The 125,848-nt window shown below is 41.8% G+C and overlaps 1 protein-coding gene and 9 non-coding genes across 10 annotated transcripts; 9 read left to right on the forward strand and 1 right to left on the reverse strand.

Moving 5' to 3' along the window:
- The first annotated feature begins 1,842 nt into the window (after positions 1-1,842).
- TRNAY-GUA (transfer RNA tyrosine (anticodon GUA)) lies at positions 1,843-1,929 on the forward strand. Its single transcript is given in 2 exon segments — positions 1,843-1,879; positions 1,894-1,929. It is a non-coding gene; the product is annotated as a tRNA-Tyr (tRNA).
- A 6,621-nt stretch (positions 1,930-8,550) lies between these two features.
- TRNAG-UCC (transfer RNA glycine (anticodon UCC)) lies at positions 8,551-8,622 on the forward strand. The gene has a single exon. It is a non-coding gene; the product is annotated as a tRNA-Gly (tRNA).
- A 169-nt stretch (positions 8,623-8,791) lies between these two features.
- On the forward strand, positions 8,792-8,863 carry TRNAE-UUC (transfer RNA glutamic acid (anticodon UUC)). The gene has a single exon. It is a non-coding gene; the product is annotated as a tRNA-Glu (tRNA).
- A 19,846-nt stretch (positions 8,864-28,709) lies between these two features.
- Positions 28,710-28,796, forward strand: TRNAY-GUA (transfer RNA tyrosine (anticodon GUA)). Its single transcript is given in 2 exon segments — positions 28,710-28,746; positions 28,761-28,796. It is a non-coding gene; the product is annotated as a tRNA-Tyr (tRNA).
- A 639-nt stretch (positions 28,797-29,435) lies between these two features.
- On the forward strand, positions 29,436-29,507 carry TRNAG-UCC (transfer RNA glycine (anticodon UCC)). Its single transcript has one exon. It is a non-coding gene; the product is annotated as a tRNA-Gly (tRNA).
- Positions 29,508-29,688: 181 nt separating this feature from the next.
- On the forward strand, positions 29,689-29,760 carry TRNAE-UUC (transfer RNA glutamic acid (anticodon UUC)). The gene has a single exon. It is a non-coding gene; the product is annotated as a tRNA-Glu (tRNA).
- A 48,286-nt stretch (positions 29,761-78,046) lies between these two features.
- On the forward strand, positions 78,047-78,133 carry TRNAY-GUA (transfer RNA tyrosine (anticodon GUA)). The gene is given in 2 exon segments: positions 78,047-78,083; positions 78,098-78,133. It is a non-coding gene; the product is annotated as a tRNA-Tyr (tRNA).
- An 833-nt stretch (positions 78,134-78,966) lies between these two features.
- Positions 78,967-79,038, forward strand: TRNAG-UCC (transfer RNA glycine (anticodon UCC)). The gene has a single exon. It is a non-coding gene; the product is annotated as a tRNA-Gly (tRNA).
- Positions 79,039-79,202: 164 nt separating this feature from the next.
- On the forward strand, positions 79,203-79,274 carry TRNAE-UUC (transfer RNA glutamic acid (anticodon UUC)). The gene has a single exon. It is a non-coding gene; the product is annotated as a tRNA-Glu (tRNA).
- A 20,822-nt stretch (positions 79,275-100,096) lies between these two features.
- LOC134585312 (transmembrane protein 214-A-like) lies at positions 100,097-121,658 on the reverse strand (the record flags this gene model as incomplete). The annotated part of the gene is made up of 14 exons (XM_063440732.1): positions 100,097-100,717; positions 101,370-101,521; positions 106,295-106,463; positions 106,541-106,637; positions 106,863-106,980; positions 107,332-107,442; positions 108,073-108,121; positions 111,376-111,467; positions 113,397-113,538; positions 119,748-119,849; positions 120,449-120,530; positions 120,987-121,092; positions 121,170-121,252; positions 121,524-121,658. Coding segments are annotated over 14 exons (1,565 nt in total), but the record flags the coding sequence as incomplete, so codon positions are not given.
- Positions 121,659-125,848: the final 4,190 nt, after the last annotated feature.

The following is a 125,848-nucleotide window of genomic DNA, read 5'->3' on the forward strand; positions in this document are numbered from 1 at the left end:
GGGGGCCGGGGGGGGGACAATAGGTCCCCCCCCCTTATTGATAATTTTAGGGCCCCCACCCGCCGCTCAGGGGTGGGGGCCGGGGGGGGGGGGACAGTAGGCCCCCCCCCCTTATTGATAATTTTAGGGCCCCCACCCGCCGCTCAGGGGTGGGGGCCGGGGGGGGGGACAGTAGGTCCCCCCCCCTTATTGATAATTTTAGGGCCCCCACCCGCCGCTCAGGGGTGGGGGCCGGGGGGGGGGACAGTAGGTCCCCCCCCTTACTGATCATTTTAGGGCCCCCACCCGCCGCTCAGGGGTGGGGGCCGGGGGGGGGGACAGTAGGTCCCCCCCCTTACTGATCATTTTAGGGCCCCCACCCGCCGCACAGGGGTGGGGGCCGGGGGGGGGGACAGTAGGTCCCCCCCCCTTACTGATCATTTTAGGGCCCCCACCCGCCGCTCAGGGGTGGGGGCCGGGGGGGGGGCAGTAGGTCCCCCCCCTCATTGATAATTGTAGGGCCCCCACCCGCCGCTCAGGGGTGGGGGCCGGGGACAGTAGGTCCCCCCCCTTACTGATCATTTTAGGGCCCCCACCCGCCGCACAGGGGTGGGGGCCGGGGGGGGGACAGTAGGTCCCCCCCCCTTACTGATCATTTTAGGGCCCCCACCCGCCGCTCAGGGGTGGGGGCCGGGGGGGGGCAGTAGGTCCCCCCCCTCATTGATAATTGTAGGGCCCCCACCCGCCGCTCAGGGGTGGGGGCCGGGGGGGGGACAGTAGGTCCCCCCCCTTACTGATCATTTTAGGGCCCCCACCCGCCGCACAGGGGTGGGGGCCGGGGGGGGGGACAGTAGGTCCCCCCCCCTTACTGATCATTTTAGGGCCCCCACCCGCCGCTCAGGGGTGGGGGCCGGGGGGGGGGCAGTAGGTCCCCCCCCTCATTGATAATTGTAGGGCCCCCACCCGCCGCTCAGGGGTGGGGGCCGGGGACAGTAGGTCCCCCCCCTTACTGATCATTTTAGGGCCCCCACCCGCCGCACAGGGGTGGGGGCCGGGGGGGGGACAGTAGGTCCCCCCCCCTTACTGATCATTTTAGGGCCCCCACCCGCCGCTCAGGGGTGGGGGCCGGGGGGGGGCAGTAGGTCCCCCCCCTCATTGATAATTGTAGGGCCCCCACCCGCCGCTCAGGGGTGGGGGCCGGGGGGGGGACAGTAGGTCCCCCCCCTCATTGATAATTTTAGGGCCCCCACCCGCCGCACAGGGGTGGGGGCCGGGGGGGGACAGTAGGTCCCCCCCTCATTGATAATTTTAGGGCCCCCACCCGCCGCACAGGGGTGGGGGCCGGGGGGGGGACAGTAGGTCCCCCCCCTCATTGATAATTTTAGGGCCCCCACCCGCCGCACAGGGCGGGTGGGGGCCCTAAATTATTATTGATAATTTTAGAAAGCGAGCTGAGCTGTCAGTCAGACAGCTCAGCTCGCGAACGCGCATTCCGCGCACATGCGCGGTAAAGCGCTCAGGTTCTTCATAGGGCGGCATTCAATGCCGCTCTATGAAGAACGCGATTGGTCCAGCGCGAAGCCGTCCCATTGGGCCCCGCGATTTCGTCATTTTGACGAAAAAGGGGGCGCGGCCTAGCGGGGAGCTCGGCGCTGGAACGGAGGTAAGTTTTTAATATAAAAACACCGATTTTTTTTTTTTAATGAATGAAAGTTCATATAAAAGCAAGAAGGAAGGCTGGGGGACCTGTCTTTCTTGCTTTTATATGGTGACTATAGAGTCCCTTTAAAGTATAAGGAATGTCATCAACATTACAATATGACGGTCTTTGGAAACATTATTCTATGAGCAGCTTGGATAAATCCTTCGATAGCTCAGCTGGTAGAGCGGAGGACTGTAGAGAGAAACTCAGACATCCTTAGGTCGCTGGTTCAATTCCGGCTCGAAGGACATATTTTTATTTACATTATAGAAAGTGTCTCTGATTTTATTAAATGTTATATCATTTATATACAGAATTATAAACACTGATAAAAAAATACATATATATATATAATAGGATAATAGAAAGGGTTTATTTTCATTATATATATATATAATAGAATATAATCACTCAGTGTAATATGTAATGGATTATAATCACTAAGTATAATAAATAATGGGATTATAATCAGTCAGTATAATATTTAATGGGATTATAATCAGTCAGTATAATAAATAATGGAGTATAATTCCCAGATTTTACTAGTAACATGACGTAAAGTCATGATTTTATTAAAGACACGGAGGCGAGTATTATGCATAACTCTTTCTTTATTTCCTCAGCAGCAAAGATAGAGGAATATAAATATTGTCAAAAAATGAAAGAAAAAACTGTATAGGCATAACGGGTAGCCAATCACATGGTAGAGGAAGTGGCTATATAAGTCCTGTGTCTCCCACAATCCCCCTCTTTCTTGCGAAAACCGAAGACCAGGTAAGAAGAAACGATGTCCTACTTGATCAGCACAGGAAACAGGAACAATGCGACAACATCAAGCTAAAAAAGACAGAGAAATATGGTAATTTCCAGACTCAAAACTGTAGACTTACCAAACAGCATCATAAGGAGTCACAAACAAGGAAGCTGGATTCTGAAATACAAAGGATAAATAATTTAGTGAACATAAAATATGTATCAAACCATCCAATCATATAAATAAACATACATAATCAATACCTAATCAATACATAATCAATACATACCTATTGAACAAGAACAAATCCGTAGAGTCTCAAGCATCTCGTATCCCCATTCCACACCGGGAGGGCGGGAGGGAATAATACTCGCCTCCGTGTCTTTAATAAAATCATGACTTTACGTCATGTTACTAGTAAAATCTGGGAATTTTATTAAAGACACGGAGGCTCATATTATGCAAGTTCAAAGCTGTGCAACTATCCGAGATGCGATGTGTTCAATAGGTCTGAAATAAAAATCTCTAAAAGTCGATTCACTGGACCAATCTGCCGCCCGCATGATATCCTCCAGACGACATCCGACCGAGGAGGCTTTAGAAGCCATCGCTCCCCGTACAGAATGGGGCGTAAACACAGAGGTGTCTATACCCGCAGAGGATAATAATTCCCGAATCCAACGTGCCAGGGTAGGTGTAGAAACCGGTCGATAAGGCGACTTGAAAGATACGAACAATTCGTGGAGATCAGCAGAGCGAAGGGAACTCGTGACATCCAGATAAACTCTGAGGCAATCCACCGGGCAGAGCGCCGGACAGCCAGGAAACCTGGGATACGAAAAGGACTTGGATGCAGATTTAGTCCTCCTGGATATATCAAAAGTAACACCTTCAGGGGTGAATGCAATGGCGTCCCAATCCATGGCCCTGACGTCGGAGACCCTCTTGCAAGAGATCAAACAGAGTAACATCACCAACTTGGATGACAGGCGTTTCAAAGACAGCTCCTGATTAGGGTACCAAGAGGAGAGGAACTGCAACATTATGTTAACGTCCCAAAAGGCAGAGAAGCGAGGCCGAGGAGGGCGCGCAAGGCGGATACCCTTGAGAAGACGACACACAAAAGGATGCCTGCCGACAGGGGAACCATCCAAACCCTTGTGTCCGGCCGAGATAGCCGAGCGGGAGAGGTTAATCGTGCGGTACGCCTTGCCCGAGTCAAACAGGGACGTGAGAAACTCGAGGATCAAAGGCAAAGGGGCAGATACGGGATCCACTGCCCGTTCCAAGCACCAACCAGACCACGATCTCCATGAAGCCCGATAGGCGGTTCGAGTGCCTGGGGCCCAAGCGTTATCGAGGAGTAGGAGAGTTGTCTGCGGAACGTCTGGGACAATCCAAGGTCCCCTGAAAGGAACCATGCTATCAGTGGTAGCTGGCGTTGCAATACTAGTTCGTGCGGGTTCCCATCCGGGTCCAGAAGGAGGTCCTGGAAGATTGGAATCAACCGAGGATAATCGATCGACAACTCCATCAAGCGGGGAAACCATGGTCGAGATCTCCAAAGCGGGGTGATTAACGCTACACAACAGTCGTGGCGAACCAATTTCGAGATCGTGCGAGCTATCATGTTGAATGGAGGGAATGCGTATAGCAGGCCCCCTGGCCAGTCTTGAAGGAAGGCGTCGGTCGCCACCGCTGCCGGATCCGGCCTCCAGCTGAAGAACTTCGGCAGCTGAGTGTTCAGACGAGATGCGAACAGATCCATCTGGAACTTTCCCCACAACATGTCCAGGCTTCGGAACACCGAAGTGTGTAGACGCCAATCTCCAGAGTCTCTTAAGTGTCTGGAATTCCAATCTGCTCCCGAATTGTCTAGTCCCGGGATGTGTTCCGCTGTCACCGAGACGTTGTTGGAGAGGCAATATTGCCAGAAGTCTTTCGCCAGAATTGCCAACATCTTGGACTTCGTACCCCCCAGGTGGTTTATGTAGCGGACCGCTGATACATTGTCCATCTTGAGGAGAACGCAGCAATTCGCCCGTCCTGGGGTAAGACTGCGGATCGCGAAAGCTCCAGCCAGGAGCTCTAGGCAGTTGATGTGCAATGATTTCTCCACGTCGGACCATCTGCCTCCTGTGGAAACGTCGCCACAACGAGCACCCCAGCCGTGTAAGCTGGCATCTGATTCGATCACCACGTCCGGGATGGAGCCGAAGATGGCTCTCCCATTCCACGCCTCCATGTGTGCTAACCACCACACCAACTCGTCTCTGGACTCTGCGTCCAAGCGTATCCGAGACTCGTAGGAGTGACCTGACCGAAGGTGTGACCCTTTGAGTCGCTGGAGGGCCCGGTAGTGTAGTGGGCCCGGGAAGATAGCCTGAATAGAGGCCGCGAGAAGGCCAATTACTCTCGCCAGCTGTCTGATGGACAAGTCTGCGACGCGCAGAGCTCTTCGAATCTCCTTCTGAATGGTTTTCACTTTGGAACCTGGTAGGAACAGGAACTGTTGGACGGAGTCCACTCTGAACCCCAGGAACTCTATGGACTGGGCGGGATCTAGGACCGATTTGTCCCAGTTGATCAGGAAACCCAACTTCTGTAGCAGGGTGGTAGTCCATTCTAGGTGTAGAAGGAGATCCTCCTTCGATTGGGACAAAATCAGAATGTCGTCCAGGTAAACAATGAGGCGAACCCCTCGGGTACGGAGGAACGCCACCACAGGCTTCAGAAGCTTGGTGAAGCACCAAGGGGCTGAAGAGAGACCGAAAGGCAGGCAGGTAAAACGCCAACGCCGCCCGTGCCATGTGAAATGGAGATAATCTCTGAATTCTATAGCGATGGGGACCGTGAAGTAGGCGTCCTTCAGGTCTAGTTTGGCAAGCCAGTCCGACTGGCGCAGAAGGTCCCTGAGGCAGTGAATACCTTCCATCTGGAAGTGCTGGTAACGTAGGAAGGCGTTGAGGGGACGAAGATTTATTACAGGGCGAACTCCGCCTCCTTTCTTGGGCACCAGGAACAGATTGCTCGTAAAGCCCTTGGCGGCGAACGGCAGTTCCTCTATAGCGCCCTTGGAGAGCATCTCTCCGACCTCCGCGGAGATCATCTCGTCTTGTTCCCGTGGAAGGGACAGTTCTCTGGGGGAGTAGAACTGGACAGGCATTGAAACAAAATCTAGGCGATACCCCTTTACACACTGTAGAACCCAAGTGTCCGAGGTGAGCTGTGCCCACTCTCGGTAAAATAAGGCCAGTCTCCCTGCTACCTGAACGGGAGGGGAAGAAAGGGTACTCACCGTAAGGACGTCTGCTGGTGGCACCGCTGCGGGGGTATCTGGAGCCCCAAGCTCGACCTCTGGCTGGGAAGAAAGGAGGGGTTCTTTGGTCCTGAAATCCCCGGGAGGGAAAGAAGGAACCTCTGGTAGCGCGAAATGCGCCTCGGAAACCCCGGCCGGGTGGACGGTTCCTGTTACGCCCGGCCCCTCCAAAAACCTTAGGCGCGAACACACGCTTCATGCTCGCCTGCGCCTTGTCAATCGCCGTGAAGGTCTTGACATATGACCCCATGTCTTTAACGAAGGAGGTGCCAAACAGTAAACCCTCTTCAGTCGGGTCAGGCTCCGCCACAGTCATAGTGGCCAGTTTAGGGTCGATTTTTAGTAATATCGCCTTACGTCTCTCCGCAGATATCGCCGTATTGGCGTTTCCCAGCAAGCAAATGGCCCGTTGGACCCAACCAATGGCCACGTCCACGTCCAAAACTGAGTCCCCAGTTTTAGCAGTATCTAGGAGCTCATAGAGCTTCGAGAGGGGCCCTAGTGTGTCCAGGATCTTGTCCTGGCATCCCTTCAGGGAATTGTCAAGGCCCTTTTTGGGCTTCCAGCCCGACTTACCCAGGAACTGGGCAATCTGTGGGTCAATATCTGGTGTTTTACCCGCAGCGCCCGGGAGAGAAGGGCGAGGGCATTCGGCCCGCAGCTTATTGCGGCCTTCTTTGGAAAGGGGTGTGCGGATACGTTTGGCCACATACTGGGCAATATGATCCGGGGGAACCCATTCAGCGGACCGGGGGTGACGTAGGTCGTCTGGGTCGAACAGGGGGTTACCCTGAGGATCAAGAATAGTGTCGTCAACCCCGGAGGGGCCTAAGACTGGACCCCGGGTCTTGGCGGAGGGCTCTGATGGGTTAGCGCCCGTAAGGGGCAAATCCTCGCCAGACACATCGTCATCACCAAAGGAGTCATACTCCATATAGTCGGATTCCTCCTCCACACTCCGGTCGGTATCCGACCCATCATCAAGGGCTCTAGCCCGTTTCCATAATCTAGCCTTTTTAGCCCGGCCAGGGGCTCTTTTGCGCGTGGGGTGCGCGCCATCTGTGACCGCCTCAAGCGTGTCAGTCATGGCAGGTAAAACCTGCATCGAGGAGTGGGAGCCGACGTGTTTTGACTTGGCCTTCGCCTTACGGGCTCCAGGCACAGTCTGAGCAGGGGAGGGGGACCCCACGCCCGTAGGGGCGGGGGAGGCCAGAGTAGGCAAAACCAGGGAGTGCATCGATTGTGAGAATGAAGTAGTAACAGCTCCCATGGCCGAGGCAATAGCCTTCTGAATGGAGGAGGCCATAGTGGCTTCCAGCATGGCCTGAAATTCTTGAGAGGCCATAGCGCCCTCAGCGCTGTCTGAGCGGAAGTCCCCAGGGGGACCCGCAGGCCCATCCTCCTTATCCTGCATGCTGCAAAGTGGCAGTGGGCAATTAAATACTGCTAAATGACACTAAGGTGGTAAGAAGAGCAAAAAAGGGTTGAGTAACCCACAGAAAACGAAAAACACACAGACCGTCTAGCGTTCCCAGGGGACCCGGCAAGGCAAAGGTGACCGCACGGCAGCACAGGGGAAGGAACGAGGTCCGCCCAAGATGGCCGCCGCACGTGAGGGAAGGCGCACGCGACTGGGCACCCGGCGGGGGAAGGGGCTCGTGCACCCGATCCGCCGAGCCCGCCCGCGAGCGGGGAGGGATGCGTGCGCAGCCGCGGTCGACAACAGAGCCGTTGCGGCAAAAGCACAGAGCCGGGAGTCGTGCGGGAGCACGAGGGGGATAGAACAGACAGGTTACAGAAATCCCCGGGTAGGGGGAGAAAAGCACCAAGGGGGTCCCAGGGGGAACGCTAGTGGTAACAGATAATTAAACAATCGTAAATATTATACAATGAAATATCATACAAATAAACGATCATCAAATTTGAGTCAGAGAGAACAAAAGTACTTATCTGTCTGAGGAAGCAGCAAAGAAAGAGGGGGATTGTGGGAGACACAGGACTTATATAGCCACTTCCTCTACCATGTGATTGGCTACCCGTTATGCCTATACAGTTTTTTCTTTCATTTTTTGACAATATTTATATTCCTCTATCTTTGCTGCTGAGGAAATAAAGAAAGAGTTATGCATAATACTCGCCTCCGTGTCTTTAATAAAATCAGTCAGTATAATATATAATGGATTAACATCACTCAGTATAATATTTAATGGGATTATAATCAGTCAGTATAATATATAATGTTATTATAATCAGTCAGTATAATATATAATGGGATTATAATCAGTCAGTATAATATATCATGGATTATAATCACGCAGTATGATATATAATGGGTTATAATCACTCAGTCTAATGTTTAATGGGATTATACTCACTCAGTATAACAAATAATAGGATTATAACCACTGAGTATGATATATAATAGGATTATATTCACTCAGTATAATATATAATGGGATTCTAATCACTTAGTATAATATATAATGGGATTCTAATCACTTAGTATAATATATAATGGGATTCTAATCACTTAGTATAATATATAATGGGATTCTAATCACTTAGTATAATATATAATGGGATTATAATCACTTAGTATAATATATAATGGGATTATAATCACTCAGTATAATATATAATGGATTATAATCACTCAGTATTATATACATTTGTGTAATAATGACTGAGAATATAGAATGGTTAATAGTAATTAAACCCAGTGTATGCTGTCAAGTTTGAACCTGGGTCCCAGCTCTGTGAGTACACTATAGTCTCTGTTACACTGGCCTTCTCACAGCGTTGGTGGTATAGTGGTGAGCATAGCTGCCTTCCAAGCAGTTGACCCGGGTTCGATTCCCGGCCAACGCATGGTTATTTTTTGTAGTAAATTATTTTCTAGATAAGTATTTATTGCAGTATAATGTTCTAATTAAACAGATTTCTCACATTTTACAATTTCTGTCTCCCAGAATGCACAGCTCACAGTGATATCAGTTATAGTAACAGTATAGCATCAGTAAGCATCAAACTCACAGCCTCCCATATGGTCTAGCGGTTAGGATTCCTGGTTTTCACCCAGGCGGCCCGGGTTCGACTCCCGGTATGGGAAGTGACACTTTTATTGCAATTGCACACAAAATCTGTTTATAATCATCTTCCAGTAATATTTATACACCCCAGATTTATAAATGAGTAAAACGTTTCATTCTCAGTAAATCAGTCTGTAAACCATAGCATAAGGAAAGACCTACACACAATGTTAAATAGGAGTTTGATATCATGAATAATAAACTGAATGAAACATAGAAACATAGAATGTGACGGCAGATAAGAACCACTCGGCCCATCTAGTCTGCCCATGAAAGAGCCAGGGATAATGTATAGAATGGGATTAGTGCTGGGAATAATGTATAGAATGGGATTAGAGCTGGGAATAATGTATAGAATGGGATTAGTGCTGGGGATAATGTATAGAATGGGATTAGTGCTGGGAATAATGTATAGAATGGGATTAGTGCTGGGAATAATGTATAGAATGGGATTAGATCTAGGAATAATATATAGAATGGGATTAGTGTTGGGAATAATGTATAGAATGGGATTAGAGCTGGGAATAATGTATAGAATGGGATTAGAGCTGGGAATAATGTATAGAATGGGATTAGTGTTGGGAATAATGTATAGAATGGGATTAGAGCTGGGAATAATGTATAGAATGGGATTAGATCTGGGGATAATGTATAGAATGGGATTAGAGCTGGGAATAATGTATAGAATGGGATTAGTGCTGGGAATAATGTATAGAATGGGATTAGAGGGGGGGGCGTGGCCTGGACGCTGACTAAGATGGACGCCTAAATACAGTGCTCCGCTCCACCAAGCCCTTGTAAAGCACTCCACAATACGCAGAACTTACCAAATGGGTCGCAACCGCCGCTCAGACCATCCCCAGACACCGAGGGGGGCACCCCTGAAATCCCAACAGGGTCCGATGGACGACTTCATACACCCTCAAAGGGGAGCGGACAATGAGGCCGAACCGACAAGCCCCACACCGCCATCACCGGCCTCGTCGACCTCGACGGCCACGACGGAACCATCAGCCCTAGACAGAATAGGAGAAGAACTCCGCCTGATATCGGCATCTATGGCATCGATGGCAACGAAAGCCGACCTACTCTCACATACCACCACGATTCAAGATGCTCTGAGGGCGGAAATAGCGGGAATCCGCACCGAGGTCGGAGCCCAAGCAGGCCGCATCCAGTCCCTGGAAACCTCCATGGAAACTCAAGCGAACAGGCTCACAGCAACCAACACGGCAATCTCCCGACAAGGAGAACTTTTACTCACCATGAGACGTGCTGTGGAAGATATGGACAACAGGGGGAGGCGCTGCAATATTAGGGTCCGCGGGGTCCCGGAGACAGAAGGGGAAGAAAAGGCCGAAGAACTGCTCTCTGCACTTTTCAACAGCATTCTGCAAGCTGAGGCCTCCCCACGCTACAAATTCGATAGAGCCCACCGGGCCCTGCGACCACGCATGCCGGAAGACGGACCCCGGGACTTGATATGCTGCCTGCACTCATTCCCAATCAAAGAGGCAATTATGCGCAAAGCTAGAACAAGACCCACGTGGCCATACATGGGTGCTCAGATATCCGTGTACAACGACCTCTCCCCCATGACACTGGATGCGAGACGGGCACTCCGCCCGGTTACCACCCTTCTCCGAGAACGCAACATCCCTTACAAGTGGGGATTCCCATTCGCCCTTCAAGCTCGCCATCGAGAAGGCTGGATCACCGCTAAAGGCCCAGACGACATCCCACGCCTCCTGGAAGAGCTGGAATTGCCGCCTGTACCTGTGCCGAATTGGATTCTGGACCTGCCAGGCCAGAGACCCAGACCGCAACGGATACCCCGAAGACGCAGAGGGGGCTCCCCTCCGGGACCCCCACCGAGACGCCGCCCAGACTGGGGCAACCAAGCGGAGTAGGTAAGCCTGCATACCCTACCCGCACAATCCATCCCCTTTGAGACTCAGACACCTCACCTGCCCCTACCCGTTGTAACCACGACACCCACTGACTATTACCACCAACACCGAGACTATCTGTGGGTGAAAACCGCTGAGACACTTTTGGGAGGGGAGCAACGGGAGAGGGACAAGCAGTAACTGGCCCACACGTAGATCCCCAGATCCCCACACACTAGCATATAAGTGAACAATGGGGCCCCCATTACCGCCTCATGAAGGAACGCGACATTTATTACACCAACCTGCCAACCCAGGGGAAACCCGGTAGACACGGAACTGCTACTATCACGCTGAGCATGCAAACCTCAAGAATGCTGACACGAAACAGGGACACCACTAACAACCCCCACTAATCCGGTGGGCCTCTCCACACCCCAGGGGACTAAGGGACGGGTGGGCCATCATTATCCGACTTGGGAGGGTAAGGGACAGACTATTGGAGACCCCCCCCCGAAATTTACACAGAAACTAACATCCGACAGAGACCTCCACCACCCTAAACTTTGGAGGGATCACCTATGCATCAATCAGCAAAGAAAACAGAGGCAGCCCACTCAACACAACCCATGGGGTTGGGAGGGGGGCTACGGGGGGCGGAGGGAGAGGGGTTTTAACAAACAGCAACTGCAGCGTAAGATAGGACTCTGATAATCCTGAACCCATGCTAACCCGGACGAAACACTGCTCTAGCTGTTTATCGTAGCAGCCCAGGATTAAAGGGGCAACGGGCAATGGAATACACCTGTGAACACTATTGGCTGGGTTGCACGGACAGGGGAATATGGGACAAGGGATGGGCTAAGAGAGGGAAGTGGGAAAGCAGAATCGAGGGTACACTCACAAATCACTCACACGCAACACCCAGGACAAGGACACACACACCTTACCACACACACACAAACAAGGGGTACTTATCCCTACTAGCGCACTGGCCGCAGCCGGTTAATTGAAGTCAGACAACACAGGACGCGGGGGAGGCGAGGGGACAACCCGAACAGGGATATACTCATAGATATGAACGCACAGATCACGAGGGTTTGGGGGACGGGAAATGCACCGGGGGCGGGGGGGGGGAGGGAGGAGGGGGAAGGAAACCACCTTAGGGAACACTTAACCCAGCTGCACATAACACATGGAACTAGGAGACAAGCAGGCACGCACCTATACGCACCCACTCTCAAATACACATACCGCAGTTCGCCCCCTCCCCCCCCCCCCCCGCGCCCTCGGCGTTGGGGGGGTGGGAGGGAGCGCCCGCACACACATACGCTTGTACCCGCACACGCACTCGGCCCTACCCACGTAGTGGAACTGAGGGCTGCTGCACCCTTCTCTCGACACTCCCAAACAGTGAACTTCATACCCAATCCAATACAAGGCTTGCTGAGATCCCACTCACACACGAATGCAATGGGTCTAATGTATGAGCACAGTTACACATACATATGTGATGGGGGCAGGGGAGGGAATAAGGGACACAGGGAATGGAGATAAGGGGCAAATGTTTATCGTTCTTGTTTTTGCTTATATGCGGCTTGTTATACCGTACAGTTTACTGTTAACGTAGATAATTAAACTATGGAATGCTAATAATTTTGCAACCTTTCAGCACTCATGGGCGAGGTGGAGACCGGACACGACCCACATTCAGACTTAGACGACATATCCTCGGTAGCTACCCAGGCTACGTACCTCAACCCGTACCCGCGCACTGCATTGGACGGTGGAACCCTCGAAGGGACTGCATCCCAGTCTGGTAACTGAGACGGACCCCTAGGGTATCCCACCGTAGCACGGGAACCCCTCAACCGGAGGGTAGAACACGACTGGGAGACCACCCTATTACCCAGTGACGACGCCCTCATCCAGGGGCACTAATCCCTAACTACCTCTCCCCACCCACCCCTTTTTATACCTACCTCACCCCCCCCCTCTCCTCAACACCTGAACCTACACTCACCCTCCCCAAACCATATACGCTCGAGGAAACACCCCGGAGCTGCAAGTGCACACCTGCCCTGGGCCCCCGCCGCCACCTGTCGGGCCGGGGTGGGAGACTGGACTGCCGCCGGAGCCGTATTGGGAGTTGGGAGAGAGACACGCCAGATAAATCCCCAGAGGGAAGACACCTGGGACGGAAGCAACCATGACGTATCAGCCAGACCCCATCGCCATTCTCACACTCAACTGCAGGGGACTCAACATCCCGGAGCACAGAGCCAACCTATTGCGTGACCTGTGGAAGAAACGCATCTCAGTAGCACTAATTCAAGAAACACACTTTCGGGCAGACGCTACCCCGAAACTCCAGAACAAAATGTATCCGAAAACCTATCTTTGTAACCACCCGCTACAACGCAAAGCCGGAGTGGCCATCCTCCTGGCAGCAAAGTTAGAATTCCAAGAACTGGCTACCATACACGACCCCCAAGGCAGATACCTGTTTTTGAAAGGACACATAATGAGCAAAATGTACACCTTCGCCTCCATATATGCACCAAATAGAAAACAAGCCCAATTCCTCAGAAACACAATAGCTAAGCTACAGGACTTCGCGGAGGGCACCATACTACTCGGGGGCGACTTCAACGTACCCATGGACCCAATCCTGGACTCCTCAACGGGGCACAGCTGTATCCCACAACGTAACATCCGCCAAATTAAACAATCACTGAACAACATGGACCTGGTGGACTGCTGGAGGGCCCTGCACCCCGACACAAAAGATTACACCCACTACTCGGCGATACACGGTCGATACTCCCGAATCGATTACATATTCACTAAACAAATCGGCCTCCCGCACCTTATATCCACCGAAATTGAACCGGCTACATGGTCAGACCATGGGGCAGTCAGGGTTACACTTACATCCCCACTCTTTAGACCCAATAGATGGACATGGAGGCTTAATGACACACTGCTCCAAGACCCGGGCACGAAGGAAAAGATCTCGCAGGACCTGGTCAATTACTTCCACGACAACGGAGCGGCGACCATATCTCCAATCTCGATATGGGAAGCGCATAAATGTGTAATCCGAGGCTCCCTCATTCGTATCGCATCCCAAAAGAAAAAAGAAGCACAAAGAGAGATGACCGATCTCTACCGACAAATCACCACCCTCGAATCCCAACACAAACGATCCCAAATGGTAACCACTCACAGGGAATTAATAGAAGCTAGACGATCACTTAAAGAACTACTCGCGAAACGATACTTACGCACAATTCAACGATCAAAAGGGTTTTTCTACACCCACGCCAACAAAGGAGGGAAATACCTCGCTAGACTACTTAAAGACAACACCCCCCGAACACAGGTCCGCAAGTTACGATTATCCTCGGGCACAACCACAATCCACCCAACGGAAATAGCTGAAGAATTCAGGACATACTACCATAAGCTATATAATCTACGAACACAGAATCACACGGGCGGTGAGGACGCCAACGACGCCAACATCCAGACATATTTACGCAACGCAGGACTACAAAAGTTACAAGAAGAAACATCAGACGCCCTAGACGAACCGATTACAGAAGAGGAACTAACAGCAGCCCTGAAACGGACAAAAACAGGGAAAGCACCGGGGCCGGACGGATTTCCAGCAACCTACTATAAAACCTACACAACGCAACTACTACCCTGGTTAACTAAAGCTGTCAATGCGATAACTGAAGGAAAAACATTCGGAGCAGAATCCCTGGCGGCAACGATAGCAGTCATACCTAAACCTGGCAAAGACCCGATGCACTGTAGTAATTACCGCCCAATCTCCCTCCTCAACGTGGATACTAAGCTATTCACAAAAGTACTATCCAACAGACTCCAAGCTCCACTACCAGACCTGATTCACGTGGATCAAACAGGGTTCATCCCAGGGAGGGAAACAAGGGATAGTACGTTACGAGTATTCGCAATTCAACACCTGGCGAGAAAGTCACAAAAACGCCTCCTCCTCCTTTCCACGGACGCTGAGAAGGCGTTTGATCGGGTACAGTGGCCATTCATGCTAGCTACACTACAGGAAATGGGCATAGGGCAAAACTTCCTCACATGGATCAAAGCTCTCTACAACAATCCCAGAGCCGCAGTTAGGGTTAATGGGGCACTCACGGCTGATTTCCCAATCTCAAATGGCACTAGACAAGGGTGCCCCCTATCCCCACTACTTTTCGCCATCACCCTAGAGCCCCTTCTACAAACAATTCGCCAAAACCAAGATATACAGGGATTCCCATGGCAGGGAGGGACTCAAAAAGTGGCCGCATACGCGGACGATCTCCTTTTCTTCGTCAGCAACCCGAGAATCACACTACCATGTCTAATGACGGAATTCGATGAATTCGGTGTGCTCTCGGGATTTAAACTCAACTACTCCAAATGCGAAGTGCTGAACGTTACATTACCAGAGGAGGACTACACAGCACTAGAACTGTCGTTCCCGTTTAAATGGTGTACCAACAAAATGAAGTACCTGGGCATATGGGTAACACCTGACCCGAAAGACCTGTACCACCACAACTACGCTCCCCTGCTGCAGACGCTACTCAAGGACCTAATCAGGTGGTCATACCCACACATCTCTTGGCACGGCCGAGTGGCGGTCCTCAAAATGAACCTCCTACCGCGCCTCCTATACCCGTTCCAGACCATTCCAATCAACATACCACCCTCATTCTTCACAACACTAAAAACAGCAGTCCTCAAATACGTATGGAGGGGCGAACGCTCCAGGCTCAAACACGAAACACTCTGCCTGCCGAGGCATTGCGGGGGACTCGCACTACCTGACTTCAAGAAATATTACCAGGCAACAATCTTACAACGAATCCTCAATTGGCATTCGAAAACAGAACAGAAACAATGGGTGTCCCTGAACGCCGAAGGGAATAGTGCGGCCTTACACTCCACCATATGGGACACACAAGGCCCAGGCATCCTGGTTAGAGAAGTGGAAGACGGCCCAATTACACAGACTCTGCGAGGATGGAGACCCCTAAGGGAACAAAAACACATATCACCAACACCGAGCCCACTACTGCCTATTACTTACAACAGCAATATAGGGGGAGGAATCCTCACACAGACTGGTCCATTCTCGGAAGGACGAGGCCATGTACCCATACAAACGGTGCTACAACACGGAGAGATCCGCCCCCTGGAGTCGATACTAAACGGTAGACCATCCTCTCTACAACTAACACTCCGATACCTACAAGTAAAACATTTCCATAGCACACTCCGCAACAAAGATCGTCTAAACCGAGAACTTACGTGGTTCGAGGAAAGCTGCATGAATGCAATAGAACTCGATAAAACGATCTCCACACTGTATCAATACCTCCTAAAGGGGCACATAACTGAACATAACACATTTCGCGGCCGATGGGAAACACTCCTAGCTAAGTCGCTCACACGACAACAATGGGACAAAGCGTTGCTCTGGCATCATAAAAGCACCATCAGCTCCCAATTTCAGGAAACAAATTATAAACTGCTGACCTCTTGGTATAGAACACCCTCGTTCCTCCATAAAATATACCCAGCAACCTCCCCACTATGTTGGAGATGCATGTCCGAACAGGGCACGACGATCCACATATGGTGGGACTGCTGCTTGATCACTCCATATTGGGAGATGATCAGAGAGGAGATACGAGAGATCCTGGGAAACGGGATTGAATGGACGCCTGAACTAGCACTGCTTCACGTGTCGCCAATGCCAATATCCAGATACAAGAAATCGATCTTGCGACACCTATTGAACGCAGCCAAGTCGCTCATACCCATTTACTGGAAGAAAGCAGACACACCACGTAGGGAAGAGTGGATACGTAAGGTAGAAGACATCCAGGGAGCGGAGGCGATACACGCAACTCTCCTTGGTAGGGCAACTAAACACGTAGAGGCATGGACACCATGGTTCATGTACACTTCCAGGACCCAGTAGATAGACAACAACAAGACTAGCACAGAGAGAGGACGAACGCGGACGCGGACGGTGGCCCGGTCGCTGGACTCGGGCCGTGGCGGATGGAGGCGACGGTCGCGCAGGGACGAGCAGCCCGGGGTGAAACCTCTAACCTCTACCTTCCCCCTCAATACCCATCTCTCCCTCTCCCCTTCCACACCCCTCTCTCCCTATCCCCCCCATACCCCTCCACGAACCTGTACCCCAACCTCCCCCATACACACAACACACAAATCAGACGCACCCAATAATAGATAGCTAATAGCATATGAAGCAACTTATAACACACCTAGATAGACACCGATCAAATATACGTACAGCTTGACAATGACCGGAGGTTACCTCGACAACATAAAATTGACACATGACTAAAACTTACGACCAACAACCGGCACAAAACGGGGCAGCGGTAACACCCCACACGACAATATACAAACTACACTTCAGCAACCATGAGTACGAACCGGCATGACACAAACTGATCAACAACCCAACTGTTAATTGAAAGAACATGTTTTGCCTATAGATGTATGGAATAATACATGAAACTGATTAACCTGTTTAATTAACGTAGGGACCTGCGTGTCCAAGATAATATGCTTATTTAATGTTGATGACGTTGAACAAACAAAAAAAAAAAAAAGAAAACCCATCAATAAAAGATTTTCAAAAAAAGAATGGGATTAGAGCTGGGAATAATGTATAGAATGGGATTAGAGCTGGGAATAATGTATAGAGTGGGATTAGTGCTGGGAATAATGTATAGAATGGGATTAGGGCCAGGAATAATGTATAGAATGGGATTAGAGCTGGGAATAATGTATAGAATGGGATTAGGGCCAGGAATAATGTATAGAATGGGATTAGTGCTGGGAATAATGTATAGAATGGGATTAGGGCCAGGAATAATGTATAGAATGGGATTAGTGCTGGGAATAATGTATAGAATGGGATTAGAGCTGGGAATAATGTATAGAATGGGATTAGAGCTGGGAATAATGTATAGAATGGGATTAGTGCTGGGAATAATGTATAGAGTGGGATTAGAGCTGGGAATAATGTATAGAATGGGATTAGGGCCAGGAATAATGTATAGAATGGGATTAGTGCTGGGAATAATGTATAGAATGGGATTAGAGCTGAGAATAATGTATAGAATGGGATTAGAGCTGGGAATAATGTATAGAATGGGATTAGTGCTGGGAATAATGTATAGAGTGGGATTAGAGCAGGGAATAATGTATAGAATGGGATTAGTGTTGGGAATAATGTATAGAATGGGATTAGAGCTGGGAATAATGTATAGAATGGGATTAGTGCTGGGATAATGTATAGAATGGGATTAGAGCCTGGAATAATGTATAGAATGGGATTAGAGCTGGGAATAATGTATAGAATGGGATTAGTGCTGGGAATAATGTATAGAATGAGATTAGTGCTGGGAATAATGTATAGAATGGGATTAGTGCTGGGAATAATGTATAGAGTGGGATTAGATCTAGGAATAATGTATAGAATGGGATTAGATCTAGGAATAATATATAGAATGGGATTAGTGTTGGGAATAATGTATAGAATGGGATTAGAGCTGGGAATAATGTATAGAATGGGATTAGAGCTGGGAATAATGTATAGAATGGAATTAGAGCTGGGAATAATGTATAGAGTGGGATTAGTGCTGGGAATAATGTATAGAATGGGATTAGAGCTGGGAATAATGTATAGAATGGGATTAGAGCTGGGAATAATGTATAGAATGGGATTAGTGCTGGGAATAATGTATAGAGTGGGATTAGAGCAGGGAATAATGTATAGAATGGGATTAGTGTTGGGAATAATGTATAGAATGGGATTAGAGCTGGGAATAATGTATAGAATGGGATTAGTGCTGGGATAATGTATAGAATGGGATTAGAGCTGGGAATAATGTATAGAATGGGATTAGAGCTGGGAATAATGTATAGAATGGGATTAGTGCTGGGAATAATGTATAGAATGAGATTAGTGCTGGGAATAATGTATAGAATGAGATTAGTGCTGGGAATAATGTATAGAATGGGATTAGAGCTGGGAATAATGTATAGAATGGGATTAGTGCTGGGAATAATGTATAGAATGGGATTAGTGCTGGGAATAATGTATAGAATGGGATTAGTGCTGGGAATAATGTATAGAATGGGATTAGTGCTGGGAATAATGTATAGAATGGGATTAGAGCTGGGAATAATGTATAGAATGGGATTAGTGCTGGGAATAATGTATAGAATGGGATTAGAGCTGGGAATAATGTATAGAATGGGATTAGAGCTGGGATAATGTATAGAATGGGATTAGTGCTGGGAATAATGTATAGAATGGGATTAGTGCTGGGAATAATGTATAGAATGGGATTAGTGCTGGGAATAATGTATAGAATGGGATTAGTGCTGGGAATAATGTATAGAATGGGATCAGTGATGGAAATAATGTATAGAATGGGATTAGAGCTGGGAATAATGTATAGAATGGGATCAGTGCTGGGAATAATGTATAGAATGGGATTAGAGCTGGGGATAATGTATAGAGTGGGATTAGTGCTGGGGATAATGTATAGAATGGGATTAGAGCTGGGAATAATGTATAGAATGGGATTTGTGCTGGGAATAATGTATAGAATGGGATTAGAGCTGGGAATAATGTATAGAATGGGATTAGTGCTGGGAATAATGTATAGAATGGGATTAGTGCTGGGAATAATGTATAGAATGGGATCAGTGATGGAAATAATGTATAGAATGGGATTAGAGCAGGGAATAATGTATAGAATGGGATCAGTGCTGGGAATAATGTATAGAATGGGATTAGAGCTGGGGATAATGTATAGAGTGGGATTAGTGCTGGGGATAATGTATAGAATGGGATTAGTGCTGGGATAATGTATAGAATGGGATTAGTACTGGGAATAATGTATAGAATGGGATTAGTACTGGGAATAATGTATAGAATGGGATTAGTACTGGGAATAATGTATAGAATGGGATTAGAGCTGGGAATAATGTATAGAATGGGAGTAGAGCTGGGAATAATGTATAGAGTGGGATTAGTGCTGGGGATAATGTATAGCATGGGATTAGTGCTGGGGATAATGTATAGAATGGGATTAGAGCTGGGAATAATGTATAGAGTGGGATTAGAGCCGGGAATAATGTATAGAGTGGGATTAGTGCTGGGAATAATGTATAGAATGGGATTAGTACTGGGAATAATGTATAGAATGGGATTAGTACTGGGAATAATGTATAGAATGGGATTAGAGCTAGGAATAATGTATAGAATGGGATTAGTGCTGGGATAATGTATAGAATTGGATTAGAGCTAGGAATAATGTATAGAATGGGATTAGTGCTGGGAATAATGAATAGAATGGGATTAGTGCTGGGAATAATGTATAGAATGGGATTAGAGCAGGGAATAATGTATAGAATGGGATTTGTACTGGGAATAATGTATAGAATGGGATTAGAGCTGGGAATAATGTATAGAGTGGGATTATAGCTGGGGATAATGTATAGAATGGGATTAGTGCTGGGAATAATGTATAGAGTGGGATTAGTACTGGGGATAATGTATAGAATGGGATTAGTGCTGGGAATAATGTATAGAATGGGATTAGTGCTAGGAATAATGTATAGAATGGGATTAGTGCCGGGGGTAATGTATAGAATGGGATAAGAGCTGGGAATAATGTATAGAATGGGATTAGAGCTGGGAATAATGTATAGAGTGGGATTATAGCTGGGGATAATGTATAGAATGGGATTAGAGCTGGGAATAATGTATAGAGTGGGATTATAGCTGGGGATAATGTATAGAATGGGATTAGTGCTAGGAATAATGTATAGAATGGGATTAGAGCTGGGAATAATGTATAGAATGGGATTAGTGCTGGGAATAATGTATAGAGTGGGATTAGTGCTGGGAATAATGTATAGAGTGGGATTATAGCTGGGGATAATGTATAGAATGGGATTAGTGCTGGGAATAATGTATAGAGTGGGATTAGTACTGGGGATAATGTATAGAATGGGATTACTGCTAGGAATAATGTATAGAATGGGATTAGAGCTGGGAATAATGTATAGAGTGGGATTAGTACTGGGGATAATGTATAGAATGGGATTAGAGCTGGGAATAATGTATAGAATGGGATTAGAGCTGGGAATAATGTATAGAATGGGATTAGAGCTGGGAATAATGTATAGAGTGGGATTAGTACTGGGGATAATGTATAGAATGGGATTAGTGCTGGGAATAATGTATAGAATGGGATTAGAGCTGGGAATAATGTATAGAGTGGGATTAGTACTGGGGATAATGTATAGAATGGGATTAGTGCTGGGGATAATGTATAGAATGGGATTAGTGCTGGGAATAATGAATAGAATGGGATCAGTGCTGGGAATAATGTATAGAGTGGGATTAGTACTGGGGATAATGAATAGAATGGGATCAGTGCTGGGAATAATGAATAGAATGGGATCAGTGCTGGGAATAATGTATAGAATGGGATCAGTGCTGGGAATAATGTATAGAATGGGATTAGTACTGGGGATAATGAATAGAATGGGATCAGTGCTGGGAATAATGAATAGAATGGGATCAGTGCTGGGAATAATGTATAGAATGGGATTAGAGCTGGGAATAATGTATAGAATGGGATCAGTGCTGGGAATAATGTATAGAATGGGATTAGAGCTGGGAATAATGAATAGAATGGGATCAGTGCTGGGAATAATGTATAGAATGGGATCAGTGCTGGGAATAATGTATAGAATGGGATTAGTACTGGGGATAATGAATAGAATGGGATCAGTGCTGGGAATAATGAATAGAATGGGATCAGTGCTGGGAATAATGTATAGAATGGGAATAGAGCTGGGAATAATGTATAGAATGGGATTAGTGCTGGGAATAATGTATAGAATGGGATCAGTGCTGGGAATAATGTATAGAATGGGATTAGTGCTGGGAATAATGTATAGAATGGGATTAGAGCTGGGATAATGTATGGAATGGGATTAGTGCTGGGAATAATGAATGGAATGGGATTAGTGCTGGGGATAATGTATAGAATGGGAATAGTGCTGGGAATAATGTATAGAATGGGATTAGAGCTGGGAATAATGTATAGAATGGGATTAGAGCTGGGGATAATGTATAGAATGGGATTAGTGCTGGGGATAATGTATAGAATGGGATTATATCTAGGAATAATGTATAGAATGGGATTAGAGCTGGGAATAATGTATAGAATGGGATTAGTGCTGGGAATAATGTATAGAATGGGATTAGTGCTAGGAATAATGTATAGAATTGGATTAGAGCTGGGAATAATGTATAGAATGGGATTAGAGCTGGGAATAATGTATAGAATGGGATTAGTGCTAGGAATAATGTATAGAATTGGATTAGAGCTGGGAATAATGTATAGAATGGGATTAGTGCTGGGAATAATGTATAGAATGGGATTAGAGCTGGGAATAATGTATAGAATGGGATTAGTGCTGGGGATAATGTATAGAATGGGATTAGAGCTGGGAATAATGTATAGAATGGGATTAGAGCTGGGATAATATATTGAATGGGATTAGTGCTGGGAATAATGAATAGAATGGGATCAGTGCTGGGGATAATGTATAGAATGGGATTAGATCTAGGAATAATGTATAGAATGGGATTAGAGCTGGGAATAATGTATAGAATGGGATTAGTGCTGGGAATAATGTATAGAATTGGATTAGAGCTGGGAATAATGTATAAAATGGGATTAGAGCTGGGAATAATGTATAGAATGGGATTAGATCTGAGAGTAATGTATAGAATGGGATTAGAGCTGGGATAATGTATTGAATGGGATTAGTGCTGGGAATAATGAATAGACTGGGATCAGTGCTGGGAATAATGTATAGAATTGGATTAGATCTAGGAATGATGTATAGAATGGGATTAGTGCTGGGAATAATGTATAGAATGGGATTAGTGCTGGGAATAATGTATAGAATGGGATTAGATCTAGGAATAATGTATAGAATGGGATTACTGCTGGGAATGATGTATAGAATGGGATTATTGCTGGGAATAATGTATAGAATGGGATCAGTGCTGGGAATAATGTATAGAATGGGATTAGTACTGGGAATAATGTATAGAATGGGATTAGAGCTGGGAATAATGTATAGAATGGGATTAGTGCTGGGGATAATGTATAGAATTGGATTAGAGCTGGGAATAATGTATAGAATGGGATTAGTGCTGGGAATAATGAATAGAATGGGATTAGAGCTGGGAATAACGTATAGAATGGGATTAGTGCTGGGAATAATGTATAGAATGGGATTAGTGCTGGGGATAATGTATAGAATTGGATTAGAGCTGGGAATAATGTATAGAATGGGATTAGTGCTGGGAATAATGAATAGAATGGGATTAGTGCTGGGAATAATGTATAGAATGGGATTAGAGCTGGGAATAATGTATAGAATGGGATTAGTGCTAGGAATAATGTATAGAGTGGGATTATAGCTGGGGATAATGTATAGAATGGGATTAGTGCTGGGAATAATGTATAGAGTGGGATTAGTACTGGGGATAATGTATAGAATGGGATTAGAGCTGGGAATAATGTATAGAGTGGGATTAGTACTGGGGATAATGTATAGAATGGGATTAGTGCTGGGGATAATGTATAGAATGGGATTAGTGCTGGGAATAATGAATAGAATGGGATCAGTGCTGGGAATAATGTATAGAGTGGGATTAGTACTGGGGATAATGAATAGAATGGGATCAGTGCTGGGAATAATGTATAGAATGGGATCAGTGCTGGGAATAATGTATAGAATGGGATTAGTACTGGGGATAATGAATAGAATGGGATCAGTGCTGGGAATAATGAATAGAATGGGATCAGTGCTGGGAATAATGTATAGAATGGGATTAGAGCTGGGATAATGTATAGAATGGGATTAGTGCTCGGAATAATGAATGGAATGGGATTAGTGCTGGGGATAATGTATAGAATGGGAATAGTGCTGGGAATAATGTATAGAATGGGATTAGAGCTGGGAATAATGTATAGAATGGGATTAGATCTGGGGATAATGTATAGAATGGGATTAGTGCTGGGGATAATGTATAGAATGGGATTATATCTAGGAATAATGTATAGAATGGGATTAGAGCTGGGAATAATGTATAGAATGGGATTAGTGCTAGGAATAATGTATAGAATTGGATTAGAGCTGGGAATAATGTATAGAATGGGATTAGAGCTGGGAATAATGTATAGAATGGGATTAGATCTGTGAGTAATGTATAGAATGGGATTAGAGCTGGGATAATATATTGAATGGGATTAGTGCTTGGAATAATGAATAGAATGGGATCAGTGCTGGGGATAATGTATAGAATGGGATTAGATCTAGGAATAATGTATAGAATGGGATTAGAGCTGGGAATAATGTATAGAATGGGATTAGTGCTGGGAATAATGTATAGAATTGGATTAGAGCTGGGAATAATGTATAGAATGGGATTAGTACTGGGAATAATGTATAGAATGGGATTAGAGCTGGGATAATGTATTGAATGGGATTAGTGCTGGGAATAATGAATAGACTGGGATCTGTGCTGGGAATAATGTATAGAATTGGATTAGATCTAGGAATAATGTATAGAATGGGATTAGTGCTGGGAATAATGTATAGAATGGGATTAGTGCTGGGAATAATGTATAGAATGGGATTAAAACTGGGAATAATGTATAGAATGGGATTAGTGCTGGGAATAATGTATAGAATGGGATTAGTGCTGGGAATAATGTATAGAATGGGATTAGTGCTGGGAATAATGTATAGAATGGGATTAGTGCTGGGAATAATGTATAGAATGGGATTAGATCTAGGAATAATGTATAGAATGGGATTAGAGCTGGGGATAATGTATAGAATGGTATTAGTGCTGGGAATGATGTATAGAATGGGATTATTGCTGGGAATAATGAATAGAATGGGATCAGTGCTGGGAATAATGTATAGAATGGGATTAGTACTGGGAATAATGTATAGAATGGGATTAGAGCTGGGAATAATGTATAGAATGGGATGAGAGCGGAGAGTAATGTATAGAATGGGATTAGAGCTGGGATAATGTATAGAATGGGATTAGGGCTGGGAATAATGTATAGAATGGGATTAGAGCTGGGGATAATTTAAAGAATGGGATTAGTGCTGGGGATGATGTAGAGAATGAGATTTGTACTGGGAATAATGCATGAAATGGGATTAGAGCTGGGGATAATGTATAGAATGGGAATAGAGCTGGGAATAATGTATAGAATGGGATTAGTGCTGGGAATAATGAATAAAATGGGATCAGTGCTGGGAATAATGTATAGAATTGGATTAGAGCTGGGAATAATGTATAGAATGGGATTAGAGCTTGGAATAATGTATAGAATGGGATTAGATCTGAGAGTAATGTATAGAATGTGATTAGACCTGGGATAATGTATAGAATGGGATTAGTGCTGAAATAATGAATAGAATGGGATCAGTGCTGGGAATAATGTATAGAATTGGATTAGAGCTGGGAATAATGTATAGAATGAGATTAGTACTGGGAATAATGTACTTTAGAGAGAATAATTCAGAAGAACTTCCAATAACCACTGTTTGGTGTGCATTTAAAGCGGTGGTACGGGGCTATCTGATTAAACTCAAAAAAAGATCCAAGAGATAGAGGTCAGACTAGAGAAAAATTATATATAGAATATTATCTGTTGGCCAGAAGAAATAAAAGATTATTAAACATTGAGTCATCCAAACAACTCTCTGAGATTAAAATGAAAAAAGAAAAAATGGAAAAAGAACGAATAGAAAAAAAAAGTAAAAGTAAACTTAAGATAAAAGTAAATTTCTATTATGTTAACAACAAGATCAATAAATGGCTAACTAAAACACTTACAAAAACAACAAATGGTAAAAATAGGATCAGTAGTATTAGAAACGATTCAATAATATGTAAAAAGCCAGAAACCATAGCAAAGGCTTTTCAAATATATTATGAAAAGTTGTATAATTTACCTAATCAACCAAAAGAAGAGGCAATAAATTATTATCTGAGGGAAATTAATTTTCCTAGGATTTCTGAGGAACAAAAAATAATGCTTAACGATCCTCTCCAAATTACGGAATTTATAGGTGCCATTAAAAAACTTGTGAATTATAAAACTCCTGGTCCAGATGGTCTGACCAGTAGATTTTATAAAATATATGGAGATATTTTGGTAGAACATTTGACTAAAACATATAATGAAATCTCATCGAAAGGTATAGGTCCTAAAGAATTATTACAAGCAAATATAATCCCTATACATAAAAAAGACAAGGATCCTCAAGAATTAAAGAATTATCGCCCGATTTCACTTATCAACGTGGACTCCAAATTATTTTCATCTATACTTGCAGATAGGTTGAAAAAAATAATTATGGAATTGGTAGATAGAGATCAGATAGGATTTGTCCCTTCTAGACAGGCTAGTACCAACATAAGAAGAATGATTAATGTTTTGAATTGGAGTGATAGAACTCGGATCCCTCTCCTGACCCTGTCATTGGATGCAGAAAAGGCCTTTGACAGGGTCGGGTGGGGATATATGATGGGGGTGCTGAGGGCAATGGGTATCGATGGCTGGATGTTGTCTGTGATAGGCTCTATTTATCAAAACTCAATGGCGAGGGTAGGGGGCATAGATTTATGCTCAGATTGGTTCCCATTGAATAATGGCACCCGACAAGGGTGTCCACTTTCACCAATTTTATATATTCTATCAATGGAACCTTTTGCAATTAGAATAAGAGAAAATCCGGACATCCGGGGAGTACCAACCCTTGATAGAGAACTAAAAATAAGCATGTATGCTGATGATACTATTTTGACTCTTACAGACCCAATTAAATCAATTGATAACTTGATGAAGGAAATAGAAGTATTTAGTATTATCTCAAACTACAAAATAAATACAGAAAAAACAATTGTGTTGTTTAAAAACTGCAACAAAGAGTGGAAAAATGAATTTTTGAAGACATATTGTTTTACGGATGCTAATGGTAGTTTTGAATATTCAGGGGTAATATTATCGGATAAGTTGGATAAAATGGTGGAGATTAATTTTGTTAGGCTTTTGAAGTCTACTGGGATATCGTTAAAAAAATGGAATCCCTTGTTTTTTAGTTGGTTGGGAAGGATAAACATAATAAATGCGTATATAGTGCATAGGTGGACATACTTCTTCTAGAATGGTTCCTCTAAAAAGCCCACTGCCATGCTTGGAGATAATACAGAGGCTAATTAAGAACTTTATTTGGAAGGGGAAAAAAACTCGAATTAGCTAAGATCAATTGACGAATACTATAGGGCATGGAGGGGTAAACTTTCCGAATATAATAAGTCATTATGAAGCCTCTATTATATTCCATACCCAGTTGTTAACTAAAAAAGATTCTGAAAAATCTGGCTGGTTTGGATTAGAGACCCAAGCTTTAAATGGAAAATAACTAATTAAGTATATTTGGCAACCCAAGAAAATTGGGAAAGAAGTCAGTAATATAATCCTAAAACATTTATTGAATGACTGGAATATGATTAGAAAAAAACTAAAAATCCTGGGAAATATTTTTGGGTTCATGAAGATAGAATTACCAGAGGCTTTAATGCCAGATTTAAAAATAGATTCTTGGAAGGATCTGAATATTGAAATTCTGGATGATATAATAATAAGAGACAAAATGAAAGATTTTCTAACTATGTCCTAATGAATTTGGCCTTCCTCAGGCAGAGGCTTTCCGGTATTTAAGAATAAAATCCTTTATCGGTAAATTTCTTGCTAAGAGTAATATAATTAGTAGGGGACGTAACAGGGATTAAACTATGTTTTCCCGCAATGTTTCTGTTTTAGTTTTGTTACCTACATCAGGTTTTCAGTTAATGATTCTTAAGTCCTGACATTACCTCAGCTACCCGCCGACACATAAACCCCTTAATAGCTGGCTTAAGGGCTGCACCTCGCTCTCCCCCCCCCCCCCCCCCCCCCCACGCACTCACCCACAGCTTGTGCGTTATGTCCTTTATGTTAACTAAAGGGTGATAGCCTCCTCCAGGCATAGTTTCACGCCAGCCAACTAGCACCATACCAGGAGGCAAAAGGTCCGACTCACCTCCAATTGCCCCTGACTGTAACTACATAATCTCCCCTGAGAGGTGAGAGACCGCCCAGCCACTACCGCAAGCTATACAGCAAAGCTCTGCAATTCCCAAAGCTGGCAGTCGCTCACTAGCCTGCAAACTTGCTGTTTGCTTGTTTTTGACATTACTGTTTGTTATTGTGTTTTATTTTTAATATAAAATGTGCTGTGTCTCACTGCCCGACCTGTGTTTATAACCTGTTGAATCCGAAGTACTGCAACTGCCGTTGGGGCAAGGAAAGTACTACTGTTATACTCTGCATAACAAAAATAAAGAATTAAAAAAAAACAAAAAAAACTTGGGATCGCAGTGGCCGGAGTCCCTTAGAACGCCACACTGGCTGGGAACCGTCGGGGAAGAGGATCGGGCGGTAATGTAGAATGGGAGTATAATTACTCAGTATGATATATAATGGATTATATTCACTCATAATAATAAGAATACTTTTATATAATAATATAAGATTTTATATATGTTATTTTCTACTATTACAATACTTATTGTATTTATTCATTGTGTTTGAGTTTTAATATGTGTTTAATACAAATAATTAACATTTCCAAAACTCATAGATCATTAAAGTATAAGGAATGTCATCAACATTACAATATGACGGTCTTTGGAAACATTATTCTATGAGCAGCTTGGATAAATCCTTCGATAGCTCAGCTGGTAGAGCGGAGGACTGTAGAGAGAAACTCAGACATCCTTAGGTCGCTGGTTCAATTCCGGCTCGAAGGACATATTTTTATTTACATTATAGAAAGTGTCTCTGATTTTATTAAATGTTATATCATTTATATACAGAATTATAAACACTGATTAAAAAATACATATATATATAATAGGATAATAGAAAGTGTCATTGGTTTATTTTAATCACTCAGTATAAGATATGATGGATTATAATCAGTCAGTATGATATATAATGGATTATAATCACTCAGTATAAAGTATAATGGGTTATAATCACTCAGTCTAATATTTAATGGGATTATAATCACTAATTATAAGGTATAGTGGATTGCAATCAGTCAGTATAATATATAATGTTATTATAATCACTCAGTATAATATATAATGGGTTATAATCACTCAGTATAACGTATAATAGGATTATAATCACTGAGTATGATATATAATAGGATTATATTCAGTCAGTATAATATATAATGGATTATAATCGCTCAGTATAATATATAATGGATTATAATCACTCAGTATAATATATAATGGATTATAATCACTCAGTATAATATATATTTGTGTAATAATGACTGAGAATATAGAAAGGTAAAAACCCAGTGTATTCTGTCAGGTTTGAACCTGGATCCCAGCTCTGTGAACACATTGTAGTCTCTGTAACATAACCTAATCACAGCGTTGGTGGTATAGTGGTGAGCATAGCTGCCTTCCAAGCAGTTGACCCGGGTTCGATTCCCGGCCAACGCATGGTCATTTTTTGTCAGAGTTTAAATTATTTTCTCAATAAGTATTTATTGCAGTATAATGTTCTAATTAAACAGATTTCCCATATTTTACAGTTTCTGTCTCCCAGAATGCACAGCTCACAGTGATATCAGTTACAGTAACGAACACTAAGCAATGAACACTAAGCACTGAACACATAACCTCCCATATGGTCTAGCGGTTAGGATTCCTGGTTTTCACCCAGGCGGCCCGGGTTCGACTCCCGGTATGGGAAGTGACACTTTTATTGCAATTGCACACAGAATTTGTTTAAAATCATCTTACAGTAATATTTATTCACCCAAGATTTATAAATTAGTAAAACGTTTCATTCTCAGTAAATCAGTCTATAAACCATAGCCATAGGTTTAAGGACCCCCTTTCCCCCCCTCCCCAAGTGTCCCTCTACCCTCGTAAGACCCCATTTGAGTTTGGGCTTCCAAGTCCCCAAGAGTGCATGTAGGACTCACCGGGCCCCCACTGACCTGTCCAGGCTCCGGCGAGACTACTCCACTGGCGCGGCGGGTTGCTACGATTAGGTGCAGCTTCTGGTAATCGCATAGGAGCCAGCGGGTCTCTCCTTAAGATGATGACTTCGTCGAGGATCCAGTTTCTGATTCTGATCTGAGGCAGGCCAAGTGTCCTTTGGATACTCGGTATGTCCTCCTGCCAGCGGGCCGTCAGCCAGGTGTTTCCATGCTTTGCCTGGAGGCTAAAGGGGAAGTCCCAGCAGTACGGGATCCTCTTGTCCCGGAGGGCACCCATCACTGGGCGCAGGGCTCTCCTGGCGTCCAGCGTTAGGCTGGATAGGTCTTGGTACAGGGAATCGTGGTATCTGATAGTGGTGAGCTCCCTCGCGGCAGCCATTATTTTATCTCGCAGTCCACATGTGGAGATGCAGCAAATCACATCCCTGGGGCTGCCATCCTGTCTCGCCGGTCCCAGGGCTCTATGTGCTCGTTCAAGGTGTATTGTGTCAGGGGCTTGTACCCCAAGGAGCTGCCTGAATAGGTTGATTAGCGTGGTGTGGAGCGGCTCTGTACCCGTCTCTGGTAGGCCGTGGTGCCTTATGTTATTGCGCCTGCTCCTATTTTCCAGGTCTTCCACTTGTCTGCGTAATGAGAGGATCATATTACCCTGTCTGGTAACAGCCACCTTTGTCGCCCTGTGCTGCTCCTCACAGCAGCGAGCCGTCGTCTCCACTTCATCCACTCATTGCTCTAGCGCTGTCAGATCAGAGCAGAGACCAGCAAGTTCTTCACGCAGCGCCACACGGAGTTCCTGCACCAGGGAGCCCGTGTCCGCCTTGGATAACATTTTGGTAGAAATTTGGGTAAGTTCAGCTCGGATTCGGGCTAAGTCACTTGCCTGGGTATCCTCTGCCTCTCCGAGCTCGGGGATGCGGGCGCCATCTTGTACGCATGCTGCGGCCCTCTGAAATCCGACGGTGTGGCAACAAAATCGTCCATCGGTCCCGTGCACCGGCGAGTGGAGCTAACCCCTGCTGACTCTAAAGCTAAGTGCTTTTTAGTCCGGACCATTACCACCCGGATTGTAGCTAATTTCTCGCTGTTTTTCAGCCAGGGGTGCGGAGCTCGTTCACTGTGCGTCCTGCACCATGCTCGTCCAGGCCACGCCCCCCTCTTTGCTTATATTTAAGTCTATTAAACTTGTCAAGGAAAAAGAACAGCCCCCCTGCCCCCAAAGGGAAAGGGAAGAGAAGGGGAGGAGAAGGAAAGGTGGGGGAAAAAAAGGAAAATAATACAAGCAATCATCTAAAAGTGGCATGTATACTCCTTTGGTTCAGGAAAGAAAATAAAAATATAATAAGGAAGAGGAGAAAGGGGAGAGACGAAGGAGAAGTAAGGAGGAGAAAAGGAGAGACATAAGCCATTCCTACACAATTTTGATCCTGAAATACAGTGATTATAGCAAGGAAATCTCCCCCCTTGGTTTTTTTTTTTTTTTTTTTTTCCTAAAATGGCAACTAAAAAAAAACAATGAACCAAAGAACTCAATAAAGAGGGATAAGAAACAGGAGAACAAACCAGAGAAGCGACTCTCCTTTTTCTCCCCAGGGAAATGATCTGGAAGAAAGCATTATTAACATGCAAGAAGCAGCACAAAAAATCTCCCACCTAATACAGAAAAGGACCAGACTGTCACAAAGGCTTTCTTGGAATGTGCATTCAACTCTCTACTCGAAAAATGTAAAATTGGGCTAGGCACTATTTTTCCACGGTTGCATAGCTGACCTCTCTGGGCAAAAGCTTACGGCTAAGGTATTCCACCAGGTGTTCCATGCCGTCGTCCCCCACTTGGCTCAACATGGCTCCCAACCCAAACATGGAGGCATCTGTGTGTACAAGAAATTGTTTAGTATGGTTGGGCGCTGCCAACACAGGAGCCTCACTTAATGCAGCTTTAAGTGTCTGAAAAGCGTCCGCTCACTCTGGGGTCCAGGTTACTTGTTTTGGTAGGGCCTTTTTGGTAAGGTCAGTGAGAGGCTTGGCCAGGGCGCTATACTCTAGGACAACCTTTCGGTCCTAAAAAGGCTAATACCTGGGTTTTGGTACGGGGTTGGGGCCAATTAGCTATGGCCTCTACTTTAGCAGGCTCTGGACGCTGCCTACCGGAACCTACCCTGTGGCCGAGATACTGTACCTCGGCCATGCCTACGTGGCATTTGTCAGGTTTCAATGTGAGACCCGCCAGCCGAATTTGCTTGAGTACCCTGGACAAGTGCCCCAGGTGGTCCTCCCACGTGCAGCTGTAGACGGCAATATCGTCTAGATACGCACATGCAAAGTACTGGAACCCCTCTAGGAGCCTATCGGCCATCCCCTGAAAAGTAGCCGGGGCATTCTTCATTCCAAAGGGCATATCCTTGAACTGGTATAGCCCAAATGGAGTGACGAATGCTGACTTGGGGATGGCCGCAGGCTCCAAGGGGATCTGCCAATACCCCTTGCACAAGTCCAGGGTAGTCAGGTAATTCCCCCCAGCCATACTGTCTAATAGCTTGTAACGGACCGTTTCAGCATAAAAGGGAATAAAATACGTTTAGGCGATAATCCCCTTTTCTCAGAAAGGAACAGCTACTGCAGAACATCAAAAACTCACGAATTGGATATAGGTGAATGCATCAAACTCCCGAACTGCATACCAGGGAATAAGATAGCACTCCAAGCTGGAACCTCACGAATAGCTGCTAGCAGATGAATAGGAAAAGCAGACATCAGCTTACACTCCTAGCAGTCAATCTCCAACAGCATACAGTGAATCCCCCCAAGAACGAGACAAGGCTCCGTGTTGAAGGTCAAGCAGTGGTCTGAGGTTCCAGCTTGGAGTGCTATCTTATTCCCTGGTATGCAGTTCGGGAGTTTGATGCATTCACCTATATCCAATTCGTGAGTTTTTGATGTTCTGCAGTAGCTGTTCCTTTCTGAGAAAAGGGGATTATCGCCTAAACGGATTTTATTCCCTTTTATGCTGAAACGGTCCGTTACAATTGGTGGCAAGCGGTGGGATGGCGTCCTAGTGCGAGGTAAAGCAGCTCGGAGACACAGTACGTTTGGATTTACAAATTGAGGGCGACGCTAGTGTGCCTACAGCGTCCCTGTCTACACAAAGATTTGGGAAAATGGGGTTCGTAGACCCCTGGGCAACACACACACCTGAGGAAGAGAGTGAATTAGAATGGAGAGATAATGCCCGGAAAGAATTATGGTTCCTATTCAATGGTCTACAGCATTCATATGCTTGGGAGAATTTAAAGGTTTCTCGGATTCGGTGATTGTGGTGTCTGCCAGAGTGCTTGGAGTCCTCAGGAAGCGCTAGGAGCATCCATTAACGGAGGTACCCAGTCGGGGTGCCAGGCGATCCGTTACATAGCTCATCTATTCTGGGCATGGGGTAGGCACCAGTTATGGTGCGATCGTTGAGTCTCCGATAGTCTACACAGAAGCGCGTGGTGCCGTCGCGCTTCGGTACTAGTACTACCAGCGAAGCCCAAGGACTCTACGAGGGTTCTATAACCCCTAACTTGAGCATATCCCTTATTTCAGCGAGCATATTTTCACGTACTGCCTCAGGGAATCGATATGGTTGCTGCCGTAACAGCGTTTCTCCCTGGGTCTCTACACGGTGTACCGTAGCGGAGGTATATCCTGGTATGGCCAAAAACATTCCTTGGTATCCCTGAAGCAGCTGAGATGCCTCACTCTTCTCTAAGGGGGTTAAGTTTTGACCCAAGCTTACTTGGTCAATAGTACACGGGGAGGTGTCTAGTAAATCAGGGAGGGGCAGTCCCTCACTATCCTTGGAAGAGGGGGCACATACTGCGCCCACATCTTCAGTTCTTTCGAAATAGGGCTTGAGCATATTTACATGAAAAGTTTTGGTCAGCCTTTCATCTGAACACTTGCTCACAATATAGGTGGTATCACTTTTGCGCTCCACTACCTTAAAGGGTCCCTACCAGGCAGCCTGCAGCTTGTCCTTCTTAACGGGCCTCAGGGCCAACACCTTCTGTCCTATTTCCAGTACCCTATCTCTGGCGCCCCTATCATACCACTTCTTCTGGCAATCCTGGGCCGCCCGCAGGTTCTCCCGAACAGCCCGTAATCGGTCCCGGAACTCCAGAACATACTGGATGATGGGGACTCCCCCCCTCATTTGTGTTGCCCTCCCAGTGCTCCCGTACGAGATCCAGTGGGCCCCGAACTTTTCTCCGGGTAGATACTTCTCCCAATTCCTGCAGGACTCTGTGATGGTCTTTAGCATCTGCTTGAGCATGCCATTAAAACGTTGACAGAGCCCATTGGTCTGGGGGTTATAGGGGGTGCTGAATAGGGGGTTTACTCCACAGCTCTGCCACAATTGCTGTGTCAGGATTGCCGTGAACTGAGTTCCCCTATCGGACAGGATCTCCTGGGGAAAACCTACCAGGGAGAAAATTTTAACTAGGGCCTCAGCTACGGTCTCTGCCTCTATGTTCGAGAGGGCTACTGCTTCTGGGTATCCACTACAGTTAGGAGGGAAAAAAGGAGGAGTTAAGGGCTGCGCTATTGTGCAGAAAACAGTACCATAAAATAGAAACCAATTGGTTAAAGTGTATAATCAGCAAGTGATAAAACCTGGGTATAATAGTCTCTATTGCAGTTATTGAAAAATAATAAATAAAACGGAACCCAAGCCAGACGGACGGACCTACCCTTCCAGTACATTCTTTAGTGGGGATCATACCAAGTGCACTTTACCCCAGAGCTGGCCCTAGCTCCATCAAAAGTGAGTGTACAATCCACCTTTTTACTTATTTTTACCCTTGGAGCTACAATATTTCACCATTGGCAGTTTTTTGTGTTTTCTTTTATCTTCACATATACGGATTATCTACAACCCGGACGGATCAACTCCTGAGGATTGTACACATACCCTAGCCATATATCAGTGAGACGGTTTTTATTAATTTTATTCAAAAAATTTTTATCATTTGATTTTTACTGAACATCTGGATAGACTGTTTTATTTATTATTTTTAAATAACTGCAATAGAGACTATTATACCCAGGTTTTATCACTTGCTGATTATACACTTTAACCAATTGGTTTCTATTTTATGGTACTGTTTTCTGCACAATAGCGCAGCCCTTAACTACTCTTTTTTTTCCTCCTATCTTACCAAGGGTCTTGAGGGATTCCCTTTTTAGGGTTGCTGCTCTCTTCTCTGTTATTAAGCGCAGACTCTTCCCCTCTGTTTTTACTATCCACTACAGTTAGGGTGAAATTTTTGCCGGACTGACTGGGTCGGCTGAGAGGTCCTATTAAGTCTACCGCTACTCGGTGAAACGGCTCTTCTATAATGGGTAAAGGGTGGAGTTTGACTTTTTGGTGATCACTTCTTTTCCCTATCTTTGGACATATGTCACACGTTCTACAATAATATTTAAGATCTTGCGTGATCCTAGGCCAGAAGAACGTTTGGGTCAACCGGTCCCTCGTCTTCTTAAACCCTAGATGTCCTGCTAGGGGAATGTCATGACTGAGTTATAATAACTCAGCACGAAACTTATGGGGTACTTGCTGTCTTTTAGTGACTTGAGTGGCCCCGTCTCCCAGCCCTCATGTCACTCGATACAATAATCCCTTATACCACTCAAACCTTTCGTGAGTGCTGTCCCCCCGGGGAACCTCTACTGCCTTTCTATACCCTTCTAGGGTGGGGTCGGTTCTCTGTTCCTGTTCAAAACCCTGTGGAGTATCCCAGAAAATGGAAGGGGGGTCGGGCAAAGGAGGTATTTCAACTCCTACCTGGTTTTCCTCAAAGTGCAGCAGTGCTTCCAGTCTGGCTTGGGCTCGGGTGGTAACTGGGTAGGCTTCTGAAATGGTGACCCGTGATAGTTGAGAGGTTAAACAGCCTACGTCGTTCTCCAATAAGACCTCTGCCGGCAGTTCCTGCATAATGCCAAACTCCAACTGTTTAAATCCAGAACCCCAGTCGACAAGGACGCTGACTGTAGGTAGCTTGTGTTTGGCACCCCCAGCCACACTTACAGCTACTGTGCGGCCGGTGTGAGTTTGGGCCTTGACCGTGTGTGGTTGTACTACGGTTAGTGTGGCCCCAGAGTCTCTCATAGCTCGGGGCCCCACGCCATCTACTGTAATCCATTGACAGTCGTGGTCCCGGTTGTCGCCCCAAGCTTGCACTGGATTGACCTCATGTAAAACACTCCACTGCTCTTCTCGGTTAGGGATGTTGGTAGCACTTTCCTGTTGGACACAATGGGCGGCTGTTACAAGAACCCTCTAAACTGTTACAAAGTGTCACGTTTAAACATTTGTTATGAAGGAACACAACTGCAGATTTCATATAGTTTGGGTATTTATTATAAAAAGTAAAAGGTATTGACTTTAAGTCCAATTTACAGGTACTGTAGCTTTAATTAGTAAACGATAACTGAAGTTTCACAATTACAGGCACTGTAGCTTTAAGTAGTAAACGATAACTGAAGTCCACAATTACAGGCACTGTAGCTTTAAGTAGTAAACGATAACTGAAGTCCACAATTATAGGCACTGTAGCTTTAAGTAGTAAACGATAACTGAAGTCCACAATTATAGGCACTGTAGCTTTAAGTAGTAAACGGTAACTGAAGTCCACAATTACAGGCACTGTAGCTTTAAGTAGTAAACGATAACTGAAGTCCACAATTATAGGCACTGTAGCTTTAAGTAGTAAACGATAACTGAAGTCCACAATTATAGGCACTGTAGCTTTAAGTAGTAAACGGTAACTGAAGTCCACAATTATAGGCACTGTAGCTTTAAGTAGTAAACGATAACTGAAGTCCACAATTATAGGCACTGTAGCTTTAAGTAGTAAACGGTAGTAATTAGCAGACACTGAATCAGAAAGAGTCTCTTAGTAGTATTAATGAATTAGGTGATAAGAAGTTACAATAGCTGTTCCATAGACTTTAACTGAAGCAAGACAGATGCAGCTAACTGAGATAAAGTATGAGTTGAAGTTAGCTGTAACGGGTTTGTTTTATCGAAAGACTTTGGAGACAGGAAATAACAGCTTTGAGATGCAACGCTTATCACAGAGGTTTTACTTAGCTTCCGGCACATAGAACACTGGTTCCCGAGATCTCCTCAGAGGCGGTTATCCTGGAAGGAGAGAGTTCAGCTTTAGTCGTGGATGAGGAGAGGTGAAGGGAACTTGAAGTCTTCCAGTCCGGTCCGGTAACAGAGGGCTTTCACAACGATGTTGCAGCCGGTTCGTGAGTACGGAACGTAGTTCAATAATCCAGCGTCGCTCAGCTGGTGCGGTCGGATTAAATAAGGAGACCGTGTCATAAAGGGGTGTGGCTAAGCTCCGTGGAACCAGGAAGTAAGAGGATACCATAGTTAAGGCATGACACAAAGTAACCCCCTTTCGTTAAAACCCATACTATGTTCGGTATTCAGACCGTACAAACTCACTCCACGAACCGTTACAAATACACATTTGTAGGTACGAACGATGGACCACCCAGCCCTTGGCGTGTGCCGCCACTAAACCCCAGTCACCTCTGAAGGTACCGAATAACCGACCACCCTACGAGCAGAGTGTGCCTCTTATTAACCGCCAAAGGAGCTGCGGTCTGCGGTTAAACACCAACTAATTGACGGTCACAGGGCATCCACGTTCGTATACATTTCCCCGAAGGGAAAACTACCGAAAGACTTACGAACAGGGACCACCTACATTCTGGCGGGTGGCCTCAATTAGAACGTTGATCTTGCGGTTAACTGCAGGTTAAGTACCCCCTTCCGGGCGGTCTCCGTTCGTCTCCTGAACAGGCGGGACAACCATAGTGAGAGCGGGGATTCGTGTAAATATGTATCCGACACACGCTCCATGAGTTTTAGGTCGAGGTCCCGCTGTTCATTGACCAGCCTTAAAACATGGCCGCCATCAGGGGTTCGCGACAAAAGTACAGAATAAGACTTTATATGGCAGAAACTCCCCGTTTTGTTCGTAGGATCTGTGCGCAATTCGTATACCTGATGCGCCCAGATCTGAGCTACCGAATGAATAGTCGAATGAACTATATTCCCATTAAAATGTTGAAGTTATGTAATTTTATGCTGTTTTCTAGGACACAGTAAAGCATGGTCTTTTGGGCGCTTGGAGATAATTAGATTGTATAACCATTGGACTAGTTATACAATTAGATTGTATAACCATTGGGTACTAGTTTGAATGATACATTGTATTATGATTGGTTGAATCTTTGTACTGTACCTGTATCCCATCAGGTCCATAGGGGGCTGTCCCTGGACCTGGGGACTTGCATAAATTCCCATGCCTGTGTGCCATTAAAGCCAGTTCGTTTTACCCTCAACTCGCAGCCTCGACTCGTGTTGTAGGGAACCCGGAATCCTAGATTTTTTTATAGCTAGTGGGATATTCTACATTTACAGATTTCTACCGATTGAAGCACCGTTCGACTCTCTGACTTCGGGAACCAGGACATCTAAGCGATCCAACCTCCTGCTAGACCGGAGGCAATTGTAACAGCGGCTGCCCTGGGTTGTTGTGGTGGTTGCCTTTCCCAGCTTCCTCGGTTCAAACTAGGACACTGTTTTTTGTAATGTCCTGGTTGCTTACCGTAATGACACACTGCAGGAGGTCGAGGTGTTGCGGCTGGGCCTTGTGGAGGGTTACTTCTGGAGGCTCTAGGTGGTGCAGGTGTTGCTGGAACCGGGTAGGTGTGTTTAAAAGTTGGTCTGCTCACACCCTGTTCTCGCCTCCTGTTGTCCTGGTACTCATCCGCTAGTCTGGCGGCTTCCTCCACAGTTTTGGGTTTTCTGTCCTTTACCCAGTCTTTTATATCGTCCGCTGTGTGGTTAAAAAACTGCTCCAATAGTATGAGCTGTAAGGCATCCTCCAGGGTAGTTGCTTGGCAGCCCTGCATCCGGAAAGCCCATTCAGTGTGCGAATCTTTCCCTGTTTTCCGAAGTTCCCTAAAATTCTTCCTGTACACCTCTGGGGTTACAGCGTACCTGGCCAACAAAATGTCTTTTACCTTGTCATAATTGTGTATGTCCCCATCAGGTACTGCTCTCCACGCCTCTGCTGCTCTTCCTGATAGCTTGCTGCTAAGTACTGCAGCCTATTTTGTGGAGTCTAATCCCTCCAGCGTACATTGACGTTCAAAGTCTTGTAAATAACTGTCAATTTCCATATCATTATCATTAAAATGTTTAAACGCTGCATAGTTTACCTTCTTTGGTAGGTCATTTGTACTTCCCGGGGAGTGTAGCAAATCCCCCTGTTACGGTCTGTCTCGACTTTTACTTTCTAAATCTTACAAGGTCCCATTGTAAGAAATAGGGTGAAATTAAGGTTAGGAAGTGTCAATTTTAGAAATACGATAGGAATTGTTGACGCTATGTCTAGGGAAATTCTTTAAAATTGACAGCAAAATTGAGTTATACAGTCATTATAGATAAGCCAAAGTGACGTCAAAATCATCATCAAATGAAGTTAACTCTTTCCAGGACAAGAAATTTTGGTGATGTAATTGCGCCATCTACTGACCAAAAACTAGATAATACTAGATAAGGTAGACACACCTCCAGTTCCCTATTCGTCCGATCAACTAATGACGTGCAGAGAGTTTGGCCCTTTAAAAAGTAAGAACAAAGGGAAGAGGAGGATTCAGGACACACACTCTGGGACTGACGCTCAATTCGGACATTCAAGATTCAACATCTAACACTCAACTCTCAAACTTTCTTTGACTCAACTTTCCAAACCAACACCACTTTCTCTATTACATGCACGCCTCTATACATCAATCATACTTGCATTCAATTCCTGGGACAGATCTTTGAATTCATCTGATAAGAACTTCTACAACATAACTGGTAATTATGCTGGTATTATTCAATTAATTTAAATTAATTAAAAATATACTAAATGCCTGGATAAATCTCGGTCAGATTTCAATTATTAGAAATCTTAGTTAACTAAAGAATATATGGTTATAAAAATTCCATTCTGCAGGTGGAATAAACGATAACGATATATTAATGATAAATTTGTCATATGTTAGCATGCCGCATTTATCCAGATGTATTGATTTGCTCTGAAATAAGCTAATGCATCTTATGTAGGGAAATTAGAATTCGGCTAATGTAAAATCTGGTAAATTATTCTTATTGGATGGTTCCAGGAATGGTTAATAATCTTTGTGGCGGAACCAACCTCGCCACTGTGCACTGGAGAAGCCTGGTTGCTCGCCTGCTCCCTTTAGACTATAGCCCCTGTTCTTTTTCCCTGCAGAAAGGCTGGTTTGTGCCTTTCTGCGGACTGTTAAAGCCATGCTACCACAGATAGCTATGCCATGGAGCACAGCCGTATACTGAAAGACTGTATGAAAGACTTTGGCTCCATGGCGATTGAACTGTATGTATGTGATCTGAGCGCCATCCGGTAATAATGTGCGCTCAGATCTAAGCTATCTAGGGATAGGAAGAATGTCTGTATTTTATGTAATAAATGTAACCTTGTGCATTTTATTGTATTTTACTGTATTTTTACTGCCATGTGCTTAATGGAGTTTTGCCTCTGTCCTTGGAGATAATTGGATTACTTCTCAATTATCTCCAGGATAGAAGACTCTGTGGAACTGGTTTTGGGCAGAAAAGCCATGCTTCATTTGGTCACAAAGGACTTCGATCTATCTTTTGAACCAATGGACCAATTTGGATGATTTCGACATATGTTTGTATTTGGAGTATGCTGGTTCGGATTATGTGAAAGTGATGCATACTTTCAAAGTTACATGAATAATGTGGAAAAACTGTATTCCTCTGCCTGTGATAATTATATCACCCATTGTGTTCAGTAATCATATCACAGGCAGAGGGGATGATTTTGTGTGGGAGTGTCTGTGTGTTTTGTACGGATTGATTGGTTGTTCTGTAAAACCCTGTGGGCAGTACTATGTTTGTGGATTGGGAATAAAAGAGGCTGTATGTGCCAGTACAGTCAGTTCTGCTTGATCTCAAAATGAAGTGTTGTCTCGTTATTGGGCGAATTGGATTGTATGCTGATTGCCAGGAGTGTAAGCTGACTGTATGCTTTTCCTGTTCAGCTGTTTAAAGCATTCATATGCTTGAGAGCATTTGTATGCATCTCCGGTTCGGTGTTTGTGGTGTCTGCTGCAGTGCTTGGAGTCCTCAGGAAGCGCTAGGAGCATCTTTCAACGGAGGTACCCAGTCGGTTCTGACTGTACTGGCACATACAGCCTCTTTTATTCCCAATCCACAAACATAGTACTGCCCACAGGGTTTTACAGAACAACCAATCAATCCGTACAATACACAGACACTCCCACATAAAATACCGTGATGATTGAATGGGTGTATACCGTGATGATTGAACCAGGGTCCCAGCTCTGTGAGTACACTATAGTCTCTGTAACAGAAACCATATCACATCGTTGGTGGTATAGTGGTGAGCATAGCTGCCTTCCAAGCAGTTGACCCGGGTTCGATTCCCGGCCAACGCATCCCATTTTATAAATGGGATATGCTATCATTATTACAATGTTTATAATTTATTCATGAAATATGTTATCTTTATTACTATACTTATTTTGCTTTATGTATTGATTAGTTTTATTAAAATAATTATTACATTTATTGGCTTTTATTGGGATGGTTAGATGGGTAATATGAGGTGCTTAATATAAATAATTTATGAATTTATATTATGAATGGGGTATAAGGAGGTGTAGGTGATGGGGTATATGGAGGTAATGGGGTATAAGGAGGTGGGGGTGATGGGGTATATGCAGGTGGAGGTGATGGGGTATATGGAGGTAATGGGGAATATGAAGATGATGGGGTATATGGAGGTGATTGAGTATTTGGAGGTGTAGTGTAGTTGATGGGGTATATGGAGGTGTAGGTGATGGGGTATATGGAGGTGATGGGGTATATGAAGGTGGAGGTGATGGGGTATATGGAGGTGATGGGGTATATGGAGGTGTAGGTGATGGGGTATATGGAGGTGTAGGTGATGGGGTATATGGAGGTGATGTGGTATATGAAGGTGGAGGTGATGGGGTATATGGAGGTAATGGGGTATATGAAGGTGGAGGTGATGGGGTATATGGAGGTGTAGGTGATGGGGTATATGGAGGTGATGGGGTATATGAAGGTGGAGGTGATGGGGTATATGGAGGTGATGGGGTATATGGAGGTGTAGGTGATGGGGTATATGGAGGTGATGTGGTATATGGAGGCGTAGGTGATGGGGTATATGGAGGTGATGGGGTATATGGAGGTGATGGGGTATATGAAGGTGGAGGTGATGGGGTATATGGAGGTGATGGGGTATATGAAAGAGGGGTCCAGTAAGGACATGGTCCCATCCAGGGACTCCCTATATTTTCCAGAGAGGAATAGAGTGAATGTGACCCTGGGCTTTCACCAATCAGAGGGGATCTAGAAAAAAAATAGCACTGATAACTGTGTGACAGATGGAGAATTCTATGTATATGACAATGGTAATTACAGCCTCCAATATGATCTAGCAGTTAGGATTCCTGGTTTTCACCCAGGTGGCCCGGGATCGACTCCCGGTATGGGAAGTGACACTTTTATTGCAATTGCACACAAAATCTGTTTATAATCATCTTACAGTAATATTTTTTCACCCCAGATTTATAAATTAGTAAAACGTTTCATTCTCAGTAAATCAGTCTGTAAACTATGACATAAGGAAAGTTCTACATAAAATGTTAAATATAAGTTTGATATAATGAATAATACACTGAATGAAAGAGCCAGGAATAATGTATAGAATGGGATTAGAGCTAAGAATAATGTATAGAATGGGATTAGTGCTGGGAATGATGTATAGAATGGGATTAGAGCTGGGAATAATGTATAGAATGGGATTAGTGCTGGGAATAATGTATAGAATGGGATTAGTGCTGGGGATAATGTATAGAATGGGATTAGTGCAGGGGATAATGTATAGAATGGGATTAGAGCTGGGAATAATGTATAGAATGGGATTAGAGCTGGGAATAATGTATAGAATGGGATTAGAGCTGGGGATAATGTATAGAATGGGATTAGATCTAGGAATAATGTATAGAATGGGAATAGAGCTGGGAATAATGTATAGAATGGGATTAGAGCTGGGAATAATGTATAGAGTGGGATTAGAGCTGGGATCAATGTATAGAATGGGATTAGATCTAGGAATAATGTATAGAATGGGAATAGAGCTGGGAATAATGTATAGAATGGGAATAGAGCGGGGAATAATGTATAAAATGGGATTAGATCTAGGAATAATGTATAGAATGGGAATAGAGCTGGGAATAATGTATAGAATGGGAATAGAGCGGGGAATAATGTATAGAATGGGATTAAATCTGGGAATGATGTATAGAATGGGATTAGAGCTGGGAATAATGTATAGAATGGGATTAGAGCTGGGGATAATGTATAGAATGGGATTAGAGCTGGGGATAATGTATAGAATGGGATTAGAACTGGGAATAATGTATAGAATGGGATTAGTGCTGGGAATGATGTATAGAATGGGATTAGTGCTGGGAATAATGTATAGAATGGGATTAGATCTGGGATAATGTATAGAATGGGATTAGATCTGGGATAATGTATAGAATTGGATTAGAGCTGGGAATAATGTATAGAATTGGAGTAGAGCTGGGAATGATGTATAGAATGGGATTAGACCTAGGAATAATGTATAGAATGGGATTAGATCTAGGAATAATGTATAGAATGGTATTAGAGCAGGGGATAATGTATAGAATGGGATTAGAGCTGGGGATAATGTATAGAATGGGATTAGAGCTGGGAATAATGTATAGAATGGGATTACAGCAGGGGATAATGTATAGAATGGGATTAGAGCTGGGGGTAATGTATAGAATGGGATTAGAGCTGGGATAATCTATAGAATTGGATTAGTGCTGGGAATGATGTATAGAATGGAAGTAGAGCTGGGAATAATGTATAGAATGGGATTAGAGCTGGGGATAATGTATAGAATGGGATTAGAGCAGGGGATAATGTATATAATGGGATGAGAGCTGGGGATAATGTATAGAATGGGATTAGAGCAGGGGATAATGTATAGAATTGGATAAGTGCTGGGGATAATCTATAGAATGGGATTAGAGCTGGGGATAATGTATAGAATGGTATTAGTGTTGGGAATAATGTATAGAATGGGATTACTGCTGGGAATAATGTATATAATGGGATTACTGCTGGGAATAATGTATAGAATGGGATTACTGCTGGGAATAATGTATAGAATGGGATTAGAGCTGGGAATAATGTATAGAATGGGATTAGAGCTGGGGATAATGTATAGAATGGGATTACCGCTGGGAAAAATGTATAGAATGGGATTACTGCTGGGAATAATGTATAGAATAAGATTAGAGCTGGGAATAATGTATAGAATGGTATTAAAGCTGGGAATAATGTATAGAACGGGATTAGAGCTGGGATAATGTATAGAATGGGATTAGAGCTGGTAATAATGTATAGAATGGGATTAGTGCTGGGGATAATGTATAGAATGGGATTAGAGCTGGGGAAATGTATAGAATCGGATTAGAGCTGGGGATAATGTATAGAATGGGATTACTGCTGGGAATAATGTATAGAATGGGATTAGAGCTGGGAATAATGTATAGAATGGGATTAGAGCTGGGGATAATGTATAGAATGGGATTACCGCTGGGAATAATGTATAGAATGGGATTACCACTGGGAATAATGTATAGAATAAGATTAGAGCTGGGAATAATGTATAGAATGGTATTAAAGCTGGGAATAATGTATAGAATGGGATTAGAGCTGGGATAATGTATAGAATATGATTAGAGCTGGTAATAATGTATAGAATGGGATTAGAGCTGGGAATAATGTATAGAATGGGATTACTGCTGGGAATAATGTATAGAATAAGATTAGAGCTGGGAATAATGTATAGAATGGTATTAGAGCTGGGAATAATGTATAGAATGGGATTAGAGCTGTGAATAATGTATAGAATGGGATTAGAGCTGGGATAATGTATAGAATGTGATTAGAGCTGGTAATAATGTATAGAATGGGATTAGATCTAGGAATAATGTATAGAATGGGAAGAGAGCTGGGAATAATGTATAGAATGGGATTAGTGCTGGGAATAATGTATAGAATGGGAATAGAGCTGGGAATAATGTATAGAATGGGATTACTGCTGGGAATAATGTATAGAATAAGATTAGAGCTGGGAATAATGTATAGAATGGTATTAGAGCTGGGAATAATGTATAGAATGGGATTAGAGCTGGGATAATGTATAGAATGGGATTAGAGCTGGTAATAATGTATAGAATGGGATTAGATCTAGGAATAATGTATAGAATGGGAATAGAGCTGGGAATAATGTATAGAATGGGAATAGAGCTGGGAATAATGTATAGAATGGGATTAGAGCTGGGAATAATGTATAGAATGGGATTAGAGCTGGGGAAATGTATAGAATGGGATTACTGCTGGGAATAATGTATAGAATGGGATTACTGCTGGGAATAATGTATAGAATGGGATTAGAGCTGGTGATAATGTATAGAATGGGATTAGTGTGGGAATAATGTATAGAATGGGATTAGTGCTGGGAATGATGTATAGAGTGGGATTAGAGCTGGGAATAATGTATATAATGGGATTAGTACTGGGAATAATGTATATAATGGGATTAGTGCTGGGAATAATGTATAGAGTGGGATTAGTGCTGGGAATAATGTATATAATGGGATTAGTACTGGGAGTAATGTATAGAATGATATTAGTGCTGGGAATAATGTATAGAATGGGAATAGAGCTGGGAATAATGTATAGAATGGGATTAGAGCTGGGGATAATGTATAGAATGGGATTACCGCTGGGAAAAATGTATAGAATGGGATTACCGCTGTGAATAATGTATAGAATAAGATTAGAGCTGGGAATAATGTATAGAATGGTATTAGAGCTGGGAATAATGTATAGAATGGGATTAGAGCTGGGATAATGTATATAATTGGATTAGAGCTGGTAATAATGTATAGAATGGGATTAGATCTAGGAATAATGTATAGAATGGGAATAGAGCTGGGAATAATGTATAGAATGGGATTAGAGCTGGGGATAATGTATAGAATTGGATTAGTGCTGGGAATAATGTATAGAATGGGATCAGTGCTGGGGATAATGTATAGAATGGGATTAGTATTGGGGATAATGTATAGAATGGGATTAGTGCTGGGGATAATGTATAGAATGAGATTAGTGCTGGGAATAATGTATAGAATGGGATCAGTGCTGGGAATAATGTATAGAATGGGATTAGTGCTGGGGATAATGTATAGAATGGGATTAGTACTGGGGATAATGTATAGAGTGTTATTAGTGCTGGGAATAATGTATAGAATGGGATTAGTGCTGGGGATAATGTATAGAATGAGATTAGTGCTGGGAATAATGTATAGAATGGGATCAGTGCTGGGAATAATGTATAGAATGAGATTAGTGCTGGGAATAATGTATAGAATGGGAATAATGTATAGAATGGGATTAGTGCTGGGGATAATGTATAGAATGGGATTAGTAATGGGGATAATGTATAGAGTGGGATTAGTGCTGGGGATAATGTATAGAATGGGATTAGTGCTGGGAATAATGTATAGAATGGGATTAGTGCTGGGAATAATGTATAGAATGGGATTAGAGCTGGGGATAATGTATAGAGTGGGATTAGTGCTGTGGATAATGTATAGAGTGGGATTAGAGCTGGGAATAATGAATAGAATGGGATTAGAGCTGGGGATAATGTATAGAGTGGGATTAGTGCTGGGGATAATGTATAGAATGGGATTAGTGCTGGGGTTAATGTATAGAATGAGATTAGTGCTGGGAATAATGTATAGAAGGGGATCAGTGCTGGGAATAATGTATAGAATGGGATTACTGCTGGGAATAATGTATAGAATGGGATTAGAGCTGGGGATAATGTATAGAATGGGATTACCGCTGGGAAAAATGTATAGAATGGGATTACCGCTGGGAATAATGTATAGAATAAGATTAGAGCTGGGAATAAAATATAGAATGGTATTAAAGCTGGGAATAATGTATAGAACGGGATTAGAGCTAGGATAATGTATAGAATGGGATTAGAGCTGGTAATAATGTATAGAATGGGATTAGTGCTGAGGATAATGTATAGAATGGGATTAGACCTGGGGAAATGTATAGAATGGGATTAGAGCTAGGGATAATGTATAGAATGGGATTACTGCTGGGAATAATGTATAGAATGGGATTAGAGCTGGGAATAATGTATAGAGTGGGATTAGGGCTGGGGATAATGTATAGAATGGGATTACCGCTGGGAATAATGTATAGAATGGGATTACCGCTGGGAATAATGTATAGAATGGGATTAGAGCTGGGATAATGTATAGAATGGGATTAGAGCTGGTAATAATGTATAGAATGGGATTAGATCTAGGAATAATATATAGAATGGGAATAGAGCTGGGAATAATGTATAGAATGGGAATAGAGCTGGGAATAATGTATAGAATGGGATTACTGCTGGGAATAATGTATAGAATAAGATTAGAGCTGGGAATAATGTATAGAATGGGATTAGTACTGGGAATAATGTATAGAATGTGATTAGTACTGGGAATAATGTATAGAATGGGATTAGATCTAAGAATAATGTATAGAATGGTATTAGAGCTGGGAATAATGTATAGAATGGGATTAGAGCTGGGATAATGTATATAATTGGATTAGAGCTGGTAATAATGTATAGAATGGGATTAGATCTAGCAATAATGTATAGAATGGGAATAGAGCTGGGAATAATGTATAGAATGGGATTAGAGCTGGGGATAATGTATAGAATTGGATTAGTGCTGGGAATAATGTATAGAATGGGATCAGTGCTGGGGATAATGTATAGAATGGGATTAGTATTGGGGATAATGTATAGAATGGGATTAGTGCTGGGGATAATGTATAGAATGAGATTAGTGCTGGGAATAATGTATAGAATGGGATCAGTGCTGGGAATAATGTATAGAATGGGATTAGTGCTGGGGATAATGTATAGAATGGGATTAGTACTGGGGATAATGTATAGAGTGTTATTAGTGCTGGGAGTAATGTATAGAATGGGATTAGTGCTGGGAATAATGTATAGAATGGGATTAGAGCTGGGGATAATGTATAGAGTGGGATTAGTGCTGTGGATAATGTATAGAGTGGGATTAGAGCTGGGAATAATGAATAGAATGGGATTAGAGCTGGGGATAATGTATAGAGTGGGATTAGTGCTGGGGATAATGTATAGAATGGGATTAGTGCTGGGGTTAATGTATAGAATGAGATTAGTGCTGGGAATAATGTATAGAAGGGGATCAGTGCTGGGAATAATGTATAGAATGGGATTAGAGCTGGGGATAATGTATAGAATGGGATTACCGCTGGGAAAAATGTATAGAATGGGATTACCGCTGGGAATAATGTATAGAATAAGATTAGAGCTGGGAATTAAATATAGAATGGTATTAAAGCTGGGAATAATGTATAGAACGGGATTAGAGCTGGGATAATGTATAGAATGGGATTAGAGCTGGTAATAATGTATAGAATGGGATTAGTGCTGAGGATAATGTATAGAATGGGATTAGAGCTGGGGAAATGTATAGAATGGGATTAGAGCTAGGGATAATGTATAGAATGGGATTACTGCTGGGAATAATGTATAGAATGGGATTAGAGCTGGGAATAATGTATAGAGTGGGATTAGAGCTGGGGATAATGTATAGAATGGGATTACCGCTGGGAATAATGTATAGAATGGGATTACCGCTGGGAATAATGTATAGAATGGGATTAGAGCTGGGATAATGTATAGAATGGGATTAGAGCTGGTAATAATGTATAGAATGGGATTAGATCTAGGAATAATATATAGAATGGGAATAGAGCTGGGAATAATGTATAGAATGGGAATAGAGCTGGGAATAATGTATAGAATGGGATTACAGCTGGGAATAATGTATAGAATAAGATTAGAGCTGGGAATAATGTATAGAATGGGATTAGTACTGGGAATAATGTATAGAATGGGATTAGTACTGGGAATAATGTATAGAATGGGATTAGATCTAGGAATAATGTATAGAATGGTATTAGAGCTGGGAATAATGTATAGAATGGGATTAGAGCTGGGATAATGTATATAATTGGATTAGAGCTGGTAATAATGTATAGAATGGGATTAGATCTAGGAATAATGTATAGAATGGGAATAGAGCTGGGAATAATGTATAGAATGGGATTAGAGCTGGGGATAATGTATAGAATTGGATTAGTGCTGGGAATAATGTATAGAATGGGATCAGTGCTGGGGATAATGTATAGAATGGGATTAGTATTGGGGATAATGTATAGAATGGGATTAGTGCTGGGGATAATGTATAGAATGAGATTAGTGCTGGGAATAATGTATAGAATGGGATCAGTGCTGGGAATAATGTATAGAATGGGATTAGTGCTGGGGATAATGTATAGAATGGGATTAGTACTGGGGATAATGTATAGAGTGTTATTAGTGCTGGGAGTAATGTATAGAATGGGATTAGTGCTGGGGATAATGTATAGAATGAGATTAGTGCTGGGAATAATGTATAGAATGGGATCAGTGCTGGGAATAATGTATAGAATGGGATCAGTGCTGGGAATAATGTATAGAATGAGATTAGTGCTGGGAATAATGTATAGAATGGGAATAATGTATAGAATGGGATTAGTGCTGGGGATAATGTATAGAATGGGATTAGTAATGGGGATAATGTATAGAGTGGGATTAGTGCTGGGGATAATGTATAGAATGGGATTAGTGCTGGGAATAATGTATAGAATGGGATTAGTGCTTCGAATAATGTATAGAATGGGATTAGAGCTGGGGATAATGTATAGAGTGGGATTAGTGCTGTGGATAATGTATAGAGTGGGATTAGAGCTGGGAATAATGAATAGAATGGGATTAGAGCTGGGGATAATGTATAGAGTGGGATTAGTGCTGGGGATAATGTATAGAATGGGATTAGTGCTGGGGTTAATGTATAGAATGAGATTAGTGCTGGGAATAATGTATAGAAGGGGATCAGTGCTGGGAATAATGTATAGAATGGGATTACTGCTGGGAATAATGTATAGAATGGGAATAGAGCTGGGAATAATGTATTGAATGGGATTAGTGCTGGGAATAATGTATAGAATGGGATTAGTGCTGGGAATAATGTATGGAATGGGATCAGTGCTGGGAATAATGTATAGAATGGGATTAGATCTAGGAATAATGTATAGAATGGGATTAGAGCTGGGAATAATGTATAGAATGGGATTAGTGCTGGGAATAATGTATAGAATGGGAATAGAGCTGGGAATAATGTATAGAATGGGATTAGAGCTGGGAATAATGTATATAATGGGATTAGAGCTGGGGATAATGTATATAATGGGATTAGAGCTGGGGATAATGTATAGAATGGGATTAGAGCTGGGAATAATGTATAGAATGGGATTAGAGCTGGGGATAATGTATAGAATGGGATTAGAGCTGGGAATAATGTATAGAATGGGATTAGTACTGGGAATAATGTATAGAATGGGATTAGTGCTGGGGATAATGTATATAATGGGATTAGAGCTGGGGATAATGTATAGAATGGGATTAGAGCTGGGAATAATGTATAGAATGGGATCAGTGCTGGGAATAATGTATATAATGGGATTAGTGCTGGGGATAATGTATATAATGGAATTAGAGCTGGGGATAATGTATAGAATGGGATTAGAGCTGGGAATAATGTATAGAATGGGATCAGTGCTGGGAATAATGTATAGAATGGGATTAGTGCTGGGGATAATGTATATAATGGGATTAGAGCTGGGAATAATGTATAGAATGGGATTAGAGCTGGGAATAATGTATAGAATGGGATCAGTGCTGGGGATAATGTATAGAAGAGGATTAGAGATGGTAATAATGTATAGAATGGGATTAGAGCTGGGGATAATGTATATAATGGGATTAGAGCTGGGAATAATGTATAGAATGGGATTAGTGCTGGGAATAATGTATAGAGTGGGATTAGTGCTGGGAATAATGTATAGAATGGGATTAGTGCTGGGAATAATGTAAAGAATGGGATTAGAGCTGGGAATAATGTATAGAATGGGATTAGAGCTGGGAGTAATGTATAGAATGGGATTAGTGCTGGGAATAATGTATAGAATGGGATTAGATCTAGGAATAATGTATAGAATGGGATTAGTGCTGGGAATAATGTATAGAATGGGATTAGAGCTGGGAATAATGTATAGAATGGGATTAGAGCTGGGAATAATGTATAGAATGGGATTAGAGCTGGGAATAATGTATAGAATTGGATTAGTGCTGGGAATAATGTATAGAGTGGGATTAGTGCTGGGGATAATGTATAGAATGGGATTAGAGCTGGGAATAATGTATAGAATGGGATTAGAGCTGGGAATAATGTATAGAATGGGATTAGAGCTGGGAATAATGTATAGAATGGGATCAGTGCTGGGAATAATGTATAGAATGGGAGTAGAGCTGGGGATAATGTATAGAATGGGATTAGTGCTGGGGATAATGTATAGAATGGGATTAGTGCTGGTAATAATATAGCTAATAGGATTACAGGTGGGAATACTTCATAGTATATGATTATAGCTGGGAATAATTTATATAAGAAGTTATAGGATAATAGCCATTGTACGGGTGAAAGCGGTACTGTAACCTTATGGGGTCTTGGCATTTTTTGCAATTGTGACCACTCCTTGTGGTCACCACCATGAATACCATAGCACCCAGTGCAACCTTCTCAGCTCCTGGTGCATCTACCCGGAGCACACATCAGTGGTGTACTGATGTGTGTGGAGGATATCAGAAGGCCACAGGAGCCTTCAAACACAATAGATTTTCCTTCATAGGTGTCAATAGTGACAGCTATGGGAAATGACAAAACGAGAGTGGTAGCTCCTCCTATTGTCAAGTTTAGGACAAATGCTCAAGACCATGAATCCCTACTGTATCTTCTAATACGTTCTGACTGTGTTGGAATCTCAGCACTGCTGTAACGCCTTTAGACTCCTCCCGAGTAAACAATTGTCAGTGCGCGTTACTGTATTTATGCTGTGGCGAAACCAACCTCGCCACTGGGCATTGGAGAGGCCTGTTTGCCCGCCTCCTGCCTGCTGACTATGGCCCCTGGGAGATTTGACCCTTTAAATACAGTATTTGGGCATATTGTATTTTATTATGCTGCTGCTGGCCCTTTAAGAACCATTTGGGGACATACTGTGACTTTTTGGAACAATGCCCCTTTAAGACTATGTGTAATGCCTTAACTATGGTATCCTCTTACTTCCTGGTTCCACGGAGCCTAGCCACACCCCTGTATGACACGGTCTGCCTATTTAATCTGACTGCACCAGCTGATCAAGGCTGGATTATTGAACTACGTTCCATACTCACGAACCGGCTACAACTTCGTTGTGAAAACCTCTGTTACCAGACCGGACTGAAAGACTCTGCAAGTTCCCTTCACCTCTCCTCATCCACAACTAAAAGCTTGACACTCTCCATCCAGGATAACCGCCTCTGAGGAGATCTCGGGAACCAGTGTTCTATGTGCCGGAAGCTAAGTAAAACCTCTGTGATAAGCATTGCATCTCAAGCTGTTATTTCCTGTCTCCAAAATCCTTCGATAATACAAAACTGTTACAGCTAACTTCAACTCATACTTCATATCAGTTATCTGCATCTGTCTTGCTTCAGTTAAAGTATGGAACAGCTATTGTAATTACTTATCACCTAAACCGTTAACTCTACTAAGAGACTCTTTATTGATTCAGTGCCTGCAATTTACTATCGTTTACTCCTTAAAGCTACAGTGCCTGTAATTGTGGACTTCAGTTATCGTTTACTACTTAAAGCTACAGTGCCTGTAACTGTGGACTTCAGTTATCATTTACTACTTAAAGCTACAGTACCTGTAAATTGGAATTAAAGTCAATACCTTTTACTTTTTATAATAAATATTCAAACTATACGAAATCTGCAGTTGTGTTCCTTCATAACAAATGTTTAGACGTGACACTATGGCCCTTGGAAAATATTGCCTGTTAAAGAATATTTTAGCAGATTGGATTTTAAAAGACTTGCTGCCCCTTTAAGTTGTATTGGAGCAGTTCTGCAGCTTTAAATTGGCACTTCGGATGCAGCCGAAGTAGTCGCCATTCGACAAACAAACACGTGGCGGCGGCCATCTTTGTTCATTCGAACGAGGTTAGCGGTATGTGTAGCCAAATCCATGGAACTGAAATCGGCTACACATTTCAACGAATACCGTTGACCCTTACCTTCTCCTACACTCAATTTTCAGCCACAGAGACACAGTCCGTTCGGCAGTTTGAACTCACTGTTATACTGAGCCAAATGCACGAACGGCCCCGTTCGTGCATCCGAATGGGACTTAGTCATTTTTTCAGTGTGAAATTGACCGACCGCACAGCCCAAATCTATGGAACTGTTTTGGGCATGAAAATGTGCCTGCGGTCGGTCACAAAGGACTTCCAGCTGACTTTTGAACTAATGGAAGGATTTGCATGATTTTTGAGTATGTTTGTTTCAGGTACGCTGAGTAATAATATGTAATTTTTATGAAGATGTATATTTTATTGGATGTATATTTTTAAAGTTATAGTACATGTATAAAGACTTTTTTTTCCTGCTTTTGATGGTTATGTTAACCCATTGTGTGCCATGGTTATGTCACGATTTTGTGTATAATTGCTGGGAGTGTTTTCTGTGGTGTACGTGTGTCATTGGTTGCTCTGTGGAACCCTGTGGGCAGTGCTGGGTTTGTGGATTGGGAGTGGGGGAGGCTGTGTGTGCCAGTACAGTCAGTTCTGCTTGACCCTCAAAACGAAGTGTCGTCTCGTTATTGGGGGAATTGGATTGTATGCTGATTGCCAGGAGTGTAAGCTGATCATATGCTTTTCCTGTCCAGCTGTTTACAGCATTCATACGCTTGAGAACATTTGTATGCTTCATCGGTGGTTGTGGTGTCTGCTGCAGTGCTTGGAGTCCTCAGGAAGCGCTAGGAGCATCCTTCAACAGAGGTACCCAGTCGGGGTGCCAGGTGATCTGTTACATATGTTTTTTCTAAAGCAATATCAAACAATATTTTCACTTCCTGCTCATTTCTGGTCTATATGTGCAAGTCTACCTTTAACCCTTTCCCTACGAGCCTACGATTATCACCGTCTTCAGAACTCCTATAAAGAAAGAGTTCAACTTGTTTGAACCGGTTTATTTCCTGTTCGAACAGAAGACTAAATGTAGAAATTTTACCATTATTGCTTCCAAGATATAAAGCACCATTTGTGGGATTCTATTACCATATCGATATTGTATCCAACATTATATTATGTTCTGACCATCTCTACACCCGTTACAGGGAGAGGGTTCTTACTACCACACCTGCACTAAGCAGCCCAACACTTAGAGAGCAAACATCATCCATTTAGTGGCATATGATAGGAATACCGCAAGATGAATTCATTTCCACAGAGAATCTGATGACATGAAATATGTCTGCTCATCCAATTCAGGGTCCAGTCCACGCAGCGTGCTGAGCAGCCAAAGGAAATCTCATGGACAGCACTTGGTTTGGGGAAAAAGTTCTTTATTTGGTTAAAAACAAAATCAGTGGCTGCTGGGGCCAACCAACATACCTATGACAATCGCCAACAAACTTAGCATTTTATTCCGAGCCATACTAGAATCCACGCTTTGGGTTCATGGCAAGTTGCTGGTATTTGGGAGATCTCGAGATCAGGTCCACAGGTTTAGTCACAGGGAGAGGGTTTCCACCATACACTTGGTAATACTTTCCAGGGTCCTGTACAAAGAGCCCCGGACAATGCTTGAACACAGGTTAATCCCCAGGAACTCATTTAAACAGAGGCAAAAGCGGCAGGTGTTCACTGAATTAGCTCTAGAATATACACAGAGAACAGATAAAGACCCTTTGTGGTCCCTCCAGCTGGGGCTCAGTTTTGATCATCAGAGAGCCAATCACACAGAATTTGTATTCCCCCTCATTCATACAGTTTTAAGATCATCCCAGGGGCATTCCTGAATCAATGTCATCCACGTGTCTTTAGGACCCAGCTATCATTGCCAGAGCCCAGTTTTTAACTGCCAATGTAGCCTTCAGCAAATACGCCCAGGATGAATGGGTGATGCGGCTCACGTGGCCCGTTAAACAATTCCAAGACACTTCACCACTAGAAAGAGGAAATTCAGAAAAAGATCAGTGAGAAACATGTTTGAGTTTACAATTTTAATCATTTTAGAGAAAAGGGATGTGGGGCGGGGGATACCAGGGAGGCCTTTTCTCAACTAATTTTTTTATAAAATCAACTTTATTGAAAAAGGGCTGAAACTAATGCGAGTTTGGCATCCACTTTTACATTCCATGTAGCTGTCCCTCTCAGGACACAGAGTGCCCACCTTTCACATTAGTCAGTGGACAGACGATGGTACACAAAGCCACAAAAACAGAAAGCATGCAGAAAATAATACAGGTATATTTTCTTTAGGGTATATCTACTGAATTGGTTAAAAACAAAATGGTGTGTTTCTTTAAATAGAGAATTTTGGTCCCCAGCAGCCTGGAGAACAGCCTCCAACAACAATGTAACAATATGGCTACTGTTCCAATCTGCTCCACAAAATAATCATTGGAGGCCAGGCTTCAGGCTGCCGAGACCATCTATTAAACTGGGACCTGCTGTCCAGAGACGACATGCCCCATAAGCACTTCAGTCGGTTGTAGTGGTCATGATGTCTACAGGTTTCCCTTTAACCCTGTTCATACTGGCATTGTAGAAAGGAAATATTCATTTAGTAGGACACAGAAAGCTCAGTGTGCTTACTTGCATGAATCAACATATTGCTGCCATACTCTGTGAAGGGTTTCCTCTGTGTAGCCCACGGCTGGGAGCAGGTAACTTCGATGGAGATAGAGTAACAGCTCTCGCAGATACTCAATAAGCTGATACAGAGAGTCTGGGATCCGTGACTGGACCTGATGAGAGAGAACATTAATAGCATAAATTAATTGTTATAGTAATATTCTGTGTAATTGTTTGTTGTAGTAATATTCTGTGTAATTGTTATAGTAATATTCTGTGTTATTGTTATAGTAATATTCTGTGCAATTGTTATAGTAATATTCTGTGTTATTGCTATAGTAATACTCTGTGTTATTGATATAGTAATATACTGTGTAATTGTTATAGTAATATTCTGTGTAATTGTTATAGTAATATTCTGTTTTATTGATATAGTAATATTCTGTGTTATTGTTATAGTAATACTCTGTGTAATTGATATAGTAATATACTGTGTAATTGTTATAGTAATATTCTGTGTAATTGTTATAGTAATATACTGTGTAATTGTTATAGTAATATTCTGTTTTATTGTTAGGGTAATATTCTGTGTAATTGTTTGTTATAGTAATATTCTGTGTAATTGTTGTAGTAATATTCTGTGTAATTGTTATAGTAATATTCTGTGTTATTGTTATAGTAATATTCTGTTTTATTGTTATAGTAATATTCTGTGTTATTGTTATAGTAATATTCTGTTTTATTGTTATAGTAATATTCTGTGTTATTGTTATAGTAATATACTGTGTAATTGTTATAGTAATATTCTGTGTAATTGTTATAGTAATACTCTGTGTTATTGTTATAGTAATACTCTGTGTTATTGTTATAGTAATATTCTGTGTTATTGTTATAGTAATATTCTGTGTAATCGTTATAGTAATATTCTGTGTAATTGTTATTGTAATATACTGTGTAATTGTTATAGTAATATTCTGTGTAATTGTTATAGTAATATTCTGTGTAATTGTTATAGTAATTGTGACGAAACCAATCTCGCCACATTGTATTGGAGGAGCCTGGTTGCCCGCCTGCTGCCTTTGGATTATGGACCGGCAGCTAAAGGGTTAATTTTACTGTGCAGAAGGATTCATTTCTCCCTTTCTGCACAGCAGTTCGGTAGATTTCATATACCGAACAAACAGCCGTTCACCAACCTCCCCAGAGCCGTGGGAAGCCGGCCGGCGCTGTTAATTGGCCACCCAGAAGCTGGAGTGTGCCTCCTATTTACCTCCCTGAAGCTGCGGTTAACCGCAGCTTAATTGCTTGTTAACTTTGTGCCTGCTGTTACACTTTGCGGCCGCTAGGTGGCGCTGTTCTGGAGCTCCCCGGGCAGCCAGCGCGTTTCTGCCCGGCTTTCATGCACCAAAATCGGACACTTTTAAGTGCAGGCACCGCTGAACCTCCAGCCCCTTGGTGAATGCAGGGAAATTCGGTATTTTATGTTTTATGTGAATGTTTTAACCCAGATAGCTATGCCATGGAGCCTGTTCGTATAATTAAAGACTTTAGCTCCATGGCACTTAAACTGTATTCGTGTGGTCTGGGTGCCATTCACCTAATAATGTGCACCCAGACCTGAGCTGTCTGGGGATATGTTACATGTCTGTGTTTTATGTATAAAATGTGTCTTTATGTATTTTAAAGTGATAGTCTGTTTCTGTGTCACCACGTGTATAATGGAGTCTTGCCTTTGTCCTAGGAGATAATTGAATTACTTCATTAATTATCTCCAGGACAGAGAGGAGGAAACCAGGATGCATTGTGGGAAAGTATTGTGGCTGTGTGTACGAAAATGATACATGTCTGTCTGCTGTTTCAGTCTTCCATTTGGTCCCCTAGGGGAGTGTCCACCAGGTGGGAGACCTGCATAAATACAGGGGCAGGTAGCCCTCAATAAACAGACCACTGCTTGACCCTCAACACGGAGCCTTGTCTCGTCCTTGGGGGGATTCACTGTATGCCGTTGGAGATTGATTGCTAGGAGTGTAAGCTGATGTATACTTTTCCTGTTCGTCTGCTAGCAGCTATTCGTGAGGTTCCAGTTCGGGAGTTTGGAGTGCTACCTTATTCCCTTGTATGCAGTTCGGGATTTTGGTGCATTCACCTATATCCAATTCGTGAGTTTTGGTGATTTTACAGTAGCTGTGCCTGTCTGTGAAAAGGGGATTATCGCCTAAACGGATTTTTACCCTTTTCTGCTGAAACGGTCCGTTACAGTAATATTCTGTGTAATTATTATAGTAATATTCTGTGTTATTGCTATAGTAATATTCTGTGCAATTGTTTGTTGTAGTAATATTCTGTGTTATTGTTATAGTAATATTCTGTGTTATTGCTATAGTAATTGTGACAAGACCATTCTCGCCACATTGTCTTGGAAGAGCCTGGTTGTCCGTCTGCTGCCTTTGGATTATGGACCGGCAGTTAAAGGGTTAATTTTACTGTGCAGAAATAGTTATTCATTCCTTTCTGCACAGCCATTCGGTAGATTCTATCTACCAAACAAACAGCCCTTTCTTAGCCTCCCCAGGGCCATGGGGAGCCGGCAGGCGCCGTTAATTGGCCACCCAGAAGCTGGCGTGGGCCCTCCATTTACCTCCCTGAAGCCGCGGTTAACCGCAGCTTAATTGACTGTTACTGGGTGGTCGCGGTTACACCTAGCCGCCACACGATGGCGGTGTTCTGGAGCTCTCTGGGCAGCCAGTGCTTTTCTGCCCGGCTTTCCAACGCCAAATCCGGACACTGTGTCAGCAAAGCACCGCTGAGCCTCCAGCCCCTGATTCTAATTCGTACCGATTTAACGAATGTATGTAAATTCGGTATTTTATGTTGAGGGAATGTTTTAACCCAGATAGCTATGCCATGGAGCCTATTCGTGTAATTAAAGACTTTGGCTCCATGGCGATTAAACTGTATTCGTGTGGTCTGATTGCCATTCACCTAATAATGTGCACTCAGACCTGAGCTATCTGTGGATATGTTACATGTCTGTGTTTTATGTGCAAAAAGTTCCTTTGTGTATTTTAAAGTAATATTGTATCTTGTGTTCACCACATGCATAATGGAGTCTTGCCTCTGTCCTGGGAGATAATTGAATTACTTCTCAATTATCTCCAGGGCAGAGGGGAGGAAGCCAGGATGCATTGTGGGAAAGTATTGTGACTGTATGTCCTAAAATGATACATGTCTGTCTTTTGTTACAGTCTCCCATTTGGTCCCCTAGGGGAGTGTCCACCAGGTGGGAGACCTGCATAAATACTGGGCATGTAGCCCTCGTTAAACAGACCACTGCTTGACCCTCAACACGGAGCCTTGTCTCGTTCTTGGGGGGATTTACTGTATGCGGTTAGAGACTGATTGCCAGGAGTGTAAGCTGATTGTCTGCTTTTCCTGTTCATCTGCTAGCAGCTATTAGTGAGGTTCCAGTTCGGGAATTGGAGTGCTATTTTGTATCCAGTTCGGGAGTTTGGTGTTCTGCAGTAGCTGTGCCTGTATCTCTGGAAGGGGAAGATCTACTAAACGGCTTTTAACCCCTTTGATGCCTGGGGGTGCCATTACAGTAATATTCTGTGTTATTGTTATAGTAATATACTGTGTAATTGTTATAGTAATCTACTGTGTAATTGTTTGTTGTAGTAATATTCTGTGTAATTGCTATAGTAATATTCTGTGTTATTGTTATAGTAATATTCTGTGTAATTGCTATAGTAATATTCTGTGTTATTGTTATAGTAATATTCTGTGTAATTGCTATAGTAATATTCTGTGTAATTGTTATAGTAATATTCTGTGTAATTGCCATGGTAATATTCTGTGTTATTGTTATAGTAATATTCTGTGTAATTGTTATAGTAATATACTGTGTAATTGTTATAGTAATATTCTGTGTAATTGTTATAGTAATATACTGTGTAATTGCCATGGTAATATTCTGTGTAATTGTTATAGTAATATTCTGTGTAATTGTTATAGTAATATTCTGTGTTATTGTTATAGTAATATTCTGTGTAATTGTTATAGTAATATTCTGTGTAATTGCCATGGTAATATTCTGTGTTATTGTTATAGTAATATTCTGTGTAATTGTTATAGTAATCTACTGTGTAATTGTTATAGTAATATTCTGTGTAATTGTTATAGTAATATACTGTGTAATTGTTATAGTAATATACTGTGTAATTGTTATAGTAATATTCTGTGTAATTGTTATAGTAATATTCTGTGTTATTCTTATTGTAATATTCTGTGTAATTGTTATAGTAATATGCTGTGTAATCGTTATAGTAATATACTGTGTAATTGTTATAGTAATATTCTGTGTAATTGTTATAGTAATACTCTGTGTTATTGTTTGTTGTAGTAATATTCTGTGTAATTGTTGTAGTAATATTCTGTGTAATTGTTATAGTAATATTCTGTGTAATTGTTATAGTAATATTCTGTGTTATTGTTATAGTAATACTCTGTGTTATTGTTATAGTAATACTCTGTGTAATTGTTATAGTAATATTCTGTGTAATTGCTATGGTAATATTCTGTGTTATTGTTATAGTAATATACTGTGTAATTGTTATAGTAATACTCTGTGTTATTGTTTGTTGTAGTAATATTCTGTGTAATTGTTGTAGTAATATTCTGTGTAATTGTTATAGTAATCTACTGTGTAATTGTTTGTTGTAGTAATATTCTGTGTAATTGCTATAGTAATATTCTGTGTTATTGTTATAGTAATATACTGTATAATTGTTATAGTAATATTCTATGTAATTGTTATAGTAATACTCTGTGTAATTGCTATAGTAATATTCTGTGTTATTGTTATAGTAATATTCTGTGTAATTGTTTGTTGTAGTAATATTCTGTGTAATTGTTTTAGTAATATTCTGTGTAATTGTTGTAGTAATATTCTGTGTTATTGTTATAGTAATATTCTGTGTTATTGTTATAGTAATACTCTGTGTAATTGTTATAGTAATATACTGTGTAATTATTATAGTAATATTCTGTGTAATTGTTATAGTAATATTCTGTGTAATTGTTATAGTAATATTCTGTGTAATTGCTATAGTAATATGCTGTGTAATCGTTATAGTAATATACTGTGTAATTGTTATAGTAATATTCTGTGTAATTGCTATAGTAATATTCTGTGTTATTGTTATAGTAATATTCTGTGTAATTGTTGTAGCAAAATCATGTGTAATTGTTATAGTAATATTCTGTGTTATTGTTATAGTAATACTCTGTGTAATTGTTATAGTAATATTCTGTGTAATTGTTATAGTAATATTCTGTGTAATTGCTATGGTAATATTCTGTGTTATTGTTATAGTAATATTCTGTGTAATTGTTATAGTAATACTCTGTGTTATTGTTTGTTGTAGTAATATTCTGTGTAATTGTTATAGTAATACTCTGTGTTTTTGTGATAGTAATACTCTGTGTTTGTGTTATAGTAATATTCTGTGTAATTGTTTTAGTAATATTCTGTGTAATTGTTGTATTAATATTCTGTGTAATTGTTATAGTAATCTACTGTGTAATTGTTTGTTGTAGTAATATTCGGTGTAATTGCTATAGTAATATTCTGTGTTATTGTTATAGTAATATACTGTGTAATTGTTATAGTAATATTCTATGTAATTGTTATAGTAATACTCTGTGTAATTGCTATAGTAATATTCTGTGTTATTGTTATAGTAATATTCTGTGTAATTGTTATAGTAATATACTGTGTAATTGTCATAGTAATATTCTGTGTAATTGTTTTAGTAATATTCTGTGCAATTGTTATAGTAATATACTGTGTGATTATTATAGTAATATTCTGTGTAATTGTTATAGTAATATTCTGTGTAATTGTTATAGTAATATTCTGTGTAATTGCTATAGTAATATGCTGTGTAATCGTTATAGTAATATAGTGTGTAATTGTTATAGTAATATTCTGTGTAATTGTTATAGTAATATTCTGTGTTATTGTTATAGTAATACTCTGTGTAATTGTTATAGTAATATTCTGTGTAATTGTTATAGTAATATTCTGTGTAATTGCTATGGTAATATTCTGTGTTATTGTTATAGTAATATTCTGTGTAATTGTTATAGTAATATTCTGTGTAATTGTTATAGTAATATACTGTGTAATTGTTATAGTAATACTCTGTGTTATTGTTTGTTGTAGTAATATTCTGTGTAATTGTTATAGTAATATTCTGTGTAATTGTTGTAGTAATATTCTGTGTAATTGTTATAGTAATATTCTGTGTTATTGTTATAGTAATATACTGTATAATTGTTATAGTAATATTCTATGTAATTGTTATAGTAATATTCTGTGTTATTGTTATAGAAACATAGAAACATAGAATGTGACGGCAGATAAGAACCATTCGGCCCATCTAGTCTGCCCAGTTTTCTAAATACTTTCATTAGTCCCTGGCCTTATCTTATAGTTAGGATAGCCTTATGCCTATCCCACGCATGCTTAAACTCCTTTACTGTGTTAACCTCTACCACTTCAGCTGGAAGGCTATTCCATGCATCCACTACCCTCTCAGTAAAGTAATACTTCCTGATATTATTTTTAAACCTTTGTCCCTCTAATTTAAGACTATGTCCTCTTGTTGTGGTAGTTTTTCTTCTTTTAAATATAGTCTCCTCCTTTACTGTGTTGATTCCCTTTATGTATTTAAATGTTTCTATCATATCCCCCCTGTCTCGTCTTTCCTCCAAGCTATACATGTTAAGATCCTTTAACCTTTCCTGGTAAGTTTTATCCTGCAATCCATGAACCAGTTTAGTAGCCCTTCTTTGAACTCTCTCTAAGGTATCAATATCCTTCTGAAGATATGGTCTCCAGTACTGTGTACAGTACTCCAAGTGAGGTCTCACCAGTGTTCTGTACAATGGCATGAGCACTTCCCTCTTTCTACTGCTAATACCTCTCCCTATACAACCAAGCATTCTGCTAGCATTTCCTGCTGCTCTATTACATTGTCTGCCTACCTTTAAGTCATCAGAAATAATCACCCCTAAATCCCTTTCCTCAGATGTTGAGGTTAGGACTCTATCAAATATTTTGTACTCTACCCTTGGGTTTTGACGTCCAAGATGCATTATCTTGCACTTATCCACATTAAATGTCAGTTGCCACAACTCTGACCATTTTTCTAGTTTACCTAAATCATTTTCCATTTGGCTTATCCCTCCTGGAACATCAACCATGTTACATATCTTAGTATCATCCGCAAAAAGACACACCTTACCATCAAGACCTTCTGCAATATCACTAATAAAAATATTAAAGAGAATGGGTCCAAGTACAGATCCCTGAGGTACCCCACTGGTGACAAGCCCAAGCTTCGAATATACTCCATTGACTACAACCCTCTGTTGCCTGTCACTCAGCCACTGCCTTACCCATTCAACAATATTGGAATCCAAACTCAAAGATTGTAGTTTATTGATAAGCCTTCTATGTGCAACAGTGTCAAAAGCCTTACTGAAATCTAGGTAAGCAATGTCTACTGCACCACCCTGATCTATAATTTTAGTTACCCAATCAAAAAAATCAATAAGATTAGTTTGGCATGATCTCCCTGAAGTAAACCCATGTTGTCTCTGGTCTTGAAATCCATGTGTTTTTAGATGTTCAACAATCCTATCCTTTAACATGGTTTCCATCACTTTCCCCACTACTGAAGTAAGGCTTACTGGCCTATAGTTGCCCGACTCCTCCCTATTACCTTTCTTGTGAATGGGCACAACATTCGCTAACTTCCAATCTTCTGGGACTACTCCTGTTATCAATGATTGGTTAAATAAATCTGTTAATGGTTTTGCTAGTACACCACTAAGCTCTTTTAATAGCTTTGGGTGTATTCCATCAGGTCCCATTGACTTATTTGTCTTTACTTTTGACAGTTGAAATAGAACCTCTTCCTCTGTAAACTCACGTGTAATAAATGACTCATTTATCCTTTTTCTTAACTGAGGTCCCTTTCCTTCATTTTCATCTGTAAATACCGAACAAAAATATTCATTGAGGCAGTCAGCTAGACCTTTATCCTCATCTACATACCTTCCTTCTTTTGTTTTTAATCTAACTAATCCTTGTTTTACTTTTCTTTTCTCATTTATGTATCTAAAAAAAGTTTTGTCCCCTTTTTTTACTGACTGTGCTATTTTCTCTTCTGTGTGGGATTTGGAAGCTCTTATAACTTGCTTAGCCTCTTTCTGCCTAATCTCATAGGTCATTCTGTCTTCCTCACTCTGGGTTTTTTTATAATTACTAAATGCTAACTTTTTTTTTTTTACTATTTTGGCCACATCTGCGGAGTACCACAGTGGTTTCTTGAATTTTTTGCTTTTACTGACAAGCCTAATATATTGTAATATTCTGTGTAATTGTTATAGTAATATTCTGTGTAATTGTTTGTTGTAGTAATATTCTGTGTAATTGTTATAGAAATATACTGTGTAATTGTTATAGTAATATTCTGTGTTTTTGTTATAGTAATATTCTGTGTAATTGTTTTAGTAATATTCTGTGTAATTGTTGTAGTAATATTCTGTGTTATTGTTATAGTAATATTCTGTGTTATTGTTATAATAATACTCTGTTTAATTGTTATAGTAATATACTGTGTTATTCTTTGTTGTAGTAATATTCTGTGTAATTGCTATAGAAATATACTGTGTAATTGTTATAGAAATATACTGTGTAATTGTTATAGTAATATTCTGTGTTTTTGTTATAGTAATATTCTGTGTAATTGTTTTAGTAATATTCTGTGTAATTGTTGTAGTAATATTCTGTGTTATTGTTATAGTAATATTCTGTGTTATTGTTATAATAATACTCTGTTTAATTGTTATAGTAATATACTGTGTTATTCTTTGTTGTAGTAATATTCTGTGTAATTGCTATAGTAATATACTGTGTAATTATTATAGTAATATTCTATGTAATTGTTATAGTAATATTCTGTGTAATTGTTATAGTAATATTCTGTGTTATTGTTATAGTAATACTCTGTGTAATTGCTATAGTAATATTCTGTGTAATTGTTATAGTAATATTCTGTGTAATTGTTATAGTAATATTCTGTGTAATTGCTATAGTAATATTCTGTGTTATTGTTATACTAATATTCTGTGTAATTGTTGTAGTAAAATCATGTGTAATTGTTATAGTAATACTCTGTGTAATTGTTATAGTAATATTCTGTGTAATTGTTATAGTAATATTCTGTGTAATTGTTATAGTAACATTCTGTGTAATTGTTTTAGTAATATTCTGTGTAATTGTTGTAGTAATATTCTGTGTAATTGTTATAGTAATATTCTGTGTAATTGTTATAGTAACATTCTGTGTAATTGTTTTAGTAATATTCTGTGTAATTGTTGTAGTAATATTCTGTGTAATTGTTATAGTAATATACTGTGTAATTGTTATAGTAATATTCTGTGTTTTTGTTATAGTAATATTCTGTGTAATTGTTATAATAATACTCTGTGTAATTGTTATAGTAATATACTGTATAATTGTTATAGCAATATTCTGTGTAATTGTTATAGTAATATTCTGTGTAATTGTTATAGTAATATACTGTGTAATTGTTATAGTAATACTCTGTGTTATTGTTTGTTGTAGTAATATTCTGTGTAATTGTTATAATAATACTCTGTGTAATTGTTATAGTAATATACTGTATAATTGTTATAGCAATATTCTGTGTAATTGCTATGGTAATATTCTGTGTTATTGTTATAGTAATATTCTGTGTAATTGTTATAGTAATATACTGTGTAATTGTTATAGTAATACTCTGTGTTATTGTTTGTTGTAGTAATATTCTGTGTAATTGTTATAGCAATATTCTGTGTAATTGCTATGGTAATATTCTGTGTTATTGTTATAGTAATATTCTGTGTAATTGCTATGGTAATATTCTGTGTTATTGTTATAGTAATATACTGTGTAATTGTTATAGTAATACTCTGTGTTATTGTTTGTTGTAGTAATATTCTGTGTAATTGTTATAGTAATACTCTGTGTTATTGTTTGTTGTAGTAATATTCTGTGTAATTGTTATAGTAATATACTGTGTAATTGTTATAGTAATATTCTGTGTAATTGTTATAGTAATATACTGTGTAATTGTTATAGTAATACTCTGTGTTATTGTTTGTTGTAGTAATATTCTGTGTAATTGTTATAGCAATATTCTGTGTAATTGCTATGGTAATATTCTGTGTTATTGTTATAGTAATATTCTGTGTAATTGTTATAGTAATATACTGTGTAATTGTTATAGTAATACTCTGTGTTATTGTTTGTTGTAGTAATATTCTGTGTAATTGTTAAAGTAATACTCTGTGTTATTGTTTGTTGTAGTAATATTCTGTGTAATTGTTATAGTAATATACTGTGTAATTGTTATAGTAATATTCTGTGTAATTGTTATAGTAATATTCTGTGTTATTGTTATAGTAATACTCTGTGTAATTGCTATGGTAATATTCTGTGTTATTGTTGTAGTAATATTCTGTGTAATTGTTATAGTAATACTCTGTGTAATTGTTATAGTAATATTCTGTGTTATTGTTATAGTAATATACTGTATAATTGTTATAGTAATATTCTATGTAATTGTTATAGTAATACTCTGTGTAATTGCTATAGTAATATTCTGTGTTATTGTTATTGTAATATTCTGTGTTATTGTTATTGTAATATTCTGTGTAATTGTTTTAGTAATATTCTGTGTAATTGTTGTAGTAATATTCTGTGTTATTGTTATAGTAATACTCTGTGTTATTGTTTGTTGTAGTAATATTCTGTGTAATTGTTATAGCAATATTCTGTGTAATTGCTATGGTAATATTCTGTGTTATTGTTATAGTAATATTCTGTGTAATTGTTATAGTAATATTCTGTGTAATTGCTATGGTAATATTCTGTGTTATTGTTGTAGTAATATTCTGTGTAATTGTTATAGTAATACTCTGTGTTATTGTTTGTTGTAGTAATATTCTGTGTAATTGTTATAGCAATATTCTGTGTAATTGCTATGGTAATATTCTGTGTTATTGTTATAGTAATATTCTGTGTAATTGTTATAGTAATATACTGTGTAATTGTTATAGTAATACTCTGTGTTATTGTTTGTTGTAGTAATATTCTGTGTAATTGTTATAGTAATACTCTGTGTTATTGTTTGTTGTAGTAATATTCTGTGTAATTGTTATCGTAATATACTGTGTAATTGTTATAGTAATATTCTGTGTAATTGTTATAGTAATATACTGTGTAATTGTTATAGTAGTACTCTGTGTTATTGTTTGTTGTAGTAATATTCTGTGTAATTGTTATAGCAATATTCTGTGTAATTGCTATGGTAATATTCTGTGTTATTGTTATAGTAATATTCTGTGTAATTGTTATAGTAATATACTGTGTAATTGTTATAGTAATACTCTGTGTTATTGTTTGTTGTAGTAATATTCTGTGTAATTGTTATAGTAATACTCTGTGTTATTGTTTGTTGTAGTAATATTCTGTGTTATTGTTATAGTAATACTCTGTGTTATTGTTTGTTGTAGTAATATTCTGTGTAATTGTTATAGCAATATTCTGTGTAATTGCTATGGTAATATTCTGTGTTATTGTTATAGTAATATTCTGTGTAATTGTTATAGTAATATACTGTGTAATTGTTATAGTAATACTCTGTGTTATTGTTTGTTGTAGTAATATTCTGTGTAATTGTTATAGTAATACTCTGTGTTATTGTTTGTTGTAGTAATATTCTGTGTAATTGTTATAGTAATATACTGTGTAATTGTTATAGTAATATACTGTGTAATTGTTATAGTAATATACTGTGTAATTGTTATAGTAATACTCTGTGTTATTGTTTGTTTTCGTAATATTCTGTGTAATTGTTATAGCAATATTCTGTGTAATTGCTATGGTAATATTCTGTGTTATTGTTATAGTAATATTCTGTGTAATTGTTATAGTAATATACTGTGTAATTGTTATAGTAATACTCTGTGTTATTGTTTGTTGTAGTAATATTCTGTGTAATTGTTAAAGTAATACTCTGTGTTATTGTTTGTTGTAGTAATATTCTGTGTAATTGTTATAGTAATATACTGTGTAATTGTTATAGTAATATTCTGTGTAATTGTTGTAGTAATATTCTGTGTAATTGTTATAGTAATACTCTGTGTAATTGTTATAGTAATATTCTGTGTAATTGTTATAGTAATATTCTGTGTAATTGTTATAGTAATATTCTGTGTAATTGCTATGGTAATATTCTGTGTTATTGTTGTAGTAATATTCTGTGTAATTGTTATAGTAATATTCTGTGTAATTGTTGTAGTAATATTCTGTGTAATTGTTATAGTAATCCACTGTGTAATTGTTTGTTGTAGTAATATTCTGTGTAATTGCTATAGTAATATTCTGTGTTATTGTTATAGTAATATACTGTATAATTGTTATAGTAATATTCTGTGTAATTGTTTGTTGTAGTAATATTCTGTGTAATTGTTATAGAAATATACTGTGTAATTGTTATAGTAATATTCTGTGTTATTCTTTGTTGTAGTAATATTCTGTGTAATTGCTATAGTAATATTCTGTGTAATTGTTATAGTAATATTCTGTGTAATTGTTATAGTAATATTCTGTGTTATTGTTATAGTAATATTCTGTGTAATTGTTATAGTAATATTCTGTGTTATTGTTATAGTAATACTCTGTGTAATTGCTATAGTAATATTCTGTGTTATTGTTATACTAATATTCTGTGTAATTGTTGTAGTAAAATAATGTGTAATTGTTATAGTAATATTCTGTGTAATTGTTGTAGTAATATTCTGTGTAATTGTTATAGTAATCTACTGTGTAATTGTTTGTTGTAGTAATATTCTGTGTAATTGCTATAGTAATATTCTGTGTTATTGTTATAGTAATATACTGTATAATTGTTATAGTAATATTCTATGTAATTGTTATAGTAATACTCTGTGTAATTGCTATAGTAATATTCTGTGTTATTGTTATTGTAATATTCTGTGTTATTGTTATTGTAATATTCTGTGTAATTGTTTTAGTAATATTCTGTGTAATTGTTGTAGTAATATTCTGTGTTATTGTTATAGTAATACTCTGTGTTATTGTTTGTTGTAGTAATATTCTGTGTAATTGTTATAGTAATACTCTGTGTTATTGTTTGTTGTAGTAATATTCTGTGTAATTGTTATAGCAATATTCTGTGTAATTGCTATGGTAATATTCTGTGTTATTGTTATAGTAATATTCTGTGTAATTGTTATAGTAATATACTGTGTAATTGTTATAGTAATACTCTCTGTTATTGTTTGTTGTAGTAATATTCTGTGTAATTGTTATAGCAATATTCTGTGTAATTGCTATGGTAATATTCTGTGTTATTGTTATAGTAATATTCTGTGTAATTGTTATAGTAATATACTGTGTAATTGTTATAGTAATACTCTGTGTTATTGTTTGTTGAAGTAATATTCTGTGTAATTGTTATAGTAATACTCTGTGTTATTGTTTGTTGTAGTAATATTCTGTGTAATTGTTATAGTAATATACTGTGTAATTGTTATAGTAATATTCTGTGTAATTGTTATAGTAATATACTGTGTAATTGTTATAGTAGTACTCTGTGTTATTGTTTGTTGTAGTAATATTCTGTGTAATTGTTATAGCAATATTCTGTGTAATTGCTATGGTAATATTCTGTGTTATTGTTATAGTAATATTCTGTGTAATTGTTATAGTAATATACTGTGTAATTGTTATAGTAATACTCTGTGTTATTGTTTGTTGTAGTAATATTCTGTGTAATTGTTATAGTAATACTCTGTGTTATTGTTTGTTGTAGTAATATTCTGTGTAATTGTTATAGTAATATACTGTGTAATTGTTATAGTAATATTCTGTGTAATTGTTATAGTAATATACTGTGTAATTGTTATAGTAATACTCTGTGTTATTGTTTGTTGTAGTAATATTCTGTGTAATTGTTATAGCAATATTCTGTGTAATTGCTATGGTAATATTCTGTGTAATTGTTATAGTAATATACTGTGTAATTGTTATAGTAATATTCTGTGTAATTGTTATAGTAATATTCTGTGTAATTGTTGTAGTAATATTCTGTGTAATTGTTGTAGTAATATTCTGTTATTGTTATAGTAATACTCTGTGTAATTGTTATAGTAATATACTGTGTTATTGTTTGTTGTAGTAATATACTGTGTCATTATTATAGTAAAATTCTATGTAATTGTTATAGTAATATTCTGTGTAATTGCTATAGTAATATTCTGTGTTATTGGTATAGTAATATTCTGTGTTATTGGTATAGTAAAATCATGTGTAATTGTTATAGTAATATTCTGTGTTATTGTTATAGTAATATTATGTGTTATTGTTATAGTAATACTCTGTGTAATTGTTATAGTAATACTCTGTGTTATTGTTTGTTGTAGTAATATTCTGTGTAATTGTTATAGTAATATTCTGTGTAATTGTTATAGTAATATACTGTGTAATTGTTATAGTAATATTCTGTGTTATTGTTATAGTAATATTCTGTGTAATTGTTATAGTAATATACTGTGTAATTGTTATAGTAATATTCTGTGTTATTGTTATAGTAATACTCTGTGTAATTGTTATAGTAATATACTGTGTTATTGTTTGTTGTAGTAATATTCTATGTAATTGTTATAGTAATATTCTGTGTAATTGTTATAGTAATATTCTGTGTTATTGTTATAGTAATACTCTGTGTAATTGTTATGGTAATATACTGTGTGATTATTATAGTAATATTCTGTGTAATTGTTATAGTAATATTCTGTGTTATTGGTATAGTAATATTCTGTGTTATTGTTATAGTAATATTCTGTGTTATTGTTATAGTAATATTCTGTGTTATTGTTATAGTAATACTATGTGTTATTGTTTGTTGTAGTAATATTCTGTGTAATTGTTATAGTAATACTCTGTGTTATTGTTTGTTGTAGTAATATTCTGTGTAATTGTTATAGTAATACTCTGTGTTATTGTTTGTTGTAGTAATACTCTGTGTAATTGTTATAGTAATATTCTTTGTTATTGTTATAGTAATACTCTGTAATTGTTATAGTAATATTCTGTGTAATTGTTATAGTAATATTCTGTTATTGTTATAGTAATACTCTGTGTTATTGTTTGTTGTAGTAATATTCTGTGTAATTGTTATAGTAATACTCTGTGTTATTGTTTGTTGTAGTAATATTCTGTGTAATTGTTATAGTAATATTCTGCGTAATTGTTATAGTAATATACTGTGTAATTGTTATAGTAATATTCTGTGTAATTGTTATAGTAATATACTGTGTAATTGTTATAGTAATATTCTGTGCTATTGTTATAGTAATATTCTGTGTTATTGTTATAGTAATACTCTGTGTAATTTTTATAGTAATATACTGTGTAATTGTTATAGTAATATTCTGTGTAATTGTTATAGTAATATACTGTGTAATTGTTATAGTAATATTCTGTGTAATTGTTATAGCAATGCCCTCTGTGCTCACTACCCTCCATATTGTGGTTTGATTTCTGATTATCTCCAGCCCTGTTAGTACTAATATCAAATTTTTGAAAAGAGGAAAGAAAGCTGTCCCAGAATCGTAAAGGAAGAGAATCTGGAAAAATACTTTATTAAATGGAACTAAACAAACACACAATGATAGACACAGTTACTGGTCAGTACTGCCCCAATAATGGATAACTGGGGTAGAAGAAATGACTGCAACTCGACATACTAAGTGGAGAATATACAAACGAAAAGGCGGTGAACATAACATAGAAATCTAACTCGAAGCTCATATCTCCCTGGGGACAACTCTGCGTAGAAAGATATGCCGCGGGGTCCCAATCAGAGTGTGGGAGAATATAGCGGTCGATCAACACGTAACTGCTCAAGCAGGGGGAATAGTACCTGTCTAACAAATCCCCAACTGTAACACTAGAGCCTGAAACTAGTCTAGGTTAAAGCCCTAATCTGTGCCTTAATGGGCATCTGGTTGATAGAGCTGTAATGATAATGGCTGGTCTGTGCCTTTGTGGGCTCCTTAGACACAAGCTGTACAATTGCTTGTGGTTATCCTAACCAGTGCCTTGGTGGGCACTTAGCGGTGTTGATAACACAAGCTGAAAAAATTGCTGTCTTAATCTGTGCTTTCGTGGGCACCTAGCAATGTTAGTGATACTTGCTGTATGCTTGCTAGTGGCTATCTTAATCTCAAGTAGTCACCTAGCAATGTTAGTGACACACGCTGTACATAAACTCGTGGCTAACTTAATCTGTGCCTTCGTGGGCAGCTAGCAAATGATAGTGACACTTTGTGCGCACCTAGCAATGTTAGTGATACTTGCTGTATGCTTGCTAGTGGCTATCTTACTCTGTGCCAAAGTAGTCACCTAGCAATGTTAGTGACACACGCTGTACATTAACTCGTGGCTAACTTAATCTGTGCCTTCGTGGGCACCTAGCAAATGTTAGTGACACAGGCTATACAATTGCTCGTGGATATCTTGTTCTGTGCCTGAGTGGTCACTTAACCATGTTAGCGATACACATTGTACAGTTGCTCGTGACTAACTCGATCAGTGCCTTCGTGGGCACCGCTGTATACTAGCTCTTGGCTAGACTAATCTGTGCCTTCGTGGGCACCTAGCATTGCTGATAACAGAAAGCTGTCCAATACCTCGTAGCTATCCTAGTCTGTGCCTTCGTGGGCACCTCGCAATACAAATGACAGTTTTACGTGCTGACAAACTGAGTGAAAAAACTAACTAATAGTCTAATATCATAGAGCTATTGAAGAAGATCCAAAGGTCCTTGGTGTTGCAGAAATGACTGCAGGATAAGCGTGTACGATAGCACGAAGATGAACACAAGGTAGGTAAACACCGGACCAAATGTCGAGCCCCGACGCGCGTTTCGCCGAAGACAGGCTCATCAGGGGGTACCGGCTCTCCGAACAAGGTGAGTTTAAATAACCCGCCGAGAGCCCTTATTGGGCCAACCATGCACGTGATATTATCAGCGGTAATTGACCGCTACAGTGGCCGAGCGCGGTCAGAAAGGGTAAGACAGCGTTAGCCCAAAGGTATCTTGTAGTCGTGCTGATTCAAAAAAATATAGACATGGCACACTGGAGTGTATTAATAGCATGAAGAAACTAGTGCATACGGTAGGATAAGGGGCAATGAGCATTTAAAGGTAAATGATATTTCAAAAGTAATCATTGCCACGGCTGCATAATACTTCCCACACATGTTCTTCATGGTTGTTGCCAGAGTTTAGGTTGACAAAGAGTGTCTTAGTAATGATAAAATATAAGTAGATATCTAGTGCCTATTGATAATATGTCACAATGGTTGGTGATCTATTGTCAGAGATAGATATGTCATTAAAGGTGTAGGTTAGTATGTTGTTATATTAACTGAAAAATATCAATGTAATGAAAATGCAACAAAGTGCTGGTTAATGGAAGGTGAAATTAGAATATTGTATAGTGCTTGTCATCGGTGAATGAATGCAGTATAATTAAATTCTTCATTCAATCCTGATAGAGCCAAAGTCTTAAAAAGGTAAATCCATTTAGATTCTTTTTGTAACAAGGTTAAGTTGAAATTTCCTTTTCTAGGATTAGGCAATATTCTTTCTATTGCCTGGAATTTTAGATTTTCAGGTTTGCCATCATGTACATTGTTGATGTGTCTAGCCACTGGTGTAGGGGTGATGGTGTTATTGATAGAGTTAATGTGCTGTAGAATCCTCCTGCGGAACTGCTGGAATGTCTTTCCAATATATTGTGTACCACAACTACATGTTATTAGGTAAATGACACGGGTGGTACTGCAGTTCACCAATGCATTAGTGGCCACAGTGATATTCGACTGTGTTGATTGAACGGTCTTGGAGGGTGTGATGTACTGGCATGCCTTACAGTGGCCGCACCTATACGTCCCTTTTGTGCTGGATAGCCAATTAATGGGTTGAGATGGTGATGACAAGTGGCTATGAACAAGAAGGTCCTGTAGGTTGGTAGGTCTGCGTGCTGTGAGGGGAGGATGGTCAGGAAGGATGTCTTTAAGAAAAGGATTATGGAGTAAAATGGGCCAATTATTGTGGAGTATTTTTGACATTGTATTCCAGCCTTGGTCAAAGGTGGCAATACACCTAGGTGACTTTGAATCCGCTTTTGGTTTAGTTGAGATAAGGCTTGAACGCCTGCTTGAGAATGCGATTGGGGTATCCTAGCTCTTTAAATCTAGACCTAAGAAGTTTGCATTCTCTATCGTATGTAGAGTCTTCAGAACAGTTTCTTCTCGCCCGTAGGTATTGACTAAATGGGATAGATGATTTTAGTTTGAAGGGGTGATGGCTGTCCCAGTGAAGAAGACTGTTGGTCGAGGTGGTTTTACGGAACAATTCAGTTTGAATGGTGCCATCTTCTGTGAGAATAATTTTGAGGTCTAGGAACACCAGTTCGTGATCATCGATCACATGCGTGAGCTTTAAATTGTACCTATGCCAACTCAAAATGTAGCTGCGGGATCGGTCAAATTTGGTCGATGTGACGACATGCTGCTCCCACCATCCTAAAAATAGGTTGGCATATGTGGGTGCGCAAGTTGTCCCCATCGCTGTCCCTGAGATTTGCAGATAATACTGTCCATTAAAGGTGAAATAATTGTGGGTCAGTATGAAGTGCAAGGCGTTAATGAAGAATTTTAAAGTCGTTGTAGGAAGTGTTTTCCAAGAAATATTTATAAGCTCTAAGACCCATCTGATGGGGTATGTTTGTATGCAGGGCAACAACATCCAGACTGGCCAACATGGTGTATGGAGGAACTATCATATCTTGTAACAGTCGCAAGGTGGTTTTAGTGTCCTGGAGATATGAGGGTAACGTTAATACAATTGGATGTAAGATTTTCTCCATATATTAGCTAAGACGTTCAGTTAAACAGTTGTTCCCCGATACTATGGGTCTCCCTGGTGACGGGCGGGTACCTTTGTGTACTTTGGGCAGACAATAAAATGTGGCAATTGTCGGGTTCTTGTGTGGTAATAGGAATTTGAATTCCTCTGGAGTGATAACCTGCTGTGTCTTAGCTTCAGTTAGCAGGATGTCTAGTTCACTCAAGAATTTTGTAGTTGGATCCGAGGGGAGAGTCCTATAACATAGATTGTCATTAAGATGGACCAGGCACATGCCAATGTAATCGTGCCTATTTAATAGGACGATGTTACCACCCTTGTCTGCTGGTTTGATAATTATGTTCTCAAGTGATTTTAGTTCTTTTAGTGCTAGACGTTCTTGCGAGCTCAAATTGTTAGGAATTGGAGCATAATTAGTCGTCGTCTCAAATTGGTTAAGGGACATCTCTACAAAAAGATCTACATGAGGTGTGTCCTTAAAATTAGGTGTGAAGCACCTAGGTGGTTTGAAGTTAGTGAGAGGTCTGAGAGGATCTTGTTCATCTTGAAGACTGGTCAATATTTTAGAGAGCTCATAGTCCTTCAGAGACAAACCTAGCTCATTTGCCAGTTGTTGGTCTTGTTTTGCATGCAAAATATTTAAGGCGAGTTTCCTACCGAATAAATGTATGTCTTTGGACCAGTTGAAATTATTGCAAGTAGGAGTGGGCACAAAGGAAAGTCCTTTGCTAAGGAGGATGATATGACGTCTTTGTAATGGAAAGTTTGACAAATTCATGATTCTATTAGTTGTTATGTCCTCTGTGTTCGGCCCTGGGTTTTGTAAGCCCAACGGTCCCTGTCCCTGAGTCTCCCCCGTTGTTGTCGGGGGGGGCTCCTGCTCTAAAAAAGTGGCAGATGGTGCAGTGGACTGAGTCGAAGGGTTATTAGTTTCTAAGGAAATAGGAATGTCCAGAAAGGATACAGATTTATCAGTGTTCCTAAGAATGCTTTTATTTTGATACGATTGGGCACTGAAATCCCTTTTGCGGTCAGTACTTCTAGATGACGATTTGCGTCTAGTTCTAGAGGGTTGGTCTTGGTCCAACCAATCAGTCTCACCAGAGGAAGACCCTCTGTAATTACTAGGTCTTCTATTATTCTTTCTTTTTTGTCTGAAAATCTCACTGTTATTAAAATCTTTGAAATCCCGTTGGAATTTCTGATGTTTTTTGATTTTTAAATGTTGTCTGAAGCTGGTAATATTGGTCTGTAACTTGTTTTCCATCGGTATGTAAAGATTGTCAGACTTAAAGTTTTTTATTGTTGTAATTTCATTTTGCAGTTTTACGTTTGTTTCGTCAAAAATTGTGTTTTCCAACTTGATCAGAAAGTCCATCAACCGGAATGAACAGTCCAATAAAATCGTATTCCATTCATTGAGCTGTGCTTCGGTTTGGATTTTGTCAGGCAAGAGAATGTCAGGACGTAGACCTCTGGGTACTAATTTTTGTTGTGAGTATTGTTTTAGACCCGTCAATTCCAAGAAACTTCTGATTTGTTCCTGGTATAATTTTTGGATGGCAAAAAAGGAAGAATTAATGTCATTACTTGTGGTGTCATTGTTAGTAAGTGGATTAATTGAAAAGACGTTGGTAATCTCATCCTGTCCTAAATTGGGATCACCCAATTTATCTAATAGGTCAGTCATGAGACACAAGCACTTAAGTGGGAGAAATAAACAGTTATAGTGAAAGCCAAACAGAGATATGAAGGTATGAGGCTTATATTTCTCCAAAGGGCCAGAAATTGGTATTAAAACCTAAGAGGGAACTGATACCCTAAACTGCTACAGCTATTGTTATTGCAACCGACGAAACTCTGTATGAATAAACTTGCACCCAAGTTCTTTTTTCTGTACCCCCACCTTACTAAAACTTAAAAATTAAAAATGCAAAATAAAGAATTTATAAACAAAAAAACCTAAGAGGGAATATGAAATAAGGAATTGGCCCTATAGCAATAATAAAGGAAAATAGAGGGACAGCACATTATTATCACATGTTATTTATTGAAAATGCTGCACAGGTGGTTTTTGTAGTGTAGTGGTTATCATGTTCGCCTCACACGCGAAAAGTCCCCGGTTCGAAACCGGGCAGAAACAATAATTTCTTCTTATTTTTTTAAATACAAAACTAGTGGTGGGAAAGTTACAGGTGGGCGCATCTCACAGGCCCCCTCCCAAAGAGACCTTATGGAAAAGACCAGAAACAAAGTGCAAAACTAGGAAAATACTAAAAATACACAAAAGAGCGCCAGACACCAGCTAAAAACTAGTGTAATTACCATTCTTGTAAGTTTAACGTGACTTTTGAACCCAAAACGTGCGTGTGTCGATGACTTGACGTCACGCGCACATTGGTGCCATATTTGTTCACGAGCCATAGGAATACCATTATAAAACTTGGGATCGCAGTGGCCGGAGTCCCTTAGAACGCCACACTGGCTGGGAACCGTCGGGGAAGAGGATCGGGCGGTAATGTAGAATGGGAGTATAATTACTCAGTATGATATATAATGGATTATATTCACTCATAATAATAAGAATACTTTTATATAATAATATAAGATTTTATATATGTTATTTTCTACTATTACAATACTTATTGTATTTATTCATTGTGTTTGAGTTTTAATATGTGTTTAATACAAATAATTAAAATTTCCAAAACTCATAGATCATTAAAGTATAAGGAATGTCATCAACATTACAATATGACGGTCTTTGGAAACATTATTCTATGAGCAGCTTGGATAAATCCTTCGATAGCTCAGCTGGTAGAGCGGAGGACTGTAGAGAGAAACTCAGACATCCTTAGGTCGCTGGTTCAATTCCGGCTCGAAGGACATGTTTTTATTTACAGCATAGAAAGTGTAACTGGTTTTATTACATTTTATATCATTTATATACAGAATTATAAACACTGATAAAACATATATATATAATAGGATAATAGAAAGTGTCACTGGTTTATTTTCATTTTAATCACTCAGTATAATATATAATGGATTATAATCACTCAGTATAAGATATAGTGGATTATAATCAGTCAGTATAATATATAATGGGATGATATTCAGTCAGTATAATATATAATGTTATTATAATCACTCAGTATAATATATAATGGATTATAATCACTCAGTATAATATATAATGGATTATAATCACTCAGTATAATATATAATGTTATTATAATCACTCAGTATAATATATAATGTTATTATAATCACTCAGTATAATATATAATGTTGTTATAATCACTCAGTATAATATATAATGGATTATAATCACTCAGTATAATATATAATGGGATGATATTCAGTCAGTATAATATATAATGGGATGATATTCAGTCAGTATAATATATAATGTTGTTATAATCACTCAGTATAATATATAATGGATTATAATCACTCAGTATAATATATAATGGGATGATATTCAGTCAGTATAATATATAATGTTATTATCACTCAGTATAATATATAATGGATTATAATCACTCAGTATAATATATAATGGATTATAATCACTCAGTATAAGATATATTTGTGTAATAATGACTGAGAATATAGAATGGTTAATAGTAATTAAACCCAGTGTATACTGTCAGGTGTGAACCTGGGTCCCAGCTCTGTGAGTACACTATAGTCTCTGTAACAATGATCCTATCACAGCGTTGGTGGTATAGTGGTGAGCATAGCTGCCTTCCAAGCAGTTGACCCGGGTTCGATTCCCGGCCAACGCATGGTATTTTTTTTGTCAGAGTTTAAATTATTTTCCAAATAAGTATTTATAGTACTTTAATGTTCTAATTAAACAGATTTCTTATATTTTACAGTCTCTGTCTCTCAGAATGCACAGCTCACAGTGATATCAGTTACAGTAACAATAAGGACAAATCTCACAGCCTCCCATATGGTCTAGCGGTTAGGATTCCTGGTTTTCACCCAGGCGGCCCGGGTTCGACTCCCGGTATGGGAAGTGACACTTTTATTGCAATTGCACACAAAATCTGTTTATAATCATCTTCCAGTAATATTTTTTCACACCAGATTTATAAATTAGTAAAACGTTTCATTCTCAGTAAATCAGTCTGTAAACCGTAGCATAAGGAAAGTTCTACATAAAATGTTAAATAGGAGTTTGATATCATGAATAATAAACTGAATGAAAGAGCCAGGAATAATGTATAGAATGGGATAGAGCTGGGAATAATGTATAGAATGGGATTAGAGCTGCGGATAGTGTATAGAATGGGATTAGAGCTGGGAATAATGTATAGAATGGGATTAGTGCTGGGAATAATGTATAGAATGGGATTAGTGCTGGGAATAATGTATAGAATGGGATTAGTGCTGGGAATAATGTATAGCATGGGATTAGTGCTGGGAATAATGTATAGAATGGGATTAGAGCTGGGAATAATGTATAGAATGGGATCAGTGCTGGGAATAATGTATAGAATGGGATTAGTGCTGGGAATAATGTATAGAATGGGATTAGAGCTGGGAATAATGTATAGAGTGGGATTAGTGCTGGGAATAATGTATAGAATGGGATTAGTGCTGGGAATAATGTATAGAGTGGGATTAGTGCTGGGAATAATGTATAGAGTGGGATTGGTGCTGGGAATAATGTATAGAATGGGATTAGAGCTGGGGATAATGTATAGAGTGGGATTGGTGCTGGGAATAATGTATAGAATGGGATTAGAGCTGGGGATAATGTATAGAATGGGATCAGTGCTGGGAATAATATATAGAATGGGATTAGTGCTGGGGATAATGTATAGAATGGGATTAGTGCTGGGAATAATGTATAGAATGGGATTAGATCTAGGAATAATGTATAGAATGGGATTAGTGCTAGGAATAATGTATAGAATGGGATTAGTGTTGGGAATAATGTATAGAATGGGATTAGAGCTGGGAATAATGTATAGAATGGGATTAGTGCTGGGAATAATTTATAGAATGGGATTAGTGCTGGGAATAATGTATAGAATGGGATTAGATCTAGGAATAATGTATAGAATTGGATCAGTGCTGGGAATAATGTATAGAATGGGATTAGTGTTGGGAATAATGTATAGAATGGGATTAGTGCTGGGAATAATGTATAGAATGGGATTAGAGCTGGGAATAATGTATAGAATGGGATTAGAGCTGGGAATAATGTATAGAATGGGATTAGAGCTGGGAATAATGTATAGAATGGGATTAGTGCTAGGAATAATGTATAGAATGGGATTAGAGCTGGGAATAATGTATAGAATGGGATTAGTGCTGGGGATAATGTATAGAATGGGATTAGTGCTGGGGATAATGTATAGAATGGGATTAGTGCTGGGGATAATGTATAGAATGGGATTAGAGCTGGGAATAATGTATAGAATGGGATTAGAGCTGGGAATAATGTATAGAATGGGATTAGAGCTGGGAATAATGTATAGAATGGGATTAGAGCTGGGAATAATGTATAGAATGGGATTAGTGCTAGGAATAATGTATAGAATGGGATTAGAGCTGGGAATAATGTATAGAATGGGATCAGTGCTGGCAATAATGTATAGAATGGGATTAGATCTAGGAATAATGTATAGAATGGGATTAGTGCTAGGAATAATGTATAGAATGGGATCAGTGCTGGGAATAATGTATAGAATGGGATCAGTGCTGGGAATAATGTATAGAATGGGATCAGTGCTGGCAATAATGTATAGAATGGGATTAGATCTAGGAATAATGTATAGAATGGGATTAGTGCTAGGAATAATGTATAGAATGGGATCAGTGCTGGGAATAATGTATAGAATGGGATTAGTGCTGGGAATAATGTATAGAATGGGATTAGAGCTGGGAATAATGTATAGAATGGGATTAGTGCTGGGAATAATGTATAGAATGGGATTAGAGCTGGGGATAATGTATAGAATGAGATCAGTACTGGGAATAATGTATAGAATGAGATTAGAGCTGGGAATAATGTATAGAATGGGTTCAGTGCTGGGAATAATGTATAGAATGGGATTATTGCTGGGAATAATGTATAGAATGGGATTAGAGCTGGGAATAATGTATAGAATGGGATTAGAGCTGGGAATAATGTATAGAATGGGATTAGAGCTGGGAATAATGTATAGAATGGGATTAGAGCTGGGAATAATGTATAGAATGGGATTAGAGCTGGGAATAATGTATAGAATGGGATCAGTGCTGGGAATAATGTATAGAATGGGATCAGTGCTGGGAATAATGTATAGAATGGGATCAGTGCTAGGAATAATGTATGGAATGGGATCAGTGCTGGGAATAATGTATAGAATGGGATTAGAGCTGGGAATAATGTATAGAATGGGATTAGAGCTGGGAATAATGTATAGAATGGGATCAGTGCTGGGAATAATGTATAGAATGGGATTAGAGCTGGGAATAATGTATAGAATGGGATCAGTGCTGGGAATAATATATAGAATGGGATTAGTGCTGGGGATAATGTATAGAATGGGATTAGTGCTGGGAATAATGTATAGAATGGGATTAGATCTAGGAATAATGTATAGAATTGGATTAGTGCTGGGAATAATGTATAGAATGGGATTAGAGCTGGGAATAATGTATAGAATGGGATTAGAGCTGGGAATAATGTATAGAATGGGATTAGTGCTAGGAATAATGTATAGAATGGGATTAGAGCTCGGAATAATGTATAGAATGGGATTAGTGCTGGGGATAATGTATAGAATGGGATTAGTGCTGGGGATAATGTATAGAATGGGATTAGTGCTGGGGATAATGTATAGAATGGGATTAGAGCTGGGAATAATGTATAGAATGGGATTAGAGCTGGGAATAATGTATAGAATGGGATTAGAGCTGGGAATAATGTATAGAATGGGATTAGTGCTAGGAATAATGTATAGAATGGGATTAGAGCTGGGAATAATGTATAGAATGGGATCAGTGCTGGCAATAATGTATAGAATGGGATTAGAGCTGGGAATAATGTATAGAATGGGATTAGTGCTGGGAATAATGTATAGAATGGGATTAGTGCTAGGAATAATGTATAGAATGGGATTAGTGCTGGGAATAATGTCTAGAATGGGATTAGTGCTAGGAATAATGTATAGAATGGGATTAGTGCTGGGAATAATGTATAGAATGGGATTAGTGCTAGGAATAATGTATAGAATGGGATTAGTGCTGGTGATAATGTATAGAATGGGATTAGAGCTGGGAATAATGTATAGAATGGGATTAGTGCTGGGAATAATGTATAGAATGGGATTAGTGCTGGGAATAATGTATAGAATGGGAATAGTGCTGGGAATAATGTATAGAATGGGATTAGTGCTAGGAATAATGTATAGAATGGTATTAGTGCTGGGAATAATGTATAGAATGGGATTAGTGCTAGGAATAATGTATAGAATGGCATTAGAGCTGGGAATAATGTATAGAATGGGATTAGTGCTAGGAATAATGTATAGAATGGGATTAGTGCTAGGAATAATGTATAGAGCTGGCCCTAGCTCCATCAAATGTGAGTGTACAATCCTCCTTTTTACTTATTTTTACCCTTGGAGCTACAATATTTCACCATTGGCAGTTTTTTGTGTTTTCTTTTATCTTCACATATACGGATTATCTACAACCCGGACAGATCAACTCCTGAGGATTGTACACATACCCTATCCATATATCAGTGAGACGGTTTTTATTAATTTTATTCAACATTTTTTTATCATTTGATTTTTACTGAACATCTGGATAGACTGTTTTATTTATTATTTTTACATAACTGCAATAGAGACTATTATACCCAGGTTTTATCACTTGCTGATTATACACTTTAACCAATTGGTTTCTATTTTATGGTACTGTTTTCTGCACAATAGCGCAGCCTGTAACTACTCTTCCCCTCTGTTTTTACTATCCACTACAGTTAGGATGAACTTTTTGCCGGACTGACTGGGTCGGCTGAGAGGTCCTATTAAGTCTACCGCTACTCGGTGAAACGGCTCTTCTATAATGGGTAAAGGGTGGAGTTTGACTTTTTGGTGGTCACCTCTTTTCCCTATCTTTTGACATATGTCACACGTTCTACAATAATATTTAAGATCTTGCGTGATCCTAGGCCAGAAGAACGTTTGGGTCAACCGGTCCCTCGTCTTCTTAAACCCTAGATGTCCTGCTAGGGGAATGTCATGACTGAGTTATAATAACTCAGCACGAAACTTATGGGGTACTTGCTGTCTTTTAGTGACTTGAGTGGCCCCGTCTCCCAGCCCTCATGTCACTCGATACAATAATCCCTTATACCACTCAAACCTTTCGTGAGTGCTGTCCCCCCGGGGAACCTCTACTGCCTTTCTATACCCTTCTAGGGTGGGGTCGGTTCTCTGTTCCTGTTCAAAACCCTGTGGAGTATCCCAGAAAATGGAAGGGGGGTCGGGCAAAGGAGGTATTTCAACTCCTACCTGGTTTTCCTCAAAGTGCAGTGTGACAGACCCCTTTTTGGAGTAACAGATACCATCTCGGAGAATTGCCTTGTTACCTGGATTATTGTGGATTTCGGGTACTTCTGGATCTGTACGGTATACGCAGCCACGTGGAGAGAACAATGGGGTCGCGGCCATTGTGACCACACGAACTAATGACCGAACACTCACAAACTTTCCACACGACGAATTTCAACCTTACCGGTATCGTACACCCATGCTGTTCGACAGAATCAGAGTACCGAACTAGAGACACCAGATCCACGAGAGAGTTTTCGTTTATGTTATGTGGTTCCAGAGTAAATGGTGCAAACGTGTATCTAGCGAACGGCCCAACCGATCTAGGGGATTTTCACGTATATTGTTCCCCTAGATCTCCGTTCTCTAATACACGTAGCACATTGTATTTCCATTGCATATTGTGTGTAATATTAAACGTTATAATAACTGTGAAATATTCTGCCCGGTACAGTGGGAGGGATTCCCACTGTAAATGTATTATCTCCTCCGGCTACGGGGAGGAGTTGTTGTACGGCATAAAAGCCCGAGCTGCAGAATAAAGATTATTCCTACTTTTGACCCTCAACACAGAGTCTCGTCTCGTGCTTGGAGGGGATATTTTATAATGCTGATTCGTATTCTCTGGGAACGTGTTTTGTTATAGCTGACTTCGTCTTGGGGGAAAGGACACCTTCTCAGCGGCGTAAACCCCTACTACACCGGGGTGCCGCTACAATTGGTGGCAGCGGTGGGATAATTCTTTCACCCCAGAAGGGCAGCTACCGAGAGCAGTCAGGATGGAAGCCTACTATGGCAGGCTGAAACGATCTACCCTGAAAGACTTGTTGGAGAGCCGTGGTCGTTCGGCTAGCAACAAAAAGAAAAGAGACATTTTGGCAGAATTGGTCGCATTGGACTTAGCCGAACAAAATGGCGAACTGGGTGTCGAACTAAACCCAGAACCGGAGATCGCATTGGTCCGGACCCCGGAAGACGAACAATTCGACCACGAGGTGAGGGTAAGACTGGCTCACTACGGACCGAATCCCTCACCTCGTATCGTCTCACAAGTAATCGCAGCAGTCGATGCCAACCGGCGCCAGACTCCAGCCAGCGCCAGTCCAATTGCTGGGACTTTCCAAACTCCAGAGGAAAAGAGGAAAGTACATTTTGCCGCTTTTAAAAGTTTTGTGGAAACTGAGGGGGAGATTGACCAGTACTTAGCTGATTTTGAGCGTCAATGTGCCCTACATAAAGTACCTCCCGAGGAGTGGGTTAAGATTTTGTCGGGCAAATTATCAGGGCGAGCCAGTGATGCTTTCCGGGCGATTCCTGACCATGAAGTGGGAAGTTATCGCTTGGTCAAAGAAGCCCTATTGTCCCGGTATGCTGTAACTCCTGAAGCATATCGGAGACGTTTTCGGGAATCTAGAAAGCAAACCGGTGACTCCTACACCGAGTGGGCCTGCCGATTACAGCGCACGGCTGCCCACTGGATGGATGGGTGCCAAGCTACCACTGCGGAGGAGGTATTGCAACTGTTTTTGTTGGAGCATTTTTTTGAAAAGGTGGACAAAGAGATCCGAGAGTGGATTCGGGATAGGAGACCTCTTACCCTACCCGAAGCCGCTCGTTTGGCCGACGAGTATGCGGACGCCCGCAAACCTGATCCCTCGGTCCAAAAGACAGCTCCCCGAGTAGAAAGCCGCCCCGTCGACCATACTCCAACCACCCCCGCTAACCAACCCACCTACAACAGTTCCTCCCGCTTCACCCAGCCCAGTACCACGGACCGCCGGCGGTGCCATAGGTGCCAGCAGGTGGGCCACCTGAGAGACAAATGCCCACTAGATCCAGCTCGACAAACTTCTTGGAGAAAGCCCGCCGAGGGGAACACCCGGCCCTTTACTTCAGGGGCCCATTGCATTGAAGCCCGGCCCATGGGGGAAGAGCAATGGGAAATTTTACACGAAGCAAACCCCCTATATGCAGCTGCCGTAGACAACCGCCAACATCATCGGCAAACAGTCCGAGTAAATGGGCAAGTTGTCAGTGGATTAAGAGACACTGGGGCCACACTAACATTGATCCAACACGACCTGATCCCAGAAAAAGAACATACTGGACAAACTGTGGCCGTTAGAGTGGCCGGGGGCGCTGTACATCGTCTCCCCATGGCCCGAGTGCATTTGGATTGGGGGGTAGGGGCCGGCCAAGTAAATGTGGGCCTGATGAAGGGGTTACCAGCTGAAGTTCTCTTGGGAAATGATTTGGCCCCTCTGTTATCCGCTTTTGCCCCTCAAGGCCCTGCTGGAGCTTGTCCTGTCACCACCCGTGCTCAGACCCGTGCCATTGGAGTCAGCCGGTCGCGGAGACCCAGGTAAGAACTAACCCTCTGACTGTGACGTTAGGGCAGACCTCCTTAGACTGGGATACCCCTGAGACTTTTGGGAGGGAGACCCGGGAAGACGTCACCCTACGAAAGTATAGGGATAAGGCGGATAAAGGGGAACCGGGAACAGATGGGGAAAGCTACGAGTGGGTGGGGGATAGACTATACAGGATCCCTCAGGAACCCGCAGCAGGTAGAAACCCCGTCCCTCAGAGGCAACTAGTGCTACCCAAAAAGTATAGGCGAGAAATCATGAGGATTGCCCATGATGTACCCCTAGCTGGCCATTTAGGAGTACGTCGCACCGCCCATAGGATTACCCAGAACTTCTTCTGGCCCGGGTTTAACCGGGACGTGCGGCAGTACTGCAGAACCTGTGACACCTGCCAACGGGTGGGTAAGAGGGGGGATCACCCTAAGGCTAAATTAATGTCGATGCCGATCATAGGGGAACCCTTCTATAGGGTCGCCGTCGACATTGTAGGCCCCCTAGCTCGACCTAGTCCGTCCGGTAAGAAATACATTCTTACCGTGGTGGACTATGGGACCAGGTACCCGGAGGCAGTAGCTCTGTCGAATATTGAAGCTGAGACGGTAGCCGATGCGTTAGTTAAAATATTCACCAGAGTGGGGTTCCCTAAGGAGATCCTATCCGATCAGGGAACCCAGTTTACTGCCTTACTCACACAACAGTTATGGAAAGTATGCCACATTAAACCCCTGCTCAGCTCCCCGTACCACCCCCAGACCAACGGTCTCTGTGAGCGCTTTAGTGGGACTCTCAAACAAATGTTGAGAACCTTTACGGACGGTTGCAGAGACTGGGAGAGATTCTTACCCCACCTGTTATTTGCTTATAGGGAGGTACCCCAAGAATCTACGGGTTTTTCCCCCTTTGAGTTGTTGTATGGGAGAAGGGTGCGAGGCCCCCTTGATCTCATTCGGGACCACTGGGAGGGGGAAACCGGACAGGAAGGGACACCGATTGTGCCATATGTCCTGGAACTCCGGGACCGCATGGAGCAACTCTCTCTATTGGTAAGGGAGAACCTCCAGGCGGCCCAGGGGCGACAGAAGCGATGGTACGATAGGGGTGCCCGGCAACGACTGTTCCAAGTAGGGCAGAAGGTATTGGTGCTAAAACCGGTAAAGGACAACAAACTGCAGGCTGCGTGGCAGGGTCCATACAAGGTTCTAGCTCAACTCTGCGACACCACCTACCTTATTGCCAGCTGTGCGGATGAAAGGATCCGACGATCCTTTCATGTGAACATGCTAAAGGAATACCAGGAAAGGCAGGAAGATATTCACGCTGTTTGTGCCCCAGCTACAGATGACCCCGAAAGTTTACCCTTACCCGATCTACTAGAGAAAGAAACACACACCGACCCTATTAGTCTAGTGAAGTTGGGAGACCGACTGAACCCCACTGAACTAGAACAAGCTAGGCAGCTCCTATGGGAAAAACAGGATAACTTCTCCCAGGAACCAGGATACACCACTCTGGCCATACATAAGGTAGAAACCCCAGGGCAGGCCCCCCTCCGACAGCCCCCTTACCGTATTCCTGAAGCCGTCTGGGAAGGGATGCTGAAGGAAATACGAGAAATGACCCAGCTGGGTGTCATTGAGCCATCAGACAGTCCCTGGGCCTCCCCTGTAGTCCTGGTACCCAAGAAGGACAGAACCACCAGATTCTGCGTAGACTACAGGCGACTTAATGAAAAGACTACCACTGACGCTTACCCGATGCCCCGGGTAGACGAACTATTAGATCGCATAGCCAGGGGAAACTATCTCTCTACCATAGACCTCTGCAAAGGTTATTGGCAGATCCCCCTGGCCGAGGAGGCCGTCCCCAAGTCGGCATTTGTCACCCCGTTTGGCTTATACCAATTCAAGGTCATGCCATTCGGGATGAAAAATGCCCCGGCTACGTTCCAACGTATGGTGGATAGGCTCCTCGATGGATTCCAGGAATTTGCGTGTGCATACCTGGATGACATTGCGATCTACAGTGAGTCTTGGGAAGAACATCTAGTGCACGTAGGGGTAGTCCTAGATAAAATTCGGGCCGCGGGCCTGACACTAAAACCGGAGAAGTGCCATTTAGGAATGGCCGAGGTACAATACTTGGGTCACCGAGTAGGGTGTGGGAACCAGAGGCCGGAGCCTGCCAAGGTTGAAGCAGTGGCTAACTGGCCCACACCCAATACTAAGACCCAGGTATTGGCCTTCCTAGGAACGGCAGGATATTATAGACGTTTTGTCCCTGATTATAGTACGACAGCCAAGCCCCTGACTGACCTGACCAAGAAGAATTTACCTAGGCAGGTCCTGTGGTCTCCCGCTTGCGAAGCCGCATTTCAATCCCTCAAACATGCACTTGTTAATGCCCCTGTCTTGGCTGCCCCAGTACCTAACAAACGTTTCCTTGTCCATACAGACGCTTCCATGTATGGACTGGGGGCTGTGCTGAGCCAAGTCGGGGAAGATGGAAGAGAGCATCCGGTCGCATACCTCAGCAGAAAGTTGTTACCACGGGAAGTGAGTTATGCGGCCGTAGAGAAGGAGTGCCTGGCCCTGGTATGGGCATTGAAAAAACTAACCCCGTATCTCTATGGACAAGAGTTCTCTCTGGTAACCGATCACAATCCATTGGTATGGCTTAACCGGGTCGCAGGAGACAATGGCCGATTGCTAAGATGGAGCTTGGCCCTGCAAACGTACAATTTCACCATCAGTTACCGACCCGGTAAACTAAATGGCAACGCCGATTGGCTGTCTCGGCAGCTTGACAATTCTCCGGACAAGTGAATTCCGGTCATCCCTAAGTTAATCCGAAAGGATCAAGCCAGGTCTGCCGGAGTGTACCACTAGGAGGGAGCCGTGTGACAGACCCCTTTTTGGAGTAACAGATACCATCTCGGAGAATTGCCTTGTTACCTGGATTATTGTGGATTTCGGGTACTTCTGGATCTGTACGGTATACGCAGCCACGTGGAGAGAACAATGGGGTCGCGGCCATTTTGACCGCACAAACTAATGACCGAACACTCACAAACTTTCCACACGACGAATTTCAACCTTACCGGTAACGTACGCCCATGCTGTTCGACAGATCCAGTGTACCGAACTAGAGACACCAGATCCACGAGAGAGTTTTCGTTTATGTTATGTGGTTCCAGAGTAAATGGTGCAAACGTGTATCTAGCGAACGGCCCAACCGATCTAGGGGATTTTCACGTATATTGTTCCCCTAGATCTCCGTTCTCTAATACACGTAGCACATTGTATTTCCATTGCATATTGTGTGTAATATTAAACGTTATAATAACTGTGAAATATTCTGCCCGGTACAGTGGGAGGGATTCCCACTGTAAATGTATTATCTCCTCCGGATACGGGGAGGAGTTGTTGTACGGCATAAAAGCCCGAGCTGCAGAATAAAGATTATTCCTACTTTTGACCCTCAACACAGAGTCTCGTCTCGTGCTTGGAGGGGATATTTTATAATGCTGATTCGTATTCTCTGGGAACGTGTTTTGTTATAGCTGACTTCGTCTTGGGGGAATGGACACCTTCTCAGCGGCGTAAACCCCTACTACACCGGGGTGCCGCTACATGCAGCGGTGCTTCCAGTCTGGCTTGGGCTCGGGTGGTAACTGGGTAGGCTTCTGAAATGGTGTCCCGTGATAGTTGAGAGGTTAAACAGCCTACGTCGTTCTCCAATAAGACCTCTGCCTGCAGTTCCTGCATAATGCCAAACTCCAACTGTTTAAATCCAGAACCCCAGTCGACAAGGACGCTGACTGTAGGTAGCTTGTGTTTGGCACCCCCAGCCACCCTTACAGCTACTGTGCGGCCGGTGTGAGTTTGGGCCTTGACCGTGTGTGGTTGTACTATGGTTAGTGTGGCCCCAGAGTCTCTCATAGCTCGGGGCCCCACGCCATCTACTGTAATCCATTGACAGTCGTGGTCCCGGTTGTCGCCCCCAGCATGCACTGGATTGACCTCATGTAAAACACTCCACTGCTCTTCTCGGTTAGGGATGTTGGTAGCACTTTCCTGTTGGACACAATGGGCGGCTGTTACAAGAACCCTCTAAACTGTTACAAAGTAACCCCCTTTCGTTAAAACCCATACTATGTTCGGTATTCAGACCGTACAAACTCACTCCACGAACCGTTACAAATACACATTTGTAGGTACGAACGATGGACCACCCAGCCCTTGGCGTGTGCCGCCACTAAACCCCAGTCACCTCTGAAGGTACCGAATAACCGACCACCCTACGAGCAGAGTGTGCCTCTTATTAACCGCCAAAGGAGCTGCGGTCTGCGGTTAAACACCAACTAATTGACGGTCACAGGGCATCCACGTTCATATACAGTTCGTTTTACCCTCAACTCGCAGCCTCGACTCGTGTTGTAGGGAACCCGGAATCCTAGATTTTTTTATAGCTAGTGGGATATTCTACATTTACAGATTTCTACCGATTGAAGCACCGTTCGACTCTCCGACTTCGGGAACCAGGACATCTAAGCGATCCAACCTCCTGCTAGACCGGAGGCAATTGTAACAGCGGCTTCCCTGGGTTGTTGTGGTGGTTGCCTTTCCCAGCTTCCTCGGTTCAAACTAGGACACTGTTTTTTGTAATGTCCTGGTTGCTTACAGTAATGACACACTGCAGGAGGTCGAGGTGTTGCGGCTGGGCCTTGTGGAGGGTTACTTCTGGAGGCTCTAGGTGGTGCAGGTGTTGCTGGAACCGTACCTGGCCAACAAAATGTCTTTTACCTTGTCATAATTGTGTGTGTCCCCATCAGGTACTGCTCTCCACACCTCTGCTGCTCTTCCTGATAGCTTGCTGCTAAGTACTGCAGCCTATTTTGTGGAGTCTAATCCCTCCAGCGCACATTGACGTTCAAAGTCTTGTAAATAACTGTCAATTTCCATATCATTATCATTAAAATGTTTAAACGCTGCATAGTTTACACTTCCCGGGGAGTGTAGCAAATCCCCCTGTAACGGTCTGTCTCGACTTTTACTTTCTAAATCTTACAAGGTCCCATTGTAAAAAATAGGGTGAAATTAAGGTTAGGAAGTGTCAATTTTAGAAATACGATAGGAATTGCTGACGCTATGTCTAGGGAAATTCTTTCAAATTGACAGCAAAATTGAGTTATACAGTCATTATAGATAAGCCAAAGTGACGTCAAAATCATCATCAAATGAAGTTAACTCTTTCCAGGACAAGAAATTTTGGTGATGTAATTGCGCCATCTACTGACCAAAAACTAGATAATACTAGATAAGGTAGACACACCTCCAGTTCCCTATTCGTCCGATCAACTAATGACGTGCAGAGAGTTTGGCCCTTTAAAAAGTAAGAACAAAGGGAAGAGGAGGATTCAGGACACACACTCCAAAATGCCGAAGTTCCAAAATGTCGACGTGCGGAAGTTCCGAAGTGCCGAATTGCGGAAGTCCCGAATTTCGGAATGCCGAACCGAACCGAACCAAACCGAAAATTTTCCCCATGCACATGCCTACTATTTATCTGCTTTGCCTACAATACTTCTCCTGGTACGTTTGGGATTTATCTCCATTTGTCTCCATGTCTCCCAGTGTCCCAAAGCGTTTCAGTGTCCCCATGTCTCAGTGTCCCCATGTCAGACCGGCAGACAGGAAGAGACACGAGGCAGAGCACAAAGCCAGAAAGACAGGATGTCAGAAAATGGCCATCGGCAATCTCGCGAGATTAGCGGCAAAAAAATCTGTGATCTGTTAACTTTGTCAAGTTAAATAACCAAACGTTCAACAAAAAAGAGACAAATTCGCGTGAACAAATAGACGAATGGAACGAATAGGAAACAGACGAACGAGCAGACCGTTCATGTAAAAATTAGACGAACGCGGCAAACAGACGAATATCATACTGACTGATTATATTCCCATTATATATTATATTGAGTAATTATAATCCATTATATGTTACACTGAGTGATTATATTCCATTATATATTATACTGACTGATTATTTGTATTATTATTATTGCCATTTATATAGCGCCAACAGATTCCATAGCGCTTTACAATATTATGAGAGGGGGGGATTTAACTATAAATAGGACAATTACAAGAAAACTTACAGGAACAATAGGTTGAAGAGGACCCTGCTCAAATGAGTTTACATTCTATAGGAGGTGGGGTGTAAACCACATTAGGTCAGAAATATCAATCAAATAAGGTGGGAGTGAAGCAGCGCTGGAGGAGAGAATCACATGTCTCCCAGTGTCTCAGTGATCCCATGTCTCTCAGTGTCTCAGTGATCCCATGTCTCCCAGTGTCTCAGTGTCTCAGTGTCTCAGTGATCCCGTGTCTCCCAGTGTCTCAGTGATCCCGTGTCTCCAAGTGTCTCAGTGATCCCATGTCTCTCAATGCCTCAGTGATCCCATGTCTCCCAGTGTCCCCTAGTGGCTATCGTGTCGCATCTCCAAAGAAAGAGGAAATATGTGGGGAGGTGCTGACTATTATACTGGGAGTGGCCTATCACTATGGTTACCATTTTTTTTTTTACTGTTGTATTCTTTGCTGCTTTTGGTGGACAGTAAAGAAAGGGTTAAGCAATACTCGCCTCCGTGTCTTTCATAAAATCATGACCTTTCGTCTTATATTCGCAAAATCATGTAATTAAACCCAGTGTATACCCAGTGTATACCGTGATAATTGAACCAGGGTCCCAGCTCTGTGAGTACACTATAGTCTCTGTAACACACACCTTATTACAGCGTCAACAATAGGTTGAAGAGGACCCTGCTCAAACGAGTTTACATTCTATAGGAGGTGGGGTGTAAACCACATTAGGTCAGAAATATCAATCAAATAAGGTGGGAGTGAAGCAGCGCTGGAGGAGAGAATCACATGTCTCCCGTGATCCCGTGTCTCCAAGTGTCTGTGATCCCGTGTCTCCAAGTGTCTCAGTGATCCCATGTCTCCCAGTGTCTCAGTGATCCCGTGTCTCCCAATGTCTCAGTGATCCCGTTTCTCCCAGTGTCTCAGTGATCCCGTGTCTCAGAATGTCTCAGTGATCCCGTGTCTCCCAGTGTCTCAGTGATCCCGTGTCTCAGTGATCCCGTGTCTCAGTGATCCCGTGTCTCCCAGTGTCTCAGTGATCCCGTGGTATAGTGGTGAGCATAGCTCCCTTCCAAGCAGTTGACTCGGGTTTGATTCCTGGCCAACGCATCCCATTTTATAAATGGGATATGCTATCATTATTACAATGTTTATAATTTTTTTGGTAAATCTTTATTTTTGCAGTGCTTATAGAAATTACCTGCTTACGTATGGTACCCCAACGGCATTCCATACGTAGGTTTCAAAACATTTGTTACATAGGGTAATAGATGAACAGAGCACTTTTTTTTTTTTTTTTTTTTTTTGTTAATACAAATGAATATCAATCAGTTAAGAGCATTAATTTAACATTTACGTTGAGTGTCCTCGCTTTAGATGGGTGTACCTGCTTTACTACGTTTGCTATTGTAAGTACTGATGTCACACTATGGGTATTACAGTAAAAGGTATAGTAGGGCTCATAAGATTCTGCAGTGTTGGCTACTGGAAAACACGGTAAAACTACACCATAGGTTACATGCAGTTTAAAGACACGCTTATATGGGAGATCACGTTAAGCTAGCTGGCAAAAGCATCTCTGCAGCCCAGATAACATTATACCATGCGGTAAGCAGGGAGACAAGAGTGGTAGCAGGCTTCTTTATGGTAGCCCCTCCAGAATCAGTGAGGGGTGGCATAACTGGTTAACTAAAGCGTGAGTTGGTGAGAGTTCCTGCAGGGGGACGTAGAGAGAACAGGTATTACTAGTCCACAGAACAGTCCCATTTGGCCCATGCCGATTCCTGGCTTGTAGGTCTTAGGTGTCAGTCCGCTGATGTGCACCCCGGATCCGCTGATGGTCGCTGTGGGCTGGCGTCGCTACGCCGCGTTCCCTTTGGTGGCTGCCCTGCTGTCTAGGGCCGCTGGTCTTCGGCCTGAGGCCTGTGTAGGTGCTCTTGCCTTTTGCCATTGGGCCCATCACCAGGTCCGTGGGCCCAGGGTTCCGCTGGGTCGGTACAGTAGTCGGTCAGTTGTTCGGCTAAAGGTATCAGTGCCGAAACAGCAGGAGTTTCCCCGGCTTCTCCCTGGGTGTATGGCAGGCTGTGGGGGGAAAATTCCTCCCCTGTGAGCGCCCGGCTCAGAAGAAGAGTGAGCGGGCCTCTAAACGGTGGCATGCATAGGTGTGGTAGATGGAGGGTGACATAAGTCAGGGGCATCTCTGGGTGTGTGGGACCCCGTGTGGCATTACCCCTCATGCAGGAATACAGGAAGGCTGTTGGTCGGCCTGTGCTCGAGGTAGCTTGCTGTGCTCGCATGGCCACCGCCATCTTGTGTGCTGGTCGCGGGTTACCCGTTATCCGTGTCTCCGAGGGTAGAGGAGTCTGGCTCGGTTTGGTTTGGACCGGGATCACCCCCCCGGTCCGGTGGGGGGAAGCAGGACCGGGTCCGCCGGCTCTTCACGAGGGTCGGGCTCCGTCGGGCGGGATAGTGCTGCGGCGGCCGTCCGCTTCACTCACCGCCAGCATGGGTCTCGCCTGGTGCAGCGGGCCCCATCCTCCAAGGGACTAGAACTGCGGGAGCAAGCCTCACCTCAGCTCGGCAGCCCGGTTACATTGAGGGTCGCAGGTAAGTAGTTGCCGGGATTTCCCCTTAAAAGTGCGTTTTATTGGCTTTTTGTGGGCTATTTGCGGCCCTATGTGCAGGAGCTGAGCTGTCCTGCGACCGCTCAGCTCGGCGGCCCGGCCCCGCCCCCAATGTTTATAATTTATTCATGAAATATGTTATCTTTATTACAATACTTATTTTGCTTTATGTATTGATTAGTTTTATTAAAATAATTATTACAATTATTGGCTTTTATTGGGATGGTTAGATGGGTAATATGAGGTGCTTAATATAAATAATTTATGAATTTATATTATGAATGGGGTATAAGGAGGTGTAGGTGATGGGGTATATGGAGGTAATGGAGTATAAGGAGGTGGGGGTGATGGGGTATATGCAGGTGGAGGTGATGGGGTATATGGAGGTGTAGTTGATGGGGTATAAGGAGGTGATGGGGTATAAGGAGGTGATGGGGTATAAGGAGGTGATGGGGTATAAGGAGGTGATGGGGTATAAGGAGGTGATGGGGTATATGAAGGTGGAGGTGATGGGGTATATGGAGGTGTAGGTGATGGGGTATATGGAGGTGATGTGGTATATGGAGGCGTATGTGATGGGGTATATGGAGGTGATGGGGTATATGGAGGTGGAGGTAATGAAAGAGGGGTCCAGAGAGGAATAGAGTGAATGTGACCCTGGGCTTTCACCAATCAGAGGGGATCTAGAAAAAAATTCTATGTATATGACACTTGTGATTCAAAACTTCCAGTATGGTCTAGCGGTTAGGATTCCTGATTTTTTCACCCAGGCGGCCCGGGTTCGACTCCCGGTATGGGAAATGACACTTTTATTGCAATTGCACACAAAATCTGTTTATAATCATCTTCCAGTAATATTTTTTCACCCCAGATTTATAAATTAGTAAAACGTTTCATTCTCAGTAAATCAGTCTGTAAACCGTAGCATAAGGAAAGTTCTACATAAAATGTTAAATAGGAGTTTGAAATCATGAATAATAAACTGAATGAAAGAGCCAGGAATAATGTATAGAATGGGATAGAGCTGGGAATAATGTATAGAATGGGATTAGAGCTGCGGATAGTGTATAGAATGGGATTAGAGCTGGGAACAATGTATAGAATGGGATTAGAGCTGGGAATAATGTATAGAATGGGATTAGTGCTGGGAATAATGTATAGAATGGGATTAATGCTGGGGATAATTTATAGGATGGGATTAGAGCTGGGAATAATGTATAGAATGGGATTAGTGCTGGGAATAATGTATATAATGGGATTAGTGCTGGGAATAATGTATAGAATGGGATTAGTGCTGGGAATAATGTATAGAATGGGATTAGAGCTGGGAATAATGTATATAATGGGATTAGTGCTGGGAATAATGTATATAATGGGATTAGTGCTGGGAATAATGTATATAATGGGATTAGTGCTGGGAATAATGTATAGAATGGGATTAGAGCTGGGAATAATGTATAGGATGGGATTAGTGCTGGGAATAATGTATAGAATGGGATTAGTGCTGGGAATAATGAATAGAATGGGATTAGTGCTGGGAATAATGTATAGAATGGGATTAGAGCTGGGAATAATGTATAGCATGGGATTAGTGCTGGGAATAATGTATAGAATGGGATTAGTGCTGGGATAATGTATAGAATGGGATTAGTGCTAGGAATAATGTATATAATGGGATTAGTGCTGGGAATAATGAATAGAATGGGATTAGTGCTGGGAATAATGTATAGAATGGGATTAGAGCTGGGATAATGTATAGAATGGGATTAGTGCTGGGAATAATGTATATAATGGGATTAGTGCTGGGAATAATGTATAGAATGGGATTAGAGCTGGGAATAATGTATAGAATGGGATTAGTGCTTGGGAATAATGTATATAATGGGATTAGTGCTGGGAATAATGAATAGAATGGGATTAGTGCTGGGAATAATGTATAGAATGGGATTAGTGCTGGGAATAATGTATATAATGGGATTAGTGCTGGGAATAATGTATAGGATGGGATTAGAGCTGGGAATAATGTATAGAATGGGATTAGTGCTGGGAATAATGTATAGAATGGGATTAGTGCTGGGAATAATGTATAGAATGGGATTAGTGCTGGGAATAATGTATAGAATGGGATCAGTGCTGGGAATAATGTATAGAATAGGATTAGAGATGGTAATGTATAGAATGGGATTAGTGCTGGGAATAATGTATAGAATGGGATTAGTGCTGGGAATAATGTATAGAATGGGATTAGTGCTGGGAATAATGTATAGAATGGGATCAGTGCTGGGAATAATGTATAGAATGGGATCAGTGCTGGGAATAATGTATAGAATGGGATTAGTGCTGGGAATAATGTATAGAATGGGATTAGTGCTAGGAATAATGTATAGAATGGGATTAGAGCTGGGAATAATGTATAGAATGGGATTAGTGCTGGGGATAATGTATAGAATGGGATTAGTGCTGGGGATAATGTATAGAATGGGATTAGTGCTGGGGATAATGTATAGAATGGGATTAGAGCTGGGAATAATGTATAGAATGGGATTAGAGCTGGGAATAATGTATAGAATGGGATTAGAGCTGGGAATAATGTATAGAATGGGATTAGAGCTGGGAATAATGTATAGAATGGGATTAGTGCTAGGAATAATGTATAGAATGGGATTAGAGCTGGGAATAATGTATAGAATGGGATCAGTGCTGGCAATAATGTATAGAATGGGATTAGTGCTGGGAATAATGTATAGAATGGGATTAGACCTGGGAATAATGTATAGAGTGGGATTAGAGCTGGGAATAATGTATAGAATGGGATTAGTGCTGGGAATAATGTATAGAATGGGATTAGTGCTGGGAATAATATAGATAATAGGATTACAGGTGGGAATACTTTATAGTATATGATTATAGCTGGGAATAATTTATATAAGAAGTTATAGGATAATAGCCATTGCACGGGTGAAAGCGGTACTGTAACCTTATGGGGTCTTGGCATTTTTTGCAATTGTGACCACTCCTTGTGGTCACCACCATGAATACCATAGCACCCAGTGCAACCTTCTCAGCTCCTGGTGCATCTACCCGGAGCACACGTCAGTGGTGTACTGATGTGTGTGGAGGATATCAGAAGGCCACAGGAGCCTTCAAACACAATAGATTTTCCTTCATAGGTGTCATTAGTGACAGCTATGGGAAATGACAAAACGTGACAGTGGTAGCTCCTCCTATTGTCAGGTTTAGGACAAATGCTCAAGACCATGAATCCCTACTGTATCTTCTAATACGTTCTGACTGTGTTGGAATCTCAGCACTGCTGTAACGCCTTTAGACTCCTCCCCTGAGTAAACAATCGTCAGTGCGCGTTACTGTATTTATGCTGTGGCGAAACCAACCTCGCCACTGGGCATTGGAGAGGCCTGTTTGCCCGCCTCCTGCCTGCTGACTATGGCCCCTGGGAGATTTGACCCTTTAAATACAGTATTTGGGCATATTGTATTTTATTATGCTGCTGCTGGCCCTTTAAGAACCATTTAGAGGACATACTGTGACTTTTGGGAACAATGCCCCTTTAAGACTATGGCCCTTGGAAGATATTGCCTGTTAAAGAAAATTTTAGCAGATTGGATTTTAAAAGACTTGCTGCCCCTTTAAATTGTATTGGAGCAGTTCTGCAGCTTTAAATTGGCACTTCGGATGCAGCCGAAGTAGTCGAAGTTGCCGCCATTCGACAAACGAACATGTGGCGGCGGCCATCTTTGTTCATTCGAACGAGGTTAGCGGTATGTGTAGCCAAATCCATGGAACTGAAATCGGCTACACATTTCAACGAATACCGCTGACCCTTACCTTCTCCTACACTCAGTTTTCAGACACAGTCCTGTTCGGCAGTTTGAACTCACTGTTATACTGAGCCAAATGCACGAATGGCCCCGTTCGTGCATTCGAATGGGACTTAGTCATTTTTTCAGTGTGAAATTGACCGACCGCACAGCCCAAATCTATGGAACTGTTTTGGGCATGAAAATGTGCCTGCGGTCGGTCACAAAGGACTTCCAGCTGACTTTTGAACTAATGGAAGGATTTGCATGATTTTTGAGTATGTTTATGTTTCAGGTACGCTGAGTAATATGTAATTTTTATGAAGATGTATATTTTATTGGATGTATATTTTTAAAGTTATAGTACATGTATAAAGACTTTTTTTCCTGTTTTTGATGGTTATGTTAACCCATTGTGTGCCATGGTTATGTCACGATTTTGTGTATAATTGCTGGGAGTGTTTTCTGTGGTGTACGTGTGTCATTGGTTGCTCTGTGGAACCCTGTGGGCAGTGCTGGGTTTGTGCATTGGGAGTGGGGGAGGCATGTGTGTGCCAGCACAGGCAGTTCTGCTTGACCCTCAAAACAAAGTGTCGTCTCGTTATTGGGGGAATTGGATTGTATGCCGATTGCCAGGAGCGTAAGCTGATCGTATGCTTTTCCTGTCCAGCTGTTTACAGCATTCATACGCTTGAGAACATTCGTATGCTTCATCGGTGGTTGTGGTGTCTGCTGCAGTGCTTGGAGTCCTCAGGAAGCGCTAGGAGCATCCTTCAACAGAGGTACCCAGTCGGGGTGCCAGGTGATCCGTTACATATGCTTTTTCTAAAGCAATATCAAACAATATTTTCACTTCCTGCTCATTTCTGGTCTATATGTGCAAGTCTACCTTTAACCCTTTCCCTACGAGCCTACGATTATCACCGTCTTCAGAACTCCTATAAAGAAAGAGTTAAACTTGTTTGAACCGGTTTATTTCCTGTTCGAACAGAAGACTAAATGTAGAAATTTTACCATTATTGCTTCCAAGATATAAAGCAGCATTTGTGGGATTCTATTACCATATCGATATTGTATCCAACATTATATTATGTTCTGACCATCTCTACACCCGTTACAGGGAGAGGGTTCTTACTACCACACCTGCACTAAGCGGCCCAACACTTAGAGAGCAAACATCATCCATTTAGTGGCATATGATAGGAATACCGCAAGATGAATTCATTTCCACAGAGAATCTGATGACATGAAATATGTCTGCTCATCCAATTCAGGGTCCAGTCCACGCAGCGTGCTGAGCAGCCAAAGGAAATCTCATGGACAGCACATGGTTTGGGGAAAAAGTTCTTTATTTGGTTAAAAACAAAATCAGTGGCTGCTGGGGCCAACCAACATACCTATGACAATCGCCAACAAACTTAGCATTTTATTCCAAGCCATACTAGAATCCACGCTTTGGGTTCTTGGCAAGTTGCTGGTATTTGGGAGATCTCGAGATCAGGTCCACAGGTTTAGTCACAGGGAGAGGGTTTCCACCATATACTTGGTAATACTTTCCAGGGTCCTGTACAAAGAGCCCCGGACAATGCTTGAACACAGGTTAATCCCCAGGAACTCATTTAAACAGAGGCAAAAGCGGCAGGTGTTCACTGAATTAGCTCTAGAATATACACAGAGAACAGATAAAGACCCTTTGTGGTCCCTCCAGCTGGGGCTCAGTTTTGATCATCAGAGAGCCAATCACACAGAATTTGTATTCCCCCTCAATCATACAGTTTTAAGATCATCCGAGGGGCATTCCTGAATCAATGTCCTCCACGTGTCTTTAGGACCCAGCTATCATTGCCAGAGCCCAGTTTTTAACTGCCAATGTAGCCTTCAGCAAATACGCCCAGGATGAATGGGTGATGCGGCTCACGTGGCCCGTTAAACAATTCCAAGACACTTCACCACTAGAAAGAGGAAATTAAGACAAAGATCAGTGAGAAACATGTTTGCGTTTACAATTTTAATCATTTTAGAGAAAAGGGATGTGGGGCGGGGGATACCAGGGAGGCCTTTTCTCAAATTTTTTTTTTTATAAAATCAACTTTATTGAAAAAGGGCTGAAACTAATGCGAGTTTGGCATCCACTTTTACATTCCATGTAGCTGTCCCTCTCAGGACACAGAGTGCCCAGCTTTCACATTAGTCAGTGGACAGACGATGGTACACAAAGCCACAAAAAGAGAAAGCATGCAGAAAATAATACAGGTATATTTTCTTTAGGGTATATCTACTGAATTGGTTAAAAACAAAATGGTGTGTTTCTTTAAATAGAGAATTTTGGTCCCCAGCAGCCTGGAGAACAGCCTCCAACAACAATGTAACAATATGGCTACTGTTCCAATCTGCTCCACAAAATAATCATTGGAGGCCAGGCTTCAGGCTGCCGAGACCATCTATTAAACTGGGACCTGCTGTCCAGAGACGACATGCCCCATAACCACTTCAGTCGGTTGTAGTGGTCATGATGTCTACAGGTTTCCCTTTAACCCTGTTCATACTGGCATTGCAGAAAGGAAATATTCATTTAGTAGGATACAGAAAGCTCAGTGTGCTTACTTGCATGAATCAACATATTGCTGCCATACTCTGTGAAGGGTTTCCTCTGTGTAGCCCACGGCTGGGAGCAGGTAACTTCGATGGAGATAGAGTAACAGCTCTCGCAGATACTCAATGAGCTGATACAGAGAGTCTGGGATCCGTGACTGGACCTGATGAGAGAGAACATTAATATCTAAATAATTAGGCTGTGGTGTTGCACAAATGACAGGGGATATTAAATATTTGTGTATGTTTGAAATGACATTTCTCCGTGGTTATCCAGTATTATAAATACACAGCTGCTCTTCCATGTCAATGTTCAAAATATATTTAGTTATAAAGACGTTAACCCATAAACCCTTCAAAGATGGAAGCAATTGTCCAAGTTCTGAACCATAACAAGACATAGAAACCTAGAATGTGACGGCAGGTGAGAACCATTCGGCCCATCTAGTCTGACCTAGAATTTGTGCTGTGTGTTTGATCCACCGTAATTTAAGGTTTCTGTAAGTGCCCCCATGCAGATTATAAATTGTTTTTTTCTATCAGTATACCCAATAACAATCGGTGTGAATACAATTTTAAACATGGGGAAATGCATTTTTTTTTTTTTTAAACATTAGAATTTTACACACCCAGTTCAACTAATGAAAAAGAATCCGGATTGTTAAATTCCAAACTTAAACCTTATCCCTAAATCTAACCCCACCAATAACCCTCTGCTAATAGAAATCCTGATCTCACAAGATGGGTTCCCTAGTTAAACCACTAGACCGTGGTCTGTGGTAGCCATCTACTGGTTGTTTACGGAATTACATTCACTGTAATAATGAATGGATCCTGCTTCCCAGTTAAACACGGTGATCTATGCTGGGCAGCTGGAAAAGAATTCAGATTCAAAAGAAAATACTTTGCAAATAGTCCGACGCGTTTCCTCCAGAGACAAACATGCAGTTATCAGTATAAACGTTTTTTTCATCCCTGCTAAGTATTTATTTGATTTTGAAATTGAAGGCAGCTCCAGTATGCCGAGAATCTTTCAGATGGGAGTTCCAGTGTATATGGGGATATGTCTTGTAAGTGCGACCAATAAATGTTATCCTTTTTAAACATATCAGGATCTACTCTGTGTCCACTTCTCTCTCTCCATACATACATTGGATGGGACAATAAAGGAGAGAAGAGTGCTCTATATTGGAGGATCTTAAGGGATTCTATCAAGCATTTTCTTTCTGTAGATATTGCTGTGTATTTTGTATTTAATGTATGTGTAGCAGAACCCCTTTGGCTGTCCCATCTATTCCCTTTTATTGTTGGCACTGCAGAGGTTTTCCTGTGCCTGGATTATACAGAATTACATACAACTATTTGTGGCCATACTTTGTTCGTTATAAGGATATATCAGCTTGCATGTGAACAGCTATATTCACCATACGAACAAAGTACCGAACAACCGGACCACCCTGGTGTGAAGAATGGGTGTAATTTACCTCCCTGATTGCTTGTCTCATTCCCTTGAACGCACGAACACTCTGCTATATTCCCTGGGTGGCCGGCATTTCGGCAGCCGAACACGTGGCAGCGGCCTTCTTAAACCCGCGAACAGCGGTGTTTGGTCGTCGAGTGTCTGGAACTCAAAATGGACACTCGACTAACCGAACACCGCTAAGACCTCCAGAGCTTCAGACAGTACCGATTGAAACGCACGAACGACCCTTCGTTCGGTAGGATGAATCCCACGAACTAGGGGATTCATCCGGTTACCAACTTAACTGTGGATGGTATAGCCTTTCGGGACTTTTGTGGCACGAATTGAGACCGACCGCAGGTCCAGATCTCATGGAACTATTTTCGGCTACTTTACCCATGCGGTCGGTCAAAACTTTACCTTCTCATAACTCCCGAACCCCTGGTCTGATCTGGGTGATTTTTTGATATGTTCCTCACCCAGATCAGGGCTACCAGGGGGTACCATATTTAAATGTGTATCTCACATATTTGGGGAACATCTAAGAAGTGGGGAAAAGTATGCACTGTATAATTGGGTTAACTGTTAATCTAAGGGGAGGAGATGTGTGGGAGGTAATGTCTATGTGATTGATTACTGTACGAATTGTGGTGAATCCCTCCCTTGCATGGGAGAATCTCATAAAAGCAGGAATGTTGCCATTAAACCTCAGTTCGGGGGGCGGAGCTTGACCAGGATCGTGAACGGCCGCCATTTCACGGAGCTCCGTGTGTCCCAGCTGCAAAAAACCCGACAATAGGGGACAGATCATCTCTCCCTACCTGCTACAGGCTGTCACCAAACAGGGCAGACGACCAGGAGAGGACCTATGCCGTTTTTTCAGCCGGCGAGGGTCAGGAGACAGAAACGAAGACTTGAGGCCTCCAAGCCCACTCTGAACCCGACCTGGTCGGATCTGCTGGACTGCTGGCGGCCTCCAGGGGCACCGGAGGCTGAATTCTTCCAAGACACCCCTCAATCACACCCAGCACAGATGGGTAAACGGACCCAGAAGCCCCCCATGGAGCCACAATCGGGTTCCAGGGATATAGGGGCCCTGTTACAGAGAAACCAGGCAGCAAAAATGGCGGATCACAGATCACCTCAAACTCCAACAGAGTCTGCACAGCCAGACCCCTAGCCAGAACAGGTACCTAGTACTGCAGAGAGCGCAGAGGGGTCGGCACCAGTCACTCAGCGGGACTTCCGTAATCTGGTCCAAGAGCTTAAGACGCTTCTGGCGACAGACGTGGCAAGTATCAAAGCAGACATTCAGGCAGTGGACACCAGGGTTAAGGCCTCGGAAGAGGACATAGCATCACTCAGACAGGGGCTCTCAGACCTCCAAGCTACAGTTCTAACCATGCAAACACACCAACAGGCCCTCTCACTCCATTACACCGCTCTTGATGACAGGTCACGGCGCAACCACCTGAAAATCAGAGGGATCCCGGACACAATCATGCCGGATGAACTGCACCACTATGTGAGGCGCCTAGTGCCCCAGGCCCAAGCCCAAGCCAAGAAATTTTCAATAGACGGGATATACCGCCTACCGGCTGCTGGCGGACCCACCTCTACAGTGGCGAGAGACGTGATAGTCCGATGCTCCACTTCACATGACAAAGGAATCCTGATGACAGCGATGCACGGCAAGACGCCACTACCCCTCGAGGGGCACAATCTCTCATTCTACCAGGACCTCACCAGGTCCACATTGCAATGGCGACGATCCCTGCAACCGGTCACAAGCCACCTAAGAGCAACCGGAGTGGAATACCACTGGAGATCCCCTAGGTTCCTAGTAGTCAACCATAAAGGGACTGTGCATAAACTCTCATCGCTGGCTGAGGCATCTACTTTTTACAAAGCCCTGGGAATCCAGAACCCGCAGACTCAACCTGAGCGACACCTCAGAGCCAGAGCAGAAGTGCCCTCAACGACACCCGACCCGGCAACTAGAAACTTGAACTCTCAAGGGAACATACCTACCCCATAAGGCACAAGCACCAAAAGTTCACCCCAGTTATTCCTTTTGCATAGCAGACATGGCAACATAGCACACACCAGACGGACACAGTTACGTGACAACATAATAAAATGCACTGCTTAGATGGTGCAGACACCACTCAAACCGCAGAACAAACGCAACCCCCCCCCCCACCCCCCCGACACCCCCTTGGTTAGGGGCACATGTAGAAGACAGCCCGCCATCACCACCCCGAATGGGGTACACACCTTCATACACACGCTAGCGACTGATCTCCCTAAGCTAACTATACCCACTTGACAGAATACCAATGCACTCGGACTGGCTACGGGGACGCGTACGACAACCCAGTCCCACACATATGCCTGTAATGTATGATTACGTACTCCCCAACCATCTTTTTCTCTTCTGTATCCCAAAATGCATTGATATGAAAACATTTTAATAAAAAGAGATTGACAAAAAAAAACCTCAGTTCTACTCCTGATACTGTGTGTCGTGCAGTGATTGGGAAAGGTGATGGGATGCTATTGGATTTTATTGCTGATTGTGCTGGATACTCTCTTGGATTTATTACTTGTTCCTGCATTCTTTTAACATATTAGTGGAGTTATGCTGTGGGAAATCAGCTCTCCGCTACAATGTAGACTTAGAGTCTTTGATGTATCTGCATTTAAAAGAATTAAGGGTAATTGTTATCCTATAACTGTTATTACAGTGTGTTCCTCACTGATGTTACTGTTTGCTGGGCAAAAGTGTGTTTTACATGACCATTCTGCCGGCCTTGCACAAATTAATGATTTAGAATGTCAACTTAGTAAACGAAATGTTTTTGCTGCTACAAAGTATGGGCTGGAAAACAATTGTGGAGGTTTGTGTGCAACAAAGATGGAGGTGTTTAATATTAATGAAAGAAATTGTGCTGTATTCCTGCAAAAATGTCTCTACAGAGCACATGGTGGATGCACAGGGACTTGTACTACATCAGGCCTGTCCAACCTGCGGCCCCCCAGATGTTGCTGAACTACAACTCCCATGATTCTTTCAATGAAACAGATAGCCAGGGAATCATAGGAGTTGTAGTTCAGCAACATCTGGGGGGCCGCAGGTTGGACAGCCCTGTACTACATGAAACTAATGTGACCCATTCCTTAAAACGTACGGAGGTTACTGCACTGAGCAAACAACTGGAATAGGAGGCATTTTAACAATCTAATATGTGAATCTATTTTGATTTTATTTTCATTACATGAGTGGTGTAGAAACCGCTGAAAAAACAAACCACATATACAATATCTGTGTGTGCACATTAGAGGGAAGGAGGACAGTAAAAGGCTCCAGCCATAATTGCACTTCTTATTGAACAAAACCTTTTTGACATGACGGCTTTTGACAAATTTACTGTTGCCAAGAGATGACTGAGTTTAAATGATCTTGGATTCTTACCCATTCAATAAAACACGGCAAATTGTCAACGACAAAGTTAATGAACGATGAGCATTTTCCAGACATGTATACGGCTCCTTCCTTGAATTTTACCCAAAGCAGCTCAAGGTGCGGCCCCAACACTTCAACTGCTTGAGAGTAATACAGAGGGACGTGTGCCTCTAACCAGCTGCAAAGTAAAAGAAAGGCATGTCACCCATGGGCTTCCTGCTACAGACACATCATCTCATGCCCGTTGCCACTCACCTATGGCCTTGCTGGCATACATGTGACGTTTTGCTCCACGCCAGCTGGATACCAGGCAGGAGGCGAGACTGGTGGAGCAGTTTTGCCGATGAAGATGCTGGAATAACATGAAGATCAGAAACGGGTTATGTGTGTATAGTAAACTGGTAACCATTAATAGGCAAAAATAATAAACTTTGTGCCAGGGACATACAAGTAACCCTGCATGGCTGTGGATGTTCCCACCATTCCCAATAAGAGGGGGTATGCCCCCTTTAAATGGAAAGAATAAGTCAGAAGGAAGACAGGAAGATTCTTACAGAGTAAAAAGGCCAAAGCTTACCTTCAAAGCTTCCGTGTGTCCTAATATCATGGATCATAAAACCCGATATAAATACAAGTGCTACAAGGAAGATTCGAAACCAAGGAATTCCACGACCCTTCATCTTCTGTGTGAGAGCCTAGAACACAGGGAGAAGACACTGCTGTCACATTGAGTAAAACTCTTCACCTTCTCGGAACATTAAATGCCGAAAGAGACCATGATTTTAAAAAGCAAAAAAAAAGCGCAGACCGATTGCATGGCAACGTAGACAAATTATAAAAGGTGGGCATGAGGGCGGAGAGTTAACTCAGCGTTTCTAAAGATTGGAACATTCGTCATCTCATAGCATGCCCAGACCACAGGGGGAGAAATCTATTTCACAAAATCCCAGCAGTCCATGACCCCGAGCTTCTCAAACCACGAGACTATAACTCACTACTTGAACAGGCTATCGAGATTCTAGTGTCTCTCTCACACAAGCTCTTACCTGGCAAGTTTCTTCACAAGTTTCAATATCTCTCACATTGTGACCTTTTGCAGAAAATTCTCCATTTGTAACGTTAAAGGACTGAACAGTCTCTTGCAGAGATTTCCGCATCTATAGGATAAAATAAAACACAAACACTGGATGGAAAATAGAAACTTCCTGCAAGGCATAGATAAACCAGTGGTGGATAGTAAAAGACTGCCAGTGGGAGTATGAGAAGAAAAATAAATAATTTGCCGTCCTGGAAGGTCCAAAAGCAATCAAACAGGATGAGTGGCACGGCAGGGAGAAGGGATACTGCGTAATGACCGGTCTGCTCTGTAATTACCCAGAATCCCAGGCCGGTAAAGTGATACAGTGTAACGACCGGTCTGCTCCATTATTACCCAGAATCCCAGGGATACTGTGCAACGACCGGTCTGCTCCATTATTACCCAGAATCCCAGGGATACTGCGCAACGACTGGTCTGCTCCATTATTACCCAGAATCCCAGGGATTCACTGTGTGAATTTACTTCTGCGCATATGCAATTTAATCATCTCAGATTTGGACAGGAACAGATAGACATTTAAACATATTTGTTTATTTAAAATAATCTATATCACAGGCAGGTAAAGGGATACAGCGTAAAGTACCGAAATACAATCTGTACACTATGTGAATTTTAAAGCATTTATAAGTCTTAATACATTCTAGACATATGAAAACCCCAGAACAGGCATTAAATGTTATCCACTCACTGTTTTTGAGGACGTGTCCCAGGTATCAACAAGATGTTGTAAAAGGAGACTGAAATATAAGATGTGACATGTTACAATATTACTGAAAGCCCACCCAGTCGGCGCCGTTATTACCAAGAAACTAAAACAGGTTACAAAGATACCCGTCACAGCAATAACACACAAGCCATTATACGCAGCACCTAAGGCTGCACACGTTCTAGTGACCAGTGTTAAAAACACACAAACCAATCCCATTACTAGACTTGAGGACACAATATCTATAGAAACACAGCTTAATGACATCCGAGCTAAGAACCACAGGACTGACCAGTTACAGATACACAGAGAAAGAAAATCTGTGAGCAGTCCGTATACCGAGTACTGGTAAACAGGCACAATAGCCCAGCTGTGCAAGAATTAGCTATAGCTACAGCATAAACCTACACAATCATTACTATATTATACTAGGACTATAACCATAACCATACACAGTCATTACTATACTATCACTATTACTCTAACCAGTCATTACTGTACTATTACTCTAACCAGTCATTACTGTACTATTACTCTAACCAGTCATTACTGTACTATTACTCTAACCAGTCATTACTGTACTATTACTCTAACCAGTCATTACTGTACTATTACTCTAACCAGTCATTACTGTACTATCACTATAACCATACAGTCATTACTGTACTATCACTATAACCATACAGACATTACTGTACTATCACTATAACCATACAGACATTACTGTACTATCACTATAACCAGTCATTACTGTACTATCACTATTACTCTAACCAGTCATTACTGTACTATTACTCTAACCAGTCATTACTGTACTATCACTAGAACCATACAGACATTACTATACTATCACTATTACTCTAACCAGTCATTACTGTACTATTACTCTAACCAGTCATTACTGTACTATCACTATAACCATACAGACATTACTGTACTATCACTATAACCATACAGTCATTACTGTACTATTACTAGAACCAGACATTACTATACTATCACTATAACCAGTCATTACTATACTATAACCATACAGTCATTACTATACTATCACTATAACCATACAGACATTACTGTACTATCACTATAACCATACAGACATTACTGTACTATCACTAGAACCAGTCATTACTATACTATCACTATAACCATACAGTCATTACTGTACTATCACTAGAACCAGTCATTACTATACTATCACTATAACCATACAGTCATTACTGTACTATCACTATAACCATACAGTCATTACTGTACTATCACTATAACCATACAGTCATTACTATACTATCACTATAACCAGTCATTACTGTACTATCACTATAACCATACAGACATTACTATACTATCACTATAACCATACAGTCATTACTGTACTATCACTATAACCAGTCATTACTGTACTATCACTATAACTATACAGACATTACTATACTATCACTATAACTATACAGACATTACTATACTATCACTATAACCATACAGTCATTACTGTACTATCACTATAACCATACAGTCATTACTGTACTATCACTAGAACCATACAGTCATTACTATACTATCACTATAACCAGTCATTACTGTACTATCACTATAACCATACAGACATTACTATACTATCACTATAACCATACAGTCATTACTGTACTATCACTATAACCATACAGTCATTACTGTACTATCACTAGAACCAGTCATTACTGTACTATCACTAGAACCAGTCATTACTGTACTATCACTATAACCATACAGACATTACTATACTATCACTATAACCATACAGACATTACTGTACTATCACTATAACCATACAGACATTACTATACTATCACTAGAACCATACAGACATTACTATACTATCACTAGAACCATACAGACATTACTATACTATCACTAGAACCATACAGACATTACTATACTATCACTATAACCATACAGACATTACTGTACTCTCACTATAACCATACAGACATTACTGTACTATCACTAGAACCATACAGTCATTACTGTACTATCACTAGAACCATACAGACATTACTATACTATCACTATAACCAGTCATTACTATACTATCACTATAACCAGTCATTACTATACTATCACTATAACCAGTCATTACTATACTATAACCATACAGTCATTACTATACTATCACTATAACCATACAGACATTACTGTACTATCACTAGAACCAGTCATTACTGTACTATCACTAGAACCATACAGACATTACTATACTATCACTATAACCAGTCATTACTATACTATAACCATACAGTCATTACTATACTATCACTATAACCATACAGACATTACTGTAATATCACTATAACCATACAGTCATTACTATACTATCACTAGAACCATACAGTCATTACTGTACTATCACTAGAACCATACAGTCATTACTGTACCATCACTAGAACCAGTCATTACTGTACTATCACTAGAACCAGTCATTACTGTACTATCACTAGAACCAGTCATTACTGTACTATCACTAGAACCATACAGTCATTACTGTACTATCACTAGAACCATACAGTCATTACTGTACTATCACTATAACCATACAGTCATTACTGTACTATCACTATAACCATACAGTCATTACTATAACCATACAGTCATTACTATAACCATACAGTCATTACTGTACTATCACTATAACCATACAGACATTACTGTACTATCACTATAACCATACAGTCATTACTATACTATCACTATAACCATACAGTCATTACTATACTATCACTATAACCATACAGTCATTACTATACTATCACTATAACCATAGACATTACTATACTATCACTATAACCATACAGACATTACTGTACTATCACTATAACCATACAGTCATTACTATACTATCACTATAACCATACAGACATTACTGTACTATCACTATAACCATACAGTCATTACTGTACTATCACTATAACCATACAGTCATTACTATACTATCACTATAACCATACAGACATTACTGTACTATCACTATAACCATACAGTCATTACTATACTATCACTATAACCATACAGTCATTACTGTACTATCACTATAACCATACAGTCATTACTATACTATCACTATAACCATACAGTCATTACTGTACTATCACTATAACTACTATCACTATAACCAGGCATTACTGTACCATAACCATACAGTCATTTTATTACATATTGAATGGTCTGATCACCATTAAAGGATGCATTTATTATTTACACAGGATGGAGGAATGTAACTCATTGACCGACTGCCTCCAGGTAACTTACTAGGACTGCGGTAAGTGCTTGGCATATAACTGGCGCCACACATTGAAGCTCAGTGCATCAAGGTTTAGACACTCACTGAGACTCCGCAGCAGCTGGAAAGAAAATGAGAAAATAAACCAACCATGTAGATCTCATAACATAGCATTGCTAGGAACACCAAGATATCACATAACGTAGCACTGCTAGGAACCCCACATTATCACATAACGTAGCACTGCTAGGAACCCCACAATATCACATAACGTAGCACTGCTAGGAACCCCACAATATCACATAACGTAGCACTGCTAGGAACCCCACAATATCACATAACGTAGCACTGCTAGGAACCCCACAATATCACATAACGTAGCATTGCTAGGAACCCCACAATATCACATAACGTAGCACTGCTAGGAACCCCACAATATCACATAACGTAGCACTGCTAGGAACCCCACAATATCACATAACGTAGCACTGCTAGGAACCCCACATTATCACATAACGTAGCACTGCTAGGAACCCCACAATATCACATAACGTAGCACTGCTAGGAACCCCACAATATCACATAACGTAGCACTGCTAGGAACCCCACAATATCACATAACGTAGCACTGCTAGGAACCCCACAATATCACATAACGTAGCATTGCTAGGAACCCCACAATATCACATAACGTAGCACTGCTAGGAACCCCACAATATCACATAACGTAGCACTGCTAGGAACCCCACAATATCACATAACGTAGCACTGCTAGGAACCCCACAATATCACATAACGTAGCATTGCTAGGAACCCCACAATATCACATAACGTAGCACTGCTAGGAACCCCACAATATCACATAACGTAGCACTGCTAGGAACCCCACAATCTCACATAACGTAGCACTGCTAGGAACCCCACAATATCACATAACGTAGCACTGCTAGGAACCCCACAATATCACATAACGTAGCACTGCTAGGAACCCCACAATATCACATAACGTAGCACTGCTAGGAACCCCACAATATCACATAACGTAGCACTGCTAGGAACCCCACAATATCACATAACGTAGCACTGCAAGGACCCCCACAATATCACATAACGTAGCACTGCTAGGACCCCCACAATCTCACAAAGTAGCACTGCTAGGAACCCCACAATATCACATAACGTAGCACTGCTAGGAACCCCACAATATCACATAACGTAGCACTGCAAGGAACCCCACAATATCACATAACGTAGCACTGCTAGGAACCCCACAATATCACATAACGTAGCACTGCTAGGAACCCCACAATATCACATAACGTAGCACTGCTAGGAACCCCACAATATCACATAACGTAGCACTGCTAGGAACCCCACAATATCACATAACGTAGCACTGCTAGGAACCCCACAATATCACATAACGTAGCACTGCTAGGAACCCCACAATATCACATAACGTAGCACTGCTAGGAACCCCACAATATCACATAACGTAGCACTGCAAGGACCCCCACAATATCACATAACGTAGCACTGCTAGGACCCCCACAATCTCACAAAGTAGCACTGCTAGGAACCCCACAATATCACATAACGTAGCACTGCTAGGAACCCCACAATATCACATAACGTAGCACTGCTAGGAACCCCACAATATCACAACGTAGTACCGCTAGGAACCCCACAATATCACAACGTAGTACCGCTAGGAACCCCACAATATCACAACGTAGTACCGCTAGGAACCCCACAATATCTCATAACGTAATCCCCATCCAGTGTTACATACTATGGAAAACAGGTCAGACTAAATGGGTCGGTTCATCTTTCCAATAAGCTTAAACCAGTTGATTGTAAGTGGAGGGTACATAATAGAGTGTACAATCTTCCTGTATAAAGCCGTGTATACCATCCCCCTGTTAACCACAACACCCTATACCACGCATTGAGCCTGTAATCCATTACACTGAAACAGTTGAAACCAACTTCCTTCACTCCACTAAAACATCAAGTCAACATTCTGGAATGTCTAGTGCTGTGCCCACACCTCTTTCTTCATGTCTGTTGGACAGTTTGGGGTGGCTCTAGAAAGGAATGACGGGAAGTAAGTATGAAGAGTGCTCTCTGGTGTGGCGCCAAATGCCAGGACTTTCAGTCTCGGGTACAAGTCTCGCAGCTGTGACTGTTGGCTGCAAAAAATACAAACAGTAAAATGGATACAGTCTATTAAAATGAAATAAATGTTAGTGGTATTCAGTGACAATATAACGTATGTGTGTGATACAGGGAGAGACAGATAATATAAACAGGGACTGTACCTGTGTGTGTGATACAGGGAGAGACGGATAATATAAACAGGGACTGTACCTGTGTGTGTGATACAGGGAGAGATGGATAATATAAACAGGGACTGTATCTGTGTGTGTGATACAGGGAGAGACGGATAATATAAACAGGGACTGTACCTGTGTGTGTGATACAGGGAGAGATGGATAATATAAACAGGGACTGTACCTGTGTGTGTGATACAGGGAGAGACGGATAATATAAACAGGGACTGTACCTGTGTGTGTGATACAGGGAGAGACGGATAATATAAACAGGGACTGTACCTGTGTGTGTGATACAGGGAGAGACAGATAATATAAACAGGGACTGTACCTGTGTGTGTGATACAGGGAGAGACAGATAATATAAACAGGGACTGTACCTGTGTGTGTGATACAGGGAGAGACAGATAATATAAACAGGGACTGTATCTGTGTGTGTGATACAGGGAGAGACGGATAATATAAACAGGGACTGTACCTGTGTGTGTGATACAGGGAGAGACGGATAATATAAACAGGGACTGTACCTGTGTGTGTGATACAGGGAGAGACAGATAATATAAACAGGGACTGTACCTGTGTGTGTGATACAGGGAGAGACAGATAATATAAACAGGGACTGTACCTGTGTGTGTGATACAGGGAGAGACGGATAATATAAACAGGGACTGTACCTGTGTGTGTGATACAGGGAGAGACAGATAATATAAACAGGGACTGTAACTGTGTGTGTGATACAGGGAGAGATGGATAATATAAACAGGGACTGTACCTGTGTGTGTGATACAGGGAGGGATGGATAATATAAACAGGGACTGTACCTGTGTGTGTGATACAGGGAGAGATGGATAACATAAACAGGGACTGTACCTGTGTGTGTGATACAGGGAGAGACGGATAATATAAACAGGGACTGTACCTGTGTGTGTGATACAGGGAGAGACGGATAATATAAACAGGGACTGTACCTGTGTGTGTGATACAGGGAGAGACAGATAATATAAACAGGGACTGTACCTGTGTGTGTGATACAGGGAGAGACAGATAATATAAACAGGGACTGTACCTGTGTGTGTGATACAGGGAGAGATGGATAATATAAACAGGGACTGTACCTGTGTGTGTGATACAGGGAGAGATGGATAATATAAACAGGGACTGTACCTGTGTGTGTGATACAGGGAGAGACAGAGAATATAAACAGGGACTGTACCTGTGTGTGTGATACAGGGAGAGACAGATAATATAAACAGGGACTGTACCTGTGTGTGTGATACAGGGAGAGACGGATAATATAAACAGGGACTGTACCTGTGTGTGTGATACAGGGAGAGACGGATAATATAAACAGGGACTGTACCTGTGTGTGTGATACAGGGAGAGACAGATAATATAAACAGGGACTGTATCTGTGTGTGTGATACAGGGAGAGACGGATAATATAAACAGGGACTGTACCTGTGTGTGTGATACAGGGAGAGACGGATAATATAAACAGGGACTGTACCTGTGTGTGTGTGATACAGGGAGAGACGGATAATATAAACAGGGACTGTACCTGTGTGTGTGATACAGGGAGAGACGGATAATATAAACAGGGACTGTACCTGTGTGTGTGATACAGGGAGAGATGGATAATATAAACAGGGACTGTACCTGTGTGTGTGATACAGGGAGAGATGGATAATATAAACAGGGACTGTACCTGTGTGTGATACAGGGAGAGACGGATAATATAAACAGGGACTGTACCTGTGTGTGTGATACAGGGAGAGATGGATAATATAAACAGGGACTGTACCTGTGTGTGTGATACAGGGAGAGACGGATAATATAAACAGGGACTGTACCTGTGTGTGTGATACAGGGAGGGATGGATAATATAAACAGGGACTGTACCTGTGTGTGTGATACAGGGAGAGACAGATAATATAAACAGGGACTGTACCTGTGTGTGTGTGATACAGGGAGAGACGGATAATATAAACAGGGACTGTATCTGTGTGTGTGATACAGGGAGAGACGGATAATATAAACAGGGACTGTACCTGTGTGTGTGATACAGGGAGAGACGGATAATATAAACAGGGACTGTACCTGTGTGTGTGATACAGAGAGAGACGGATAATATAAACAGGGACTGTACCTGTGTGTGTGATACAGGGAGAGACGGATAATATAAACAGGGACTGTACCTGTGTGTGTGATACAGGGAGAGACAGATAATATAAACAGGGACTGTACCTGTGTGTGTGATACAGGGAGAGACAGATAACATAAACAGGGACTGTACCTGTGTGTGTGATACAGGGAGAGACGGATAATATAAACAGGGACTGTACCTGTGTGTGTGATACAGGGAGAGACAGATAATATAAACAGGGACTGTACCTGTGTGTGTGATACAGGGAGAGACAGATAATATAAACAGGGACTGTACCTGTGTGTGTGATACAGGGAGAGACGGATAATATAAACAGGGACTGTACCTGTGTGTGTGATACAGGGAGAGACAGATAATATAAACAGGGACTGTACCTGTGTGTGTGATACAGGGAGAGACGGATAATATAAACAGGGACTGTACCTGTGTGTGTGATACAGGGAGAGATGGATAATATAAACAGGGACTGTACCTGTGTGTGTGATACAGGGAGAGACAGATAATATAAACAGGGACTGTACCTGTGTGTGTGATACAGGGAGAGACAGATAACATAAACAGGGACTGTACCTGTGTGTGTGATACAGGGAGAGACGGATAATATAAACAGGGACTGTACCTGTGTGTGTGATACAGGGAGAGACAGATAATATAAACAGGGACTGTACCTGTGTGTGTGATACAGGGAGAGACGGATAATATAAACAGGGACTGTACCTGTGTGTGTGATACAGGGAGAGACGGATAATATAAACAGGGACTGTACCTGTGTGTGTGATACAGGGAGAGACAGATAATATAAACAGGGACTGTACCTGTGTGTGTGATACAGGGAGGGATGGATAATATAAACAGGGACTGTACCTGTGTGTGTGATACAGGGAGAGACGGATAATATAAACAGGGACTGTACCTGTGTGTGTGATACAGGGAGAGATGGATAATATAAACAGGGACTGTACCTGTGTGTGTGATACAGGGAGAGACAGATAATATAAACAGGGACTGTACCTGTGTGTGTGATACAGGGAGAGACAGATAACATAAACAGGGACTGTACCTGTGTGTGTGATACAGGGAGAGACGGATAATATAAACAGGGACTGTACCTGTGTGTGTGATACAGGGAGAGACAGATAATATAAACAGGGACTGTACCTGTGTGTGTGATACAGGGAGAGACGGATAATATAAACAGGGACTGTACCTGTGTGTGTGATACAGGGAGAGACAGATAATATAAACAGGGACTGTACCTGTGTGTGTGATACAGGGAGAGACAGATAATATAAACAGGGACTGTACCTGTGTGTGTGATACAGGGAGGGATGGATAATATAAACAGGGACTGTACCTGTGTGTGTGATACAGGGAGAGACGGATAATATAAACAGGGACTGTACCTGTGTGTGTGATACAGGGAGAGACAGATAATATAAACAGGGACTGTACCTGTGTGTGTGATACAGGGAGAGACGGATAATATAAACAGGGACTGTACCTGTGTGTGTGATACAGGGAGAGACAGATAATATAAACAGGGACTGTACCTGTGTGTGTGATACAGGGAGAGACAGATAATATAAACAGGGACTGTACCTGTGTGTGTGATACAGGGAGAGACGGATAATATAAACAGGGACTGTACCTGTGTGTGTGATACAGGGAGAGACAGATAATATAAACAGGGACTGTACCTGTGTGTGTGATACAGGGAGAGACGGATAATATAAACAGGGACTGTACCTGTGTGTGTGATACAGGGAGAGATGGATAATATAAACAGGGACTGTACCTGTGTGTGTGATACAGGGAGAGATGGATAATATAAACAGGGACTGTACCTGTGTGTGTGATACAGGGAGAGACGGATAATATAAACAGGGACTGTACCTGTGTGTGTGATACAGGGAGAGATGGATAATATAAACAGGGACTGTACCTGTGTGTGTGATACAGGGAGAGACGGATAATATAAACAGGGACTGTACCTGTGTGTGTGATACAGGGAGGGATGGATAATATAAACAGGGACTGTACCTGTGTGTGTGATACAGGGAGAGACGGATAATATAAACAGGGACTGTACCTGTGTGTGTGATACAGGGAGAGACGGATAATATAAACAGGGACTGTACCTGTGTGTGTGATACAGGGAGAGACGGATAATATAAACAGGGACTGTACCTGTGTGTGTGATACAGGGAGGGACGGATAATATAAACAGGGACTGTACCTGTGTGTGTGATACAGGGAGAGACAGATAATATAAACAGGGACTGTACCTGTGTGTGTGATACAGGGAGAGATGGATAATATAAACAGGGACTGTACCTGTGTGTGTGATACAGAGAGAGACGGATAATATAAACAGGGACTGTATCTGTGTGTGTGATACAGGGAGAGACGGATAATATAAACAGGGACTGTACCTGTGTGTGTGATACAGGGAGAGATGGATAATATAAACAGGGACTGTACCTGTGTGTGTGATACAGGGAGGGATGGACAATATAAACAGGGACTGTACCTGTGTGTGTGATACAGGGAGAGACGGATAATATAAACAGGGACTGTACCTGTGTGTATGATACAGGGAGAGACAGATAATATAAACAGGGACTGTACCTGTGTGTATGATACAGGGAGAGACAGATAATATAAACAGGGACTGTACCTGTGTGTGTGATACAGGGAGAGATGGATAATATAAACAGGGACTGTACCTGTGTGTGTGATACAGGGAGAGACGGATAATATAAACAGGGACTGTACCTGTGTGTGTGATACAGGGAGAGATGGATAATATAAACAGGGACTGTACCTGTGTGTGTGATACAGGGAGAGACAGATAATATAAACAGGGACTGTACCTGTGTGTGTGATACAGGGAGAGACAGATAATATAAACAGGGACTGTACCTGTGTGTGTGATACAGAGAGAGATGGATAATATAAACAGGGACTGTACCTGTGTGTGTGATACAGGGAGAGACGGATAATATAAACAGGGACTGTACCTGTGTGTGTGATACAGGGAGAGACGGATAATATAAACAGGGACTGTACCTGTGTGTGTGATACAGGGAGAGAAGGATAATATAAACAGGGAGTGTACCTGTGTGTGTGATACAGGGAGAGACAGATAATATAAACAGGGACTGTACCTGTGTGTGTGATACAGGGAGAGACGGATAATATAAACAGGGACTGTACCTGTGTGTGTGATACAGGGAGAGACGGATAATATAAACAGGGACTGTACCTGTGTGTGTGATACAGGGAGAGATGGATAATATAAACAGGGACTGTACCTGTGTGTGTGATACAGGGAGAGACGGATAATATAAACAGGGACTGTACCTGTGTGTGTGTGATACAGGGAGAGACGGATAATATAAACAGGGACTGTACCTGTGTGTGTGATACAGGGAGAGACGGATAATATAAACAGGGACTGTACCTGTGTGTGTGATACAGGGAGAGACGGATAATATAAACAGGGACTGTACCTGTGTGTGTGATACAGGGAGAGACGGATAATATAAACAGGGACTGTACCTGTGTGTGTGATACAGGGAGAGACAGATAATATAAACAGGGACTGTACCTGTGTGTGTGATACAGGGAGAGATGGATAATATAAACAGGGACTGTACCTGTGTGTGTGATACATGGAGAGACGGATAATATAAACAGGGACTGTACCTGTGTGTGTGATACAGGGAGAGACAGATAATATAAACAGGGACTGTACCTGTGTGTGTGATACAGGGAGAGATGGATAATATAAACAGGGACTGTACCTGTGTGTGTGATACAGGGAGAGATGGATAATATAAACAGGGACTGTACCTGTGTGTGTGATACAGGGAGAGACGGATAATATAAACAGGGACTGTACCTGTGAGACAGAGAGTTATGTGGCATGAAGGCAAAATCAAGAAGAGGGAAAAAGTCTTTAGGGCCAATCATTCCAAACCCTTTCGTGAGGTTTGGGTGCATTCTGAAAAAAGAGAAGAGATTAATCTATACACAGCACATTGTTGTATATTGCAAAAACTGCTAAATATCCATTATTTTGTATTAACCTCTCCTCCAGATTTCAGAGGATTTTGATGAGCGGCGAGAGCCAGATGTCATCCCTAGAGAACATGGTGTAAGACTGCAATGTCCGCTGTGAGAGATATTACAATAAAATACTGCTGTCTGCACCAGCACACACAGAGTTAAGGAAATACTGCTGTCTGCACCAGCACACACAGGGTTAAGGAAATACTGCTGTCTGCACCAGTGTCCCCCATTCCCTATACAGGTTACAGACAGGATAACTCACAGCCGTGTCCCCCATTCCCTATACAGGTTACAGACAGGATAACTCACAGCCGTGGCTCACCCTCCTTTTCTTATACAGTTTACAGTTCAGGATGCTACTGAGATAGCTCACAGCCTATGCAGGTTACAGTTCAGGATGCTACTGGTTTCCCCCCATAGTCTATACAGGTTACAGACGTGATGACTCACAGCAGTGACTCCCCCCACCCCCACCCCCACCCCCCATTCCCTATACAGGTTACAGTTTGGGATGATACCGAGATAACTCACAGCAGCAGGCGATCCAGGTAGGAGATAGCATAGGGCGACAGAGGTTTTTTTCCTAGGACTGGAAGCATTATCCCAAGCCACACTACAAAGAAGACACACATATAGTAACACATACATGGAGAGGATAGCGTGCAGTGTCACGGTTTAGCACAGCTACCTGGGATTCCAAGCATCTCCAAGATGTATGACAGTTAAACAGCCACTTGTACCACAGACAGGATAACTCACAGCCGTGGATCCCCCCCCCCGCCACCCCATTGCCTATACAGGTTATAGACAGGATAACTCACAGCCGTGGATCCCCCACCCCATTACCTATACAGGTTACAGACAGGATAACTCACAGCGCGCAGCAAGGCTTGGTTGTATTAACCTTAGAATGTTATCTGGATTGGGAACCATATTAATTTAGTACAGGGAAGGTCAAATGATAAGACCTCAGGGGTCAGAGGACCACAACTCTTACAAATGTGGGGATCTACCTATTGGCCGCCCTCCAGTTACGCATAAGCCATAATTTACTGAAAAGAATACAAACCTTTCAACCCCTCAGTGAGGTCTGCGAATCCTGCCTGCCCCACTGACCACATGATGGTCAGACATTTCATTGGCTTTTTCTCGTGTTCACATAGATAATCAAAGTACTGCCAAGAAGGAGAATGGTGATTAGAGTTTACAAAGCACAGAATGAATACAGAAATTCACAGAAAACGAGACACACCTTTTTCAGATTGCCCGTCACAGTTTTGGGTTTGTCCAGCAGAACTGCTTGGATACAGATCCTGTAGCCATGTAAAGACTCGCCTGACAAAGCCGAACACAAGATATCATTACACCTGCACAAGCAGTAACCTTTAACCTTTTCTAACAGAGCCCGACACCTTGCGTGACCCTGAAATAAGTCAATGATTAATTGGTAGTACTTCACAAAACAGGAGAAACCGTTGAGTACAGACGCGAACTTTGCACGAATAAAACCATTTAATACAGGACAGAGCATCACCAAGTCCTGCCATCTGCGTGAATGATCTATACTATGCCCCACCTCTTGCGCTCACTGGCAGCTCAATATTACCTTTAGGTTTCTCCAGCTCTTGTAGCATTAAGGAGATGCAGTGATCCACAAATACATCCAGAACGCCATTAGCCTTGCCCACCAGAGATCGGATAATGTTCCTCAGCTCCTTACTCACCAGGCAGTACGGATAATCTGACCCAAGATAAAAGACAATCAAACGTTTGCAGAAACTTGTGCTGCTCTATATTTAACTACAGGCACTCTACAAGATAGCCAAAATATAGGAGAAAAAACCTTTAGGGGATGAAAAAGCAAACATACAATAACAGTGTAATATAGAAACATTAATAAATAGATTGCACAGATAGGTTAGGGACGGGATAACTCATAGCCGTGCCTCCCCCCCCCCCATTCCCTATACAAGTTACAGATGGGATAACCCCCCCCCCCCCCCATTCCCTATACAAGTTACAGATGGGATAACTCATAGCCGTGCTTCTCCCCCCCCCCCCATTCCCTATACAAGTTACAGATGGGATAACTCATAGCCGTGCTTCTCCCCCCCCCCCCCATTCCCTATACAAGTTACAGATGGGATAACTCATAGCCGTGCTTCTCCCCCCCCCCCCCATTCCCTATACAAGTTACAGATGGGATAACTCATAGCCGTGCTTCTCCCCCCCCCCCCCCCATTCCCTATACAAGTTACAGATGGGATAACTCATAGCCGTGCCTCCCCCCCCCCCCCATTCCCTATACAAGTTACAGATGGGATAACTCATAGCCGTGCCTCCCCCCCATTCCCTATACAAGTTACAGATGGGATAACTCATAGCCGTGCTTCCCCCCCCCCATTCCCTATACAAGTTACAGATGGGATAACTCATAGCCGTGCCTCCCCCCCCCCCCCCATTCCCTATACAAGTTACAGATGGGATAACTCATAGCCGTGCCTCCTCCCCCCCCCATTCCCTATACAAGTTACAGATGGGATAACTCATAGCCGTGCTTCCCCCCCCCCCCCATTCCCTATACAAGTTACAGATGGGATAACTCATAGCCGTGCCTCCCCCCCCCCATTCCCTATACAAGTTACAGATGGGATAACTCATAGCCGTGCCTCCCCCCCCCATTCCCTATACAAGTTACAGATGGGATAACTCATAGCCGTGCTTCCCCCCCCCCATTCCCTATACAAGTTACAGATGGGATAACTCATAGCCGTGCCTCCCCCCCCCCCCCCCCCATTCCCTATACAAGTTACAGATGGGACAACTCATAGCCATGCCTCCCCCCCCTCATTCCCTATACAAGTTACAGATGGGATAACTCATAGCCGTGCTTCCCCCCCCCCATTCCCTATACAAGTTACAGATGGGATAACTCATAGCCATGCCTCCCCCCCCCCCCATTCCCTATACAAGTTACAGATGGGATAACTCATAGCCGTGCTTCCCCCCCCCCATTCCCTATACAAGTTACAGATGGGATAACTCATAGCCGTGCCTCCCCTCCCCCCCATTCCCTATACAAGTTACAGATGGGATAACTCATAGCCGTGCTTCCCCCCCCCCCCCCATTCCCTATACAAGTTACAGATGGGATAACTCATAGCCGTGCCTCCCCTCCCCCCCATTCCCTATACAAGTTACAGATGGGATAACTCATAGCCGTGCCTCCCCCCCCCCCATTCCCTATACAAGTTACAGATGGGATAACTCATAGCCGTGCTTCCCCCCCCCCCCCCCATTCCCTATACAAGTTACAGATGGGATAACTCATAGCCGTGCTTCCCCCCCCCCCCATTCCCTATACAAGTTACAGATGGGATAACTCATAGCCGTGCCTCCCCCCCCCCCCCCATTCCCTATACAAGTTACAGATGGGATAACTCATAGCCATGCCTCCCCCCCCCCCCCATTCCCTATACAAGTTACAGATGGGATAACTCATAGCCGTGCTTCCCCCCCCCCCCATTCCCTATACAAGTTACAGATGGGATAACTCATAGCCGTGCCTCCCCCCCCCATTCCCTATACAAGTTACAGATGGGATAACTCATAGCCATGCCTCCCCCCCCCCCCATTCCCTATACAAGTTACAGATGGGATAACTCATAGCCGTGCTTCCCCCCCCCCATTCCCTATACAAGTTACAGATGGGATAACTCATAGCCGTGCCTCCCCTCCCCCCCATTCCCTATACAAGTTACAGATGGGATAACTCATAGCCGTGCTTCCCCCCCCCCCCCCATTCCCTATACAAGTTACAGATGGGATAACTCATAGCCGTGCCTCCCCCCCCCCCATTCCCTATACAAGTTACAGATGGGATAACTCATAGCCGTGCCTCCCTCCCCCCCCCCCCCCCATTCCCTATACAAATTACAGATGGGATAACTCATAGCCGTGCCTCCCCTCCCCCCCATTCCCTATACAAGTTACAGATGGGATAACTCATAGCCGTGCCTCCCCCCCCCCATTCCCTATACAAGTTACAGATGGGATAACTCATAGCCGTGCCTCCCCCCCCCATTCCCTATACAAGTTACAGATGGGATAACTCATAGCCATGCCTCCCCCCCCCCCCCCCATTCCCTATACAAGTTACAGATGGGATAACTCATAGCCGTGCCTCCCCCCCCATTCCCTATACAAGTTACAGATGGGATAACTCATAGCCGTGCCTCCACTTCCCCCCCCCATTCCCTATACAAGTTACAGATGGGATAACTCATAGCCGTGCCTCCCTCCCCCCCCCCCCCCCATTCCCTATACAAATTACAGATGGGATAACTCATAGCCGTGCCTCCCCCCCCATTCCCTATACAAGTTACAGATGGGATAACTCATAGCCGTGCCTCCCCCCCATTCCCTATACAAGTTACAGATGGGATAACTCATAGCCGTGCCTCCCTCCCCATTCCCTATACAAGTTACAGATGGGATAACTCATAGCCGTGCCTCCCCCCCATTCCCTATACAAGTTACAGATGGGATAACTCATAGCCGTGCCTCCCTCCCCATTCCCTATACAAGTTACAGATGGGATAACTCATAGCCGTGCCTCCCCCCCATTCCCTATACAAGTTACAGATGGGATAACTCATAGCCGTGCCTCCACTTCCCCCCCCCATTCCCTATACAAGTTACAGATGGGATAACTCATAGCCGTGCCTCCCTCCCCCCCCCCCCCCCATTCCCTATACAAATTACAGATGGGATAACTCATAGCCGTGCCTCCCCCCCCATTCCCTATACAAGTTACAGATGGGATAACTCATAGCCGTGCCTCCACTCCCCCCCATTCCCTATACAAGTTACAGATGGGATAACTCATAGCCGTGCCTCCCCCCCATTCCCTATACAAGTTACAGATGGGATAACTCATAGCCGTGCCTCCCTCCCCATTCCCTATACAAGTTACAGATGGGATAACTCATAGCCGTGCCTCCCCCCCCCATTCCCTATACAAGTTACAGATGGGATAACTCATAGCCGTGCCTCCCCCCCATTCCCTATACAAGTTACAGATGGGATAACTCATAGCCGTGCCTCCCTCCCCATTCCCTATACAAGTTACAGATGGGATAACTCATAGCCGTGCCTCCCCCCCATTCCCTATACAAGTTACAGATGGGATAACTCATAGCCGTGCCTCCCTCCCCATTCCCTATACAAGTTACAGATGGGATAACTCATAGCCGTGCCTCCCCCCCCATTCCCTATACAAGTTACAGATGGGATAACTCATAGCCGTGCCTCCCCCCCCATTCCCTATACAAGTTACAGATGGGATAACTCATAGCCGTGCCTCCCCCCCATTCCCTATACAAGTTACAGATGGGATAACTCATAGCCGTGCCTCCCTCCCCATTCCCTATACAAGTTACAGATGGGATAACTCATAGCCGTGCCTCCCCCCCATTCCCTATACAAGTTACAGATGGGATAACTCATAGCCGTGCCTCCCTCCCCATTCCCTATACAAGTTACAGATGGGATAACTCATAGCCGTGCCTCCCCCCCCATTCCCTATACAAGTTACAGATGGGATAACTCATAGCCGTGCCTCCCTCCCCATTCCCTATACAAGTTACAGATGGGATAACTCATAGCCGTGCCTCCCCCCCCATTCCCTATACAAGTTACAGATGGGATAACTCATAGCCGTGCCTCCCCCCCCATTCCCTATACAAGTTACAGATGGGATTACTCATAGCCATGCCTCTCTGGCAGCGTAAAGCAGATACAAATAGCGATGGTACTAAAACGGTCTCCCAAGACACAATGAGCTTAACATGACAAAGCTGGGTCAATGCTGCACTGTGTGAAATCAGGGTTGTGTCTGTGTAAAGTGTCAGCCGAGTGCGAGCCAGTTCA

The sequence above is a fragment of the Pelobates fuscus genome, unplaced genomic scaffold, assembly GCF_036172605.1.
Source record: "Pelobates fuscus isolate aPelFus1 unplaced genomic scaffold, aPelFus1.pri H_2, whole genome shotgun sequence".
Classification (NCBI taxonomy): Eukaryota; Metazoa; Chordata; class Amphibia; order Anura; family Pelobatidae; genus Pelobates; species Pelobates fuscus.